Source organism: Astatotilapia calliptera, chromosome 6, assembly GCF_964374335.1.
Source record: "Astatotilapia calliptera chromosome 6, fAstCal68.1, whole genome shotgun sequence".
NCBI classification, from domain to species: Eukaryota; Metazoa; Chordata; class Actinopteri; order Cichliformes; family Cichlidae; genus Astatotilapia; species Astatotilapia calliptera.
In genome coordinates, this window is record NC_137427.1 from 19,769,625 (window position 1) to 19,913,803 (window position 144,179).

Below are 144,179 nucleotides of genomic sequence, written 5' to 3' on the forward strand. Positions count from 1 at the left end.
TGTTGCCTGTATCATATCCCCCAGGTAATTAGTGGGTGGAGCTGACCTGACATCTGACCTGGGCAGCTGGAGCCCAGGGCATTTCTCACATCCATTCCCTTCACTCAGAAATTGCATGTGTGTTGGCAACCATTCATAGTTTATTTACTTTATTTAACTAAACCATTTGTTGCATTCTTTAGAGCTGATTTCTGACAAAGGGTTAAGTCACATCTAAAAGGTGTTCTTATCTAGTAATTGTTTCACGCATGTTTTAAAGAAAAAAAATTACCTCTGTCTTTTTTGTAAACTCATAGATTTGGCCTAGGGCATATTATTCTATGCCCTACTGGCTCTGAAGACTGCATCTCAAACGATGACATTTTGCTAACATGATTTCTTACATCTCTTCCCGTACTTGGCCCTCCTCTGCCCAAGATGCTGTCTGTTTTTTAAAATGTCTCCAAGACATTGTTATTGATTTTTGCCCTGTCAGCCTATATTAAATTTGTCATCTAGTGAAGAAGGCCAGGCCATGGCGGGGGCGTAAGAACACGAAGAAGGAGATTAGATTAGTTAAACCCAACCCAAAGTGTCTAATTTCACATGAGTGTGTAAGTAATCTCACAGTTTTTATTCAACCATGGGACAACATGCTCCATACTGGGAACTTTGATCTCTGAAGCAAACTGCTGCACAGGGCGTCGGTGTATTCAAGTGCCACTGGGAATTGTCTCATTGTAAATGTTTTGTTTTGAATTAGTGCTTTACTATGCAGTAAAGCACTATATGGTGACAATGTATGCTTTAAGTGATGCGATGTGTTAAAAAAAATGTCTGCGCACAGTGCGCCCCTTTAAAAGGTGCTCTGAGGCTACTTCTGGTCGCATTCAGGGTGGTCATCACTGCCAAGGTCTACTGTCGAGGTTTCCGGTTGTCCACGAAGGCAACACTGGTCCTGCGGAGGTTCGGGGAAGCGCATCTGAAGCGCGTTCACGTTTCCATACACACAAACACGCGCGCAGGCCATAGCAGCACACCGGGAGCATCCCTGAGAGGAGGGAGCGCTCGTTTTGGTTTACCATCTGGAAGAATCGCTGTATTAGCTTCTGTCGAGCTTGATTAAAGACTTTCTCTGACGACGCATAATGATCCCGGGCTCTGCCGGGCGCCGTGGATGCTGAGGCGTGCACAGAAATCCACAGTGGGTCGGGTAAAGGACCCCCGTGTCTCCTCCAGCAGAAGCAGCAAGCCCGAGACGGAATGTCAAGTAGCCCCGAAGAAAGTCACTCCAGGGGCGGCGGCTCCAACCGTGACTTAAAGACGGCCTCTTCGAGCAGCACGTCCCTCGAGGATGGAAATCCACCACCGCTGCACCAAAACCGTATACGCCAGGTGGGTGTCTGTCCGCAGCCTGCTCTCTGCACTAGCTGGCCCAGTCAGCCGTGTAACGAGCAGTCCAAAGCGCTGATGCTGATGCTGCTGATGATGCTGTGCGCCTAGGCAGAGCGGTCATAGGCGTTGCCGTGCTTTATCACATCGGCGCTGCCGAGAAGACAGATTTTCCTATGATGCTGCATAAACTGTGTTTAAATTAGCTGTTAATAATAGAAAAGCTCCTCAACCATCTGTTTTGATAAGCGACGTAGAGGGACGTGCTTCAGCATTGTGTGATAACAGGCCAACTGTGCCAGTTGTTATGGCCGTCAAAATAAACACCACCAGGTCTGCTCTGGTCGAGGGGCTTCAGTGAAGAATGTTTACATGTTATCATTTACCACTGAAAGTTTACTGTCTGGATCGGCCATATCATGACACACTGCAAGTTGTTTATAGTTCTGAATATTTGCTTGATTAGTTTGAACTTCAGATGTGATTTTTTTTTTTTCCAAATATTTGTAGGTCCATAGACTTGTGTCTGAGACTCTCAAGCTCTTGAAATGACACGCATACACTGTATGTGATATCTGCAACAACCTCACATAGAGTGCTGTGCAAAAGTCTCCACTCATTTCTTTACATTTCACTAAAAAGATGGGAAATACAGTAAGCTCAGCAATTTATTGAAACATGCAAACAGACAGAGGTAGTGAGCTTGAATGTCAATTTTGGCATGGGCACCTTTATTCTTCCATAAAGCCTGAACTCTCTTAGGCAGCTTTCTGATCATTTCTAAGTAGTCTTCAGGAATAGTTTTCCAGGCTTCATGAAGGACATTCAAATCTTCGTTTTTAGACGTTGGCTGCTTTTTGCTCTGTTCTCTGTCAAGATCCGCACTATTTCAATAATTGAGGTCTGGGCCCTGGGGAGGTCAATCCAGGTTTGATTCTCTTCCATTGTATGTTATTCTACCCAGGTGTACACACTGGCATACAGTAAAATACTGTATGTCAGTGTGTTTGGGATCCTTGTCATGCTGGAAAATGAAGTCATTTCCAATCAGATGCTGTGCAGATGGTATTGCATGGTGGATTTTATGTGTGTCAAACTGTTTGGTCATTGGTATTTTTTGTAGATTCAGGTAAAGAAATAGAACATGTTATAGTAAGGCACTTTGCTTATGTTTGAGTGCTTTATAGTTCAGTGTTTTTGTTAAATGGCTTAATACTAAAAAAAAAAAATTCCTTTTAAACATTTGTATGAAAATGGTCAGGTATAAGGACTGGACTGGATGGAAAAAGAAGCCAATATCCAAGAAAAACACTGAAAAACCTCCAGGAAGCCTGCAGAACTATTGCCCAGGACCACTTTAAAAATTACATGAAAGTATGGCTCCTTGAAAACAAAATATTAAGAAATGAGGGGATGGCTCAAGACTTACAGACTAACAGTACTGTTTATTTATCACTAAGTTCTAGATTTACTTTTATGAGTACACATGCTAGTAATATATAGAGTCCCTTTATCTATATCCAAAAGTCAATTTTCATAAATTTTCAGTATGAACAAGAAAATGGATGTAAAGCGTTACCATCTAGGCCTGATCATGCAATGTGTGTTTGGTTGCTCGGTGGAAGTGAGTCAGGAGATGGCAGAGGGTTGTTTCCTGTCTCAGTGCACTCTCTGAGGCTAATGTGATTTCAGTAATGGACTGTGGTGCTACATGTACACTTGCACACACAGACACACACTTAGACCCTTCTTTTGGGGTGGGGCCTTTGAGCTCAGATACTTGAATTACCCCGGAGGTTTTGTTTTTTTATAATTAAATGGCACTGAAATATCAAACGCCGCACTGCTCATCCGTGTGCTTGCTTGTTCGTGGTCAACTAATCACATCGTCTACAGGTTTACTATAGTTAGTTTAAAAAAAATGCAATTTGCATACTTATGTTGATGTGCTCCACAATGAAAGCAGAAAATAGATTTCTTAATTTTCAGATAACAAACTGGATTCACGTTTAGGCCTCTAAACAGGCTGTGACACTCAAAGCTTGTTTAGAGGCTAAACTGGTACAATAAGCCACACCTTACAGCTTGAGGCTGTATGACACTGACCTATTGATTTCCAATATATAGTGCTTAACAAATTTATTAGACCATCACCCACTTTACATTTTACACCACAGTTGCACTAAATCATTGGAACTGGTAAAGACTAAAACTAATTTCACATACATGTAATCATTAATACACCAGTATGTGCAAGCCCTTTAACTCATATATTTTTAATGCTAAAATATGAATTTTTACAGTTTTAGGTGGTCTAATAAATTTGATTAGCACTGTGTATGTACAATCATTTGAAAAACAAGTTTTCACAGGTGTCTGAGGATCAAATCTACAAAAAAATAAATGAATCAAGGTGTTGCAATGGGCCAAAGTACAAACCTCCACCTGATGGAAATGATGTGGTGAGAGAGCGCTGTATAAAGAAGAGCTTGCAAGCCTCAGCAAAGCAAAGAAGAGTGGAGATCTTTCACAACAATATACTGCTAAAAGATTACTTTAACTTTTTGCTCCTTAAGGTGGTTCCACAAGTTAGTGAATCATAACAGGACTGCATGGAGTCCTGTTAAAACAGTTTTTCACATGACTGTATATTACTTTTTTATTTTTATTTTTTACAGAGAAAAATGTAGGAAAAGATGCCTGAGGCAATGATGAGTAACGAATTGTTCAGTAGAGTGCACTGGGTGCATAATGCACCACAGCTGAGCAAACAGTGGTGCAAAATCAAAATACTTTATATAGTCAGTATGCCCAAAACACAAAAAGATATTACAAATCTTTGAAAACTTGTGTTGGAAGTTGATTCAGGTTTCTGTGTATCGTTATGAATGACTCTGATATTCACTTTCTTCACCCCCTGCTTTGGTCCCATCTAACTCCTGCGTCTTGTTCTTGCTTTATGTTGGACTCTCTTCACCAGCAAGCTTCTGCTTTCTTTGTCTGCCATTTTGTTAGGGCACACTGGTTTTATCAAAGCCTTTTTATATCTGCTGTTGCTGGAAATGGCTTTAATGAGCACAGTGAAAATTAAGTATCCTAAATGCGCATGGGCCAGCAAGGAGAGGTACAGAGCGAGTTCTTATGTGAAGGCAAATCATGTGATACGTGTGATAATTTTACTCACCGTGAGTATAAAAAATAGCACATTTTGGCCTCTTGGGATACATCACTTTAACTTGCAAGAAAGACTATGGCACATCAAAGGGATACTGTCCAATTAATAGGCTTTTGGCACAAAGAGTACACTTGTCTTGTCTTGTTGTCTTGCAAGTGTGAAAAAGCATCTAGCTGAGTGGATACTCTTGATTTTATCTGTTAAATACATCAGAAAATGTCTTTCTAATAACGATACCTTGGTTTATGGAGGACTTTAAGGTGTCAGAAGAAACAGGATTGACTGCAGGAACGATTCTTGTGTTTTTCTAAACTGAACTTTCAAAGATTTTAATCCTGCAACCAAACTTTGTTTCATCTCCAGTGTACTTTCCAAACCACAGATAGACAATATGCGCAAAACTTTAAAAAAAGCAAGTTGACATGAATAAATGTAATATATTACAGCACTTTAATGTTTAATCTTATGAATAATCGAAATCTTATCGTTGAGCTGGAGTTCACTAAAACAATAAAACAGCTCTGACACAAAAGGAGAACATGACTAAGGGAGACTGGGATGTGAAGATCTTATTTTCAGGTCTAAAAATACTCCTGTCTCTCTCGTGATTGTCCTGGAGAGAAATCGCTTTTTCCCAGCCAAATGGCTTTGTGTCCATGTCTCTGCGCTCACTGCAATGGACCAATGTCACTGTTCATTTGCACGCTACTCTGAGCTGTTGTTAAATGATTGCTTTCTGCAGTGTACTCCCTCCTCTATCTGAAAGATATGTGGAGTGCGTCAAAATATGTAAACTACTTTCCCTGGCTCGAATAGTAGATTCTTAGGAACAGAGATTGATTCTACTAGATTTTATGTTCATTGCAGTCTAAGACAAGTCAAGGAGCTATTTGAACCTTTTTGCTTTGGTGGAAAAATGCTGCTCCCCATGTAGATACAGATATAAAACCCAGAAAAGCGTAATGCCTTCATTTTATATCCAACGATGATGGGTTTAGGCAGCTTGACCTGTTTTTTATTCAGGACTTGATATGAAGGTCCTATTTCAAGTGTCAAGCCCTGTCGCTGCATGCTCCTTTCTTTTGACACCTTTTCTTGCGCTGCGTTCCCTCTCCACTTTCTTTTCTGGTTGCCAGTTGTCTTTTCTCCTCGAGAGCCTTGCTTTCTCGTTCTTTCCTCTTTAAAGGGGTTTGACTCTTTAGGTTGGTTTTCTCCTTGTCTTTTTGGCTGCCTTCCCTACCCATCTCTCATTTCCCAGCAAAATACCCCCCCCCCCCCCCCCCACACACACACACACACACACACTGTTTGCCCTGCACTCCTCTCCACTAGTTCCTACACTCATGTCCTGATGTGCAAGGAGGTCAGATTACACTGCAGCCTTTGACATTTTCAGCTTTCTCTTTTCCGCCTCTCTGTCTGTTGCTTTTATGCCTTTCTGTTTTTGCCTGCCTGTCTATCTGTCTGTCTTTTTCCACTGGGAGTCTCATGATGGGACTCTGCAGGAAGGGAGTCCTAATGGAGCCAAGATCTTCATTACATTACTTCAGAACAGCTACATCAATGTACACCCACATATAACCACTGGAAACGTTTGGGGTCAAATACTCTATATTCATTCAAATTGCTAAACGCACATGTAGGTAAAGCATTAAACTGTATATTAGTATTTACCAGAGGCTTAACAGCACATTCCTGATTATAAATTCATGCAAAAACCTGTAAATGACTGCAGGTCAACAACTCCAGTACCCTATGGTTGTCAAATGCCATTAACAATTTATAATGTGGGCTTAATGCTTCCAGATTATTTCTGTATAGATATGATTCAGCAGGATACAGCTGTCAATTACACTTTCTCACTATTCATATACTATACCATCAGCAAAATGGCACATTACTGCATCATCTTTCGGATTAACCAGTTCGTCACTCAGTCTGTCAAATGTTAATTTTGAGATTTTGAGAATTAGTAAAGTGTTTTGTTTTTTAACAAAAAATGTAAAGCTGCTTTTTTCTTGTAATTTGTTGATATAATACAAGGAAAATGATTTATGTTTTTGTAGTTTGGAGCTTTTGGACCAACACAACACAACAATAGAATACAGAATGCTTATTGTAATTTTCACTACTTATATTCTGAATAATTTATTTTTGCCAACTGGTTAATTGTTAATTGAAACATTTTACTAGTACCAATTATTTTTAAATACTGACACCTAGCTTTAGTCAATTATTGTCAAAGAGCAAGTAATTAGAAAAATGTTCTCCAAATACAGATGAGCCACATTGCTGGTGAGCTCTGATGCAATGTACAAGCAATACACATGAGTGTTGTGTTTCAGTACTAGGTAATGGTGATACTGTGTAGAGAAATCCATTGGTATTCCTGTCCAAGATCCAAAATCCAAAGAGCACATGAGCATGTCTATACTGGGGTACAAACAACACCCTGACTCAACCTCACAGCTAGCTTGGGTGCCCTATTTACGTCTGACACCATCTTTTCCTGGCATGTTTTTTCCTTATAGATGTTTCAAGGAGAGAGATAGCATCACTTGATGTGTAATACCTCACCATCATTTTTACAAAATGTTGCAGACTGAAACAGATGAAATTATAAGGAGAAAACTTGAGAGAATATCAGCCCGAGTATAAGAAAAGCTAACAACACTATGTAAATATTGTATCCCTTGAAATGTGTCCTCTGCTTCATAGAGGACAGGTGTTTTTGGACCAAGGCAGTGAGAAGCATTTAGAAGTTAATTATTTATAATGACCTTATAAGGCTGATTCCCGTTAGAGAGAAATAGAAGGCGGGGGCAAGAGCAGGGTGTGGTTAGTGATCAATGGACTTCTCAGAAGCTCAGACATATCTATGTAAATGTGCACTCTCCCCAGCCGTCAGCTCCTTCCTAATGCTCCTTCTCTCCACTTCTCTTGCATCAAATTTAAGTTGGGTAAGCAAAGGTTTTCTCATAGGAAACGCATCAAAGCTTTTGACTGTGTTGCTGAGAATACTTTGCTGATCGAACTGAATGTTCACACGCACAATCATGTACGTGCACATACGCACAGCAGCATGTTGCTTTTTTTTCACAAACCGAGGAAGATGACACAACCTGTGACCCACCGTCTAACTCATGCAGCAGTTACATTAGAGTTAAGTCTGACATTTGTGCTTTTATTATGTGTCACTTAGGTCTAACATTTTCCTTTCTGAACTGGTATGGTTATAGACCTAAAAAGCGGCTGAAAAAAGTGGTGATACAATAAAGTGAATTCTTCCCCCATTTGTTTTGTTTTCTTTGTCGCCATCTCACAGTTTTGTTTTTTATGTCTGTCTTACTAATTGTCTGCATTGTTCTTTTTCTCTGTGTGATGGCATCACTCAGCATTCCTGCATGACTGTGCGCTGCAGCGGATTTTAGGTCACACGCTTCATTATTCATAACACATTCAGATTGGAGGTGAAATCAGTTTCTGCCTCAATACCCTTTGTCATCTGACACAGCACTCTGTCATCATTTTGTTATTCTAGCATATCAAGAAATCAGTGAACTTTAAAGAAAAGGTGCAGAAAATTTACAATACAGATAATTTTCCAATTCTATATTAGCTGTAGGGGTGAATGTGAGCATGAATGCATGTCTTTCTCTGTGTGTAAGCCCTGCAATTGATAGGCAATCTGTAAAGGGTGTGCCCTTCCCCTTGACCTGTAACAGCTAGGATAGGCTTCAACCCCCCCCCCAACCCACCCCTGAGACCGTGAATTGGATAAGCAGTTAAGAAAATAAGTGGATGCTTGGATGTTTATTGTGTCCAATTTTGAGTCAGTTTTGACTCATATCAAGACATACAGAAAGAAAGATGTGTTATTGATGATTGCAGGCAGCCGCATTTAAATTATTGAAGGTCATTTTTCATCCTTCTTTTTCAGTGAGCTGCTGTCATTGATGACACACCACGTAATTTGAAGTGTGAACCTACTGAAACAAGGTGCCAGCTGCAGAAGCATTATACTGCATTAGAGATCATACAGCATAATATCCAGTGACACAGCAGATGTTAAATGTAAGTTCAAATGTAAGCCTATGTAATGTTACCTGAGAAATTTTAAATAGCAGGTAAAATAACAGCTAAACACTTTGATTTCAAAAATAACTAAACTAACCCAACCTTGTAATTTATCAGGAGCTACACAATATTGTCACATAATAAAAAAGAAAAATATTTTCTCGTTGGAAGGTTTTTAGCCAGCCGTGCTTTTTTTATTCTATAACTGCATCAGGAATTTTCCTTCACTGTTTGTGCGTCCTTTCATATGGTGTGCAACTAGTCAGTACTCCATCAACTCCCGGTGAGGCCATTTGATTATATTTGGGTTGCACATCACCAGCTGCTAGTATCTCCTCATTGTTCTTGACTGTGATTCTGCCTTAAGTGGCAAAACATGTTTGTCATTTCCATGTTTAGCACCTTTAGCAAAAGGTGGAACCTTTAGTTCCACCTTTAGGAACAAATGTTTTGCATATTTTTCCAGAGTTTGTTGGTGGTTGTTCCAGTAGCTGACACATACTCTTACTGTCAGAGATGTCCGGGCTTGTTTTGTTGTGTGTACTAGGGAATCTAAAGTAACGCTTGTACTAGGCGTTACTATAGCAATGACATGTCATGCTGTGACACTTGTGGTTGTAACGCAGGAGTGGGTTGATGGTTTAATTCCTGGCTGCTTCAGGTTGCATGCCAAATATCCTTGAGCAGGATACTAACCCCGAGGTGCTCTCATTGGAGAATAAATGTGTGTGAATGTTAGATAGAAAGCACTTACGTCGTAAGTAGAGCTGGGCGATAGAACGATAACGATATGTACCGCGAGTGACTTGTTACGTACAGCACAAGTGCCAAGCCGCACGTGTGTTTGTTTGGGAAGCAGCCAGCGGGTAATGGAGCCAGCGGGTAATGGAGGAAATGAGTGTGCCGACTAGAAAAATCAACCGAGCGTGACCGAAGAGAAAACAGATGATGGTTCCAATGCCGGAGAGATTGTCGAACGGAAGAGCCATAGAAGTTCCGTAGTGTGAAGGTATTTCGGCTATTTCAAGTCTGACAAAAAACAGAGTAGCGTGCACTGTAAATTGTGCCGAAAGCAAGTCTGGAAATACAATAAACTGGTGCATGCGTCACACTGTGCGCCACGTTATTGTTTCGGTGAAATGAATTTCTACAATACTGTTAATTCTACTCTCTGCAGTGTTTAAATGCTTACATATACACACAGTTACTGTCCCTCCACACATACGACTTGGTTCTGCTTCTATGCCCCAGCTTTGTTTACTTTTTCCCACCGAGGCTTCTAGACTTCTGATTGGCCAACATTTCTGCACGGTTAGGAATCTAGCGCCACCTGCTGCTTTGGCATGTTCATAGCAGCGTTTTCCTTCATTTCTGCCTTTATGTGTGGACGGGATTATTTTTTAAAACGAAAACGGAAAATCTCCGTTTTCAAAAATACCCGTGTACGTGTGGACGTAGCCTCAGTCTCTGACTGGAAGCGCTAATTCGTCATTCGGCTTTTGTCAGACTAAAGTAACTGTTAAAACTGTTTGAAAAGCTAAGCTATACAACAAGGAGAGATTGAGAATTTCCTTTTAGTTCTCAGTTTATTTGATATTGATAAAAGTTAGTCAGTTTTGTCTGTTCTTCTGTAAAACAAACTAAGATTTATTTTTAGAATTAATATTTTGTTTCTAAGTGGAATTGACAATTTAGTCTGTTTCGTTTGTTCTATTTTGAAACTTAAACGCTTTAGCGGCTGCCTTTTGTGTAGTTTGCAATATTTGCCTTTATTTATCTGAAAAAGTCTCATGTTCCTTAAGTACATCTACCCTGTTGAACTTATTATGGGAAATAAATATTTAAATAAAAACAAGCTGCTGATTATTTCACATTTTACTTGTGAGCAACGGCACATTTAAATCTTACAAATATAGTTATTTGGCTTATATCGTGATAGATATCGTTATCGCCTGAAATGAAAAAAACATATCGTGATATGAAAAAATCTCATATCGCCCAGCTCTAGTCGTAAGTGTTTTCTATGGGTGAATGAGGCAAGTTGTAAAGCACTTGGAATTCTCAGACTGAGAAGAAAAGCGGTATACAGTGGGGCAAAAAAGTATTTAGTCAGCCACTGATTGTGCAAGTTCCCCCACCTAAAATGATGACAGAGGTCAGTAATTTGCACCAGAGGTACACTTCAACTGTGAGAGACAGAATGTGAAAAAAAAATCCATGAATCCACATGGTAGGATTTGTAAAGAATTTATTCGTAAATCAGGGTGGAAAATAAGTATTTGGTCAATAACAAAAATACAACTCAATACTTTGTAACATAACCTTTGTTGGCAATAACAGAGGTCAAACGTTTACTATAGGTCTTTACCAGGTTTGCACACACAGTAGCTGGTATTTTGGCCCATTCCTCCATGCAGATCTTCTCGAGAGCAGTGATGTTTTGGGGCTGTCGCCGAGCAACACGGACTTTCAACTCCCGCCACAGATTTTCTATGGGGTTGAGGTCTGGAGACTGGCTAGGCCACTCCAGGACTTTCAAATGCTTCTTACGGAGCCACTCCTTTGTTGCCCGGGCGGTGTGTTTTGGATCATTGTCATGTTGGAAGACCCAGCCTCGTTTCATCTTCAAAGTTCTCACTGATGGAAGGAGGTTTTGGCTCAAAATCTCACGATACATGGCCCCATTCATTCTGTCCTTAACACGGATCAGTCGTCCTGTCCCCTTGGCAGAAAAACAGCCCCATAGCATGATGTTTCCACCCCCATGCTTCACAGTAGGTATGGTGTTCTTGGGATGCAACTCAGTATTCTTCTTCCTCCAAACACGACGAGTTGAGTTTATACCAAAAAGTTCTACTTTGGTTTCATCTGACCACATGACATTCTCCCAATCCTCTGCTGTATCATCCATGTGCTCTCTGGCAAACTTCAGACGGGCCTGGACATGCACTGGCTTCAGCAGCGGAACACGTCTGGCACTGCGGGATTTGATTCCTGTCGTTGTAGTGTGTTACTGATGGTGACCTTTGTTACTTTGGTCCCAGCTCTCTGCAGGTCATTCACCAGGTCCCCCCGTGTGGTTCTGGGATCTTTGCTCACCGTTCTCATGATCATTTTGACCCCACGGGATGAGATCTTGCGTGGAGCCCCAGATCGAGGGAGATTATCAGTGGTCTTGTATGTCTTCCATTTTCTGATGATTGCTCCCACAGTTGATTTTTTTCACACCAAGCTGCTTGCCTATTGTAGATTCACTCTTCCCAGTCTGGTGCATGTCTACAATACTTTTCCTGGTGTCCTTCGAAAGCTCTTTGGTCTTGGCCATGGCGGAGTTTGGAGTCTGACTGTTTGAGGCTGTGGACAGGTGTCTTTTATACAGATGATGAGTTCAAACATGTGCCATTCATACAGGTAACGAGTGGGGGACAGAAAAGCTTCTTACAGAAGACGTTACAGGTCTGTGAGAGCCAGAGATTTTCCTTGTTTGAGGTGACCAAATACTTATTTTCCACCCTGATTTACGAATAAATTCTTTACAAATCCTACCATGTGAATTCATGGATTTTTTTTTCACATTCTGTCTCTCACAGTTGAAGTGTACCTCTGGTGCAAATTACTGACCTCTGTCATCATTTTAAGTGGGGGAACTTGCACAATCGGTGGCTGACTAAATACTTTTTTGCCCCACTGTATAAGAACCAGACCATTTATACTTTTATATCACGTAAAAAAAATTACACAGGTTATCCCCAACATTATCCCAGCTGATATGATGTTGCATTGTTACTTTGTGCAATACGGTGCTGAAACCAGGTATCTTGTTAGGTGATGTCATTTGTTAGGTAAATGTGTGAACCACTAGGCTGTGGAGCCACACATAGCTAGGGACTCTATGGCTTGAACTTATACTTCAGTATTTAGTATACAAAACTACAGACTTTTGTTGTGATAACTGGTATATTGTACTACTTAACATTGATAACATCCTATAATAGGATGGGAGTCTCTTTCAAGTATTTATTTTCCATTTGCCTCAAGGCCTCTTTTTAATTAAAATGAAAAGCAAGATGACATCATGTGTTCCCAAGGGACTTGGGTAGAACTTCAAAGAGGGGAAAAGGGGAAAGCTATAAATTCAGGTACTGGCCATTTGCAAGGTACTGTAGCGGCTATCTTACCAACCCTCATCTATCACAGGGAGGCAGTGAATGTTGGTTGTAGCTGGAGGCATTGCATTGTACTGATGGCTTTTACATATAACACTTCATAAACCCTGGCATCAGTTACGGGAAGTGAATAATGAATTTACTGACGTGAGCAGTTGCTTACACTGCATTACTGGCCATCTAGCTTTTCTTAAAGTGTTCATAATTTATTTGGGAAAAGAAAGAAGTTGAAGGTTGTGGCATTGTGTAACAAAAAATAAAAGCTTAAGCAATCAGTTAATGTAGCACTGCTGTTTGCCTTTAGTGTTGCTGCCTGTCTGTGAGGGTGTGTGTATTGGGGGCTTTAGTGCGGTTGCACAACACTAACAAACAAATGGAGCAAGTCATGTTACGTGTAAATGAGCTGAGTGACTAATGAGATTTTTCCATTTTGTGCTTCATTTGCAACAGGGTGTGGTCCTTTTGACTTCCTCTTTCTTCATTTGACTTTCTCTTTATATAATAATGTATCAAGGTTATGTCATGTCTACAATGTGCCCTTCTATTCAATCTCATCTCATTTCAGCCCCTCCCACCAAGCATCCGAGTTTTATTTCTTAGTGTGTGTTTGGGTGTGGCATGATCTGGAGTCTTAACTGCCTGCTTTGTTTGCTTGCTATTAAATTTGACTCTGTATGATTTGGTTTTGGAAAAAACAGGGACGGTGATGGAGAGCAAGCATGTGTGCTGTGTATTTTATGGTGCTGACCTTTCTTAAGCACTAAAAGAGGCTTTCAAAAAGACATGGCATTTAGGAACTGTCTCTGAGGCAGTCCATTACTGCTTCAGCCATGTATTTTATTAATTCTGTTACACAAACATAAACAGGCTAACAATTTAGCTATTAGACATAAAAAATAGAAATATCAACCTTTTAAGTGGAAAGTCAGCATATCAAAGCAAAAAAAAAAAAAATCAACTTCTCTTCAATGCAAAATCATATTTTGATCATTTTTAAAAAAAAAACTGCCCTCAAAAATTTTTCCCCCAAACTGTATGTTTTACAGGATCCTCTCTCACAAGTAAAAATAAAGTGCTCTGCTATTGAAAGAAGTATTTAGAACTCAAGTGTAGTTGCTGTGAACCCACAGATGCAACAGATTTATGAAACAAAATAACTATTAGTGACTTTGCTCATGCCAAGGTTGCTTGTTTGTGACTGGCTCTGAACTCTATAGCTTTAGCCACTTTGCCTTTGTTAGTTTCTTTAAAATCCACGTTTCCATGTTTCGCTAGGTGGAGGTGGTTTAAATGTCTCTTTAGATTTTTTTGTTCTGAACATTTGTGGTGGTCCCCCTGTGATTTTGGCAAACATCGTGTCTTCACTCACAATAAGAAGCCTTAAAGCTAACCACATAGTATCATGTGGTTTGCATGCAACGATTTGCCTACATCACTGTGTGTGTGTTGTACATGCATGAAACAGACCGGCTTGTAATTTGAAATAAGTGAGGCTGACTGACTGGTCATCGGCCTCAGTCGATGCTGTAAATTGGCTATTTTTGGTCTTTGGACAGTTAAGAAGTGAAACTCTGCTATACATAATCTTTTAAAGCATGGTAAAGCCTTAACTTAAATTTAGTTTTTTCTCCAATCTTTCTTATGGAATGATGTCATCTGATAATGAAGGATATTTTACTAAATTAAATATATTGGAAAATACAATATAGTGGTTATTGACATCATGAGTCTTTATATTAGTCCCGGGCCTGAAAATGGTCAAGTTATTCAAAGCTAACAAAGGTTCAAAGGGGTTGGCAAAAAAAAGAATCTGGTAGCCATCCCCGATCGCTGTTACAAATTTCAGGGAGGAGATAAAAATTGTGGTTATGAAATATTTAAACGCGTTAAGAAGTCTATATGAGTTTTTTCAAACAGAAAGATCATATCTCCATTAAATCTCAGATGCATTATATGCTGTTAGACACTCTTCTCTGGGAGAACTCTACTAGTCAGCACTGTAGCTCCATTAGCAGGTAGAATAATCGTTATCAACTTGAAGGCCACGTCTTCCATCAAGGATAATGGCCTATCTCACAATTTAAAGAAAGTGATCAAAAACATAATGGCTTATTCCTTTGCTCTTGCTCCTAATGTTTGCTTGTGTTTCATAACATGAGCCCCCCCACGATAAGGATAAGCAGAAGAGATTGGATGGATGGACAGATCGAAGTCCATGGAAGGCAACTATCTTTTTAAAGCCCTGTTGCCTTTTAAAACTGTCAAATTCATTATTAAATAAAAATTCAGCTTGAAAATTAAGCACAAAAGTCGAAAAATAAACAGGAACAAATTGAAACATAGATGTAAAGTGTGAATTTGGTTGTTTATAACCCCCCTTTTCATATAAAAATGAGTGTGTGTTCATTTGACAAAGGAGTTGTACAATTCTGCGAACACACACACATTTACAGTTTGAAACATGCGTGTGTGCTCTCTGTCTATCAAAGAATGCTAATGGGCCAAATAAAAGCCTTTGGATCTATAAAAAGGAAAGCAGACCATTAACCCCTCCCCATGTACCAGGTCCACTGGACCAACAGAAACGAGAGCTCACGTCATCCTTCTTTCAGATCGCCCATCAGTGTAACCTGAATCTCAAATGGATAACCGCCACCACACACACACACACTTCCTCATATACACGTGCATTTGCAGACAAGCAATGATAGCATTATAACTTATTACTGAGGACACTGTTTCTGGATCAGCTAACATGATGATCAATAATTATAGATTTTTGTCTGTTTAATGTGAAATTCAAGAACTCGGGTAATGCCAAGGTTTTTACTTGTAAAACAGAGTTGGCTTTAGTGTACTTAGGGAAGGGAAGGTGTACCCAATGAAGGTACACCTCCAAAAGACTGCACATCTTCGGCAATCCAAACAGAACTTGTTAGTAATTTTACAATAGCTCACTGTAACAAAATGCTACTAGTTGTAAATAACCCCCATCCAGTAAGTATTTCAGTATGTGATACATTTCAAGTAACGATGCATATATATTTAAAATTACAATAGCAAACCAAAAAGTAAAATTGTATTGTGCAGCAGTTCCATTCCATTTGAGACTCCACAATTTCTTATGTCCTGTTAGGATGTCCTGTGACTGGACAGTACCAACTATATTGCTATGTAAAAGTTAATGTAGTTAATGGCGAAATTATCTCTCGTGAAATAAAAAGATTTTGGTTGAATCCATTTCCTGAAAACTCAGACTTTATGTACTATGCCCGCCTGTTACAATTAAACAAAGGTAATTGCAAATTTATGAAAAATACAATAAAAATTAACATTTTGCATCTGTTTCATTCCCTTGTTAAGGAAGACCAGCCCACCTTTTCTTTTAAGATACAATGATTGAGGAAAATCTCATCTGAGGCTTTGAGAGTATGTTTTTACTGAGCGTAAAATCAAACAATAAATTCATAATCAGGCACTGAGAATATAGTAACCAGCCACATTCTAAAGTATCTGTAACCATAAACTGTTTTAATTTTATGACCATAAATGGTTTGAATAGGTGACCTAGTGAATAGCATGTGCTTGTAATTTCAGTTAAAAACAAGTTTATGCTTGAAAAGAAACCAGAAAAAAAATGTACATTACAATTTCAGTTTATTACAATTATTACAGCTGTATTATTTTTATTCAAGTGAATAAATTAACAAGGAGCCTTAAATTTCTGTTCAAGGTTCCTTGTTCCAAAAACCTAGATAAGAGTAGTATTATTTTGTTTTGAATATTAGTATAATGGATTAATGATGCAAAAATGTCGAGTGTTCTTTTTACTTGTGTTTACTGCCAGTTGTTTTTTCTTCCAATATAAACACTGTTGTTAGGTCAGATTGGGTTCTAAGATCCATACGCTGTTTCCTTAAAAAAAAGATTCTCTTATTCCCTTCATCACCAGCAGAGAGCAGCAAAGGAAAAAGAAATGTGCAGTCTCTCTAAAGGCAGCATTGTCATGGAACTAAATGAAGCAGTCAGGTTCAGTGCACCAGTGTTAAAAAAAAAAAAAAAGGAAAACAACATTATTGCAGTTGTGGAGTGATTCAGCAAATCTGTCCCATTCATGATTACTAGAAGAAATAAATGCTGCTGATGCTGCTGTAGCTGACTGAGTCAGTGAAACCGATCAGGCAGAATGTGTGAACAGAAATAGAGGTGTGAGATTGTGTCCCTGTCACTTGTGCTGAAATTTCAAACTCCTAACATTAGCGGCATTGACAGAGAGAGACCTTGACACCCGTCTGCTTGGAGTGGGCGCGCACACTCACATGCAGGAGCTGTCAACTTCAATTCTATCAGCCACCACTATGGAGGGTGCAATGCAGTTAAGATTCAGACTGACCCACTTTCTCCCGTTTAGGGGGAAGCCTGTAACTTGGTGGTTGGAAGCCACTGTTCTCTGCTCACTGGTCCCCCTCTGGACAGAGTGGTGTGTCCCATTTGCTCTGCTGGCTCACAGTAGGACAGCCTGTACCCAAGTTCACCCTTTTCATGGTCTTGTCTCATTTTTATTTGAACACTTTTTGCATCATTCTTTTCCATTTTTATTTGGAAAAGTCTGTAGTATGTAATAAAAGAAACTAAACGCATACATCATTTAAACTGCGACAAAATAAAAAGTCCTTACAGACTTTATAGATTTATGAACTTGTAAATTGGGGGTTAACCATACCATGACTAGAATATTTACCGTATTTCGACCATTGTAATCCGTCTCATGGTCCTTTCTGACCTATTAAATCTTCACTACACATTTACCTCATTCGCTAAGGATGGAGAGCATTTTCACAGCAGCAGAGGAAGTAGCTGTGTCTGCAGCAGTCAGCTGGCTGTTAGCACACAGCCTCCTTAAATCCCTTACACAATGAAAAATTTCCTGTGACTCTGGCTCACATGCACATTAACACTCATGCAAGGACACGCTCGTACACACTCAGAGCCTTTTGTAGCCACATCTGTTCACATGGAGGGTTTTCATGTACATCTGGGATGGGTAATTCCCTGTTTGTGTGTTGAAATATGTGATGAGGATGAGAGTGTGAGTGGTTCTTATGTTCATTTTTCATCAGCCCTTTTCAGTCATCATCCCTCTTGTTCGTGTTTGATAGGACCATACGAGGGGAGGGATTCATTTTTTGAGCACCTGTAGGTGTGTGTATGCCTGTGTTTTTGTGTGAGGACTGAAATCTAACTGCTGTACAAGGTGGAAGAAAAGAAAACTGAAGAAAGGAAAAAGAGGAATATGCAACAGTTTTTTAAAAATATTTTATTTTTCACTGAATTTGGGTTAACGCTTCTTTAAAGTCTTTTTTTCAGTCATTTCGGAGTAATTAGTCAATATTTCTCTGTTTTTTCTTTTAGTATTAGCATAATGCTGATGCAAAACAAGGCCTAATAACTTTTTATAATTTATATAGTATGGCATTTTTTTTGACAAATATAAAAAGTGAAGGTGTTTAGTTTGCTTTAGGCAGAATTTATAAACTTTAGCACCAAGGAAAACACACAGAAAAGTAGAAGGGTGAAGTCATGGCCCACGCTGCAGCCCATCTTAAGAAAGCTCGCGAGCTTGAGCAACACCCAGACTACAGGGCTTTGCAGAAAGCCAGGGAGAAGAGGAGACGGCAGCGGGAAAGAGCTGAACGAAAGCGTCAGGTAAAATCTGTCACACATGGTGTGTATCATGACAATTTCATTACCACATTCTGTGGTGGCCTTATCGTACGCTTTGGTGTTACTGTAGGACAACATGAAAAGGGGCTGTGGGATTTGCACAGATGTGGAGGTGGTTGAAATCGCACTAGGTAACGGATAAAGTCAAAGAAATAGTACTGTACCACTGTCTACCATAAATAGTATAATTTTTTTAAAAGATTTTCACCGTTTTTGTTTTAACCTTCATGGTTAAAACAAGGTTAACCATGAGGTTAACCTAATCAAACACTTAAATCACCACCATGAACATTTATAAGAAAGTAACCAAGGCAAAGGGACTAAAGCTAAAGCCCCTAGCAATACTAGTGCACATATGTTCATAAGTGACCTCGTGTACACAAAGCAGCTGTTAATGAGACATTCGTGATAATAAGTAGAGTTTTGATTTTCATCCAGTGTAAGCATACTTGTGTTGTCCTTCATTACATGACTGACTCCAGGCGAATCTGTGCAAATCCTGTACGGATACAGAGATTACAGCTGGATCTCAATCAATCCAATCTCTGCATGTGGAGTTTGGCAAACAGCTGAATCAGGCAGGCAGACGAGTAAAAACTCAAAAAGTGGAGACTGAAGAATACACACACACACAAAACGAGTTCTGTGTAGTGAAAAATTCTATGTAAGGTTGAAATTAGATTGCTTGTACTAACCGGATCTGACTTGGTCCATTTTTCAGTGGTTTCTGTCAGCCTCCCATATGTCCCGTTATGCATGAGCAACACATGTACAGCAGCACAGCCAAACAGTTGCATACACACTCACAGCAACACACTAACATGTCATTAGTGTTGTAAAGACTCACTTCTTGATGCATTCTCAATCATCCAGGTAAGTAAATCTCCAAAGGTTGATTCTGTTCATCTGGACGTTTCGTCACTCATCCAAGTGACTTCTTCAGTCTCAGCTGACTGCAGGTTTCCCCAAGCTTATAAACAGTACTGTTTATAAGGTTGGGGATAAACAGTACTGTCAACTTTTGGAGGTAAAGTCTCACTGTTCACTACCATGAAAAACCTTTGTAACAGCAAACCTAATCAAACACTTAAATCACCACCATGAACATTTATAAGAAAGTAACCAAGGCAAAGGGACTAAAGCTAAAGCCGTCCAGAGCTCAGAGCCAATCCAAGCCAGCAGCCTCGGTATGAGCAAAGGATCGGAGGAGTTATGTAGACAATTATAGAGATGAGTAAAAATGAAGGAAGGGCTGAAAGCCTGTTATGAACATGCTGAAAAAAGATGAAAGGTTTTTTGTTGTTGTTGTTATATAAATCTGTTGCTTTTGTTTGGTAAGGAAAAATATATCAGACATTTCAGTTAACTATTTATGCTTCAGCTAATTTTGCTTTGAAGAACAGTTATAGTTCTTAGAAAGAAGAGAATCAGAATCATCAAAAATATGTATTACCATGTCAGACTTGCAAAAAAACATGGAATTGGCCAAAGAAATCTCAATTAGTGCATTTCTTATTTAAATCTTTTTATTGCTGTGTTCCATTTTTAATTTTGTCTCAGAATCCTGACCCTTGGTGTTCCTGAAAGCACCGTAGGCCATGTGGTCTACATTCTGAGTGAAACCCAGCTGTTATGCACCCTACCATGAACACACACACACCCATCAGTGGGTTGTGTCTGTGGAACTGAAGGTCTAGAATGGTAAAAATAGCTAAGACAGGAGAAACAGTAAGGGTTAAATGTTTATGGCTGCAGTTGTTATCTTACTGCGAGAGAGGAGAGGCAGCGGAAGAGTAGGCAGGACTGGGCCTTGACCACAGTACATCGTACATTAAGTCAGAGCTAGAGGCTGATCCTCAGCTTGCACTGTGATAAAAGGGAACAACAAGGAAATGTAGTAGAATTAATTAGAAAAGGAAGCAAGATTTGGTAATTTATTAAATATGTTTGAACCAAAGATATGTACAAATTTATTGGACTGTAGGATTAAAGGATGCCAGTAATCAGGAGTGTACTGAGAGATGCAAAGTGAGAAACTGCAAGAATTTGACAAAGTGGCCAAAGAGAGTAAAGAAAGGCGACAATATTCAGGTAAAGCTGTGAATTCTTTTCCTGTCTGAATGGTAACCATGGGAAATGCAGCAACATGTAAGATATGTGGATCAGATAAAGCTTCAAAGACCGTTGGGATTGACTATGCCTCAAATCAACATACTGATTACTACAAGGCTGCTGACACTGGATCTAACGTTGATGATTTACTGGTAAGAGATGGAAAAAGCAGACTTGGGTTGTTATAATTTCTTTTTCTGCTAATGTCCTTTTTTGTCAGAAACAAACATGTTTGTTTGTCCCGTGTTCAGCAAATGAAAATAAAATAAACAATAAAAGCAAAGGTGAATCAAATAGACCAATACAGCAAGGCTGGGATGGTCCATTTGGTAAAGTAAATCCATTGGGCATCTTTCTTTGCCTTTAGACAACAATTCTGATGGCAAAAGAACCAAACGGGACAGGCAAAAAAAAAAAGAAGAAACAAACATGTTAATGTCTGATGGTTTGCTTGGGATTGTGCGACATTGCACGTGAAGGGTAATCCACATAGGGGGTGTGGTATGATTGTTGACATGTATTGCGAAGTTTGATGACCTTACAAGTTAACTTCCAGTGGTGATTGACTGACACTTTAACACTTTAACCTTGCTAAAAAGAGGTTAGAAACTCGTTGACACTCTCAAGATAATGAAGACACTACTAATGTTCACATACTGTGATATTCAGCAAATAAAGCGATACATCGGTATATTTTGATTCTTCAAATATCAGATGTCATGCAATGAAAAATTCTATTTTGGGCCAAAATCATTACAGAGGTAATGACAGGCCATCGTCAGAAAGTCATCACTTCCTTTGACTTTGTTTAGTTTTTTTGTTTGCTGTTAAAATTGGTTGTTAAATTTCTGTTCATTAAGCTGCAGTGATTATGATTGTCTGCAGTAAACAAATGTTAGATGTTTTATTAATATAAGATTTTTCTTTTAATTCTGATACTGCCTTAAAAATATAACACTATTTGGTAAGATTTATATTTAATCCAACTCAGAAAAGAGTGCTATTCCTCTTACATTTTTTTTTTAAAGAGCAAGAGGAAAACACAATTTACATTTAAAACTTAAATTTGCTGTGTACATGCACATAAAGACAGTCTGTCATTAACTGTTGATCAGGCAGTAACGAACAATTCTAACAAAAAATGAACACATTTTGAATAAAATGAAAACAAGTCTTACACCAGGAGAACAAGAAATGCTGGAAGGCTTGAGATCAAACAGTAACAGATTGGGAACAAGTGCGGCAGTTTAACGCAGGTGATATTTATCAGTGCAGGACAGACAAAAATGGAGGAAAAAATAGTAAAGACACAAGTAAAACTAAAAAAAAGACACCAGGAATGGCTAAATAAAACAAATAAGCCTGAACAAAAAAAAAACCACGACATCAAAATGCAAATTTTGTATGACAACATGATGTAGGGATCAAGGTTAGAATCTCCATGAAATGAATGTAAGTCAACATAATGTCCTCTGGCAATGTGGAAACGTGACTCTGTGTGTGCATGTGTGTGTGTGCACGCGTGCGCAGCTGCTTTGTGATGGTTACATTTAGAGTAGCCTAGTAGGCCACTGATACTGTACAAGCAGCTATTTAGCCATATAAAAACACATGATTGACCCTTTATTTTATGTTTTCACATTAAAAGAGCTTTAAGGAACAAACCCATCGTGTGTGTGTGTGTGTGTGTGTGTGTGTGAGAGAGAGAGAGAGAGAAAAATACTGTTTTGTCTGATAAATGGAATGTGGCCTTTAATGTTGTTACTATAATATTGCATATATGTGGCACTTTTATCAGAATGACACAGTAACAAAATAAATTAGAAACATTTGCTTATTTACCTGTTATTAATATTACCCTAATTTCTGTTTTATCTCTGTAGTCGGACAGTAACACCAGTTTCCTCCGGGCTGCCAGAGCTGGAAACATTGACAAAGTCCTTGAATTCCTGAAGAACGGGGTTGACATCAGCACATGTAACCAGGTAAGAAAACTTAAACAACATCGGATTTTGTTTGAATTCTTGTATGCAGTTACATTAATTTGAAGAGAGGCGATAAAAATAAAAACTGTGACAAATTTTCAGGTTTTATGGAGTTATATTTTTCAAAACTCCATCTTTGTGTTTTTAATTTTAAATAATACTTTTTAAGTTTTTAGTTTTTTTTTTTTAAATCTAAATATTTATTACAACTTTCCAGAACTGATATAGCAATTGTGTGAAATAATATCTAAAATCTGCTGTTTAGTGCTTCAATGCAAGCTACTGTCAAACCTGCTCAAGCTAACCTTTGCCCTGCCGTGTCATGATGGCATCAAATTCAAATGCAAATTCAAATTCAAATTTTATTTGTCACGTACACAGTCATACACAGTACGATATGTAGTGAAATGCTTGGACAACATCACACAGCGAGTACCTTAACCTGCCATATCCCTTTACATACTCACAGCTACCCTCATAGCTACAATTACTCCCCCCCCCCCACCCATTCTTCCCCCCAATCTCAGCAGCTTTTGAAAAGGTCTGTCTCCGTGACAGCTGTTCTCGTCCCCTCCCCATACTCGCCCTGTCCCACATTCCGCCGAAGGGGAGGGATTGGAGAGGTTAAAATATTTCCCCCTACTCCTCTCTCCTGTCTACGTCAATGTGATTTACAGAAGTCACAAGACAGCCTAAAGGAGTGAGGCTACGTGAGCGTATGTGTTGTGTGTGTGCGTGCATATCGTTATTTTTTACTGTGTCATTGCTTGACTGTTATAGCTGGTTTGCAGCTATAAAAAGCCAACCCGTAGCTCTGTTGTTTGTTATCATGGGCACCATGGGCTCTGTTTTGTGCCCCGAGAGGGAAGCCTGAATATAGAAAGCTGTGCACACACTAATCTTCACATACACATACACACAGACATGTACATAGGCACACACACCTCCTGTCCTGCAACAGGAGAGCCTTGCCCTAATAGGATTTCTCGGTGGTCAGATGATCAAATTTGAGACCTTGTCAAGTGACCAAAAAATGTAAGGGACATTTTTATACATATCCCAGTTATTCCCTCATTATTGTGTGTGTAGAGGCCAGTATAATGTGCAGTGAATGTAATTTTGGACCTAAGCACGTTAAATATCTCCCAGCACATATGAACATAAGCTATAGACTTTATTTTATTCCAGTGATGTGTAAGTAAACCAAATTAAAGTTATAACATGCACATAAATGCATTACTTCTTTTCTCTTAGTGTTTTCAATAGCCAAATGTAAAATAATATAAAATAATGTGTGCATCTTCCCACGTGTGTATTTGTCTCTAATTCTGATTGCACGTGCTTAAATACATAATCATACATTCACAGATTCACAGATCATTTCTACACTTTTTCCACCTACAGATATATGCTGTGTTACAGGCAGGGAAGTCTGTTGTGTCTTTACCTTTTTACTCACAAATTTTAAGAGGAAAGACATTGACAGTATGGTTAAGTTAAAGCACACATCACTGGTCTTAATTTGTGCTGAATGTGTATGACAGCTGATGAGTGATGTCTCTAGAATGATTTTGTTAAGTCAAAGCACAACAGGCAGTGACATGACCGTACTGGAAGTGATGGCATGAGCCCAGGATTAATGCTTTTGATTACTGCAGTAAGATTAAAAAAAAAAAAAAAAATCACAATAATTCTGTGCATAAATGCAAATTTTCGCCAAAGACTTGAACGAATCACGGAAAAGCATCATTATCACAAAGCCATTATCTGAAATAATGTCCGATAATGAGTCATTAGAGTTAGTAGTCTATTGACAAGAGCCGGATAATGTGACATTGCAGTTGAATGACCCAATTTCCTTTTGCTTGTTTTAATGCGTTTCCGATTACCGTTCACAATGCAATCAAATACAGGAACTGTATCTTAGTATTTTATCATGTTTAATGTTATTCATGGTTTCTTTAAAAAGTCTATCCATCCACAAAACACCACAAGAAGCTGCAAATGTCACACACTAAGTCATGCACATATTTTGAGTATCGCCCTTGGTGCTATATTCATTAATAACTGAAGAGTAAAAACCTAGAAAGCACGAAGAGAGTGGCAAGGGCCAGAAACTGGCGCCAAGGGCAGAAGGCTGCCCAAGTTAGTAGAAGAGAGAGTGAGGGGTATATTCCTAGCTTGCCAAAGCCACTGTCATACTATGATTCTCCATTGCACAGATTTTATGAATGAGATGTATAAATAAAGTTGTAATGTTTTTTACAGATGATGTTTGTTCTTCCAGTTTTTAAGCATGGTGTGTTTGAGTTTTAGGATTTCAAAAGAAAATGAGTCACTGCAGCTTATTCTGCATTTTAATACAATATGCCTATGTGCTTGTATTTGCGTGTTAGGAGTGTGTATAAGAACTGTTTCGCTCTTCACAATTAAAGGCCAGATTTCCCTTCTAATCTACTTAAAATTTTAATCCTTGGTGAGTAATATTACTCTTTACTTTAATCCGCATGCATTTACATTATTTGCTCCAAAATCTATCCCACTGTGACATTTATGACATTTACATTATTTCCTCCAACATCTTTCCCCTGTGGCATTTGAGACAATAAAACAGCACCAAGTAAGCATGGTTGTTTATACCATGTGTGCTTATAACAAAGGTCAGCGGTCAAAGCAGCTTGAATGACAATCTGCGCTGGATGAAGCTCAACATTTTGTCTCCTGCTAGGGGAAGCAACAAAGTGCCAGGGATCACGATGTCCATTAGCTAAATGAAGCTTTTAGGAACAACTGAGCTCAGAGGGAAAGGAGATTTAGATCGGTTTGTGTGACTGTGTGTGTGTTTTGTAGGGTTTTCTTGTCTCTCCTGAAATACATAATGGCTGAAATGTGGCTGAAAGTATGATTATTTTGTGCCGTGTCAGTGAGTCTATCATTTCAGAACTGAAGTATAACTGAGGCTGGACTTTCTGCTTCTCAAATGTCAGCAAAGAGCATCTGATATAGCCTAGACTATTTTTTTCTCTTTTCATTCGTTGCCAGTTCAGTGGAAAAAGTCACAGATGGACTAACTGCATACTGATTTAAAATATACTGAAGTGATGATGATATTAGAAGGTTTGGCCATGCGACCGGACAAACATGATATGCAGTGTGATCATTGTGGAAGTGATAATGACAATTTAAAAAAATCAGCAAAAACATATATTAAAATTTGAAGTCTTTACTTATCAAAAGTGAGTGCTTGCTATGATGAGTCAGTTGCAGACCTTGCAGACCTTGCAGACCTGCGTGATGATGATTTAAGTGTTTGATTAGACTTGATTAGACCATGAGGAGCTTTCACACTTTAAGCGACTGTGCTGTGAGAGCATGTGTGACTATTTTAGCGTGATGCAGTGTGACCAACTCATAATCTGACATACATGAAACTGATTGAGAATGTGTCATAGACTGTCGATCGGTGGATCTCTGCAGATTTGATTAAGACACATAACAGACACTGGTCTAGTGCCATTTGTGCCGCTTTACTCGTAGCTCATTAGAAACCGTTTGCACAAACTGAAGGCATTTATGCCTTCTTAGGTTTTATGGATGTACCATAGTGATACGAACTATGTGTCATTTTTCACTCTTTTTAAAGTCATGTTATAAATCACTCAGCCAGACAGTCACTGATATACTTTGGCCTTTGAGGAATGCCCCCCTTTTTATTTTAAAGGCTGACATTTTCAGTTGCTTCTAAATATGATTATCTATGTTTGGATGTGTGTTTGGGTTCCCTCTATGACTGTGCAGAAATATGACACCCTCTTTGGCTGTTTGGCATTTAGCAACTCGCGAGAAAGAAAGAGAGGGCGTGTTTCTATTTGTGTGTGAATGTATATGCATGATGTACATGTGCTATGGAGGGGAAAAGGCAATGATAGAGGGGTTAGCAACAGCTCCTCTTTTATATCACTGCCCAAAAAGCATCCAGAGCTTAGAGGCACATTTCCTCGCTGTCATTCATCTGAATTAGCCTGCAGGAAGAGGACAGAGCACATAAACCTAGAAAGCTGGTTCTAAACCAGTATAGAGGAAGCAGGAGGTGGAGGACTGGTTGGAGTTCCATCACCAAAGACAAAAGAAAACAGAGCAAAGGATTCATGAAGGCACAGAATACCCAAAGGAGCGGGCATTTTGAAAGATAAAAAAAGAGCAAAATTTCAAAGATCCAAAGCACAGGATGGAAGAAAAGGAGGACGAGGTGAATGGTTTTTGTTTTGTTTAGAGTTTGTTTCTGTGTGTAAATGTCAGCGTCAGAAGAGGTACTGTGAGTTTTCGAGTGGGGATAAATCAGTTGTGTTGTAAGGGCTTGTTGGAGTGCAACATTTGAGGTCTGCTCTCCTCTTGTGCTGCTATAGTTCCTGTTGATAAATCTGAGGTGAGGCCTTTGTTATGAGCGAATTGAACTGTGAAAAATCAGCCAGTTTTTTTAACCCAAATAGTTTTTCTTCTGTTTCCATTCTTAAATGTCAATCTCTCCAACTGTGAATGAAATGAATGCCATAAATCATGTACAGTATAATGCAATGTCAAGTTGGATTATACCTTCATAAGTGACTATAAACTTAATCAAGATTTTTTATTGTTGCCAATTTTACAAAAATTCACACTTGTACTATAGTTTTCCTTTTTTGCAGGAGTATACATGATTCCATTAGATTGTTATTGAGCCAATTTCCAGTAGATATCGCTTTATGTCCTGTAATGTTGGTGTGCCTTATCTTTGATACAGGGGGGTTGTAATATGATTCCCTGAGCACCACGCAGTTTCATTTTTTCTTCACGTGTTTTCTTGAAATCTTCTCTTGTTTTCTGTTTAGAATGGTCTCAATGCGTTACACCTGGCGGCTAAGGAGGGGCACAAGGAATTGGTGGAGGAACTGCTACAGAGAGGAGCATCTGTTGACTCTTCCACCAAGGTACACACATGATTTAGCTTTATAGGGTCTTTAATTGATATATTTCAGTTAATATAATTGTTGCTTTAATCGCTCACTATATATCTAATGGGTTTTTCTTTGGCTTGCATTGGCAAAGATAACTTTTTAAAGATAAAGCTAAATTTTTAAAAGAGGGAAAAAAAGATAAGAAAATTATTTTAACCAAAGGAGAAAGAAGGAGATGATGGAAAGGAATTAAATAAGTTGTAAAATACCATAAAAATCATTCCTTCTTTAGTGAATTAAGGAGCCATTGGGGTGGATATGAGGGTGATTTAAGATGATTATGAGAGTTTGATTGTTTGTTTCTTCAGACATTCAGTTTTATTAATTAATAAAATATTAATAATTGTATCATATATAAACTTAGCACAATGAGTCAGGAAATTTTTGATTGGCTGATGACTTGTTTGTTGTAAGAATGTTTCTTGGCAGTAAATGTTGGAAGCCCTGTTTAATTTTTTTCCATTAAATGGTGCCACATTGGTAAGGAAATTGCATTTGTGGGTTGAGCAGCAGAGTTGAGTGTGTCGGTTGCGCCCATGAAAAACCTCTCTGCCAATCCCAAACAGCTTCTTCTACTAATGACTTGTGCTTTGTGCCTCTGTTGTTAAATTATTATTATTATTATTATTATATGGCCAATATGTTTTGTATACTCAACTCTGCTGCTCAACCCTTTCCAACAGTATAAGATTTATTGCCAAGAAGCATTGTTACAACAAAGAAATCCTTACTTTTTGTGCTAAGTTTAGATATTGTACCATTCAGTCGGAAGGAGTAAGAGAAGGCGAGAGTGAATGTGTAGTGCGCTTTTTGGCAAGCTGCTTGTTATGTGAGTCTGTGACTGCCTCATGACTCAGGCTCAACAGCTAGCAGCAGTGAACAGCTGACACAGAATCTATCACTCTGCTGTTTGTGTCCTTCGAGTGACTTGAATACGTTTCTTGGAATTAAACCCAACTTTTACATCCTAAACATTAAAGCAGAAATGAAATGTTTGCATAATGTGATTTTAGCCCTGTAACACCAAGTGTATGTATATTTTTTTTATATGTGTCAAACATTTCAATAAACATTCATTTTCAAAAATCAGAATTTTCTGGAATTTTCAGGGTTAAGACTGAGGGAGGTAAGAGACGACAGATATTTGGTTGGTGATCTTAACCCTGTTTTCTCTTTGCAGAAAGGAAACACTGCCCTCCATATTGCCTCTTTGGCTGGACAAAAAGAAGTAGTCAAATTGTTGGTGTCAAGAGGAGCAGATGTCAATTCTCAGTCACAGGTGAGAATTAACAAGAACTTTTACAAAATGCATCAGCATGCAACACAAGCAACAAGTATATGATGTGGTTTTGTTTTTGCCTGTATATCTCTTCAGAATGGCTTCACGCCACTCTACATGGCGGCTCAGGAGAATCACTTGGAGGTCGTGCGATACCTCTTGGAAAATGAAGGAAATCAAAGCATTGCAACAGAGGTATGTTTATCTTTCATATTGTTATATATACAATTATTGAAGGTAAAAACAATATGTAATATCTTGCCTATTTTCTTTTCTTTTCTCTATGAAGCGTGTAACCATTTAACTTTTTTTCCCCTGTGCTCCTCCAGGATGGCTTTACTCCACTTGCTATTGCTCTTCAGCAGGGGCACAACTCAGTTGTCTCCTTGTTGTTGGAGCATGACACTAAGGGTAAGGTACGCCTTCCAGCCCTGCACATTGCTGCCCGCAAAGACGACACAAAGTCTGCTGCACTGCTGCTTCAGAATGACCACAACGCTGATGTCCAGTCTAAGGTGAGGGAGGGCAACAGGGACAAGTTACATTTTATTGTTTGTGGGTTCCTTAGGGAACAATAATAAAACGGATAGACCAGGCCTCTCTGAAAATGCTGTATTGTACAGGTCCTTATTTTTTATTTTCAAACTGTGCAAACTTATAAACATACTCAGTGTTTTAAATTAAAAAAAAATACTGAGTGTTTCCCCTAACAGCCCTTCACCCTATTCCCCTTTTCTCTCTCTATGCATCATAACCAGATGATGGTCAATAGAACCACAGAGGTATACAGACTTATCACCTCCTCCTTTGATTCTGAATTTTGTCACTTCTGACTAGGGATGGGTATCGTTTAGGTTTTATCCGATACCGGTGCCAAATCGGTACTTTTGAAACGGTGCCGGTGCTCAAACGGTGCTCAAACCGGTGCTTAAAGAATGGAGAACACAAAATTGGTCCAAAAACCTCTCATGTTCAGCTGTTTTTTTGTAAAAAGATAACAATGTTAGCCTTTTCTGCAGCTATGGGGCATATATGGCATCACTCTTGGCTGGAAGCAGTGCTTAAACAATGGAAAAAACACAAACTTTGTCCTAAACCTCTCATGTTTAACTGTTTTCCACTTTTTCTTTGGTCATTTTAGCCTTTTTGTCCAGGGTGAAGGGAGTATCTGCCATCAAACAAGAAGACAGCTGCATGTAGCTATGATGATGTTTGCTAGTTCACCTTACCTGCATTAATGTAATAACGTGGTTAGCCTACTCAACGTAAATTACACGAACAACATTAAGCTACTCACGCAGAGAAGAACAGCTGCCGCTGCATCATCATCCTCATCATTTCTGCTACACTGGCAGGGCTAGGGGCCAGGACTCTCCTCTTCGGGGTTTTTGGGGGATATTGCTAACTCCGGGTCAGATAACAGGCAACCCACCCGCAGTAGATGCGCTCGGTGTGAGGTCTCGCAGCAAGCTATCATACGGCGCATTTCTGGGCTTTTAAAAAAAAAACGCTATGCGTCGCCAGGTGTCTCATCGGATTTGAGGTGTTACCTCCTTTGACAGTATCACAGTATCAGCTTAAAGCACTTGTTGCTGCTGAGTTTGCATATTTTGCTGTGAAGTACAGCCAGACTTTTGACCGCTTCGCCTTGGACATTTTAATCTGTAGCTCTGCTCTAAAAGAACGCACGTACCTGGCCCCGCCTACTATCCTCGGAAACGTAAAATGATTGGCTAGAAGTGTATCACAGCTCAGGAAAAAAAAGCACCGAAATAAAGCACCGAAATGTGCGCTGCTTTTCGGTCTGGTTACTACCGTTTATGTCAGAACCGGTGCCATCATGGCACCGGACACCGGTACCCATCCCTACTTCTGACCATTTTTTTCAGCTCTTTTGTTTTGATCTTGTCCTTACTTATTGAGGACTTTTGTGACATAGGGATACCCTGCATGCCAGAGTTTGCTGTATTAGACACTGCATGGCTGACAGTAAAACACAATGTGTTTTATTGATAATCCCCAGAGAATGTCAGTTAATTACTGATCATTTATTTTATAGATTTTTGTTGTTATTTTTAATTGATAGGTCATTGAAATGTATTATGTTTACGAATTTTATACTGAACTGATAACCTGAAAGTAAAATCAGCTTTTTCTTTTACTCCTATCTTTCTACGCGTAACTCAGCGCATGTGTGTCCTTGTGCATGTTGATTTACTTCTCTGAAACACTTTGATCTCTGATCTTTAAGTAAACTTTGTTTCTTAATTAAATTGCACCATGTCTATCAGAATGGGAAGGTAAGGAGTGAACCGACCTGCAATTGTGTACTATGAAAATTTATATATATAGCTAATATATAAATGTTCATTTGTCCACCCAAGTAGAAACACATACTTGCGAGCGTCCATAGTGTTGCTTGGTGCTTATGAGTTATGTTTTGTCCTTTATTTCAATATATTTATGTATCCAAAAAACCAAGTTGATTCACCCGTAGTTTTTTTTAGTAAGCATGGCTGAACTTGAGCAGTTTTGCATGTATTATCTATTGAATGTGCTATTTTGGGATTTGCTCATTTTTATGCTCCTTCTTACACAATGTTTTTCTTTCAGCACGCTCTTTCATCATATTACTACTTCAGCAGAGTCTGCTTCAGTAGAGTCTATTCCTGTATCTAACAATGAAAAGTCTTTCTTACTTTCTTTTGTTCACTTTCATTTTACTTTTCTCCTTTTCGTGATGAGCTGTTCTGCACTCTCTAACCTCTTTTCCTTTCACTCTGTCCCTCTCTATTCTCTCCTTTCCTATCAGAGTGGTTTCACCCCTCTGCACATTGCGGCTCACTATGGTAACGTGAATGTCTCCACCCTGTTGCTGAACAGAGGAGCTGCTGTTGACTTCACAGCCAGGGTACAGCCAAATTCCTGCTGTGTGGCTGTTTTTGATTTTGATCATTACAGAAGGGCATGTTATTTACCATCGTAGTGTTCACTTCTAATAAGCCTTTATTAATACATTTACCTCTAGCCCATTAAACGTTACATTTCTTTCTGTATGTTTTACATGCTGTAGTTTTTGATGTACCTTTGTTTCTGTATCTGCCTTGTCAGAATGGAATAACACCTTTACATGTTGCCTCTAAGAGGGGCAACACCAACATGGTGGCCCTGTTATTGGACCGAGGTTCTCAGATAGATGCTAAAACAAGAGTAAGACTCAGATTTTATTAAAACCATAATGAACAATAAATAAGTGGAATCAACAACTTTCCACGTCCTCTTTCTCAAAATCTTTAAACTGGATTAATGTGTGCGTTTGCTTGTGCATATGTGATTGTTCCGAAGGATGGTTTGACGCCCCTGCACTGTGCAGCCAGGAGTGGACATGATCCTGCAGTTGAGCTTTTGCTGGAAAGAGGAGCCCCCATCCTAGCTAGAACCAAGGTTAGCATATTTGCACTAGTATATCATTTAGAATTTATACAATATGAGTACTATTGTTCCTTTTTATATGCCTTTGGTTTTTATCTCGGCTGCTATTCTTTAAATTTTTTGCCTCCATATAGAATGGACTGTCTCCACTGCACATGTCAGCCCAGGGAGACCACATAGAGTGTGTAAAACTATTGCTGCAACACAAGGCGCCTGTTGATGATGTCACACTCGACTACCTTACCGCGCTGCACGTCGCAGCTCACTGTGGCCACTACAGAGTAACTAAGCTCCTCCTGGACAAGAAGGCCAATCCCAATGCAAGAGCACTGGTAAGGGTTCAAAGAAACAATAAGAGAAGCACCAAAACTGGTATTAACAGAAATTATCATGATATTTACTGATGCACATATTAAGATAAAAAGAGTGACACTATGGATCGTGAATATCTTGCGATTTACTAGTATGCTTATTTATATATATATTTATATATTTCCATATTCTTTCATATAAAATGTTCCTGAGGAATTTCAAACTGCCAACTTGGATTGTGAAGTCAGCATTGATGGTCTGAGTTGGAAATCTGACTTGAGGGGCAGATACAGTTAAAAAATTCTGACTGGGAACACGTATATTCTGACTTTTCACCTTCAAATTAAATGCCTCTTTGGTTTGGAAATGGTCAGAATACAGTTAGTTTTAATGATATATATAAGAGTCCCAACAGTAGTAAGCATAGGGTTAATCAGATTATCAGGGGTCAGTTGACCCAAAAAGTTTAATAACTCCTGAAATATAAAATAAGGTTATAAAATTTAAATACTCCAATGCTACCTTTTTACTATAGAGACATGCATATTCCTGCTAATTTTTCTCTTACTGTCTCTACCAGAATGGTTTTACTCCTCTCCACATTGCTTGTAAGAAAAACAGAGTGAAGGTGATGGAGCTGCTGGTCAAATACGGTGCCTCCATACAGGCAATTACTGAGGTGAGATTGTTTTGGTGTGTCAGGATTTCATGTATACTTTGTTGCTAACATTGTTCTAAATTTGCATTTAATGCTTCTCCTTGTTGTTACTGCTACTGTTACTGTCTCTTTTTTCATTATTGCAGTCTGGTCTGACTCCCATGCACGTAGCTGCTTTCATGGGTCACCTCAACATCGTTTTACTTCTACTGCAGAATGGAGCTTCTCCTGATGTTCGTAACATTGTAAGTAGTAATTTCTTTTATCAGGTCAGCGATCAGCAGTCGGAAATACACATCACAAAGTAAACACACATTTCATTTGTTTCAGTGCAAACACGTGAAAAAATGTACCCCGTTCTGGTGTACTTTTTGTGTTTAGCACAGTGTCCTAAAGCTTAAAAATCTTCTGCCTTTGATTGTCAGCGCGGTGAGACAGCTCTCCATATGGCAGCACGAGCAGGACAGATGGAAGTGGTTCGCTGTTTGCTGAGAAATGGAGCGTTGGTGGATGCCATGGCCAGGGTGAGTCAGCTGTAAACATTAATCACTCTTTCCTTCTGTTTACAGTAAATTTTTATATTTCAAGCACTGGTTTGAATGCCTGATGTCACCTGTCCCAGCTCTGCCTACAACATCACCGTTCATTCTAATTTTACTGCTTTTAAATGACTGCATCATTTCCGTTTATCCTTTTCTTCTATAACATGTACTACCTCTTTTCCCCTCAACTACAGGAGGACCAGACTCCCCTGCACATTGCATCCCGTCTGGGAAAAACAGACATTGTCCAGCTACTATTACAGCACATGGCCTACCCGGATGCTGCCACCACAAATGGCTACACTCCTCTCCACATTTCAGCCAGAGAGGGGCAGGTGGAGACAGCTGCTGTGCTCCTGGAGGCTGGAGCTTCACACTCAATGGCCACCAAGGTGAACAGAGGATGAATGCACGTAGACAGATAAATAACATGTGATAAGTTAAATCAGTGGAATTTTAATTAATCCCTTTTACATCTACAGAAAGGATTCACTCCATTACATGTAGCAGCAAAATATGGAAGCCTCGACGTAGCAAAACTTCTCCTTCAGCGCAGAGCTCTTACTGATGATGCTGGCAAGGTGAGCTGAAGTTGTAGAAGCAGGTTCTGAAACAAAACCCAGCACTGAGGGTAATTGTCTTAATTTCAGAGAGAGACACATTACACTTAATCTTTGAGCATCTGATTGTTTTCTCTGAAACACAAATTATGGAATAAAACTGACTTGAAACAAAAAAAACACACACAAAAACACACACACAAAAATATCACAAAGGCTTGCAAAAAGTTTCATTAAATCAAATGCTTCTTTTCACAGAATGGCTTAACTCCACTACATGTGGCAGCTCATTATGACAACCAAGAGGTGGCGCTGCTGCTCCTGGATAAAGGTGCATCGCCTCATGCTACTGCAAAGGTTAGGCTGAGTTTTAAAGAAAAATAAAGGTCCATGAGAAGCTCACACTTGTTTGCATGTACTGTATTTCTATCACAGTGTATATCTTCTTTCGTTCCTCTGTTTTAGAATGGCTACACTCCTCTCCACATTGCAGCCAAAAAGAACCAGACAAACATTGCTTTAGCGCTACTGCAGTATGGAGCAGAGACCAATGCTTTAACGAAACAGGGAGTCAGCCCTCTGCATCTGGCAGCTCAGGAAGGACATGCAGAGATGGCCAGCCTCCTGCTGGGAAAAGGAGCCCATGTGAACACAGCGACAAAGGTCACACAGAAGCACAATCTTTATGACATTTTTATTTATTAAAATAATTTGAAGTGGAAACAAGAAACACATGCACTCTACATACAGCTGTATAAAACTCTTTAGTTCTTAAGCTGAGTGCTCTATAACAACAGTTTTGTCTAATTTGTTCCATGAAGCAATTTATTACTATGTTAATAAATTGCTTCATGGAATTAATAAAATAAAAAAGTGTGAAGGATGGTAATGTGACATTGCTTTGTGTTTTACAGAGTGGACTAACTCCTCTGCATCTTGCTGCCCAAGAGGACAAAGTCACTGTAACAGAAGTACTAGCCAAACATGATGCCAACTTGGACCAGCAAACCAAAGTACAGACATGCATGTGCATGACAAATTTAACAAGTATACGCAAAAGAAAATTGTTACTAGTAATGAAAACCTAACAGTATGCTAATCTACAAGAATTTTCCTGTGTGAATGACAGTATGTCTTGCTTACTTTCTGTTTATTCGCTTTATGTTTACATGTTAATATTTAAGTGTATCATATGGACGTGCATGTAAATACCTGCTTTTTAAAAACATAACAAAGTCTTCATATACATCATATATTCAGGAAGCATTAAGATTGAGTTTAGTGCTTGCTTACAGAAGATCAGTGTTCATCTCTCACCCTCTCCCTCCTCGCTACAGCTTGGATATACCCCTCTGATTGTCGCCTGTCATTATGGAAATGCCAAGATGGTTAACTTCCTGTTACAACAAGGAGCCAGCGTCAACTCCAAAACCAAGGTTATATTTAAATCTTAAATTTGAAGCATGCAAGCTCTATTTAACTTAAACTGCAGACACAGCATGAAGCAAAACTCAAATATAGCATCCCTTTCGTTTTAGTTTCTACTGTGACTTAACAAAATTTTGTTGTCTTCTTTTTAAACTTTTGCCCTGCAGAATGGTTACACGCCACTTCATCAAGCGGCACAACAAGGGAATACACACATAATTAATGTTTTATTACAACATGGGGCCAAGCCCAATACTACTACAGTGGTAAGACACAATAGAGTCCAAGCATTTACTTTTAACATGTGAAATATGTTGTGGAAAAAGTTCTGCTGGTACGCTATCGTATATCCTTCTCTCTGTTAGAATGGAAATACCGCTCTGTCGATTGCGAAACGTTTGGGTTACATTTCTGTGGTAGACACACTGAAAGTCGTCACTGAGGAGGTCATCACAACCACAACTGTAAGCTCATGATTGCTTTAGCCTCTGGAAATGGAGCCAGGAAATTTTTTTTAACTTAAACTATAACCTTTCTCTGTTTTGGTTGTCTGTTTTCCATGACTCTGAATGGTGTTACATTAGACGGTTACAGAGAAACACAAACTGAATGTTCCAGAGACCATGACTGAGATTCTCGATGTGTCTGATGAAGAGGGTAAGTTACTTAAATGTAGAAAACAAGAATTTAGTGTGCTGCTCATCGATATCAAGCTAATTTTTTTATAGGAAAAAACTACTCCAGTCATGAGACACAATAAGTCATGACTGAGCTTCATTAAAAAATTATACCTCATTGTTCAAAAGTTGTAAAAAAGTGTATTGTAGGTGATGTAGTTTTGGATCTGAAAAAGTGCTCGAAGGGTTGAAGAAGAGCCATTATCTGAGATGTCTGTGGAACTCATCTTTTCGATCCCCATATTACTTGCATAGTCAATGCAACATATATTACATATATATATATATATATACATGAGAGAGAGAGTGTTATTAATTTTTTCATTGGTCATAACAAGGTTTGGCATTTTTGTTGTATCTGTTTTCCAGGCGAGGACACAATGACAGGTGATGGGGGAGAGTATCTAAGAGCAGAGGACCTCCGTGAGCTGGGAGATGACTCTCTGCCAGGACATTATCTAGATGGCTTCAATTACATGAGCCACAACTTGGACAGGTCAGAAACAGCACACACATATTGTATTTGACAAACATCTAAATTTGCTCACAGCAAACCTTCCAGATCTGCTGTTAGCCAAGTTCATCATCATAAGGAATACCTAAGTAATGCAGATATATACAGAAAAGGTCTGAGAAGATTCACCTTGGTTTTTCATCAGGCCCCAACACACTCCCATTCACCAAAGTTTCCATCAAAGAGAAGTTCTCATTGAAGATCTGCTTACAAGTCACCAGGTAAGCGTAGTATCCGTAGTCTAACCTTCAATAAAGTATCTTTAGACACTCGAGGTGAGTTTAACCAGCCTGCTGATGCTTGTTGTTCTTTAGGTGTCAACACTGTCTAGAGAGCATGAAAAGGACTCATTCCGTCTGAGCTGGGGTGCTGAACATCTTGATAATGTTGTGCTGTCCTCCAGTCTGCTACATTCTGGGTATAAACACACACACAGAGAAAAACTCACACTCCTTTCTTTCAGAGAAAATCCAAATGTTGGGACTTAACCCAGTTGCATACTTAACATACACATTCCCATTATGTCTGGAAATACTGAGGGTTTTTTTTAAACCCACAATTTGTAAAATCCACAAGATGCCATAAACTTTTTGTGGACTTGCATTAAATCAGCTTAGGGTGCACACTTTATCCAAATTTCTTTAGTAAATTATCCACAACCAAAAGCAGAATTGTCTTTATTGTCACTACACTCAGGTACAGTTTCATTTTGCATGGCGTCTCTTATAGAAATAAATACATTAAGCCCATCTTTGGAAATTCTACCAACCTGTTTATGGTAGCAGTGCCCTCTAAAGGCACATTGACTTCAAAGTAAAATCAATTTTTTTTTACACTTGTAGCATTTTAATTTCAGAGTGAGCTTGGACATTAGAATCCAGACTAAAGGCTCCATCTTTATACACAAAGGTGTACATCTTGGATAAACAGGCTATGTGGGCATTTCTAACTGGATCTTCTCATTTGCATTTTGCTTTGTGTACAGTATGTGCAGCAGCATGTCAAAGGATCAGCTGATATTGATTTTTTTTTTTAATGATTTACTTATACTCAAAGCATTATTCTGCCATTGTTGTGTATTTTCTGGTTCTATTTTAGTTTACTTGCTGATAAAGTCACCAAAGTTTAAGACACAAAATGGCATCTCGGTGCTTTGCAAGCCTTTATTTCAGTAAATCTTTCTCCTGTTTGCAGCTGTCCTTCAGCTTATATACCTCCTGCAACAAATTACTGACTGTTCTGCTGCTTGTGCTGGCTAATGCACTACTTCAAGGGTTATCATTATATTCTGAAATAGATATTCCATCTTTTACATGCCCTTATTTTTTTCTGGTGTACTTTTGGTGTATTTTTCATACTTTCTCATGTGTCTTTTCTACTCCTTTTATTTTTCCTGCTGTGTAATTATCTGTCTGGTCAGGTTTTCTCACTTTTACTCATTCTTTTTTCTCTCTTTCTCTTTTATTTATTTTGTTGTTGCTTCGATGTGCATTCTCTTATCTTCTCTGTGTTTGTGACTCTGTGTGTGTGTGTGTTGTTTTTGTATTCTGCTTCTAGCCGTTCCTCACCATGCCTAGACCATGACAACAGCAGGTGAAGTCTTTATTTTGTCTATTTTCTTATCTCCTTTGTGCCTTTACTTCTTTTTCTTTGTCACTTTTGAATGATTTTCTCATTTCCATCCTGTTTCTCTGCTTTATTTCATAATGAATGCCCTTACATTACCTGAAATAACCTGAAATAACCAGATTTTTTTTTTATCCTTAGTGCAGCTCTAGCTGGCTTTGCCCTGTTTTTAATGCAATTTAATTATATCAGTTCATAATACAACCTGTGTCCTGACCAGAATCTTGCAAGTTAAAAAATTAAAGCAGAATAAAACCGAAAAAGTGTTTCTCCAGGATAAAGTGATATTTATTGAGACCTATTTGTTATTAATGTCTCTTCTCAGGTTACAAAAATAGCCTTTTCTTTTACCTTTACTTGATTCAGTTGCCTTGTGAGCATGGAGATTTTGCATCTTTATTTGTTTGAATGTCTAGAAACCAATTCATCCATTTCTGGTGCCTTTTCTTTAGCTTCCTGGTCAGCTTTATGGTAGATGCCAGAGGTGGAGCTATGCGTGGTTGCCGTCACAATGGTTTGCGAATTATTGTCCCACCAAGAAAGTGCTCTGCCCCGACACGGGTGACTTGCAGGCTGGTGAAGAGGCATCGTCTGGCCTCTATGCCACCTATGGTAGAGGGTGAAGGGCTGGCTGGTCGCATTATAGAAGTGGGACCCACTGGAGCCCAGTTCTTGGGGTAAATTTGGTTGAGTGTGCGTGTGTTTGTGTGTGTCTGCGCGCATCTACTAACAGTTTGTGTACTTGCTGGTGGCTTTGTACTATCTGGTATAAGTGTGTTTCAGTAGTTGTGTGGTGTGTTCATACTTTCTTCTTCACTCCCCCTCTGTGCTGCGTATGGATCAGTAAGCTCCACCTACCTACAGCTCCACCCCCTCTGAATGAGGGTGAGAGCTTGGTCAGTCGCATCCTGCAGCTGGGTCCTCCAGGAACCAAGTTCCTCGGGTAGGACCATGTGAGGGTGATACCCAACCACCCTCAAATCCTGGTTACACGCCCACCCGTGTTTTTCCCTTGTCCTAAAATTTGAATTTTTTTTTTAGTTTTTCATGATATATATATATTAATTTTTATAATTTATTTTTGTGGTGCTTCTTTTCTTTCTTTGAAGAGAAGGACAGCTTTACCACCTGACCTGTTACCTTAACCTGTTGAGTTTTCTTCATGCTTCCCACAAGCACCTATCTCCCCAATCATGTTTCTAGTTGGATTCTGGTCCTGATGTGAAATAGATGTTTATTTATTTTTATGTTCATAGTTTGTGTTTTGAAATTAATTTTAACTGAGTTTTTATTGTTTTCTTTCTTCGTAAATTCATTCACATGTCAACCTAAACACTATGCTATCATTGATTTTTCTCTGGAGTTAGCGCTGAAAAGCATTAATTAGCATTAGTCCAATTTGTATTTGCTTTTACCTTGTCACACCTTTTAGGCCTGTGATTGTAGAGATCCCCCATTTTGCTGCTCTGCGGGGAACAGAGCGGGAGCTAGTGATCTTAAGGAGTGAAACAGGAGAGAGCTGGAAGGAACACCACTGTGACTTCACTGAAGAGGAACTGAACCAGATACTTAATGGCATGGATGAAAGTAAGGGATCTGAAGTGGCCTGTGATGTATAACTGTGATCGATAGGTTGATATCTCAAAGCATTTTATGTAAAACAATACATGAATGCCATAAAACAAGCAACACTAGAGCAGGAGAGAGTTGTCTTATAGATTTTAAAATGCTAGTATAATAATGTGAAGCACAGTACGTAAATAATAAAGGGAAAAAACAAAGCACTGACTTTATGCTTTCTTTCACAGAACTTGATTCCCCTGAGGAACTTGAAAAGAAAAGAATATGTCGCATCATCACCAGAGACTTCCCACAGTATTTTGCTGTTGTGTCAAGGATAAAGCAGGACAGTCATTTGATTGGTCCAGAGGGCGGGGTCCTCAGTAGTACTCTCGTGCCCCAGGTCCAGGCTGTATTCCCTGAAGGAGCCCTTACTAAGAAGATTAGAGTTGGGCTTCAGGTGTGTACATTCCTTGACTGGTATACCAACAGAATATCCAAATTATGGCTATGAAGAAAAAAAATATGAATACATATTACCACATATCTTGCCCCAGGCTCAGCCTATTGATGTTGACATGGTGAGAAAGATTCTTGGTAATAAAGCAACGTTCAGCCCAATTGTCACATTGGAGCCAAGGAGAAGAAAGTTCCACAAACCCATCACAATGACAATCCCAATTCCCAAGACCTCCAATAGTGACACCACATTCAGTGGGGAGACCCCGACTTTACGTTTGCTTTGTAGTATTACAGGTAAGTATCTATAAATAAAACCCTTTGTTTTAGAAAGAAAACATCTTGGATGGCTTTCAGGCACATCTCATTGGATGACATATTGAAATGCTCCCGTGAACATCCTAATTTATTGTTCATGTTGTATTTGTTGCTTGTGCAATTGCTGTTTTTTTTTCATAATTTTATTAAGATTTCTATGTTTAAAATCTTAATATAAAGCTCTTTAGTCAATCTTTGATATTTTTCTTTGTGTGCTATTAAAAGAAATGACCTGATTTAATGGACGTAATTTATCAGAACTTCGTGGTGGTGGATGTATCTTATCTTAAGTCCAATAAAAAGACAAATGCTGTGTGAAGATTAAAAAATATTGCGTGAACTGTTTTCAGAGGTTGAGTAACAAATCATCGGTTTACCTTTCAGGTGGTACCACTCCTGCACAATGGGAGGACATCACCGGCTCCACGCCTCTCACTTTTGTTAACCAATGTGTTTCCTTCACCACGAATGTGTCAGCAAGGTAAATCCTTTATTTGTTGGTAAATGACGATGCACAGTTGCAGTCTTACGATTGAAGGTTATAAACGTTTATGCTTAAATTTTTACCTGTTGATACTTACCTAAAAGTGTCGTTCATTTGTAGATTCTGGCTGATAGACTGCAGACAGATCCAGGAGTCTGTTGGTTTTGGCACTCAGGTCTACAGAGAAATCATCTGTGTCCCATACATGGCTAAGTTTGTCATTTTTGCTAAGACACTTGACCCCATTGAGGCTCGCCTACGGTGTTTTTGCATGACAGATGACAAGATGGACAAAACCTTGGAACAGCAAGAAAACTTCACTGAAGTCGCCCGCAGCCGAGATGTTGAGGTGCAGTGTAATACTGGGGAATAAATAAGGCAAATCAAATCAAATTGTGTGCACAGGTTTATCTAACGAGGGTTAAACAGTAATTGAGAAAAGTAGGTCGATGTCAATTAATGATGGTTAAGTGGGTATTTAAAGATTTTAAATCAGACGCAGGTTATTACTGACTGATTCTTATTAATATTGGTTCTTTTTCATTTCTGGAAAGAAATTGAATAATATTGTCCAAGAATTTTTGTTTCTTTTGAGCCATGGAAACATTTAGATTTGTCATATCCTGATACAGGTACTAGAGGGGAAACCTATATTTGCTGACTGCTTTGGAAACCTGGTGCCTCTTACCAAGAGTGGGCAGCACCATGTGTTCAGTTTCTATGCCTTCAAAGAGAACAGACTGGCCCTCTTTATTAAAGTATGACTTTAAATCTATTAAAATATATAAAATGTTTACTTTTTTACTCAGAAATTCACAAATCTAAATATATGCAAGTCAGAGACATATTTTTTCCCCAAATATGAGCAGATTCGAGACACAGCACAGGAGCCATGTGGTCGATTGTCTTTTACCAAGGAACCGCGCACGTACCGTAGTCTTAATCTCAATGCAATCTGCAACCTAAACATCACCCTTCCATCATACTCAAAGGTCAGCTTTTAAATATTTTATCATGTATGCTAGGTGATTTTAACTTTAACTTTGAAACTGCCGCATTGCTGATTTCTCCTCATTTTTATTCTTTTATTTAGGAGTCTGATTCAGACCAAGATGGAGATGATGAGGTAAATAAAGTTTGTTTGATTTCAGTCTATAGCAAAAAACCTAGATGGTATAATTAGGTTGCAGCTTACTGTGATTTGACTTCTTTTTTTTTTTTCAGAGTGAGAAGAGTGACAAGAAATGTAAGTTGTTATTTTAGTATTTGTGCTCTATTAGAAGTTAGTTTTCTTATATATATTGTCACAATAGACCAAGTATCTAAAATGCATGATAGAAATTCATGTATTGAGACATTGTAAAAACTATTTTCAATAGTAATGGGCCTGTATATTATATGATAGTTATGCATTTATGCATCACAAGATTAACTTGAGATTGCTGGTCATAAATATTTTGAAGTATTAAGTTAAAAGATTTGCCTGTTATATATACTAACTACTAATTACTACTACTAACATTGTATGCAGTTACATGTTTGTAACTGGATTAAATGCTATGGCTGCTATACTTTATGTTCTCACTCCAAACTCCACTGACTTTCCTATCATTTCAATTTTCCACTATATTTGTTTTTATTAATTTCATACAAAGGTCAAAATAGTATTTTTTATATATATCTTCTCAAAATTGTTTGATTCTCTAGATATTTGTACTTGACATTAATCTTAACTTACAGATAATTATGTTTTATGATAATAACATTTATTATGTAACAAGTATTTTTTTGACATAATATTTTCTCATGTTAAACCTCAGCAGTTGTACGAGTTGCGTGTAAAAATTGTTATTCACAGAAAAACAAACAATATCATGTTGTTTGTGCTTGATTACTAGCCAATTTATTATTACATAATTCATGTTCTATGATTTTCTTTAGCCACTGCTTTCTCCTTTGTTGTTTTATTTCTTTAAATTATTATTATTTTTTTGTACTAAGTTACTTTCATTCACTCATTCACACAAATTTTAAATTTGGTTTACACTGTTTTACCTCACTATTTTTATTTTCTATATATGCTATCATGTCACAAAACTATAGGATTCTAGCAGTAACAACTTGTAAGCTATAATATTTAATAATAGTGAACACATCAAATAGAGTGTAAATGCTAAATATAACAGTATTTTATACTAACTAACAGTTCTATATATTGTGTTGCTTACAGTTAGTAGGTATTGAAAAGAGACTAAAACAGTCAAGTAACAGTGATTCTCTTACTTTGCTTACCTCATATTTTCACTCACTCAAATACCTTATAATTTTTTTAATTCAAAGTTTATTATTTAAAAAAATGTTTATTTGTTGGCAAACATGACTATAATAGCAACAATCTTGAGAAGTTTTGTTTGTCTGTTTTCAGTCCTTCTTGTACCTTTGTTCCATATGTAGGTTTATCTGTTTCATCTTGTTTTTGGTATATCTTGCAATTCATTTTTAATGCATAGTCAAACAATTTAGATTATTATGGTACTTATTTACATTCTATTCATTTTGTTACACCTCTTGGCTTTGCTTATGCTGTTGCTGCTCTACCGCTCTTCAAGTGTCTGGGAACTACTTTGTCTTCTTTGGTCTTCTTTTTGAGACTTCCTTATTCTCTGCCTTGTCATCTTCTAACTCTGTGAACTGAAGATGGATTTTTGATGGCATTATCTTGATGACAATTTTCTGATGTCTCTCTCCCCCACTTCATTTGTCCCTTATGTTCTGTACCCTTTTTGGTTCTGAAATATTTTTCACTGAAGACGATGAATCTGAATCAACGGAGACATTCTCCTTAAGAACTAATCAACCTCTTGACCCTGCAACCCTTGCGAGCCCAGATCTCCTGTCAGACACACAAGATGTCAGAATGTCTGCTATCTTTACTCCAGATATCTATGAAGAAAGAGCTGAAACTAATAAATCGGAAGAAAGAGAATCTGTGGCCACTGTAGAACAGTTCAAAGACAGAGTAGAAAAGGCTGGTGAAATTAACGATCGGACGAATGTTAGTAAACTGAGAGGACAACAAATTGATGATATCAAAGATAAATTTTCACTCTATGGGGCCAATACCCTTGAAGAGCCAGTCATAAAGAACATTGAGAAACAAAGTTTAAGTAGATCTTACACAGATGTTAGAGACATCACATTGTTCTCCCCCCCTACCACACAGACAGAAAAATGCCTTGGCCAGAAATCTGCTAGGACATGTGGTTCTCAAGAAGATCTTGTCCAAGATGGATTTGAACAGGTCATTGAGAAGCATGCAAACAAAAAACACCCCCCAGATATCAAGAAACCTATTCGGAAAAAACTTAGAGACAGATCGCGTTCTGGATGTAGCAGTTCTGAGGGAGAGTTGGAAAGGATGAGCTCTGAGGAGTCTTTAGATGGTGATACTATTCTTAAAGAGAGTAGCCTTTTATCCACCCAAGTTGTCGAGCCACCAGCTTCTCCTTTGGTGGTTGAGACACCTATAGGATCAATAAAGGACAGGGTAAAAGCTTTACAGAACAAAGTTGAAGAGGAAGAAGTGCAAAAAGATACTAAAGTCTTTACATACGATGGAAAATCTTCTATTACCGCAAAGAAAATGGAGGAAGCTATGCCAGAACTTCCCAGAGTTCCTAAGTCACCTAGATCTCAGACAGAAAGATTAGAGGAAACTATGTCAGTGAAGGACCTTATGAAAGCTTTCCAAACTGGGGAAGACCCGTCAAAAAGTAAATCTGGGCTTTTTGAACACCAATCCTTGCAGTCTTCTTGTATTTCCACATGGATTTCTGAATCACCAGGTTCGGAAACAGTGCATGATATAGAACAAAGACCTACACAGGAGCCAAAATCACAAATCCAAACTCAAAGGCCCACGATTTTCCATCAACAGAGTAGTGTCAAGAAAGGTGATCAAACAGACATCAAGGATGAACCAGCAAACCTAATCAGCTGTAAAGAATCCCAGTTCACTTCAGACAGTGTTTATATTGAAAAGATGGTTACATTTAGTGATACTGTTCAACGAGATGATGAAAGTGTTAGCCCATTGCGAGAAGTATCAAACTTGTCAGAGAAGGAGGGAATCTCTGTGAAACATCTGATAAAAACATTCCAGACTGGGCAAGAAGATCAAAAAAGTAAAGTGGGACCTCATTCAACACTGATATTAGATTCTAATGATTCTGAAGAGAGAGAGACAACTGAACAAAGTCCTACACAGGAGCCAGAATCACAAAGCCAATCTCAGAGACCCACGGTTTTCCATTCAAAGAGTGACGCTGATGTACACGGCATCATAAAGACAGACACAGATGATCAATCACAAAGTTTAATCAAAACGGAACCACAGTTAATTTCAGACATTTCCCTGTTGAGAAAGACAGTTACGTTTGCTGACACAGTTCAGTATGATGCTGTTAGCCCACAGCAAGATGTGCAAGAGTTTTCAGAAAAGCAAAATGTGTCTGTTAAGGAGCTGATGAAAACATTCCAGTCTGTAAAAGACCCCTCAAAAACTAAAGTGGAACTTTTTGAACACAAACCTGTGGCTTCCTCTATTTCAACATTAATATCCCATTCAGGAGATTCTGCAGAGATACAGAGTACTGAACAAAGTCCTACAAAACAGATAAATACTCAAATCCAAAGTCAGAACCTCACAAATGTACATCAACAGAGTGATGCCAAGCAATATGACCAGGCAGAATTGGTTGATCAACCAGTAACCTTAATCAAAAAGGAATCACAGATAATTTCAGATATTCCTTATGGAAAGTCACTAATATTTGTAGATACACTTCAGGGTGATCAATTGTGTCTTAATAAGGGGCCAAAGATGTTACATAAAGATGCCATGTCTGTGAAGGAGCTGAGGAAAACATTTGAGTCTCAGAAAGACCCTTTGAAGAGTAAAGTTGGAGCACTAGAGTCAGAGTCAGGCATTAAGTGGAGTGAACACAGTCCCAGAAATGAGCCAAAATTGCAAACCCAAATGCAGAATATCACAACTTTCCAACCGCAGAGAGATATGAAGGATTTAGAGGCCCAAACTGGCCCTCTACAGAATCCTGAGAGTTCACAACAAATGTTAGATATTTCTTATTTTGGAGAAACAGTAAAAAATCCTTATGGAATTCAGTTAGATGACGGAAGGGTTAGCTCTTGGAGTGATGATTCAGAGTTATCAAGAAGGATAATGCAACTCGAAGAACCGGCTATTAGAAAGAGTATATCTGATGATTCACAGATTAGCCCTGATCGCAGACCTTCTGAGGACTTTAGTGCAGACATAAAAGCTGAGCTGGAGGAATGTCCAAAGTACCAGCAGTTCAAGCAAACAGCTTCAGATGTCAGACATCAACTTGAGACACCTGAAGAGGAGAGCTTTGCTCAGGATTCTGATACTTATTTTGAGGAAGACATAAGTCCCAAGTATCTTGAGAGTCACAAACATAAAGGCATTGATAAATCCTCAGAGACTAGTGTTATTACAACATATCACTCCAGCACTGGTGAGAGAGACAGTTCTGAAGGACTCATGTCAGGACTGAGCAATGAAATCCATTCGTACTCTACTAAAGAAGATGGAATGTACATTATACCATCAGAGGAAGATCAAATCCAAGTAGAGATAAAAACATCTAGTCAGGCTGATGTAATTAGAGAGAAAGAACTCATGCCAACTTCAGTAACTGAGACTTCACTCCAGGAGGTTTGCATTGACAAAAAGGTACATCAGCAATCATATGAGCAATCTGCAAAACCAAAAGAGATGGCAGGGATGCTATCCCTGCTGAACAGTGACCTGGATCAGTACCTCAAGGACAAGCCAGTGAAAAGTGAGCATGCAGAGGAGGTTGTTGTTCAGGAAAACTTTGAACAAGTTATTCACACCAAAATACATCATTCTTCTAGTGCTGATATGAAGGATGATATTAATGATGAAGAGACACAGATTGATGTGGCTAAAGTAAAAGAACTAACACCATGTTCTATATCAGAGACTCCATTTCAAGAAACTTGCATTCAGAAAAGCTTAAGCCTACAACAGTCTTCAACGGAAAAGCAATCTACATCTGAGAAAAATATGTCTGGCATGTTGTCACTTCTCAATAATGACTTAAATCAACATCTTCAGGAAAGGCCAATGGCAGTACAATCTGAACCAGAAGAAGATCTAGTCCATGAAAGTTATGAAGAAACTGTATTGTCAAGTAATGATTTACAGGACAAACTAGGTGGTGAGGAAAATGAAGTCCTGCAGACTAATATAATTACAGAGAAAGGACTCACACCAACTCCTGTGAGCGAGACTCCATTTCAAGAAAATTGCACTGAGAGAAACTTAAAACAACAAGAATCTGCAAGTGAAAAGAATATGTCAGGCCTGATATCACTTCTTAGCAGTGACCTAGTTCAACATCTCAAAGAAAAGCCAGTGACAATACAATCCCAACCACAAGAAGAGCTAGTCCATGAGAGGTTCCAACAAGTCATATTGACACGTGATGATTCGGAGGGCAAAATAAAGGGAGAGCCAAATGAAGAGCTTCAGACAGATGTAATTGGAGACAGAGAAATACCAAGTTCAGTGTTGGAAACTCCATTCCAAGAAGTTTGCATAGAGACAAAGGCACACCACCAGCCATCTGCATCTGAGAAAAATATGTCTGGCATGTTGTCACTTCTTAGCAGTGACTTATATCAACATCTTGAGGAAAAGTCTGTGGTAGTGCAATCTGAACCAGAAGAGGATGTAGTCCATGAGAGATGTGAACAAACTATAGTGAAAAGCAATGATTTACAGGTCAAAATAGGGGAAGAAACAAATGAAGAGCTGCTGACTGATTTAATTAGAAAGGAAAAATTCACAGCAACTTTGGTAAGTGACACTCCATTCCAGGAGGTTTGCACAGAGAGAAAGGCACACCACCAGCAATCTACGTCTGAGAAAAATATGTCTGGCATGTTGTCACTTCTGAGTCATGACTTAGATCAACACCTGAAGGAAAAGCCAATGGCAATGCAGTCTGAACCAGGAGGAGATCTAGTCTGTGAGAGATGGGAACAAATTATAATAAAAAGTAATGATTTACAGGTCAAAATAGGGGAGGAGCCAACTGAAGACCCACAGACTGATGAAATTAGAAAGAAAGAGCTCATGCCAACTTCAGTAACTGAGACTCCATTCCAGGAGGTTTGCATTGACAAAAGGGCACATCAACAATCATATGAGCAATCCGTAAAACCAAAAGAGATGGCAGGCATGCTATCCCTGCTGAACAGTGACCTGGATCAGTACCTCAAGGACAAGCCAGTGAAAAGTGAGCATGCAGAGGAGGTTGTTGTTCAGGAAAACTTTGAACAAGTTATTCACACCAAAATACATCAGTCTTCTAGTGCTGATATGGAGGATGAGATGAATGCACAGACAGATGAACAGACACCGATTAATGTGGCTGAAGTAAAAGAACTAACACCATGTTCTATATCAGAGACTCCATTTCAAGAAACTTGCATTCAGAGAAACTTAAACCAACAACAGTTTACAACTGAGAAGAATATGTCAGGTATGGTATCACTTCTTAGCAGTGACCTAGTTCAACATCTCAACGAAAAGTCAGTGACAATACAATCCCAGCCACAGGAAGAGCTAGTCCATGAGAGGTTCCAACAAGTCATATTGACAAGTGATATTTCAATAGACATGATAAGGGGAGAACCAAGTGAAGACCTTCAGACAGATGTAAGTGGAGGCAGAGAACTAACACCAAGTTCAATGGTGGAAACTTCAATCCAAGAAATTTACATAGAGAGAAAGTCACAGCACCAGCCATCTGCATCTGAGAAAAATATGTCTGGCATGCTATCACTTCTGAGTCATGACTTAGATCAACATCTTGAGGAAAAGTCTGTGGCAATGCAATCTGAACCAGAAGAACATCTAGTCCACGAGAGATGTGAACAAATTATATTGTCCAGTAATGATTTACAGGACAAAATAGACGGTGAGGCAAATAAAAACCTGCACACTGATGTAATTAGAGAGAAAGAAATCATGCCAACTTTGGCAAGTGAGACTCCATTCCAGGAAGTTTGCCTTGAAAAAAAGGTACAATATCAACAATCATACGATCCATCTACAGAACCAAAGGAGATGTCAGGCATGCTATCCCTGCTGAACAGTGACTTGGATCAGTACCTCAAGGACAAGCCAGTGAAAAGTGAGCCTACAGAGGAGGTTGTTGTTCAGGAGAATTTTCAGCAAGTTATTCAAACCAAAATACATCAGTCTTCGAGTGCTGATATGGAGGATGAGATAGGTGCACAGATGCATGACCAGACACAGATTGATGTGGCTGAAGTAAAAGAACTAACACCATGTTCTATATCAGAGACTCCATTTCAAGAAACATGCATTGAGAGAAATTTAGAACAACCAAAGTCTACTACTGAGAAGAATATGTCAGGTATGGTATCACTTCTTAGCAGTGACCTAGTTCAGCATCTCAACGAAAAGTCAGTGACAATACAATCCCAGCCACAGGAAGAGCTAGTCCATGAGAGGTTTCAACAAGTCATATTGACACGTGATAATTTGGGGGGCAAAATAGAGGGAGAATCAAAGGAAGAGCTTCAGACAGATGTAATTGGAAACAGAGAATCAGCTTTGGAAACTCCATTCCAAGAAGTTTGCATAGAGACAAATGTGCATCACCAGCAATCTACATCTGAAAAAAATATGTCTGGCATGTTGTCACTTCTTAGTCATGACTTAGATCAGCATCTTCAGGAAAAGTCTGTGGTAGTGCAATCTGAACCAGAAGAGGTTGTAGTCCATGAGAGATGTGAACAAACTACTGTGAAAAATAATGATTTACAGGTCAAAATAGCAGAAGAGGCAAATGAAGAGCTTCAGACAAATGTAATTGGAGACAGAGAATCAGTGTTGGAAACTCCATTCCAAGAAGTTTGCATAGAGACAAAGGCATACCACCAGCAATCTACATCTGAAAAAAATATGTCTGGCATGTTGTCACTTCTTAGCAGTGACTTAGATCAACATCTTGAGGAAAAGTCTGTGGTAGTGCAATCTGAACCAGAAGAGGATGTAGTCCATGAGAGATGTGAACAAACTACTGTGAAAAATAATGATTTAGAGGTCAAAATAGCAGAAGAGGCAAACAAAGAGCTTCAGACAAATGTAATTGGAGACAGAGAATCAGTGTTGGAAACTCCATTCCAAGAAGTTTGCATAGAGACAAAGGCACACCACCAGCAATCTACATCTGAAAAAAATATGTCTGGCATGTTGTCACTTCTTAGCAGTGACTTAGATCAACATCTTGAGGAAAAGTCTGTGGTAGTGCAATCTGAACCAGAAGAGGTTGTAGTCCATGAGAGATGTGAACAAACTACTGTGAAAAATAATGATTTACAGGTCAAAATAGCAGAAGAGGCAAATGAAGAGCTTCAGACAAATGTAATTGGAGACAGAGAATCAGTGTTGGAAACTCCATTCCAAGAAGTTTGCATAGAGACAAAGGCACACCACCAGCAATCTACATCTGAAAAAAATATGTCTGGCATGTTGTCACTTCTTAGCAGTGACTTAGATCAACATCTTGAGGAAAAGTCTGTGGTAGTGCAATCTGAACCAGAAGAGGATGTAGTCCATGAGAGATGTGAACAAACTACCATAAAAAGTAATGATTTACAGGTCAAAATATCAGAAGAAGAAATCGAAGAGCTGCAGACTGATGTAATGGTAGGCAGAGAAATACTAAGTTCAGTGGTAGAAACTCCATTCCAAGAAATTTGCATAGAGAGAAAGGCACACCACCAGCCATCTACAACTGGGAAAAATATGTCTGGCATGCTATCAGTTCTTAGTCATGACTTAGATCAGCATCTTCAGGAAAAGTCAGCAGTAGTGCAATCTGAACCAGAAGAGGAACTAGTCCATGAGAGCTACAAGCAAGTTATAGCAATAAAGGATTTCAAACAAGAAACTCATGCCTTATCTCCTGAACATAAAATGATGTCACCAGGAGATACAATTTTTGACAGCCTGGATATCACTAAAAAACAACCTTTAGAAAGTGGTTGGCACACATGTTCTAAAGAAGATGAAGGCCTGAAGAGTTTTTCATCTGAGGAAATTAAAACGGAATGGATGGTGGATGCACATGACTATAAAAGTGACCATGAAGATGTTAGTGTTGCTGTCTCTGATTCTGTTCTTTTTCAAGTACCAAGTAGTTTTAACACACTACAGCGACCGGCTGATTTAGAAAATCTAAACACTGTTGTATTTGATGACCCAGCTAATGAGTCATGTCATCGAGATTCACTAGAAGCTAGCCCTCTTGTGGAGGATAAATCGTCACAGAAATCCCCTGATTCAATTGAACCAAGCCCTACCAAAGAATCTCCTTGTCCAGACTCTCTTGAGGGAAGTCCTACTCAGTCAAACAATGCAGATGTTAAGATCCCAGCAAAGACTGCTGTATATGAAGATTATGCTTCCCAGCTCAGAGCATGTTTTGCTTATGAGAAAAATATTTACTCAGATGAATGTGAGCATGTTGAGCATGATAACAATCTTGAGACAACTGAAATACACAGTGAAAATAAAGAAGACAAATATTCTGAATCCACAAAGAGAGTAGCTCATGGTGAGAGTCTTCACATGTTTGTAAGGCAAGGCTGTTTTGACACAGAAGAAAGGGCGGTTGATGGCACCAATAAACAGTTAACACCAGAAGAGGAGATGTTTAAAATGGCTGCAAAGATCAAAACATTTGAGGAGATGGAACAGGAGTCTAAACTGCGGATAGAAAAATCTTTTGATGCTATTGTACTATCAGAAACAAATGGTCATGAAAATGGTGAGGTTGATCTTAAATCTGGCCCGGTTTCACAGTCTGTCCCACAAGATGCAATAGAGAAAATAACAGAGAAATGTGTGACAGAAAGCATTCACAGACAAAAGGAGGCACTGAATATTACTTTTAATAAGAAGGAAGAAACTCAGTCAGATCCTAAAAGTACTCACTCAGTTGACAGTTCACTGTGTTTAACTGCAACTCCAGATGAACCTGAACAAGAATGTGAGTACTCTGTGCCACACAAAGATAAAGACACTATTGGAGGTGCAGTCACTGACATTCCTTTTTCTGGCTCAGATGAACATCATTTAAATGATGACAAAGAAGTTGGATCACCATTTACAATCGGTTCAGCTTCAGTCAGCCAACCTCAGACTACGGTGTGTACTAAAGAAGGAGAATTTGTTGTAGAGTGTGAGGGTCTTTGCATTTCAGAGGACAGAAAAACACCAGATAAAACACCAGGTGATGAAAAAACCCCTGATCCATTTCAGTTTCAAGAGGGAAAGCTATTTGAAATGACCAGAGGTGGAGCTATTGACATGACAAGAAGCCTCGATGAAGAAAGGGAAGCATATGCATTTTTTCATATTGGGAAACATCCAGTTGATGAAGTTGTCCCAGAAGAGACTGAACACTCTCAATCAAAGTCTTTAACTTTACAGATGAATGATTATGTCTCAGATGTAACCCATCAAGAAACCCCAAATTCATATTTGACTCAGGGTACCAGTGACAAAGCATCTAGTCCCAATTCTGAAACTGTCATCGTAGCTACAAGTGGAAAATCACAACTTGAGAAGCCACTTACTAAAGTTCAATGTGCCAGCTCTAGCTCTGCTTTAGACAATAAAAGCCTTGAAAGTCTCGGTCTAAGCTATCTAGACTCTACCATAGCCGATCTTCAATCAGACATATCCACAGTCGCTCATTCATTCTACTCAGACCAGAGCCATGATTTCTCAGATGATGATGATGATGATGATGATGATGACGTTGAGGAGGAAGAAGACCAGTGCTCAGTCATAGAGATGGCCTTTTCATCTGGTCAGCCTAGCATGCCAGCATATAATCAGGACTCACCCACACCTTTGACAAAACCAGCCACGGCAGTTAAGGGAGATGGTCATTATAAAAAAGCCAAGAAAGACACACAGATATCTCAAGTTCATGGAGAAGAAAAAAGTTCCACCTTGGCCCGTAGGACTAGATCTGAGGCTAGTGACATAAATAAATCCTCTGTAAAAGACAGCAGGAGTTATTCTGATGGTAGTCAGCCCACTAATACAACTGACCTTTCCCCTTCCAAACTTACTGTAATGACACAAGAAAAAGCTTTACCTCATATGATCTCGACATGCTCTTCTCCAAGGAAAGACAGCCAACTGTCCATGACTATAGAAACATCTGTAAGGCCTTCTTTGGATACCGATGATATAAGTAGCGCTAGTCACAAGAGCCCAGATTCTGTTATCTTCACATATGACATTCCTGCTTCGCATAGTTCAGGTTCTGATGGCAGTAGAGTAGAGCCAACAGAGCATTTGTCTTGTGAGACAGTGGATGTATTTGAATCCAGGCCTGCCTGGAATGAAACAGTGGAAACTCAGATGCAGAGAGTCATCGATGACCAAACTTCAGAATGTACGGCAGGTATGGCCAGACTCAAAGTGGGTTTTTACATTCTTATCTCTTCCTCTCAGCTGCAAGAGCCTTTTCCCTCCTCCTAAGAACAATATCAACATTACTCATTTTGCATTGCTTTCATATGTTGTGACTTGTCTGGTCCCACCTTGCACAGCTTAGTGTATTTTGTATGTGAGTATGTGTGCCCCTATGTGTATATTTTTGTGTTGTGCATGTAAGTTACTTTCCCATCTGTGTTTGTGAATATGCAGTCTCAAGATTGAATGGCCATGTTGGCTAAAGAAATAGTCTAAGTAGTTTCAATGAAGACTTATTGATTATAGATGAATGAATGATTATTATATGAGAGTATTGTCTGTACTAATAATCCAGCTTTACTATTATCAAAATAAGGAAAAGCAGATCTATAACATTACTTACACTAATGACTGAAAAGCATGATGTGCTGACCGTGACTAGTCATTTGTAAGAAAACATTAATTCGTATCAAATTTCAGCCTTTATGTTATCATCTATGTCATTATTACAGATCTACATTTATTTTACAGCCTATAGCATAGAATCCTCGTGAAATATTATTTTACACGTACACATTCACATAACATATACTTGCAATATGTAAAATAAAATTTTACTCGGTATATTTTCACTTCAGGAGTTGTTAACATTTAATGTTTGGCTATGTTGGCATTTTTTTTAGTCGATTGGCAGGAAGATGCTGACAGGAAAGAGGAGACATTAGCTATCATTTCAGATCTTCTTGGCTTCAGCTGGACTGGTAAGCTGTCAAATTATGCAATTAATTTTAAGTTTTATATTTTAAATTTTAAATACGCAATGTACTTTAGGAAGAGGCTGTATTTTAGGTAGAGGCTGTATTTACTGCATTTTTCAAATGTTATTTTAACTTTAACTCAACTATTCATCATCAGGAACAGATGATATTATACATAATTCAACCCTTTTGTTATTTGATTTGTTCTCCACCTCTCAAGAACTTGCAAGAGAACTGGAATTCAGTGAAGATGATATTCAGCTAGTGAGAACAGAGAATCCTAATTCCCTGCAAGAGCAGAGCCATGCTTTACTGCAGCGCTGGGTTGAACGTGAGGGAAAACACGCCACAGGTCCATAACATTTTGTCCTGCCAGATATGCCTTTATGAAATTATTTGTGCATTTGGTAGACCCATATTCAAATCGCTGATTGAATACAAATGTTTTATTTTCAGTTTTTACGTAATAGAAATGAATGTCTTCTAGTCATCTATTAATAAATTATTGATTCTTCCACAGAGGACTGTCTGATTAAGAGGCTGACTAAGATCAACCGCATGGACATTGTTCATCTTATTGAAACCCAGATGAACAAGTCAGTTCAAGAGCAAACATCTAGAACTTATGCAGAGATAGAGAAGACACTGGATCACAGTGAAGGTAGTTGTACTTCTTAGCACACTGAACACCCTACCTTACACCAAGCTCCCTGTGTGTTTACGTTCATTCATATATATACATATATATGTTGTTTTTAGTGTCAGTAGCCTTATCTTCAGTCCAAGAGGATGCAGATAGCCCCAGAGTCGTGAGAAAAGTGGAGTCAGATCGCAGACCACCCCCAGCTGTTTCAGAAGAGGACCTCTCAGTCGCTTCCCTACTGGATATTCCTTCGTGGGCAGAGCCTGTTGGACAGATCCATTCGGAGAGCATGCATGGTGACCTATTGGAGGAGCTTGAAATCCCGCAGTAAGTTATTCATTTGAAAATATTCCTGACTCTGCAAAATGCACTGGCAGTACAACACAATGTCAGATCAAACTACTCCTTTTCTCAAGCCTAATGTTTCCCACCAAGTTGTCCTCAGGAAACAGAACAGTGTCCTATCCTGCTTCAGGCTGTTCTTTGTGTCATATAGTGGGTGCAGTTCTTTGGGTGTGTTTCCCTTTTAGCTTGTCAGATTAGGACTCTGAGATGCACATTTATCATCAAAGTCAGATTTTGTGACCTATCTTTCTTTTTGTTCTGCAGTGAGTTGAATCCTAACTTGTGGACCTCTGAGAATGTAATTACACGTGAATCAAGTCAAGACAACTTAGATGAGCAAGTAAGTATGCAGCCTACTTCAAAAGAAGCTGCATTTGGGAGCCAAGCAACTCAGGTTTATGACCCCAAAGTGAAAGACCAGGAAGCTCATTTCATCAGCTCTTTCCAAGGTGGAGCTCAAGTCAAAGATGGTCAAAGCCTAGAGCACTGTGGTTATGAAGACAAGCAAGGTCAATCCTGTGAAATTCACTCATCTCACTCATCTTTTTCTGTCAGAGACTTTACTCTGAGGCTGTCAGAGTCAGACAAAATTGAAACTGATATCAGTAAGCTTTGTAATGAATTACATTGTGCACCCTTGTTTTGCAGTAGAGATCCAGCCAGTTCTAGTGAGATCACAGCCCAGTTCAAGAGAGTACTCTATAGTCATGACAAGACCACACAGGTTTCAGGTGTGGACATGGACACCAAACCCTTCAAGTTAAGCAAAGAAGAAATAACAAAGTGCAATGTATATAGTGAAGTCATTCTGGAAAACTTGCCCTTCATTGATGACAATGCTGATATGCAGGCAACTGAACTCAATATTGCAACAGCTAAGTCCAGCAACGTGAATCCATTTAAAAATGGCATACAGACAATGATGCCATGCAGTCAGACAACCTGTCGCCCTCATTGTATGGCTTGTGACTCAACTGAGATGATCTGTAATTGTTATTCTACTACTCCAAACAGTAACAATGTTGTAGCAGCAGCAAACAGGTCCTGCATTACTGAGCCAGAGAATTTGTCTTTCCACTATTTCCAGCCTGTCACTTATCTCACACTACAAACACCTGAGTGTGGTATCACATTACCTTCCACTTTTATAGACTGCAGCCGATTGACCCCTGATTCTTTAGCATCTGAAGAGCAGTGTGGCTCCCTTTCTCCCGCTAATGAAAGTGGTCACTTCCTTCCAGATGCATGGATGTTAAATGAATCTGTACCTAGATTGTCATCCCCCGAATCTGTCATGTCAGTTAGTGATTATAGAGCAATGTCACCTGACTCTCCTCAGGGTGGGGAAAGAGTATTACCTCCAGACTTTTCAAGTATATTTGATGAGACCTATGCACTCTCTGTTATGTCTGAGAGATGTAGTTCTCCAGAAGTTACAAACAACTTCACTGAAAATGAATATAACACCTGTGAGTCATGTAGTTACGACCACAAACTGCTTTTTGGGTCAAAGGCTTTTGTTCCTGTAATTTCACACTCTAGACCAGTATCGAATGACTATCTAATCTCTAAATATAGTCCAAGACATGAGGGTGAACATTTAAAGAAAGAATCCAGAACATTCTCACCTGTGATAGTAGAAAATGAATATGATCTTTCAGTTCACAAAGGAATATCTTCACCTGACTTGTGTGCAGCTATTCATGACTATTTATCTACAGATAGGGATTGCCGACCATCTTCCCCACAATCGCAAACTTCTCAGTGCAGTTTTTCATTTCTTGAACTATTGCTGTCACAGCCAATTCGCACACAGCTAATGAATCAACACTGTCATTATTATTTACAGTATTCAGGAGAAAATCCATCCTCACCATCCCTGATGCCAACTTCTTACCAAAAATTCAGTGTAAAGGAAGCAGGTCAAAGTAGCCCTTTGATGGAGGACTATGTAGATTGTGATTGCCCTCCGTCTATCCCCCAGCAATCTGCCACATCAGTTTATCTTCCACCACATTTTTCTGCTTCACAGCACCAACATAATGCATGTGATGTCAAGCAATATACTATAAAGAATTGCTCATCTCATCTTAATCAATGGCGAGATGATAAAACCACAGATGCATCAGATTCATTGATATGTCACATGAAAGGACGAGAAATACCAATTATGGATTCATCTACTCTTACATGTGTAGAAGTCAAAATCATTGACACTGAAGACTTGGGCTGTTCAGCTAAAGAAGAAGAGTCATTTCAATTTAAGCCACTAGTTTCTGGAGTCCAAAAATTAAGAGAGGAAAGGAGTCAATCTTACCTTGATTACTGGTTTTCAAAGCTGGAAGCAGAATCTTTAGAAAATAATTCATTACCAGGGAAGTCAGTTGAAGATTTAACAACAAAGCCAAAATTGGCTCCAGAATACAATGAAATGAAAGAGACTATAAATTTGACTTCGGTGAAAGAATTATCACCTACCAAAGACCAACACCAAAAACTTGAAACTTGTGACAACTTGCAAAAAATATCTTTAGCCCAACCACTTGTGTTTGACTTAGTGGAGAGACCAAAATACATTTTGGACTTTCCAACGATAACTCAATTCTCTAACACAAAAAAACCCTTAAATGAAACTGTAAACAAAGACTGTCAGTATGCATTATTCACAACTGAGAAGGAAGCACTAAGGCCATGTTTGAAAATTTCACATACATCGCTAGGAAAACAGAGGGATTATGTATTTCCTGAAGATACAAAAAGTTTGGGGACCGTATGCACTCTAACTGAAAAGGAGTTAACCCTTATCAGTGACTTGAGAACAGTACCTACACAAGTTTTTGAGGATAACAAAAAAAATTCAAAAGATTTCTATTCTTCAGATATTGAACTTACACGCTCAGCTTTTAATGTAAAATCATGCCTAAGATTGCGGCCAAAATCTCCTGAATCATTGGAGTCTGATGATGAATTTAGTCCTCTCTCTCCTGACTCACCTGTTACTCAGTTCAGATGTCCCCATAATGAGTACAATGAAGAATTGCTAAGGCCTGCTTCAAGACCTTTGACCTATGCACAGGTTGTGCGAGGCTTTACACATGACAACGAATGTGACACTTTATTTGACTTCCAAATTAGTGACTTGAGAACTATGCCTTCTGCATCTTCGCCATCAGAAGCATCTGATACAGAACATACCCTTTGTTTTCTAGACGAGTGGGTGGTGGAATTAAAGCCCCAGTCTCCTGAATCACTAGAGTCTGAAGGTGAATTTAGGCCGCTCTCTCCAGACTCACCTGTTCCTCAGTTCAGATGTCCCCATAATGAATGTAATGCGGAATTGTTAGGGCAAAGGTCGGTTACACCAGAATCAGCATTTTCAGACTGGGAAGATTCTGATTTGCGTCTGGAAATTATGTTTGATGAGATCAGACCAGTGTCCTCTCAGTCACATTCATCTGATTTTAGTCTGGATCTGTTGTCAGATAATAGAGCATTGTCTCCAGAGTTTGTGTCTCCTGGTTTGGACTTTTCACTCTTGAACAGTTGGCTGGCAGACTTTAGAGCATCCTCCCCAGAATCTGTGGTGTCAGTTCATCAATGTCCTCATTCTTCTTCCCTGATGTTAAGTCCAACAATCAGTCAACATTGTAACTACTACTTGCAATATTCTGAAAAAAGGCCCACGTCACCTCTTTCAACAATGTCCGATAATGATGATTTAGAATCTTGTCTTGCACAAATGTTTGAAGACAACAGACCAGATTCACCAGATTCCTACTCTTCAAATGTTGAAGTTAAACACTCAGCTCTTACTGTAAAATCATCGCCTTTGCTGCCTGCTTCAAGAACTTTGACCTATGCACAGGTTGTGCGAGGCTTTACACATGACAACAAATGTGACACTTTATTTGACTTCCAAAGTAGTGACTTGAGAACTATGCCTTCTGCATCTTCGCCATCAGAAGCATCTGATACAGAACATACCCTTTATCTTCTAGACGAGTGGGTGGCGGAATTAAGGCCACAGTCTCCTGAATCGCTGGAGTCTGAAGGTGAATTTAGGCCGCTCTCTCCGGACTCACCTGTTCCTCAGTTCAGATGTCCCCATAATGAATGTAATGCGGAATTGTTAGGGCAAAGGTCGGTTACACCAGAATCAGCATTTTCAGACTGGGAAGATTCTCATTTGTGTCTGGAAATTATGTTTGATGACATCAGACCAGTGTCCTCTCAGTCACATTCATCTGATTTTAGTCTGGATCTGTTGTCAGATAATAGAGCGTTGTCTCCAGAGTTTGTGTCTCCTGGTTTGGACTTTTCACTCTTGAACAGTTGGCTGGCAGACTTTAGAGGATCCTCCCCAGAATCTGTGGTGTCAGTTCATCAATGTCCTCATTCTTCTTCCATGATGTTAAGTCCAACAATCAGTCAACATTGTAACTACTACTTGCAATATTCTGAAAATAGGCCCACGTCACCTCTTTCAACAATGTCCGATAATGATGATTTAGAATCTTGTCTTGCACAAATGTTTGAAGACAACAGACCAGATTCACCAGATTCCTATTCTTTAAATGCTGAAGTTAAACACTCAGCTCTTACTGTAAAATCATCGCCTTTGCTGCCTGCTTCAAGAACTTTGACCTATGCACAGGTTGTGCGAGGCTTTACACATGACAACGAATGTGACACTTTATTTGACTTCCAAAGTAGTGACTTGAGAACTATGCCTTCTGCATCTTCGCCATCAGAAGCATCTGATACAGAACATACCCTTTATCTTCTAGACGAGTGGGTGGCGGAATTAAGGCCACAGTCTCCTGAATCGCTGGAGTCTGAAGGTGAATTTAGGCCGCTCTCTCCGGACTCACCTGTTCCTCAGTTCAGATGTCCCCATAATGAATGTAATGCGGAATTGTTAGGGCAAAGGTCGGTTACACCAGAATCAGCATTTTCAGACTGGGAAGATTCTGATTTGCGTCTGGAAATTATGTTTGATGAGATCAGACCAGTGTCCTCTCAGTCACATTCATCTGATTTTAGTCTGGATCTGTTGTCAGATAATAGAGCGTTGTCTCCAGAGTTTGTGTCTCCTGGTTTGGACTTTTCACTCTTGAACAGTTGGCTGGCAGACTTTAGAGCATCCTCCCCAGAATCTGTGGTGTCAGTTCATCAATGTCCTCATTCTTCTTCCCTGATGTTAAGTCCAACAATCAGTCAACATTGTAACTACTACTTGCAATATTCTGAAAATAGGCCCACGTCACCTCTTTCAACAATGTCCGATAATGATGATTTAGAATCTTGTCTTGCACAAATGTTTGAAGACAACAGACCAGATTCACCAGATTCCTACTCTTCAAATGTTGAAGTTAAACACTCAGCTCTTACTGTAAAATCATCGCCTTTGCTGCCTGCTTCAAGAACTTTGACCTATGCACAGGTTGTGCGAGGCTTTACACATGACAACAAATGTGACACTTTATTTGACTTCCAAAGTAGTGACTTGAGAACTATGCCTTCTGCATCTTCGCCATTAGAAGCATCTGATACAGAATATACCCTTTATCTTCTAGACGAGTGGGTGGCGGAATTAAGGCCACAGTCTCCTGAATCGCTGGAGTCTGAAGGTGAATTTAGGCTGCTCTCTCCGGACTCACCTGTTCCTCAGTTCAGATGTCCCCATAATGAATGTAATGCGGAATTGTTAGGGCAAAGGTCGGTTACACCAGAATCAGCATTTTCAGACTGGGAAGATTCTGATTTGCGTCTGGAAATTATGTTTGATGAGATCAGACCAGTGTCCTCTCAGTCACATTCATCTGATTTTAGTCTGGATCTGTTGTCAGATAATAGAGCGTTGTCTCCAGAGTTTGTGTCTCCTGGTTTGGACTTTTCACTCTTGAACAGTTGGCTGGCAGACTTTAGAGCATCCTCCCCAGAATCTGTGGTGTCAGTTCATCAATGTCCTCATTCTTCTTCCCTGATGTTAAGTCCAACAATCAGTCAACATTGTAACTACTACTTGCAATATTCTGAAAATAGGCCCACGTCACCTCTTTCAACAATGTCCGATAATGATGATTTAGAATCTTGTCTTGCACAAATGTTTGAAGACAACAGACCAGATTCACCAGATTCCTATTCTTTAAATGTTGAAGTTAAACACTCAGCTCTTACTGTAAAATCATCGCCTTTGCTGCCTGCTTCAAGAACTTTGACCTATGCACAGGTTGTGCGAGGCTTTACACATGACAACGAATGTGACACTTTATTTGACTTCCAAAGTAGTGACTTGAGAACTATGCCTTCTGCATCTTCGCTATCAGAAGCATCTGATACAGAACATACCCTTTATCTTCTAGACGAGTGGGTGGCGGAATTAAGGCCACAGTCTCCTGAATCGCTGGAGTCTGAAGGTGAATTTAGGCCGCTCTCTCCGGACTCACCTGTTCCTCAGTTCAGATGTCCCCATAATGAATGTAATGCGGAATTGTTAGGGCAAAGGTCGGTTACACCAGAATCAGCATTTTCAGACTGGGAAGATTCTGATTTGCGTCTGGAAATTATGTTTGATGAGATCAGACCAGTGTCCTCTCAGTCACATTCATCTGATTTTAGTCTGGATCTGTTGTCAGATAATAGAGCATTGTCTCCAGAGTTTGTGTCTCCTGGTTTGGACTTTTCACTCTTGAACAGTTGGCTGGCAGACTTTAGAGCATCCTCCCCAGAATCTGTGGTGTCAGTTCATCAATGTCCTCATTCTTCTTCCCTGATGTTAAGTCCAACAATCAGTCAACATTGTAACTACTACTTGCAATATTCTGAAAAAAGGCCCACGTCACCTCTTTCAACAATGTCCGATAATGATGATTTAGAATCTTGTCTTGCACAAATGTTTGAAGACAACAGACCAGATTCACCAGATTCCTACTCTTCAAATGTTGAAGTTAAACACTCAGCTCTTACTGTAAAATCATCGCCTTTGCTGCCTGCTTCAAGAACTTTGACCTATGCACAGGTTGTGCGAGGCTTTACACATGACAACAAATGTGACACTTTATTTGACTTCCAAAGTAGTGACTTGAGAACTATGCCTTCTGCATCTTCGCCATCAGAAGCATCTGATACAGAACATACCCTTTATCTTCTAGACGAGTGGGTGGCGGAATTAAGGCCACAGTCTCCTGAATCGCTGGAGTCTGAAGGTGAATTTAGGCCGCTCTCTCCGGACTCACCTGTTCCTCAGTTCAGATGTCCCCATAATGAATGTAATGCGGAATTGTTAGGGCAAAGGTCGGTTACACCAGAATCAGCATTTTCAGACTGGGAAGATTCTGATTTGCGTCTGGAAATTATGTTTGATGAGATCAGACCAGTGTCCTCTCAGTCACATTCATCTGATTTTAGTCTGGATCTGTTGTCAGATAATAGAGCGTTGTCTCCAGAGTTTGTGTCTCCTGGTTTGGACTTTTCACTCTTGAACAGTTGGCTGGCAGACTTTAGAGCATCCTCCCCAGAATCTGTGGTGTCAGTTCATCAATGTCCTCATTCTTCTTCCCTGATGTTAAGTCCAACAATCAGTCAACATTGTAACTACTACTTGCAATATTCTGAAAATAGGCCCACGTCACCTCTTTCAACAATGTCCGATAATGATGATTTAGAATCTTGTCTTGCACAAATGTTTGAAGACAACAGACCAGATTCACCAGATTCCTATTCTTTAAATGTTGAAGTTAAACACTCAGCTCTTACTGTAAAATCATCGCCTTTGCTGCCTGCTTCAAGAACTTTGACCTATGCACAGGTTGTGCGAGGCTTTACACATGACAACGAATGTGACACTTTATTTGACTTCCAAAGTAGTGACTTGAGAACTATGCCTTCTGCATCTTCGCCATTAGAAGCATCTGATACAGAATATACCCTTTATCTTCTAGACGAGTGGGTGGCGGAATTAAGGCCACAGTCTCCTGAATCGCTGGAGTCTGAAGGTGAATTTAGGCTGCTCTCTCCGGACTCACCTGTTCCTCAGTTCAGATGTCCCCATAATGAATGTAATGCGGAATTGTTAGGGCAAAGGTCGGTTACACCAGAATCAGCATTTTCAGACTGGGAAGATTCTGATTTGCGTCTGGAAATTATGTTTGATGAGATCAGACCAGTGTCCTCTCAGTCACATTCATCTGATTTTAGTCTGGATCTGTTGTCAGATAATAGAGCGTTGTCTCCAGAGTTTGTGTCTCCTGGTTTGGACTTTTCACTCTTGAACAGTTGGCTGGCAGACTTTAGAGCATCCTCCCCAGAATCTGTGGTGTCAGTTCATCAATGTCCTCATTCTTCTTCCCTGATGTTAAGTCCAACAATCAGTCAACATTGTAACTACTACTTGCAATATTCTGAAAATAGGCCCACGTCACCTCTTTCAACAATGTCCGATAATGATGATTTAGAATCTTGTCTTGCACAAATGTTTGAAGACAACAGACCAGATTCACCAGATTCCTATTCTTTAAATGTTGAAGTTAAACACTCAGCTCTTACTGTAAAATCATCGCCTTTGCTGCCTGCTTCAAGAACTTTGACCTATGCACAGGTTGTGCGAGGCTTTACACATGACAACGAATGTGACACTTTATTTGACTTCCAAAGTAGTGACTTGAGAACTATGCCTTCTGCATCTTCGCTATCAGAAGCATCTGATACAGAACATACCCTTTATCTTCTAGACGAGTGGGTGGCGGAATTAAGGCCACAGTCTCCTGAATCGCTGGAGTCTGAAGGTGAATTTAGGCCGCTCTCTCCGGACTCACCTGTTCCTCAGTTCAGATGTCCCCATAATGAATGTAATGCGGAATTGTTAGGGCAAAGGTCGGTTACACCAGAATCAGCATTTTCAGACTGGGAAGATTCTGATTTGCGTCTGGAAATTATGTTTGATGAGATCAGACCAGTGTCCTCTCAGTCACATTCATCTGATTTTAGTCTGGATCTGTTGTCAGATAATAGAGCATTGTCTCCAGAGTTTGTGTCTCCTGGTTTGGACTTTTCACTCTTGAACAGTTGGCTGGCAGACTTTAGAGCATCCTCCCCAGAATCTGTGGTGTCAGTTCATCAATGTCCTCATTCTTCTTCCCTGATGTTAAGTCCAACAATCAGTCAACATTGTAACTACTACTTGCAATATTCTGAAAAAAGGCCCACGTCACCTCTTTCAACAATGTCCGATAATGATGATTTAGAATCTTGTCTTGCACAAATGTTTGAAGACAACAGACCAGATTCACCAGATTCCTACTCTTCAAATGTTGAAGTTAAACACTCAGCTCTTACTGTAAAATCATCGCCTTTGCTGCCTGCTTCAAGAACTTTGACCTATGCACAGGTTGTGCGAGGCTTTACACATGACAACAAATGTGACACTTTATTTGACTTCCAAAGTAGTGACTTGAGAACTATGCCTTCTGCATCTTCGCCATCAGAAGCATCTGATACAGAACATACCCTTTATCTTCTAGACGAGTGGGTGGCGGAATTAAGGCCACAGTCTCCTGAATCGCTGGAGTCTGAAGGTGAATTTAGGCCGCTCTCTCCGGACTCACCTGTTCCTCAGTTCAGATGTCCCCATAATGAATGTAATGCGGAATTGTTAGGGCAAAGGTCGGTTACACCAGAATCAGCATTTTCAGACTGGGAAGATTCTCATTTGTGTCTGGAAATTATGTTTGATGACATCAGACCAGTGTCCTCTCAGTCACATTCATCTGATTTTAGTCTGGATCTGTTGTCAGATAATAGAGCGTTGTCTCCAGAGTTTGTGTCTCCTGGTTTGGACTTTTCACTCTTGAACAGTTGGCTGGCAGACTTTAGAGGATCCTCCCCAGAATCTGTGGTGTCAGTTCATCAATGTCCTCATTCTTCTTCCATGATGTTAAGTCCAACAATCAGTCAACATTGTAACTACTACTTGCAATATTCTGAAAATAGGCCCACGTCACCTCTTTCAACAATGTCCGATAATGATGATTTAGAATCTTGTCTTGCACAAATGTTTGAAGACAACAGACCAGATTCACCAGATTCCTATTCTTTAAATGTTGAAGTTAAACACTCAGCTCTTACTGTAAAATCATCGCCTTTGCTGCCTGCTTCAAGAACTTTGACCTATGCACAGGTTGTGCGAGGCTTTACACATGACAACGAATGTGACACTTTATTTGACTTCCAAAGTAGTGACTTGAGAACTATGCCTTCTGCATCTTCGCCATCAGAAGCATCTGATACAGAACATACCCTTTATCTTCTAGACGAGTGGGTGGCGGAATTAAGGCCACAGTCTCCTGAATCGCTGGAGTCTGAAGGTGAATTTAGGCCGCTCTCTCCGGACTCACCTGTTCCTCAGTTCAGATGTCCCCATAATGAATGTAATGCGGAATTGTTAGGGCAAAGGTCGGTTACACCAGAATCAGCATTTTCAGACTGGGAAGATTCTGATTTGCGTCTGAAAATTATGTTTGATGAGATCAGACCAGTGTCCTCTCAGTCACATTCATCTGATTTTAGTCTGGATCTGTTGTCAGATAATAGAGCGTTGTCTCCAGAGTTTGTGTCTCCTGGTTTGGACTTTTCACTCTTGAACAGTTGGCTGGCAGACTTTAGAGCATCCTCCCCAGAATCTGTGGTGTCAGTTCATCAATGTCCTCATTCTTCTTCCCTGATGTTAAGTCCAACAATCAGTCAACATTGTAACTACTACTTGCAATATTCTGAAAAAAGGCCCACGTCACCTCTTTCAACAATGTCCGATAATGATGATTTAGAATCTTGTCTTGCACAAATGTTTGAAGACAACAGACCAGATTCACCAGATTCCTACTCTTCAAATGTTGAAGTTAAACACTCAGCTCTTACTGTAAAATCATCGCCTTTGCTGCCTGCTTCAAGAACTTTGACCTGTGCACAGGTTGTGCGAGGCTTTACACATGACAACGAATGTGACACTTTATTTGACTTCCAAAGTAGTGACTTGAGAACTATGCCTTCTGCATCTTCGCCATCAGAAGCATCTGATACAGAATATACCCTTTATCTTCTAGACGAGTGGGTGGCGGAATTAAGGCCACAGTCTCCTGAATCGCTGGAGTCTGAAGGTGAATTTAGGCCGCTCTCTCCGGACTCACCTGTTCCTCAGTTCAGATGTCCCCATAATGAATGTAATGCGGAATTGTTAGGGCAAAGGTCGGTTACACCAGAATCAGCATTTTCAGACTGGGAAGATTCTGATTTGCGTCTGGAAATTATGTTTGATGAGATCAGACCAGTGTCCTCTCAGTCACATTCATCTGATTTTAGTCTGGATCTGTTGTCAGATAATAGAGCATTGTCTCCAGAGTTTGTGTCTCCTGGTTTGGACTTTTCACTCTTGAACAGTTGGCTGGCAGACTTTAGAGCATCCTCCCCAGAATCTGTGGTGTCAGTTCATCAATGTCCTCATTCTTCTTCCCTGATGTTAAGTCCAACAATCAGTCAACATTGTAACTACTACTTGCAATATTCTGAAAAAAGGCCCACGTCACCTCTTTCAACAATGTCCGATAATGATGATTTAGAATCTTGTCTTGCACAAATGTTTGAAGACAACAGACCAGATTCACCAGATTCCTACTCTTCAAATGTTGAAGTTAAACACTCAGCTCTTACTGTAAAATCATCGCCTTTGCTGCCTGCTTCAAGAACTTTGACCTATGCACAGGTTGTGCGAGGCTTTACACATGACAACAAATGTGACACTTTATTTGACTTCCAAAGTAGTGACTTGAGAACTATGCCTTCTGCATCTTCGCCATCAGAAGCATCTGATACAGAACATACCCTTTATCTTCTAGACGAGTGGGTGGCGGAATTAAGGCCACAGTCTCCTGAATCGCTGGAGTCTGAAGGTGAATTTAGGCCGCTCTCTCCGGACTCACCTGTTCCTCAGTTCAGATGTCCCCATAATGAATGTAATGCGGAATTGTTAGGGCAACGGTCGGTTACACCAGAATCAGCATTTTCAGACTGGGAAGATTCTGATTTGCGTCTGGAAATTATGTTTGACGAGATCAGACCAGTGTCCTCTCAGTCACATTCATCTGATTTTAGTCTGGATCTGTTGTCAGATAATAGAGCATTGTCTCCAGAGTTTGTGTCTCCTGGTTTGGACTTTTCACTCTTGAACAGTTGGCTGGCAGACTTTAGAGCATCCTCCCCAGAATCTGTGGTGTCAGTTCATCAATGTCCTCATTCTTCTTCCATGATGTTAAGTCCAACAATCAGTCAACATTGTAACTACTACTTGCAATATTCTGAAAAAAGTCCCACGTCACCTCTTTCAACAATGTCCGATAATGATGATTTAGAATCTTGTCTTGCACAAATGTTTGAAGACAACAGACCAGATTCACCAGATTCCTATTCTTTAAATGTTGAAGTTAAACACTCAGCTCTTACTGTAAAATCATCGCCTTTGCTGCCTGCTTCAAGAACTTTGACCTGTGCACAGGTTGTGCGAGGCTTTACACATGACAACGAATGTGACACTTTATTTGACTTCCAAAGTAGTGACTTGAGAACTATGCCTTCTGCATCTTCGCCATCAGAAGCATCTGATACAGAATATACCCTTTATCTTCTAGACGAGTGGGTGGCGGAATTAAGGCCACAGTCTCCTGAATCGCTGGAGTCTGAAGGTGAATTTAGGCTGCTCTCTCCGGACTCACCTGTTCCTCAGTTCAGATGTCCCCATAATGAATGTAATGCGGAATTGTTAGGGCAAAGGTCGGTTACACCAGAATCAGCATTTTCAGACTGGGAAGATTCTGATTTGCGTCTGGAAATTATGTTTGATGAGATCAGACCAGTGTCCTCTCAGTCACATTCATCTGATTTTAGTCTGGATCTGTTGTCAGATAATAGAGCATTGTCTCCAGAGTTTGTGTCTCCTGGTTTGGACTTTTCACTCTTGAACAGTTGGCTGGCAGACTTTAGCGCATCCTCCCCAGAATCTGTGGTGTCAGTTCATCAATGTCCTCATTCTTCTTCCCTGATGTTAAGTCCAACAATCAGTCAACATTGTAACTACTACTTGCAATATTCTGAAAAAAGTCCCACGTCACCTCTTTCAACAATGTCCGATAATGATGATTTAGAATCTTGTCTTGCACAAATGTTTGAAGACAACAGACCAGATTCACCAGATTCCTATTCTTTAAATGTTGAAGTTAAACACTCAGCTCTTACTGTAAAATCATCGCCTTTGCTGCCTGCTTCAAGAACTTTGACCTGTGCACAGGTTGTGCGAGGCTTTACACATGACAACGAATGTGACACTTTATTTGACTTCCAAAGTAGTGACTTGAGAACTATGCCTTCTGCATCTTCGCCATCAGAAGCATCTGATACAGAATATACCCTTTATCTTCTAGACGAGTGGGTGGCGGAATTAAGGCCACAGTCTCCTGAATCGCTGGAGTCTGAAGGTGAATTTAGGCCGCTCTCTCCGGACTCACCTGTTCCTCAGTTCAGATGTCCCCATAATGAATGTAATGCGGAATTGTTAGGGCAAAGGTCGGTTACACCAGAATCAGCATTTTCAGACTGGGAAGATTCTGATTTGCGTCTGGAAATTATGTTTGATGAGATCAGACCAGTGTCCTCTCAGTCACATTCATCTGATTTTAGTCTGGATCTGTTGTCAGATAATAGAGCATTGTCTCCAGAGTTTGTGTCTCCTGGTTTGGACTTTTCACTCTTGAACAGTTGGCTGGCAGACTTTAGAGCATCCTCCCCAGAATCTGTGGTGTCAGTTCATCAATGTCCTCATTCTTCTTCCCTGATGTTAAGTCCAACAATCAGTCAACATTGTAACTACTACTTGCAATATTCTGAAAAAAGGCCCACGTCACCTCTTTCAACAATGTCCGATAATGATGATTTAGAATCTTGTCTTGCACAAATGTTTGAAGACAACAGACCAGATTCACCAGATTCCTACTCTTCAAATGTTGAAGTTAAACACTCAGCTCTTACTGTAAAATCATCGCCTTTGCTGCCTGCTTCAAGAACTTTGACCTATGCACAGGTTGTGCGAGGCTTTACACATGACAACAAATGTGACACTTTATTTGACTTCCAAAGTAGTGACTTGAGAACTATGCCTTCTGCATCTTCGCCATCAGAAGCATCTGATACAGAACATACCCTTTATCTTCTAGACGAGTGGGTGGCGGAATTAAGGCCACAGTCTCCTGAATCGCTGGAGTCTGAAGGTGAATTTAGGCCGCTCTCTCCGGACTCACCTGTTCCTCAGTTCAGATGTCCCCATAATGAATGTAATGCGGAATTGTTAGGGCAACGGTCGGTTACACCAGAATCAGCATTTTCAGACTGGGAAGATTCTGATTTGCGTCTGGAAATTATGTTTGATGAGATCAGACCAGTGTCCTCTCAGTCACATTCATCTGATTTTAGTCTGGATCTGTTGTCAGATAATAGAGCATTGTCTCCAGAGTTTGTGTCTCCTGGTTTGGACTTTTCACTCTTGAACAGTTGGCTGGCAGACTTTAGAGCATCCTCCCCAGAATCTGTGGTGTCAGTTCATCAATGTCCTCATTCTTCTTCCATGATGTTAAGTCCAACAATCAGTCAACATTGTAACTACTACTTGCAATATTCTGAAAAAAGGCCCACGTCACCTCTTTCAACAATGTCCGATAATGATGATTTAGAATCTTGTCTTGCACAAATGTTTGAAGACAACAGACCAGATTCACCAGATTCCTACTCTTCAAATGTTGAAGTTAAACACTCAGCTCTTACTGTAAAATCATCGCCTTTGCTGCCTGCTTCAAGAACTTTGACCTGTGCACAGGTTGTGCGAGGCTTTACACATGACAACGAATGTGACACTTTATTTGACTTCCAAAGTAGTGACTTGAGAACTATGCCTTCTGCATCTTCGCCATCAGAAGCATCTGATACAGAATATACCCTTTATCTTCTAGACGAGTGGGTGGCGGAATTAAGGCCACAGTCTCCTGAATCGCTGGAGTCTGAAGGTGAATTTAGGCCGCTCTCTCCGGACTCACCTGTTCCTCAGTTCAGATGTCCCCATAATGAATGTAATGCGGAATTGTTAGGGCAAAGGTCGGTTACACCAGAATCAGCATTTTCAGACTGGGAAGATTCTGATTTGCGTCTGGAAATTATGTTTGATGAGATCAGACCAGTGTCCTCTCAGTCACATTCATCTGATTTTAGTCTGGATCTGTTGTCAGATAATAGAGCATTGTCTCCAGAGTTTGTGTCTCCTGGTTTGGACTTTTCACTCTTGAACAGTTGGCTGGCAGACTTTAGAGCATCCTCCCCAGAATCTGTGGTGTCAGTTCATCAATGTCCTCATTCTTCTTCCCTGATGTTAAGTCCAACAATCAGTCAACATTGTAACTACTACTTGCAATATTCTGAAAAAAGGCCCACGTCACCTCTTTCAACAATGTCCGATAATGATGATTTAGAATCTTGTCTTGCACAAATGTTTGAAGACAACAGACCAGATTCACCAGATTCCTACTCTTCAAATGTTGAAGTTAAACACTCAGCTCTTACTGTAAAATCATCGCCTTTGCTGCCTGCTTCAAGAACTTTGACCTATGCACAGGTTGTGCGAGGCTTTACACATGACAACAAATGTGACACTTTATTTGACTTCCAAAGTAGTGACTTGAGAACTATGCCTTCTGCATCTTCGCCATCAGAAGCATCTGATACAGAACATACCCTTTATCTTCTAGACGAGTGGGTGGCGGAATTAAGGCCACAGTCTCCTGAATCGCTGGAGTCTGAAGGTGAATTTAGGCCGCTCTCTCCGGACTCACCTGTTCCTCAGTTCAGATGTCCCCATAATGAATGTAATGCGGAATTGTTAGGGCAACGGTCGGTTACACCAGAATCAGCATTTTCAGACTGGGAAGATTCTGATTTGCGTCTGGAAATTATGTTTGACGAGATCAGACCAGTGTCCTCTCAGTCACATTCATCTGATTTTAGTCTGGATCTGTTGTCAGATAATAGAGCATTGTCTCCAGAGTTTGTGTCTCCTGGTTTGGACTTTTCACTCTTGAACAGTTGGCTGGCAGACTTTAGAGCATCCTCCCCAGAATCTGTGGTGTCAGTTCATCAATGTCCTCATTCTTCTTCCATGATGTTAAGTCCAACAATCAGTCAACATTGTAACTACTACTTGCAATATTCTGAAAAAAGTCCCACGTCACCTCTTTCAACAATGTCCGATAATGATGATTTAGAATCTTGTCTTGCACAAATGTTTGAAGACAACAGACCAGATTCACCAGATTCCTATTCTTTAAATGTTGAAGTTAAACACTCAGCTCTTACTGTAAAATCATCGCCTTTGCTGCCTGCTTCAAGAACTTTGACCTGTGCACAGGTTGTGCGAGGCTTTACACATGACAACGAATGTGACACTTTATTTGACTTCCAAAGTAGTGACTTGAGAACTATGCCTTCTGCATCTTCGCCATCAGAAGCATCTGATACAGAATATACCCTTTATCTTCTAGACGAGTGGGTGGCGGAATTAAGGCCACAGTCTCCTGAATCGCTGGAGTCTGAAGGTGAATTTAGGCTGCTCTCTCCGGACTCACCTGTTCCTCAGTTCAGATGTCCCCATAATGAATGTAATGCGGAATTGTTAGGGCAAAGGTCGGTTACACCAGAATCAGCATTTTCAGACTGGGAAGATTCTGATTTGCGTCTGGAAATTATGTTTGATGAGATCAGACCAGTGTCCTCTCAGTCACATTCATCTGATTTTAGTCTGGATCTGTTGTCAGATAATAGAGCATTGTCTCCAGAGTTTGTGTCTCCTGGTTTGGACTTTTCACTCTTGAACAGTTGGCTGGCAGACTTTAGCGCATCCTCCCCAGAATCTGTGGTGTCAGTTCATCAATGTCCTCATTCTTCTTCCCTGATGTTAAGTCCAACAATCAGTCAACATTGTAACTACTACTTGCAATATTCTGAAAAAAGTCCCACGTCACCTCTTTCAACAATGTCCGATAATGATGATTTAGAATCTTGTCTTGCACAAATGTTTGAAGACAACAGACCAGATTCACCAGATTCCTATTCTTTAAATGTTGAAGTTAAACACTCAGCTCTTACTGTAAAATCATCGCCTTTGCTGCCTGCTTCAAGAACTTTGACCTGTGCACAGGTTGTGCGAGGCTTTACACATGACAACGAATGTGACACTTTATTTGACTTCCAAAGTAGTGACTTGAGAACTATGCCTTCTGCATCTTCGCCATCAGAAGCATCTGATACAGAATATACCCTTTATCTTCTAGACGAGTGGGTGGCGGAATTAAGGCCACAGTCTCCTGAATCGCTGGAGTCTGAAGGTGAATTTAGGCCGCTCTCTCCGGACTCACCTGTTCCTCAGTTCAGATGTCCCCATAATGAATGTAATGCGGAATTGTTAGGGCAAAGGTCGGTTACACCAGAATCAGCATTTTCAGACTGGGAAGATTCTGATTTGCGTCTGGAAATTATGTTTGATGAGATCAGACCAGTGTCCTCTCAGTCACATTCATCTGATTTTAGTCTGGATCTGTTGTCAGATAATAGAGCATTGTCTCCAGAGTTTGTGTCTCCTGGTTTGGACTTTTCACTCTTGAACAGTTGGCTGGCAGACTTTAGAGCATCCTCCCCAGAATCTGTGGTGTCAGTTCATCAATGTCCTCATTCTTCTTCCCTGATGTTAAGTCCAACAATCAGTCAACATTGTAACTACTACTTGCAATATTCTGAAAAAAGGCCCACGTCACCTCTTTCAACAATGTCCGATAATGATGATTTAGAATCTTGTCTTGCACAAATGTTTGAAGACAACAGACCAGATTCACCAGATTCCTACTCTTCAAATGTTGAAGTTAAACACTCAGCTCTTACTGTAAAATCATCGCCTTTGCTGCCTGCTTCAAGAACTTTGACCTATGCACAGGTTGTGCGAGGCTTTACACATGACAACAAATGTGACACTTTATTTGACTTCCAAAGTAGTGACTTGAGAACTATGCCTTCTGCATCTTCGCCATCAGAAGCATCTGATACAGAACATACCCTTTATCTTCTAGACGAGTGGGTGGCGGAATTAAGGCCACAGTCTCCTGAATCGCTGGAGTCTGAAGGTGAATTTAGGCCGCTCTCTCCGGACTCACCTGTTCCTCAGTTCAGATGTCCCCATAATGAATGTAATGCGGAATTGTTAGGGCAACGGTCGGTTACACCAGAATCAGCATTTTCAGACTGGGAAGATTCTGATTTGCGTCTGGAAATTATGTTTGATGAGATCAGACCAGTGTCCTCTCAGTCACATTCATCTGATTTTAGTCTGGATCTGTTGTCAGATAATAGAGCATTGTCTCCAGAGTTTGTGTCTCCTGGTTTGGACTTTTCACTCTTGAACAGTTGGCTGGCAGACTTTAGAGCATCCTCCCCAGAATCTGTGGTGTCAGTTCATCAATGTCCTCATTCTTCTTCCATGATGTTAAGTCCAACAATCAGTCAACATTGTAACTACTACTTGCAATATTCTGAAAAAAGTCCCACGTCACCTCTTTCAACAATGTCCGATAATGATGATTTAGAATCTTGTCTTGCACAAATGTTTGAAGACAACAGACCAGATTCACCAGATTCCTATTCTTTAAATGTTGAAGTTAAACACTCAGCTCTTACTGTAAAATCATCGCCTTTGCTGCCTGCTTCAAGAACTTTGACCTGTGCACAGGTTGTGCGAGGCTTTACACATGACAACGAATGTGACACTTTATTTGACTTCCAAAGTAGTGACTTGAGAACTATGCCTTCTGCATCTTCGCCATCAGAAGCATCTGATACAGAATATACCCTTTATCTTCTAGACGAGTGGGTGGCGGAATTAAGGCCACAGTCTCCTGAATCGCTGGAGTCTGAAGGTGAATTTAGGCCGCTCTCTCCGGACTCACCTGTTCCTCAGTTCAGATGTCCCCATAATGAATGTAATGCGGAATTGTTAGGGCAAAGGTCGGTTACACCAGAATCAGCATTTTCAGACTGGGAAGATTCTGATTTGCGTCTGGAAATTATGTTTGATGAGATCAGACCAGTGTCCTCTCAGTCACATTCATCTGATTTTAGTCTGGATCTGTTGTCAGATAATAGAGCATTGTCTCCAGAGTTTGTGTCTCCTGGTTTGGACTTTTCACTCTTGAACAGTTGGCTGGCAGACTTTAGAGCATCCTCCCCAGAATCTGTGGTGTCAGTTCATCAATGTCCTCATTCTTCTTCCCTGATGTTAAGTCCAACAATCAGTCAACATTGTAACTACTACTTGCAATATTCTGAAAAAAGGCCCACGTCACCTCTTTCAACAATGTCCGATAATGATGATTTAGAATCTTGTCTTGCACAAATGTTTGAAGACAACAGACCAGATTCACCAGATTCCTACTCTTCAAATGTTGAAGTTAAACACTCAGCTCTTACTGTAAAATCATCGCCTTTGCTGCCTGCTTCAAGAACTTTGACCTATGCACAGGTTGTGCGAGGCTTTACACATGACAACAAATGTGACACTTTATTTGACTTCCAAAGTAGTGACTTGAGAACTATGCCTTCTGCATCTTCGCCATCAGAAGCATCTGATACAGAACATACCCTTTATCTTCTAGACGAGTGGGTGGCGGAATTAAGGCCACAGTCTCCTGAATCGCTGGAGTCTGAAGGTGAATTTAGGCCGCTCTCTCCGGACTCACCTGTTCCTCAGTTCAGATGTCCCCATAATGAATGTAATGCGGAATTGTTAGGGCAATGGTCGGTTACACCAGAATCAGCATTTTCAGACTGGGAAGATTCTGATTTGCGTCTGGAAATTATGTTTGATGAGATCAGACCAGTGTCCTCTCAGTCACATTCATCTGATTTTAGTCTGGATCTGTTGTCAGATAATAGAGCATTGTCTCCAGAGTTTGTGTCTCCTGGTTTGGACTTTTCACTCTTGAACAGTTGGCTGGCAGACTTTAGAGCATCCTCCCCAGAATCTGTGGTGTCAGTTCATCAATGTCCTCATTCTTCTTCCCTGATGTTAAGTCCAACAATCAGTCAACATTGTAACTACTACTTGCAATATTCTGAAAAAAGTCCCACGTCACCTCTTTCAACAATGTCCGATAATGATGATTTAGAATCTTGTCTTGCACAAATGTTTGAAGACAACAAACCAGATTCACCAGATTCATATTCTTTAAATGTTGAAGTTAAACACTCAGCTCTTACTGTAAAATCATCGCCTTTGCTGCCTGCTTCAAGAACTTTGACCTATGCACAGGTTGTGCGAGGCTTTACACATGACAATGAATGTGACACTTTATTTGACTTCCAAAGTAGTGACTTGAGAACTATGCCTTCTGCATCTTCGCCATCAGAAGCATCTGATACAGAATATACCCTTTATCTTCTAGACGAGTGGGTGGCGGAATTAAGGCCACAGTCTCCTGAATCGCTGGAGTCTGAAGGTGAATTTAGGCCACTCTCTCCGGACTCACCTGTTCCTCAGTTCAGATGTCCCCATAATGAATGTAATGCGGAATTGTTAGGGCAAAGGTCGGTTACACCAGAATCAGCATTTTCAGACTGGGAAGATTCTGATTTGCGTCTGGAAATTATGTTTGATGAGATCAGACCAGTGTCCTCTCAGTCACATTCATCTGATTTTGATCCCGATTCTTTATCAAATAATAGTCCTTCGTCCCCAGAAAATGAACGCGACACAACTTCGTCCCGAAAATCAAGTCATGCTTTCAGAGAAAAATCAACTTCAGCCAAGGCTTTTTCATCAGATTTTGAACCTCTATCTTCTCAAAACCTATTAGTTAATAAAAACCATACCCAGGTACACACTTCATCTTTGCATTCCTTGCCACAGTCATATGAAATGAGATATGTTAGTGATTCTAGCATACAAAACAAAGTTTGTTTTCCCAAACTAATGTCACATCTTTCTGATCCAATGTATAAAGGAAAATGTCCTTGTTGTGATATTAGATTTTCTGAAACCATCCACCTATTTAGTCAAGTCAGTTGAACATCACAAAAAATATCCTGACGCAATAGTAACTAAAATGGTTCAGTTTTTTTTCTCTAGTATTTCACCAGTCACCAGTCATCTTTTTTTGCATAACAACTATTGTGTTATTAGATCTTCAAGCATCTCTATTGCAATGCTGAAGACACCCGTAATCTTGACTTATGACGTTAATTTATGATAAACTGTGTGATTCCCCTACACATATATTCTATTTATCCTTTATTCCTTTATTCCTTAGTCCTTATGCTCTTTTCCTCAATGCAAGTAAGGCCAACTAGTTACTGCTAGGGCTTCTAGGTACTACTAGGATCATGGGATTAACTCAAAATGAGCTTAATGTTCCCTTATGTGTTTTCAACTGTTGCCTTTTTTAGTGAATGTGGTTGTATTTTGAGCCCTAATTTTGAGGGGGGTTTGTTTTTTTGTTTGACCAAGCCTTTCATGTTCCCTAATGTGTAATGTTTAATGATTATCCACGCCAGTTAGGGCTGGTCAATATGGCCTAAAATCCATATCATGGTATAATTTGAAGCATGTGCGGTAACGATATATATCGCGATATATTCTTTTCTTCTGTATAACATACTTTACACACTATAAGGCAGGGGTCGACAACCCTGGGCACGCGTGCCAAGGGTTAACTGATGGCACGACCGTATCTGGACTGGCCATCTGGCATACCGGGTGATTTTTCGTTTTTATGGGCTGATTATGTATTTATTTATTTATTTTTGTAACGGTATAAACAATGAAAGGTGGTGGATTGGCCAGATACTGGTCGATGTGTAAAAATAACTCAGTTGTTTGTGGAAGCTCCGCCATAGCCACCACCAGAGGCCAGCGGGTGGATGAGGGAAAGGGGGGGCAGGAGGAGAGACCCGAGGCAGCCGCTGGTCCCAGTGTCAGGTGAACTGAACTTCAGGTAAGACGTTATGACCTGCAGTCTATCTGGGTCATAGAAAAACCAAGTTTAGGTGTAGTTTATTTTCGTTGTGCTGACTTTTTACAGTCAGTTACAATAACCCGTACTGCGTACTAGCTGGCGGAGTTTCTATACAGCTGGGCAAGTGCTATGATGTTACTGATAGCGAACTTTATTTTATTCATAAGGTTAGTTAGTAGAGTTGCCAACCGTCCTGTAAAAAACGGAATAATCCCATATTCAGAGAAAATATTACGCGGTTCGTATTGAGCTGAAAAGGAACACAGTTTGTCCCGTACTTCAGCTAAAATGGAAAAAGACACAAAGCAAATCAAATCAAATCACTTTTATTGTCACATCACATGTGCAGGTACATTGGTACAGCACATGTGAGTGAAATTCTTGTGTGCGAGCTTCACAAGCAAAGCTGGAGTTTTTCTGCGTCTTTACGCTGCACAGCTGTTTCTTCTTCTCTCACTCTCTCCCCCTCCCTCTCCTGTTGCTACTTCAGTCATGAAACTGATCAATGATCAGCTGATCGGCTATGCTTGTTTATCGCCCACTTTGCACCAGAAACAGGAAACCAGCGGAAACAGGAAAACAGCAACATCATCTAGCAAAGTTTTGCCAGGGGGCCAGGTAGGGCATTAACAGGGAAAGGGGGGCACAAAGAAATATGTTTCTTTCTTATTCTCATTTAAAAATATCTAGCTTTTATTAAATAATTATCTGAATCTTATAACCAAAGTTTTTATCTGACGTAAAATGTATAGAAATCATACATATACCAACAAGACAGTGTACATCACTGTCACCAAGGCGTTTGTTTTCATTCAAAGGCTTTATATCTTTTAATACCTGGTGGGCCGGTCTCTAGTCAAAATGCCCGGGCCGATCTTTTGTCACAGTCCAGCCCTGGGCACGACACGCAGTGAGTTAATCTGAGAAGGTGCATTAAAAAATAAATGGCTGGGCCAGCGGTGCACATCACAAATTAGCTCACATAGACACACTAGTTGTGCCGCTTCTTAATGACGGTATCTTAGCTAACAACCACAACGACCAGATTCAACTTGTAATTGGCTAAAAATAACTTAGCTTACCAGTGAGAGGGACGTTGCTAGCTGACAGTTTTTTCAAGCGATGTTGAAATTTCCACATTCCGACACTTCAGATGCTTCAGGAGCTCTCCGCTCAGCGCAGCATCAGCACCACAGAAATACACGGATACATCCGTAGACTCGAGACTGATCAAACCAGAAGGCTTTAATGAGCAGCTGGATTTGTCTCGCATTAACTGGCTGAGTTAATGCCAGTTAATGCGACATTGAAATGCAGCTGATTGAACTGAAAACCTCAACTTTGTGGGGGTGAAAGTTTGCAGAACTACGAACGAAGCTGGAATCCATAGCTGTGCGTGTTCATGGAGCTTGCATTTTCACCTGCTGGACATCACTACCTGACAAGTTTAACTGTCTTCAGAACATTGCAGAGGCATTATTGACAGTATTTGGCTCTACATATCTGTGTAAGCAGATTTTCTCTCACACGAAGAGTGTCCTCAGGTAGCGGTCTGCATGCTGGACACTCGTAGACCTGTGTCTCTGAGTGGGAGACCAGAGATCACATTAACATGTGTATCCCTGTATTAACAAACATGTCATATTGGCTCAGTTTATTTTTCTTATCATTGTTGTGAGGAGACCATAAAGAGCATTTGCATTTTCTGTTGTACAGTTCATTTGCTGTTATGGAGTTCTTGTTATGGATAAAAAGTGTATTTTTTTGTTTCAAAACAGCTGATAACTATTCGCTGATAGCTGCAAACATCTGCGAACAAATATAATTCTATAAAGTTGTTCTATATAGTGTGTAACTGTCAATATAGAGTTATTAAATTTATTGCTAATGCAATCATATGGCACATTGACTTCTGAGGAAATTTTAGATGGTACTCATCATCAGAAAGGTTGTCTACCCCCCGCTATAAGGCATAAAATACTTTCATTTTCTCAGAAATCGACAGTGTGCCTTATGTCTGAATTCTGGTTGTGCTTACTCACCTCGAACCGATTTTATGTGGTAGAAATCTGTCAAAAAATGTTTTAGTATGATTTTGGTAAGCTATGAAGGCGCACAGCTTGATGGATTGCCGGAGCGTTACGGCTGCCGTAGTCAGGAGCTTCGCGGAGTAATCCGGGTCCAAAACTCCGTCTGCTTCAGGTCCCAAAGTCAAACGAAAAACTGTCTAAATTCTTTCATCCTTAATAAAATAATCAGCGTTGCTGCTTTACCAGGTGTAACAATTAAGTTTAACATCCAGGCATCCATGAAAACAGAATTTATTAAATTTAATGGAGTTAGAAGTTAGCAGGAAGTTAGCTCGCTAGTTTCCACTTAAACATGATATAGCATGTTCTGACTGAGAGATTTCTGAAAAATTAAAATGTACAGGTCTGCTATGACTTCCAACATAAATGAAAACAGACAGAAAACTAAACAGCAGTGATTTTTGTAGGGTTACTGAAGTTGGACTAGCTGGTATATAATGATGTGCTACGTGATCGCTAGCAAAACAGCTATGTTAGCATAACATTAGCACAGTGAAGCTGAAGGATGAACGCTAACCTTTTTCCACTCGATAAAAGTTAACGTGAGGATTTCTGGTGGTTAGGGACAAATGCAATTGCATGGCAGGATGCTATAAACGGACAAAACTTCAGTCAGGAGAACAACTGAGGTAATCCACAATACGAGGTTAGTCATTAATATACTGCAACAACATGGGAATAGAACAGCTGCGAGAGAATTCATCATTATTGAATCAATGGTACGGAAGTGGAGGAAGCGCAGTTTTTAGCTTTCCCCATATTCGAAAAGTGCTTCGTCTCCTTGCTATTACTGTCGCCCGGCATAATTTGCAGATGATGTTGTTTGCAGCTGCTGCAATGCTTTCGACCAAAACAGGCACAGCTTGATGACGCCGTCAACATGCGCTATCACGGTAGAGCGGTATAAGTCAAAATCTCTACCGTTGGCCAAATTTATATTGTTTCTATCGTATACCGTTTCTACCGCCCACCCCTAACGCTTGTCAAGTTTTATTAAGCTCAAGTCTGCTGATTTTGTCACAGGCTTAAGGCTGTAATGCTGGAAATCCAGGCCACATTTTGGAGTAAGGTCTAGTCAAGGTCTAGTCTTGTATAGTGTAACCTGCATGTAACATCCTATGTGCATGCATAAGTGGACCATAGGTGTTTTGCTGGGTGTCTACCAAATATCAGGTAGTTTCAATGTTGTGGCTGACCTACTGCTCATACTCAGAATGCAGTTTGACCAGTTGTTTATCTGTTTTATTCTGTCCAAACAAGCTTTTGCATTAGTTAGTAGAGTTACACCAGCAGAAATGCCTATCTGATGCTGTAGGGGCACATTCAAATGGAGGCGTGACAACATAAATTATAAATTAAAGGGTCACCATCTGGTCAAAACAGTTTTGTTCAGGAGTGCTGAGGTATTTGACTCTGATTTTAAGACATTATAATATTTGGTGCAACAAATAATTTAGAAAGGAAATGAAATGCTATATCTGTCACTATGTTCCCTGGATAAATAAAAAGTTAGCAAATGAATTGTCATCACATGGTGCAGATGGGCCACCAGAGGGAGTTGACAGGTGTTGTGCTTTGTCACAGATCATCTGTCTTCCACCAACTCAATTCTGTCTTTCAGAGAATAGACATTATAGGCATAACATTGTATATTCACAGCTCAGATAATAAAATTACCTATCTATCTAATCTGGAGAGACACTGTAATTATTTATGTTTTGCTATTTTTCTTTTATGTGATATGACCATATTATCGATTGTATACACTAGTTTTTATTGTATACAATGTGTATTGTACACTCTATACTTTAGAGTTTAATATTCAATCCTACGGGTCCCCCATAAATGTACTGTACAAAAAAAGGTGTACACAGTCAGTTGTTGATGATTTGTTGCCTGCAATCACTAAAATTATTTAAAATTCAGATTAGAGTGAAACTCCCCAACAATCAGACAAAGCCCTATGCTCAAGCAGTAGTAAATGGACTGGTTCTTATATAGCACTTTTCTACTCTGACAAGGCACTCGGAGCGCTACAACTTGCCTTATTCACCCACTCATACAAGCACTTTTTTTTTCTTTTTCTATGCAATTGCTTTCTGTCTAAAATTCACACTCCAGTGGATGCATCGAAGAGCAACTTGGGGTTACTATCTTGCCCAAGTATATCTGGCATGCAGGCTAGTTCAGACAGAGGATCTGTTGCTGTTGGTTTTGGCAAGTAAGAAGAAAAAATAGAAGAGCATTCAAATAGATTACAAAATTCTGATTTCACTCTACATTAGTTACAGTCACAGATACATATCTTGAAACAAAGACTACACAAAATGAAACATCTGAAAACGAACCTATAACTCTTTACTAAGATATAAATAATCGTTTTTCAGTTTGTTTTTTAATAAAGCCTAAATGCCAAAAAGTCTATATTAGATCACAATAAACCACAGCTAGTTTTCATCATTTGAGTCACAAGCCATCTGTAGAAAACAGTGGTTTTCATCATGGTACCTGGCTGGAGGAGGCTTTCCAATGAACAACCTCAAGGAAAAAAGAATCCCTGAAGTGAATACAACTTGTGTATGAACAAAAATGGACACAACAATATCACATGTCCAAGACTGATCTTCCCAAGTACATGAAAAGCCCATGAAAAGAAAATCCACGATCAAGTTCAAGAGAAAAATTTCCATGGCATTGGTAAGGCAGCAAAGGCTGTTGCATATCAGTGAATGCAGTGTTGATTTTTATAAGTAGTAGCTTCCCCCAATAACAAGCAATGGCTCTCTGACCATGGCATGTTTGCATTAGAACAGGTAGAATGCCCTTTCTCTGAAGCAAAACTAATAGAGATTACCAATAGAAATGTATTTTTTATTTACTGTAGTTGCAGCAAATTTTTTGCAATATTTAGCTGTTCAGTTAAAAAACACAGAATTCTAAATTTGCCACAGCTGATATTTTTCTTCCTCTTTGAAAGTACATCCTCCGCCAAAGAATTTTTACATTTAAAACCCACACATTTTGCTTTCCCAAATGTATTGGCAGGGGCGCAACACCTTGGGTTGGTTGCGTTGATTCAAATTTTCACCTGATGTGTTTTTGTAACCTTTCCTTATAATGCTGTGTCATTTGGGCAGGTTTTTTGAAACGGTGTTATTATTATTGCAGTAATGCAGCTCAGCAAAATGCACTAGCAAATTTTATAAACTGCTGGATGGCTGACTTTATATGACATGGAAGTGACTTTATACTATACTTATGCATGTTCATCTTCACAGTAAATCAAATCTTTTGTTATTCATTTTTGCAAGTCTATCATAGTTGTAATATAATGTCTTGTCAATTATGTACTGCTATGAAGAATATTTCAAAAATATCGATGGGCATCTTAATAGGTCATGCCATGCTTTTTAAACCTCATGCTGCTTGTTAAATACATGTATTAACATATTTCTTAATATGTTAATTCTGTTTTATATGCATGTGCACTACAAGTGAACTTAATTATTTAAAATATTGCTCACTGTTCTTGTATTTAAAACACCAACTTGTCCTTGAAAAATCTTGGAAAATGCATGCGTCATTGGAGTCTTCCTTAAATCAACAACAAAACCACCCATGATATTTATTTTTAATTCCCACTTCATTGTACCATTTCTTTCAGGTGTCACCTGCATCTTCCAAGACAAATATTTCACAAGATTCACAACAAAAAAATCTTGAATTAGGACAGAGGCAGGTCTTTCCAGCAGAATCCCCATCCTTACCATGTGATTCAAATACAGTTTTCACTAAAAAACTAGAATTACCAATTCCAGCTAACTTTGACTTGAGTAAAGCACAATTTGACACCACAGTGAACAATCAAATTAGTGCACCACAGGAAAAAGACAAAATGTCATCTCCCACAAGTGAAGATTATGGCTTAGTTAAACCAAGCTTCATGACTCTAGAATCAGTCTCTCAAACAGCTCAAGATAGCCCAGATGCTGCAACTGTCATGTCCTCAGAATCCACACCAACACCACCAGGGTCTGGGTCCCCTCAGCTTGACCAGCTTCTGTCAGATCTGGAGGAGATGAAACTTAAGTTTAGACCAGAGGCACTTAAACCACATTCATCTGAATCCACCAACGAGATCCCTGCAGTTGACCAAATGTATGAGTTCCAAGATATTTTCCTTCAGGATCACAGCCCTGCAGAATATAGTGATATGCTAAAAGTCAATCTATCATCTGCTGCACAGCTTGCAGTAGATAACCCAGATATTCCCATTACAGAGCATCCACATTTCCAGACATCCATTCAGCTTGAACATGAAATGGTCTCAGTCATTCCCGATGTAACAAAACTTGTCATAAGCGTACCATCAAGCTCTGGTCTTCATAAAGACAGTTCTGAGTCCTCTAATGAATCCCTTTCGAGCCCAGAATCTTCCCAAAGACTTTGTGAAGAAATGGAACAACCAAGCTTTCATGTGGATGCATTTCAGTTAAGCACACATGGTCTAAATAATACTCAGAAATTTCCTTCAGTTGCTACAAAGAGCAAGTCTGACATACCTGAGAAAGGTATTTGTTGGGAAGATGCTACAACTGACATTCTTCAGAGTCAAGAAGCACATGAATTAGCTATGCCATCTAATGACTTTAAAGGTGTGACAGAATCACAGACTAACCCAGATAGACTTCAGTTATGGGCAGCAAACTCTGTTGACAGTATACATAATGAAGATTTGTCTTCACAGTCTCTTTCTGATTTGACTCCTGAGACAGTGATATCTGCAAGAAATTTCAGCTTTGAAGAACTGGTGCCCAATTCCTCATCAAGGAACTTAAAAATATCTTCAGATGAGGACAGGACCAGTGAACACCATTCAGAAGGATCTCTGACTTCAGTAGACGATGAATGTTTTGACTCTGAGTCTTCTTCAGTCAAACCCAAAACTTATTCTTCTTCAGCCTCTGATGAAGAGTACAACTTGCCACCTGGCTACGCAGAGGCCTCCTCTATTTCATCTACCTATACTCAGATACCTTCAGGATACAGTCCTATAGTGCATAGTGGTGCAGACAGTCCAACCAATGAATATTCTGACCCAGAGCCTTACTTTGACTGCAAACAGGGTTCATCCGATTTCTCAGAGCCTGATCCTGATGAGTCTGAGACAAGAGCTAGGTCAAGTGGAGGTCAAGCCCAGGATCACTCTAGAGTGCAGGAAAAGTTGAATCAAAAAGTACTGTTGTCTTCTGGAAGTGAAGATTACGAAGACGCTTCTTTTGTCCATGAGCCTATTTATCGTGTAGATGTAAAGAGAGAAGAAATGCAAGAAACATCAGATGAAGAATTCACCTTGTGTGAGACTTCACAACCACCACCTGTCTGTGAAACTGCAGCATATCATGATACTGATAAATCTCTGACAAGGGTAAGATGAGAGTTGGTAAAAAAAACTGCAAGTGTTTTCCCCAGAGCTGAGCTTGGCCAAATGACTATATTTGCTTCAGAGAGGAATGACTGCTGGTAACCCTGTAGACACGTGAATGGGAGCTAAAACTCCTTCTAACCCTTAATTTGTTTTGATTTCACATTTGACTAATCCTAACTTAGCATGTCACTTTGCTGCCTGTAACTAGTAGGATCACTCACAGTGATAACATGAGTTACTTTTTTTTTCATCAGTAGGCACATTTATTGTCATCTAGGTAAGAGCATGGTGTATTTTCTTTTTTTGTTTAATTATAGACTGCCATGTTGTACTTTCAGTGTAATGTACAAAACGACATGCAATCATCTGAAAGTGCAACATATCACTCTGCTTCTTGCTTGCTTTCCTGCAAACCTAGCATTCATGCTGTCATTCATTATTAAATGTCAATGGATTTGTGTTGCTTGGTCAGGAGATCAACGCTGAGCTTGGATCAATGTCAGAAAGTTCAGATGATGAATTTTTGACTGCCAGAATAGTACAAAGAAGAGTTGTCATTCAGGTATCTGATTTAGCATGACTGATGACGTTTTAAACCAGTGTGGCAACTAAATGAAAGCTAAAAACTTTCACTGTCAAGTTACAAATGTTTATTTTCTAACAACCTTAAGTCTTAACAGAAAGGATTAAAATGGGTTCAAATTAGATAACACACCCCTTGATTAACATGTATGAGCCTAACCTGAGAGTTTTGTGCTGCTGTGAGCACTTTTTTTCTTGGTTTATTTAACAAAATACATCTGAAAATGCAAGTTTGTTTCCTGTGTCCCGAAGTCTCTGTTTTCTCACTGAATTACTGCTTAAAAGTTGTGTGCATTATTATACTCGAACATACAGTTGCACTAATTTGTCAGTTAAAGAAGTGAATATTTCACTGACCCAAATGAGCCTGTATGATTATTAGTTGTCTTGTTTTCCTCATAGGCTGATGAAATGCCAGACCTCCCTGCCCAGTCGGTGTCAGAAGAAAGGTACAAGGATGAAAATGGACACATAGTTGTCAAAAAGGTGGAGAAAAAATGCACTATATGCATTATATGCAAGTATAAGTTAATCCTATATATAGTCGTTAAATGCATTATCTTGCTCAGGTTACCCGTAAAATTATACGTAAGTGTGTTTCCGCGGATGGTGCGGAGCATGAAGAGACGACCTTAGAAGGAGCTCCTCAGGGGTTTGTCCCTGCAGCGGAGGGAGATGGCTACTCTAAGGTTGTGAAGCGGACAGTCGTGAAAAGTGAGGGAGACCACACAGAGGTATGTTCGTTGCAGATGTCCTTCTTCATAGTGTTTTGTTCTGTTTTGTTTTGGGGTTGTTTTTTGTTTTGTTTTTTACCAAAAAATGGAAGGTGTAACATCTATACTGACATTAATATATAAAGTACAGCTAAATAAACTTTTTGACCTAGGTGACTTTTACCGAACGTGAGCATTCGTCATCATCAAGGCAGGAGACGGCTGATGGCCGCAAGATCAGTCACACGGAAAGGACAACCGTGTTGGAGGGTGAAAGGACAGTGACACACCATGGTGATCAGTCTTTGACCTCTGATCTGCCTACAGCCCAGGACGACTTCAAGAAGGTTTTTAAACACTTTGTCACCGTTATTCCCCAACCACATAACCACATATTAACATAATACTTATACATCAACATTCTTCATGTCTTAGCACCTTAGGTTTAAAAAAAATAATAAACAAACAGCACATTGTGAAGATGTTTCGAGTTTCAAATGTATGTTTTTTATTATTTAATCACTTTGAATTAAGAGACTGTTCTCTGCTTTTCATGCCACCAGGCATTCGGTTATTTGAGTGGTTTTAGCGGAACAGAGCTCCCTCTGGTGGTAGAAAGAGAGACTATCAAAGAGGATGGAACAGTGGTCAGGAGGTGTGCCTACTGGAGTGCACGTGTGTGTGTGAAGCTTACTATTATTGACTAATGTTTGCGCATGTTCATTTGTGCTGGCAAACAAATTTTTTGTATTCTTAACCAATTCAAAGTCAAACGTGTAAATAAACCAGTGAGATGTGAGTTTATAATTTTTTAACTCTTGTGAACAACTGCAAGAAAATGTTGTCCCGTGCACTACATTAAAATTATTATTCATGCACTATTTAGTTGTTTTTAGTAAATCATAGTTTTAGTGATTACTTTGTGTTGCTGCTTTTGAGTAGTATAGAAGTTGAATAGCCTTAAATATTCCAAGTAATTAACAAGCAAAAGACACAAAAATGAAAAGGAAAAAGATACATTTTGACACAAATGAGTTTTGAGTAGAATTCCGTAGGTTTCCTAATGGTGGTATTTTACAAACAAGTTTAATTCAGGAAAAACTGGCTCAAAAGAAATTCCTTGGTTTGAGGAACCTGAATTCAGGTTCCACGCAGGGGACGACATGTTTTCAGCCTTAACAGTATGAGTTTTGCAACACAATCTTAAGCTTTCTCCACTAAGAAAATAGCTATGAAGTTGCTCACAAAAAATTGATTCCTTTCATCTAGTCATAGTGATTTCAGGTCCAGATGAACAGAATCAAGTTGTGGGGATTTCCTTACCTGGACGATCGAGCATGCATCAAGACCATGAAGTTGCTGTGCATGTGTGCAGCGAGTATTAATAGAGATGAGAAAGAGAGATCAATTTCTCCCATAACTGCTTCTCAGGCTCACTGTCCACAACTGAATTTAAAGTCCTTCTCTTTACATACAAAATCTTGAGTAATCAGGCTTCATCATACCGTCATCAGACAGTTTTATATTATCCCAACAGAGCACTTCTGCTTTCAGACGGCAGGTTTATTTGTGGTTTCTAGAGTTTCTAAAAAAGCTTTCACATTTCGTCCCCCATGTGGGTGATATAGAGTCACTTGATTATTGGGGTTTTCTCCAGAATACTATAGGGTCTTTACTTTACAGTATCAAGTGTCCTGAGGTGATCGTTGTTGGGATTTGGCACTTTATAAGTAAACCTGAATTCAATTCAACTGTGTAAATCCAAAAATGTAATGTTGGATTTACACGGTCTAATCTGTGTGGGGGTTTTTTTTCTCCTATAACATATCTGTAACTATAGCTCTTCCTTTACTTTATTTTCCACAGGTGAATTTTTTCAAAGATATTTATCTTTCTTTATCTATTTCCCCTCCCTGCCTCTTGCTACCTGTCCAGGGCCCATCTGCGTAAAGGTTGCACTCTCACACGAACAGTGGTTGAGGGAGCTGGGCAGCGCAAACAGGTCATTCAAGAGAAAGTGGACCACCCCAGAAAAGGATCAAAAACCCGTGATCTCCAACAGCATCTCCACCAGCTCTTTCACCGCTACTACGAAGAAGAAAAGAACAATGATGAGGAGGAAGGAAGAGTAAATGATTGAGTAACACTCTGCCCAACTCCCTCGTTGTGCCCATGCTAAAATCCCTGCTAGTCCTATGCATTAGTCACATGCAATCCTAGTGTGCACAAACACACCTCAAAGCTACCACAGTCTTCCCCTTTAGGACCTGGAAGATGATCTTTAGTTCTTGATTTGGAGTTTTTTCCCTGTGTGGTTTCAAAGTACTTCTGAGTTTCTTTATTTTATTTTTTTTATCTTTTTGCCTTTTGTGACCAAAGAAAGCCTTTTGTTGATCTCCTGATTGTTTTACTTTCTGATTCAAGTTGTCTGATAGGTTTGTCTTATCCTGTGGTAGAGCAACAGAACACTCAAAGAAAACAGAGCGACACTATCCCCATCAAATAACTCACAAACCTCCGAAGTACATTTTACTTAAAAACACTGGTACTGCTCTTGGAGTAGGTGCTTGGACTGAAAGACGATATTTCACATTGCACTGCCTCTCACAACTTTCACAGATAATCCTTTATGAAAAAAAACAACTTCTCACTCACTGTACTAGCCTCTGCTTTTTTGATTCAGATGGTCAAGATATCACAAACAGAAAATCAGACTGTACTGACACTGAATTTAACTGCTGCTGTTGTGTTTCGTGTTGACTATGTGTACTCTGTCTTTGGGAATTATATATTCTATTTAATCTCAACATTACTGACATCTGTAGCCTAGGAATGAATAATCACTCATGTGAACTTAACAGGCATGACTAATCAACATCTGTCAGTTTGATCCTAGCTTTGACTGCTTTGTCGTTGTGTGGATTGCCCTTCTGCTTTTCTTTACCTTGTGTGTGTGTGTGTGTGTGTGTGTGTGTGTCTTTCATTCTTTATTATTATGTTTCAACTAATCATTGTTGACCTCCACTTTTAAAGTATGGATGTGATGAGTGCAGGTGTAACTGTACGTGCTTTAGGTTTGATTTTGTCTGTGCATTTGATGAGTTAAATACCACACTGAACGCTGGTCAAAAGTTTCTGTAGGTGATTTTAACTTGTTTGCTGATGTTTGTTTGTTTTTTCATTTTCGTGTAGAGAAGTTATTTAATTTAATAATTCAGCCCCTCAGGATTTGGCACTGGGAAATGAAATAATCCCAGTTTTCTAATATTACATTTGCGGTAAGATGATGATACACTCAGTGTTTTATTTATGTAAAGATTTGTTAGTTTATCTTTTGAATCCGATTGTTGAAGTAGATAAAGGCGGTTTTGTGTTATGTGTGTGAGTGAATGATTCGGCGTATGTAGTTAAAGGATGTGTAGCAGTTTCTGTCAGCAAAGAAAAGAAATGTTTATTTTACACAATTAGCATTTGCACTCCTGAATTTCAGAAGAGGAAACCTCCATGCTTTCTGTGCACTGCAATACAAGGTACAGAATATATCAGCCACAGGGATATACTCATTGTGGAGGGATTGCTGTAACAAAGCAGGTTGAGAGCTTAAATATATGATTATCCACAGCTCGGAGCATCGCTACTGTTTGTATTTACAACATGCAATGTATTTACTCTCACTCTCACTGTTTATTTTGTGATTTAGAGAAAAAAATGCAAATTAGTGGAGATTCACTGTGACAGATATGCTTTTAATTTGAAGACTCAGCATCCCTTCTCTGTGATGATGACCCGTTATATACATATACAATGCATATATAAATAAATATCTATAAAGGCATGTATTACTGTATCAAAAGTCAAGAATGCAGAAAAGAAAATGGCTGCAGTGTATCTATAGCTGAGAATAAAAATCTACAAATGTGCAGTGTTGTATCTGATTACATCTTTTAACTGTAAAATGGGCCATTTTGACATGCCAAAATAGTAGCTTGGGTGTATTGTTGATGGTTGTGTCTCAGGGGAGGTCTTGTATAACCAAGTTCAGAGCTTACTGGAACTGAGAATTATTAATTCCATCTGTGCTTTTCTAGAAACTACTTTACTCTGCTTCTTTATTTGCAAGAGGGCGCCTTGTCTGCATATTTGACCATGAATATCATGCTGGATTTTCTTCCTGACTTAACTCCAAAAGGATTTATGTCTCAGAACTGAACTGGGGAGCTTTTGTTTGTTGGGAAAATGTCTAATACACTACACTTTTTCTACTGTGACAAAGGAAAAATTATCTTAAAAATTGTCTTTTTTAATTCCTGCTACATCCAGTCCCATCAGTTTTATAATAAAGATATGTTAGGCACATGTACTTAGTAGAGTTTGTACTGCCTCCTGCTGGGCATCAGGGGTAACCCAGAAGAAACAGATTTCCATTTAAACTCAAGATAAATGGGTTGCATGAATTTTACCTCACACTACACATTTTCAAAGACACAGTTCCAGTCTTTAAAAAGTATTACAAATGATCCATAAATCTGCACCCATGTGTACTAAGAGTCAAATCAGCTACTTGGGAAGAAATGGTTTATAAACAGGACAGCTTTCATCACAGTGGGTTAAGAAATTGATTTGCCTAATTGACACATGTTCAGGTCTGTGTGAAATGCACTCTTCTGGAGATGTGATCTAAAGATCCTTTCCTTGGTTTAGCACCCTGCAGTTGTCCTTGTGCAATAGCCCGACAAAGCTAGTGAATTCAAGAACTTGTTGATGGTAAGAGGGTTGAAAGGTTAACAAATCTTCATCCAAGGAGGTCATTTAAGGTTGAACTGCTTATTTAATACACTTTACCTCCATACTACCAAGGTAAGTAGAATCCAACTTTATTGATCATAAACACATGTTTCACCTGGTAGCTTAAATATTTAAATGCTTTCTCACTCATTTTCAGTCCAGTCCTCACACCTGACCATTTTCAGGGGAATATTTTTTTAATCAATCATTCATGCACAAAAAGGCATCTAACTACAAGGATCAACCAGTGTTGTATCTACACAAAACAGGCAAATTAGCAAAGAACATATTTTTAACTGCATCTTTAGACAGTTTGTTACTAGCAAAAGCACATAATTCTTTTCCATTTCTTTAGTTGAATACAAAAAATAGCCAAAGATAACACTTTGAGGAGTAAATGGTAATTTTGCAACAACAAGGTGATTCCCAAAGCGCCATCAACTCAACACTTGGCATATTTCGACATCGTGTACAATGTATCCTTAAAAAATTTGAGGAATCAGGACAAAAGAAGACGTCATAACAGTGATTGTCTACAGTCATACTATAAAACACAGCTGAGGCTCTGTCATGGTTTGGGGCTGTATTTTAGTCAGTGTTGTTGGAGATCTTGTCAAAATTGATGGAATTGTGAACAATCATATTTTGGTCCACCATGCAATACCATCTGGAAAGCATCTGATTAATAACAGCATCATTTTCAGCCGGAAAATCATCCCAAACACACTGCTAATGCAGTAAAAGCATACCTGCGTAGAAAAAAGATACGTATGCACACTATCAGTCATGGATTGGCCTCCCCAGAGCCCAGGTTGTACATGTTGTATTTCAGAGTATGTTTAAACATGAAAATGTAATATAAGTCTTTAAATATCCAAATAATCAGGCACAACAATATAGCCTGGTCTGGGCTTAGCATTTCTGAAGCACAGCAATCTAATCACACAGTGACCAAACCACAGGACACAAATGCATGAAAAATCAATACCAAAATAACACAAAATAAAATTAAAACACATCAATTATCACATATTTTAGCTGATTTATTTATTTCTTAAACATGTTAAGCCATCCATTGCCATGCTGGCAACAGTTACACACCAGATAAGGAGTGGTGCATTGCATTGACATCATACGTTTTGTCGAAAGAAATGTTTATCATATTTTCCCTTTTAAAAAAGAAGAGACAAATCAGTCGAAAAGAGCAAACAGTAGGGATGACAAAGACACTGCCATTGTCCTGCAGTGGTAAGACCACTGGCTAGCAGAAGCACTGATCGCCAAGGAAGACATCCCAACATTTATTACAGTCCATTGCACTTTCTCTCCTTCAATTTTCTGATACCATCCTCTTGCCTTGGTGCAACTTTTTCATTACAGTGCTTCCAGACCTATTAGTCCGACCACCAGTTTGTATCACTTGACCTGACAGAAGGCAAACCTTCTAGTGCTTTTGTGCCATCTTCATCATCTGCACCACCTCTATGCAATTGGCAAAATAACACACTGATATGACAAGAATAAAATGACAAAAGAAACCCTACATACAGTTATACAATACAAGTACAAACGTTATGAAAAATGAGCTTGTTTTCGTCTTATTTTTTGTACAAAATGTAAGTGGTGCTTCGGCAACCCGGAGTTTATTCTCCTCCTCTTAGATATGAGATTCCGATATTTGGATGGTAACAATAACAATGTTATTGTTTTTACAACAGTTCCATGATGCTGGAGGACATTAGAAACATTTGGACAGGACTGATGCACAACATTAACAAATACAAACAAACAAGTCAGTGACTGACAAATCAAACAGAAGATATAATAGTTTCATATGATCTTAGCACGATAACACCCCCCTCCCCCCACCATGCACTACACAATAGTCTTGGATTTTCATATATTACATATATGCTACATTCTCTTATTTCTTATTTCACTTATATAAAGGCAAACATATCTCAACGCAAGTGTAAGCTGCTCTGCTTTTCTTTACATTTAAATTAGTACTATAGATTGAAATCTGACAATTTAAACAGTATGACTTAGCTCATAGCAAACATAAATGTAGCTCATAAACTGGATTTTACGTAAACTCTTAAGTCCTCTGATAGCAAGAATAGCAATTTCAGTATTTGTTTTTGTTGTGTTTTGTGTTTTTAAACCAACAATCACAATGTATATACATCACCAGAACTAAAGCAAGCTCAATTTTTAACATTCTGATCTTCCAAATGTTTTTGAATTGCACACACATAAATACACATAAAAATACATAACTATTTTTTGGGGAGAGGTTACAGTTGTAGATCTTTAAACATCTCTATTTTATATTTAAAATGCATACCAAAACATCTTAAAAAAACAAACAAAAAAGATTTTTTTCTCAATATGCTTGTTTCATAATGTCCAAATACGGTGTGCAGCCACCCAGTGGTGGTTTCGAATGATGTCCATTAATAAAATGCCATAACAGTAAAATGTAGTAATACTTGTTTCCTGTGGTATGTCATATCCTTATGGAGGGGTCAAAGAGCAGTCATGAACTCCACTAGATTTGCTGATGAGGGTTCTTTTTTCTTTTTCTTTTTTTTTATGTGACCACATGTTGATGTTCCATTAACTGAAAAGACAGAGAGCAACCATGTGAATCTTTGCTGACAAGACAGCATAAAAAGGATCTTTTGAGAAAACATATTAAGCCATGTAATGGCATGAAATGAAAAGCACACATCAGTGAAAGTGAAAAGTACTGGCATGGTACTGGCATGCAAACAGCTCTGCGATACTGTTTACTGGTAATATCCCAGAAATGCCAACAAGACACTTGCACAGGTGTGTTCAAATATAATGCCAATATTTATACTTAACCTTTGCAAAGCAAACAGTTTATACACGATATTATGATCATGCCATGCCAAGTGAACATTTCCCAGGCTCTCAATTCAAAACAAATCAGCAGGAGTTCTTTCACTTTTAAAGAAAGTCTGCACGGAATGCTTAAGGTGATATTTTATGTTATACAACTACAGTTTCAGCGCATTAAACAGCCCCGATCAAAAGTTTAAGAACACTTGAAAATGGCAAAAAATCATATTTTGCATGGTTGGATCTTAACAAGGTTCCAAGTAGAGCTTCAACATGCAACAAGAAGAAATGGTAGCGAGACAAAACGTTTTTTTGAGCATGCAATTAATTAAAAACAACGGTTAAACTGAAACAGGCTTTATGGATTTATGGATTTATAAACTATTCTAATCTTCCCAGATAGAAAGAAAGAAAAAAATCATCAAAAATCATTCAGAAACTTTTTAGCTACCGGTGCTCGTAGCACTGGTTTACATAATCTAGCTACAATACCGTCCAAACATATAGAGCCACCATGCATTTATAATATTTTGCTTCCATGGAGCCAGATTTTCTTTCTTTCCAAATTGGTCTTTAGCAATAATTCTCCTGGCTTTCTGAAGTTTTTTCAGTTGTTTTCTTTGCACAGTTATTCGACCTGGCCACTTTCAGAAGATGATTTGTTGTTGTTGTTGCTGTGGTTTATTTTGATTTGTGTTTACTTATTAGGCCACACAAATGAGACTATGAATTGTTCATTCATAAAAAGGTACCTTGCTGACAGAATTAACTAACCAGTGTTTGTCTACATATAACAGAGAAATGAACAAAGAACTAACTTTTGTATCTTTAGGCACTTTGTTACTGAGAGCCTTGTGGAAAAACAGTTCCTGAAGACCACTTAAAGATATTAGAAGAAAGCTAGCTAAGACAGTTCAGACTGTGTTGGAGAATAAAGGTGGTCACACCAAATATTGGCTTTGAAGCTTTGATAAAGTGATAGAGTAGGAAGCCCAGGACATAGAGGGGGGTTGTGGTTAAATTAATATTACATCATACCGTAATACAGAAATTCCCTGCTTTCTCAATAGTGAAGTGATAGCTGGTACTTATTTTTTATCTTAGTAGGAGTAAGGAAACTTCGGGGAAATTCAAGAGCGACAATGCCAAGCCTGGTATAATTATTTTTGCTCTAACAATAAAAGGATGTCGCTGAATCACAAAAGAACGCACACTTCATCGAACAGCTCATCCTGGTTACCTCCCTTTTTTCACCAAGCAGAAGCAAGAATGTTTCTCTAGAGGTAAGCATTTAACATCTAGAAATATAAAGAATGCTTCCTGCTTAAAGTACTACGACAGCTTCGTTTTCATATTCTACTTAATAATTCCATTCTCGCCGTTTCTGTTGTAATACTATATATGCAATAGTGCATATGTAAAACAGTCTTCAAGGTTTTCTGACTGCCCCTTTTCTGTTTCTTTGTCTCATCCACTACATTGGACAACGGCAAGTTTTATACCAATGTACTACAGCTTGATCAAAACATGAATTGAAGTTGAATATGTTGAGCTCGAATTCCACACAATGGTAGTATGTATATGAAACCTCATACCTTAATTTTTAAAAGAGTAGAAGAATATAGGTGCAGATAAACAGAATCATTTTTCTAAGCATAATTCCACGATCGTTGTTGGTTATATTCTGTAATATCATTTCCTACAACTTCATCTGAATAATGTTTGATAATTAAAAAATAAATTCAATGTCAAACAGATGTTTAAGTGTTTAAACAGATAATTATAATTACTGACTGAAATAAGCTATGCGGCTGGTTAAGCACAGAGAGTGTGCCCTCTATTGATTAGGTGCAACAGCCAACAGTGATCATACCCCGGAGCCCACAGCTGCATTACATTAGTCAGGTGGTACATCTATTTTCCTAAAACACATTTTCAGCTTTGCAGTTCTTACTGTCTCTTACTGGGGGATGCTGGGCGAGCCAGAGCGATGAAAGTGAATGTTCTGCCACTTTCCATCACGGCGGTGCCAAACTCGGGTCTCCTCAGACTGCATGGTGCGAGGCATGCCACTGCCATCCATGTATTGGGTCAGCCGAATATAGGCAATACATGCTGCATTTTCCCCAATAAGGTGCACATGTGGGTTCAATAGGATGGTGTGAACTGGCTTATTCCCTTTGGACAATGCTGCAAATGAAACAGAGAAAGATGCCACACAATATGTGAATGTTATGGGTAGTATTTCCCCACTTTCCACACAGAGTTGGCTAAGAATTGCTCCTTTTTATGTCAATATTATACAGCAGATACAGTTGCATCAAAAACAAAATGCTGATTCTTCTTTGGAGTATTAACTGATATGAAATCAGAGCAAGTGAAGTCTCCATATGTTGATGCTGGATAGTGGACAAGCATGGGGTTGCCAAGTGATTGAGGTTTCTGGGGCATATCTGGTTTATCTGAACTATTTTTACCCAGACTGAGGACATTCTGCCATTTATAGCAGTCATTATTCATGAGTGATTATTTTTTTTTTGCTCCAAGGTTAGTCAATGCCCTTGTAGTTTAGCAGCAAATATGAACAAACTGAACTAAATATTGATATAGGACAAACAATCCAGTCCAACTCCAGTAATGTTCCTATAATATTGTCTTTCAACAATCCGAATAACTCCTTGGTTGTGAACTGGACTTTGTTATTTTAGGTATCTTAATCATATTATCCCTTTTTTGTGCATTATGTCCTCCAAATAAAAGTTTCCATAGCTCTGTGCACACATTTATCATTTTGACAAGCTTAAGTCAACTATTTACAAATTTATGAACTGGTGTTGACATGCACAGATGTACTTGATAGTGTGAATGTTGAAAAGAAGATTAATATGTCATACATTTGTTTTCCTCAAGGTCTTTTTTTATTTGGCTTGTTTCTGTTTTATCAGCTCCCTAAAGAGGGATTTCTATTGGCAGCTCAGATTAGTAGTTGCAGTTATTTAGAATAGAAATATCCTTTATTGTCCCTCATTGGTGAAATTTAGCTGTTCCAGCAGCAAAGTAACCACCAGATGGAGAATGCAGATTCAAAAAAATTAGTTAGCAGTCTTAATGTTCGACTTTGTATTAAAACAAACTACAAAATGAAATTTTTTGTTCCTCCAGTGTAGTATATTGATTGTGTTTGGTCTCTTCAACCATATGTTTTCATCAGAACATTTAATGTAAACATGCAAGTTCTCCCCTGCTGAAAAATCAACAGTTCTCCAGACTGTGACTGAGATAAACGACTTGTGCATTAGTTCATTCATCTTGTCATACCAATGTAAGCAAACATATTTATACTAACTCTCTGTGTTTAACCTCCTAAGACCCGAACTCTTTCATGGTATGCATTTTTAATTTCTCTTTGCTATTTGGGCTGATTGGGACCTGATGAATGTAAAAACAAAGAATTACCAGATTTTTTTTACCTGACTTTTGTTTCTGAGAAAAATGAGATCAACATATGAGGACATTCGTTTTAAATTTTGATAGAACAGTGGCAGTAGAATGGCCTCGTACGTGGATATCAGGCCCTGGTAGAGCAAAATTTTGTATTTTGGTCTAGACAACCCAAAATGTGATGTCCACATATGTGGACACCAGGTCCTAGGAGGTTAAAGACTCCAGTACTGTTACTTAAACATAATCCTTAATTACTCCTAGTATCAAATGCTGATTCGAGGTCAGCCAGCTGTTTCTAACTCTTACACTAAAAGCTGGTAGATTTTAGTTGCAGATATCTTTTGCATAAGCAAAAGTTCTCTTCAAATTCTCTTTTTAATTCTGCAAATTCTCTTTCTAATTCCATTTTAATTTGTCAAATGTTACCCAGGTTGTTAGTAGTTTATCGATTTTCTTTTGAAATGCAGAAATTGCAGGCAATTCTCCATATGAGTCCTCAAGATACTGCTAGAGCAGCTTTTTTTCTAAAGTTAGAATTAATCGTCTTGAACCTACCATTTTCAAAATAAAAGCGATGGAAGTCATGTCCTTCCACGAGGTTGCCCAGGGCCTCAGGCTCAAAGGAAGTCAAACCAGGATCACAAATTTTCCTGTTCCACCAGAAACATAATGTAGCATCAGCAAAGAAGACAAGCAAATAAGTCTATGAAATTATATATATATATATATATATATATATATATTTATTTATTAGGGGTGCAACGATACTCGTATCGATATTGAACCGTTCAATACAGTGCTTTCGGTTCAGTACACATATGTATCGAACAATACAAAATAAATTTTTAATTTATTTTATCAACTTTCCTTCTGACGATGCTGTCTGTGTTGAGCGCTCAGTGGTTCAGCGCTCGACAGTGCAGCCTAGGCGGAGTAGTCAAACGCAGATTCACTGAGTGCAGGGCAAGCTAGCAGACAGAAGTTAAGCTCTCCTTGCAACATGGCAAATTGAACCTCCCCCACCCTCATTCAGATCTGGCGTTTGGAACTATTTTGGTTTTCATGTGACGTATGACCCTGAAGGTAAGCGCGTCATGGACTAAAGTAAAACAGTATGTTGGATGTGCCAGGCAATGCTCAATTACATGGGTGGGAGCTAGTGTGTTAGCACAGTTAGCTCGTTAACGTGTTGGCCGTCCAGCCCCATGCAAGGCCGATCCGTAGTAGCTCGTTAACGGAGATTTGCCGTGTTGTGGCGTTAACGTCATTTCAACGAGATTTACGCTGACAGCACTAGTGGGAACACAACAAATATGACTGCACATTTACGCCGACATCATCCTAGTGCAAAGACAAGTGGAAGCAGACAAAAACAACAAGCACGCATGCTACAAACTTTACCCGGGTCATTTAGACAGCCGTTAGCACATGATTCTCCTTATGGGGACCTGATATGTTTAATATGCTGCTGAGAATATAGCCCAGAAGAAGCGTATAGTATAGCTTTTATTTTGGAAAGAGCCATTTCTCTATAATAAACTCTCTTTTCCAAAGATGAGTGATTCCTCAATCAGATACAGGGCTCGCAAAATCGAATGCCCGACGTCCTGGGGCTAGTGATTTTTCCAGTCGGGCTACCAAAATCTATCTCTGCCCTGTCCGTCGGCCTATCGTAGGAAGGAAAAATATATGTCAATGCTTTTGCATTCTTTCGGAAATGTAGCTGGGTAATTATGTCATTGGCATCGGTGAGCCACTGTCAATATGTGACATATTGAAATCGCGTTTGAATTTGCGCTTGTTTTTTGCTTTCACTTTGCAATCGCGCGAACTGTGTATAGAGAGCGACAGCACTGATTGGTGAGTGATGATAATTTGTGCACCAATTTCTCTGACATGTCTTATCAATCGTTAGCTTACTATGCAAACATGACAAGTGAAATCTCCCGCAGCAAGCTTAAACATGTGAGAGGTTGATCGCGCAGAGAATCGCTGAGCGTTATGTTAGTGCGTGTGTAAAAGGAGCAGGATATATATTGTAGTGGGTCAGGGCTGTTCGGGGTTCTGTTTGTACAGTTATGTTTTGTTTATGTTGCCATAGTGACGGGTGACGCCCTCTCGCTGCGACAGTGTGTCCTTCCGGGGTCAGAGGGCGGCCTGTGTGTTGTTGTTGTTGTTGTTGTTGCTGTGCTGTTGCCGCGCTGAGCAGTTAGCTAGCGGCAGTGTTCTTCTGCAGATGTCAATAAACGGCTGTGCTCCCTGGCTAGCTCACGGGAAGCAAGACCAAACGATACCTCCGTCTCCTCCTTGTCTGAGCTCGCCACAATATTTTAGTTCTGCTGAGCCAAATAAGACAGGTCAGGGTGAAGAAGTGAGAGCCAAAGAAAAGCTTACCACAAAACGGAAAAGTTATGACAAATCAGACTATAAGGCAAAAAGAAAGTGCAGCTTTATGGTTTCATGGACAAAATCATTTCTGTGGCTGCAATATGACGAGCTATATAACCAGGGCTGCACATAAGTGGTCCGCAGGTGTGCATTCGCTGTCAAAATAAAAAACAGGCACAAGATAAGAAGTTGCAAAGCATGTTTGCATACATCCGATTTTCAGGAGGAGGACAGACATTTGTTTAGAACTATTTTAAAGATGTCGAAGAAGCTCCTTTAAGCAATTACTTTGGTGTTCCTCCACCTCCAAAGAAATGTCAGAAGGAGTCCGAACCACAAAAGAAGCGCGTATTCTCGGAAAAGTAGTTGTAGGAGGTGAGCTGGCTTCAAACAAATGATGAACGCACAGAGATGTGGTGCGGAATGTGCCGTGAAAATTTAATAAATGACAAATTAAAAAGGCATGAACATTTTTTTTGTATCGAAAAAATATCGAACCGTGACACCAAAGTATCGAACCGAACCGTGAATTTTGTGTATGGTTGCACCCCTAATAAATATATATATATATATATATATATATATATATATATATATGTATATATATATATATATATATATATATATATATATTATTTGAGGGCGCCTTTCAAAAACCCAAGGTCACCTTACAAAAGAACAGAATTAATAAAAGAAGCAATAGTCATAGAATACATACAATAAGTTAAAATTGCAAAGCAGAACTTGACAACAGATAAAATCAGCACTAAAGCGAATAAGCCAGTTTGAACAGATGTGTTTTGAGCTGTGACTTAAATGCGGGAAGAGAGTCTGTGTTTATTAGGCCACATTATATACACATTATAGTTATGTTACTGGGAAAACGTGAACAGAAGGGAACTTACGCGTAGGCCTCAAAGTCTCCATTGTTGATAGATTCAATTAACTGCTCAGTAACTTTGATGATTTCTTGTTTTCGAGCTAAAACACAAGATCACAGAAAATCATCAGCTAAACTGGCATAATAAATGTGTTGTTACTATATTTCAGGCAAATGTTCAGAGTGCAGCTACAAATCAGCTTCAGATGAGTTCTACTCTACGGATTTGCAGGATTTTAAGGTTATTAGAAATGGAAGGCGCTCAAGAAAGGATTTCACAACATTTTTGATCATTCATGTCTGAGTCCAAAAAAAAAAAAGCTGGAAGAAAGCCTCCCATGACTAATAGTGATATCAGGCAGGAAAAATGCAGGATGACAATATATTTCACCCAACAAAGCTCAAATGAATCAAGACAAACCAATGTCAGATGCAAGTATTTGCTGTAAAAGCGATTTAAACTAAGTAATATTGACAGTTACCTTTATTGTTATTGGTGCAGGCTGGGGGATATTGAAAAAATTACTCAATTTGTGAAACAACAGACATGTTAAATAATATTTTTTTTTAAAAACTGTAAGAAGTCCTTCACCTTCAGACGAAAGGAGCAAATAGGGTCATAAACAGAGGTTTCATTTTATTGAAGAAGGGATAGTCACTGAGGAGTAACTTTCTTAAATCACAGACTACTGCAAACACCCAGTGGTCTAAGAAAAGGATATGATCTGAACATCACGAGCATGGCATTTGAGACACTTTATATATAAGGAACACTACCTCACAGGGATGACTGGGTAAGCAAAATAGGGCATCTTCCCCATTGTGGAGGACTTACTCTGAATTGAGGAGTTGGGAGTCTGTCTTGAGTCAGACATCTGTGAGGAACGGCTCTTAGAACTCAAGATACCACTCACTAAGCTGCCCAGACGAAGGGCTGAGATGGGATGATTGAATGATTGAATGATTGGGTGTCCAGTGTGTATAAAGGGCAGAAGACGTAACAAAGATAATCATGTATGGTGAGAGACATAGCGAAAAAAAGATTTTCTCAACAAAAACACATAAAAGGAGAGTAAAAAAAAATGCTGAGTGGAAACATTTAATAATAAAAACATAAAATGGTGGGCACAAAAGCAGCATGTGTTCCCATTTTTGTATTAACCTAGGAGTACATGGATGCAGTTGGAGGAGAAGACAACGAAAGAACAGAACAATTTCCATTTTGCAAGAGTTAAAAGCTAAATGGGAGCAGGAGTAGTTAACCTGCTGTTAACTGCGTAACAAAGCAGGATGTAGAAAAACACAGATGGGAGTGACCAGTCTGACTGGAAATCATGAGGACTGACTAACATTACCAGTGTAGCAGAGATCTGCAAGTCTGTAAACCATACAGTTTTTACTACCTTTCACATCTTCATCTTCAATGGTGGTGTTGGCACTCTCAATTGACTCCTGACAAAAATGACAAAAAGATTATGGACACATAATACATGCTTCTTTAATGATATCATGCAACATGCATTTGTAATACAATTAAGTCTTAAATGGAGAGTTTTAAAAGCTAAATGGTCTCATAAACTCTGATTTATGAGCAAATTTGCTTTATTCTTGTTGGTAAATTGGAAAACATTCCTGTTAGCTCTTACTAAGAAAGTCTATAGTACAGGAGCAAACAGACTTAATATTAAATGTAGCCATCAGTGAAAGTGAACTTTGTTTATGTTATACCTTGTTTCCATCCACAGGGTTGTGTATCACAGTTGTCTGTGGTTCCTAAGAAAAACATATAATAGGCACTTGTGGGAGCAAATACTTCAACAATGCAAGAAAAGTTATGATTGGGCAGATACCTCTGAAGAAAATGTATTTTGTGTATTTTCTAAAACTGACGGTCAAGAAGATGGCCAACCACTTACATCAATTACTCATTACAATCTTTAACTTTGTCTATCTGTAAATCTATTCATCACAATGTATCTGAGACCAAATTCAAATGTGTGCGTCAATTTCTTGTTTATTGTATTTCTCATTCTTTCCACTCTTTCTGTATTGTGTGGTCTTTTTTGCATCTGATTTTCTCTCAGCAGCCCTAGCCAGTGCCCTCACTTGGTAATCACATGTCTGGGTTTTTGTAGAATTGATCCTGGTGACCAGCTCAGTCTTTCTAATCACTCACCCAGATTACATAAGATTATAACATCAGCGGCCTTGTGTGAGTGTGTATGTGTGTTTGTGTGTTGGGGGTGGGCGTGTGTGTGTGATGATGGAGTGAGAAAGAGAGGAAAGACAGATGTCATGTGCATGTGTTCATGCGTAATCAACTTGACAGCAAATGGGAGGACAGAAAGTCTTTGACATCATGCATAGTGGCAGTCATGTGGCCTGACGTAGACAGCAGACACCATGCCCAAAGAACAACTATCCTCACAATCCTTACAGTCATGCACAGACCAACTATGCCAGTAACAAATCCTACAAAATGCACATGTGGATTACTGTCAGCAATTTTACTTTTAATTGCATATCTAACAGATGTACAGTACAATGACATGAAAGGACTTCATGCATGGTACAAATGAATAGAGCAAGAAAAGAAGAAGAGTTTCTTAAGAAATACAAGAACACAAGAAGTGGGGGGGTTGAGGTAGAGGTTACCCTAACCACAGAACTTCATGTTCATTAGAGCTTAATCCAAACGTGTGTGTGTGTGCGTGTGTATATAAAGACTTAACTTGCTTTAACCCAACGTTAACGGTGCATAAATTCAGCAAATCCAAACTGGCCAAGCGGTATATATCCCATGCATGCACTGCTAATTCAGATGAATGAATTCATAAATACATCAATCTGAATTATAAATATCTTTCATAGATAGCTTGATGAAAAAATCTGGAGCTGGGACATGCTGCACAGTTACAAAGGTCTATATGCACTATTTCATTCAGGGATAGTCTATTATTGGTGCTAGACATGTATTTCACCCCACGTTACTACAATATCCTTACATGTCTTTTTTAAAAGTTGAAATCTTCTTATCAAAGGTTGAGATCAAAAAGAATATGATCTTACAATGTGGAAAGGGTGAACCTGAACCTCCTCCACAGGATGTGAGGCAGGTACATATAGAAGTTTTGTGAAAGAAGCTGTGAGTGTAGATGAGAATGTGTGTGTATACCAGTGCAGGGGCAGGGCCAGTGTCTTTAGGACTGGTCACTGTGTTGGCTTTGTTGTTGACCTGCAGGGGGGCAGTGTAGAGGGGAGGGACATGACACATACACACTTCTCAGACACACACACTCTCTCACATCGGCTACAGACCAAAGTGATCATCCCAACTCTTCTGTTTGAAAGCTCTAATTTCAGTTCCTATTATATGTTACCATGCAAAACTAAATTATGGAGATGATAAAAAAAAGGATTTAACATAATGACATGTGAGACATCAGAGGCAGCTGGAAAAAAAACCAAACAAACTCTAATGTGTCCTAAAGGTCACACTCTGATGAAGCCAACAGAGCAAACAGATTTAGAGATTCCCAGAGCAAATGCTTGTGATTGTGTGCCTTGAAATCCTATTCGTGAAAATCAAAAACAGGACTGGAGCCAGGGGGCAACCCTAGAGCCCAACAAAAGCTGAGATCATTCTTGACTTTATGTGAAGAATGCGGGGACAGCGCATCCTTTGTTCATACAAATACCAGATGGCCTGGTTGTAAACCTTTTCAAAGTTTCCACAATGTACATATACATTCCAAAATATCCCATGTACGCAAGATGGTCAAACTCCCATGATCCTTCTTGAAAGTTTTGCAAAGGTGAAGAATGGAATCAGCAATCAGCCGGAGCCTCCTGTTCAGCACCCTGTTATAGACTTTCTCCAGGAGACTGGGCAGTGTGATACCCCAATAACTGGAGAACAATTTCCGGTCCCTCATTTTGAAAATGGAAACCCCTGTCTTACTGCTGTCTTACACTCCGCCTCCAATCTTTAACAAGGCTCATTCGGACTTTGTGTCTCCAGACTCTCTGGGAAGCAAGAGGAATCCTTCCAGATTTAAACGCACTACACACAGGGGCTTTCAACCAGATGTTCCCAGTTCACCCTCACTAGTCGTTTGGGTTTTTCCAGGTCTGTCTGAGAACCTTCCTCACCATCTGATCTGGCTCACTCCTAGGTGGTGATCAGTTGACAGCTGTGCTCCTTTTTGTGCTTTTTGTGTCCAAGACATACGGCCTTAGATCACATGATACAACAAGGGAGACTGTTATTGACCTTTGACCTAATGTGCTCTGATACCAAGCACACTGATAAACCACGTATGCTAGAGCATCATGTTACTCTAAAGAAACACTATAAATGACTATGGAAAACATGAGTTTAGGTAAATTCAATAAATACAAAAACTAAAAAGATCAATAATTTAAAAAGAGGATGATGAGACCAGAAACATAAGCTACGAACAAGCTAAGAAAACTAGGAAAGCTAAGAAAATAATACCCATTTCCCACATCTTTGAGTGACTGTCCCTGAATGATAATGTTGTTAAGTGCAAAATGCATAATAACAGTAGTAATAATAATCAATATGGCTTCTCAGACACTAAACATTCCAACAAAAATAATGCAAGAAACAAAGCATTTTCTTCATTGTGCAAAGCAGCTCACCTTAACGCCATCTGGCTTCTTGTTGAGCAAAGTCTTAGCTGCTGTAGAAGGAAAGACAGAGACAACATTTCAGTATGAGGTTCAAGAGAGTCCTGTGCCAGAGGCTACACAAACATGCAGCAAGCATATCAATTTGTGCTTATCTCCAAACTCCAGGTGCAAGATCCAACTGCAAGATCCATAATGCAATCCAACTGAAGCTCCAAATAACATAACTTCTGCAAGGCTGTTATCCTACTACATACTTACTCACATGTCAGGGCTGAAGGGTGGGTGGTTAATTGGGTGTATATATAGCAGGTGATGAAAAGGTTAATCTAACCAACTATCTCCAACAGGCTCACACACAACATTCCTAAGTCGACATTTGCCCACATACCCATGCACTTGTATATTTGCACCTACGCATATGCTCCCACCACTATTCCTTAACTTTATTTTCCGATGTTACATAGAAACTTAACACTAAACTGCATTACAATAATCCATGCTGCATCTTTCTCTAAATTTCTCTGAGATTGTAAATTAGCACTTATGCAAGGATGAGATTCTGTAGTACACTTTAAAATGCCAAATGTCATACTTTCATGCATGCGCGATTGGCTATTCCACACTATTTCCAAAAATGTAGGGGCACAGTATAAACAGAAAATACAACCAGAATTAAATTATCAACAAATCATTTAGACTACACATGTAACTGAAAATAATACCAAGGCAATTTGACAATTTTTTTTAAATTGCTTTTCATTTATTACAAGCATATGCTTATTTGGAATTTGATGTCAGTTGGGAACTGAGGAGGAGTGAGACGTTATGTAGCTTTGAAGGTGAAATGTTTTCCTATTTGTTGCTTAATGTATGAGTTCAGCTTCTCATCAGTTTCTGGCTTCTTGTGTTGAATTCTTATGTGATTATATGCCAGAGGTTTTCAGTGGATAACATGTCAGGAGTGCAGGCAGCTCAGCTAAGCAAGTGGAAGGTGTTGTAATAGATGCTGTCTTTCTGAAATAAGCAAGAACTTTCCTGAAAACAATGTGATCTGGATGCGTTTCTCTAAAACACAACATTTTTCACCTTTAACATTTTATACATCTTTACACTACTGTCAGTTATATATATAAAAAAATGTTATTTGCATTTTACACAGTGTCCCAACATTTTTGGAAACATGACTCTAAATGAAAAATAAGACCTAAATGCCAATGCTTATTGGTTGGGCTCAACCTCATACATTTCACTGTCATTCCAAAAATCCTTACCTCAAATGGTTACCACAATTCAAACAAAAAAGGAAAGAAAATTGAAAAAGGAAGAAACTGATAAATAAAAAGAGACACAAATGAACAAATGCATTTCACTGTAGAATGAAAAGCAAAAGTAGTCTAATAAGAGCATGAAGAATATGAGATAGGTCAAAAGAAATGTATATTTAAAAAAAAGTTTGGCGTCAAAATAGAGAGAGAATGGTAGAAAAACAGCTTGAAAAATATAAATGACTCGTGTTTAGCAATGGCATTCTTATGCCTAGTTTCTTTTTTTAAAGTCTTCTAAAATTCAATTTTATTTCATTTTAAAACTTAGAGTTTCTCCATATTTTACCTTTTTATGGTGTAAGCAGCAGAAGATTCACTTTTCAGAGAGTACTTAACCAAATTATTATCAGTTATTAAGGTTTAATAGTTCAGGTTAGTTTAAGTGGGCTTGAAATAGTTATCCATAGTCAGTGTACTACCTACAACATTCATAGTTTATTCCCCTAGTACTTCCGATACCATCACCAATATCCTGCTGTAGACAAGGCTGGTTACAACCATTTATACTCTATGTATCTACCTCTTGATTCGTTGGTCTACCACTGTCTTCACTGGTTAATATATACTAATGTGTGAATTTGGTGTTTTAATGCCTTAGATTGAATCTAACCCTTTAAACCCTTAAAGTTTTAAAGTTGAGGCAGGTTCTGCTCATTACTGTTTTTAATCAAACTTTACTAGCTTATTAAAAAAAGCAGTATAATAGCTTTATATCACCTCAGTAATTTGTTAATCTCATCCATAATAGTTTTAATTTGCCAGTACTCATGTCCGCATCCTCTACTGCAGGTATTACACTGATGGATAAGTTCATAAATTCCCACTTTTTTAAAGATCTCTTTAACAGCTGTAACGCCTTTTTAGCTTCCAGTTTTGTTTTTTCCTTCTTCTTTTTTTGTTTTTTAGGACAAATGCTTGTAATTTTTAACATAATATGTTTGGGAAAACCAGGTTTTGGACACCATGCTGAGAAAGACATACCTGAGAAGTTTCTTGTGACTAGCAAAGTGGTCAATATTGCTCCCTGCATTGACAGAAAAGAAGGAAAGAAGAAGGAAATGATGATGGGCGAAAGGAAGGAAGAGAAAGAAAGAAAGATTGATTAAAAGGTTGTAGCAAGAAAGAGCAGCATAGCAAAAGGACAACTCGAAGGCTTTACAGAACAAGCAATCATTTTAAGTTATAGTGAGAAGTCTTGAGCAAGGAAAACAGAAAAGGAGAGGAAAAAATGGCTGGATGGATTGTTCTATATAAACAGAAGCATGAAGGACTGCCAGAAGTCTCACCTTGAGTTTCCTCCTGGCATTGAATTTCTTCAGGCATTCCACAGTCTCCTGCCTGTGCATCATGGAAGCGACAGTGGACCGTTGCTGCAGGGAGAAGATGAGAGGATTTGAAGGAATGGAAACAATGGGTGAGAAGAATGTATGGCTGCGATTTTGTGGGCAGTGCAACTGTCACCTTTTGTGTGTGTTCATGCTTTTTTTTTTTATTTCTGTGTGCATCTGTGTGTGTGTGTGTTTGTGCAAATATTCCAACATCTGGGAGTGTGTTTGCCACATACGCAGATCCAGGGGTGTTTTAGGGCCTCTGCAGCAGTGATGCGTTTACTGGGGTTGATGGTTAGCATCTTGTTAATTAGATCTTTGGCCTCAGGAGTTACAGTGTCCCACTCCGGTGATGGGAACTGTAAAAAAAAAAAAAAAAAAAGAAAAAAAAAAGTGTGTCATATATACAGCATATATACAAATACAAAACTACAGAGCTCTGAGGATTCTGTATTTGTAGCAAGCCAGGAAGAGAGGAGATAACATCAGAATTATTATCCAATTTTCAATTTCAGGTTTCAGATGTTATATTAGTGGAGAGAAAAATCTTTAAAGGCCTATACCAATTCAAAAATCACAGTGGCTGTGTCCTGAGCTCCCAGTGATGCTACAGGAAAACTGAGCAGATGGCCAGATGATGAAATGATCCTATGTGCAAATTAACTAAAATAAAATGTCACTTTTTGTTTTGTCTGACTTTATTTACCATTTAGTTTTTTCAGTTTTGGATGATGTATATATGCTTACATCATAGGCCCCAGCCTTGATTTGTTGATAGAGGCGATGTTGATCCTCATCCCAGAAGGGAGGGTAGCCAACCAGCAGGATGTACAAAATAACACCTAGAACAAAGTGACATGCACACAAACCCATGCATTTTAGATCTTTATACTCAGATACTATTTGTTTATTTTAAAAAACAACATGGTTTCTTTATTTAGCACTCCACAAAACACTCAGAACAACTTAAAGTTTCAGTCCTTGTAAAAAAAAAAAAAACAGATGTCTTTGGACCCAGTATTAGATCCAAGCAGCTACAGTGAGACAATTTGAATGTTATTTACCACAGGCCCACATGTCCACTGGTTTCCCATATGGGTCTTTCCTCAGAACTTCTGGAGATAAGTAGCCTGGGGTGCCTGCAAAACCTGGAGGAGTAATATGAAAGGATATTTGGAAAGGCAGGTTGGTGCAGGCCGTAAAATGACTGTGAGACAATGAGTGTTGTCTTATGCTGATTTTTGAAATTTCACTTTTTCTTATTTTGAATAAGAGACTCTGCTAAGAGACATCTGTTGTAACATTTTTATTCACAAGGAGTCAAGGCTTTGGCTGCCATTTACCCTCTGTGGATTTAGGGTGGTTCGTGTGAAACTCTTTATTCCTGCCAAATATTTTGTTGACAGTGTTCTTTGGAAAACTGAATAACTCCAATATGTCACATGAAATCTATTATCACGTTGTGCTTTGGCCAGGATGCTGTCCAGTTCATGAACAAAAAGAAGCCTACAAAAGGTTTCTATGGGACATTTAAACCAATTGGTGTATGTGCCCCTACTTGTCGAGATTAAAGAGATTCTCAACAGATTAACACTAAATCCCCTTTTATTAGTATTGCCCCAAAACTTCCCTAACATTGTCAAACATCTATATGGCTGACTTAATATTATTTATCATTACTGATTGCTTGCTTGACCAATCAGCTATTTCAAGTTGGAAAATGGATGGATGAATACTCACCAAACCATGCCTGCTGGTCCCCCTGTACCTCGATAGCCAGCCCAAAGTCAGCCAACTTGACCGCCGCCCCCTTCAGCTTACTGGCCAATAGAAGGTTCTCAGGCTGGGGGGGGCGGAGTCAAACAGGTTAGAGGTGAGAGGTCACACGCTCTGGGAACAAGCTGCCCACAGACACAGATCTAAGATCAGATTAGCCATAGCAATCCCAATCAAAGCCATTAGAGGTCAGTGACACTAAGCTGCTCTTAAATCAGTGTCTGAGGCAACTCCCTTTCTGCCACATCAATGACAGAGAACAAAAATGTGCACGGGACCAGATCTCTACGTGACCACGGACATGTTTCACACTGGAGCTGTGGACTTGCTCCCCCAGCCTCATGGATTCAAAGGGAGTAGAGGTGATGTGTAAATTAAAAAAAACACTCTACTATTAGAATCCATGAGCAGGAACAAAGTGCACACTGCAGGGAGAAGGATACAGGGGGCAGCTGTGGTGGAACAGGAGACGTGGGTGTAAAAACAAGTGACTCTCAGCCACATATGTATAATGACACACACTGCACACTAAGACAATTTAGCACCATCATAAATTTATGAAAGCCAACAGCATGCACATATATGCACACACATTTAAACACATACGCACTAACAAAGGCGCAGGTGCAGAAAGGTCTTTGCTAACCTAAGGCCAGTTAGACAGTGTGCTCTAATGAATAATGCATTTCCTAACATTTAGAGACTCAAAACACAGGCAGCCTGTGAGCAGTCACTTTATGGCAGACGTATGACTCAACAGGACATAGACAGTAACTGACAACTAGACACAGCTACATAACGATTAACATAACGATGAATAAATCGTCCTAATTTTGAAGCATGTAAAAACCTGAAATTGCTTCAGCAAAGGAAATCCTAGTCACAGAATGGAAATCTCAAACTTGGTTATTCTTTCTGGGGTGTTTTTGCAGGCACAAGCTCACAATCCATTTAGTCACATTGAAAACAGCTTTTTTTTAGCATTCTCCTGCCTCTTTGCTTAACATCAAAATGCTAATGGCAAGTTGTGAGAATACGGGCTACCACTGGAATAGTCATGACCTTAAAAATTTTTTTCACATCTCAACATAATTTTTTACATAACTATGCGAATGGGGATCATTTCTGAGTGTCTGTCTTGTGATTGCCTCTATTTTTAACCAGCACTGCATTACATTACACAGTCATACATCTCACAAAATTACTGCCATGATAACGTCAACATACTTTCAATCTGTCTTCAACATATTAGAGGTATTAGAAGAGGTTCCTCCTTCTCTACACGAGCAGGCAGGGGGGTACTAGCCACGCATACTAACTTAACATAGAAGAAGACAAGCAGGCAAGAAGAAGTGTCGGAATCTGGTAGGCTCGAATCAAATATTTGCAATATATTGCCTTTTATTACTTTTATTGCCTTCAAAAGAAAGAATGAACAATGTAATAATTAAGAAGGTTGATAATGGAGAATTTAATTTATTTATTTTATAAAACAAAACATAAAAGAAGCAAAACAAAAATATGTAAAGGACAAAATGGAATTTTCTCTCTGTTGCTACCAAGTCAGGACTTTTTGTCTGTCTGTTTGGTCAACAAGGTTGCAGCAATGTCTGTGGTCATACAAACCTTCAGGTCCCTGTGAACGATTCCATTAACGTGGCAGTGATGGACACTCTCCAGGATCTGCTGTATGCAGTGGCTGAGGGTGGGAAAGTGGAGGAATGAGATGGATCAAATTAAAAGGAGAGAGAGGGGGAAAAAAATCAAGAAAAAATATATTTTAAAAGAGGATACTAGGGAAAATAACCGAGAAGAGAAGAATAACCTAATTCATAACACTGTTCTCGTCATCAAACTTTTTATGTGAGATTTATGTGATATTAAGCCTCATGATGGGAACTTATTTCTGCAAAAAGTTAAAGTTAAAGACATGCATAACATAAAGACATAGATATACACACACACCCCTTTCTTTCTCCCTCGAGATGCAGCTTTTCAGCATAAAGCTGGCAGTGTTAGGTAGGTTGTGTATGATTAATATTGCAGGCTTTATGTCATTAATCATCTTTATAAATAACTCCGAGATCCCTGAGACAAGGTAACTATATCACACCTCTGAGACAACCATATGTGAGACACACAAACACACATATAGGCACACACAGTTGTTCTTTCGGGTAACAGACAGAGATGCATAATGGCTGCTTTGCTCAGCAGCGTGTGTGTGTATGTGTTACCTGGCATCAGCCTCACTGTAGTACTCCCGGGCTACTATATCTTCAAACAACTCTCCTCCTGTCACCCTGGGAAGAGAGAATGAGATCATTATTTAGTGTATTCATGATTCTGGCTGTCATGAAAACTGAAACAGACTTGTCATTTTTTCTATGGACTCAATTACAAAAATCACTGGCAACTTCAACTATTACACCTCGGTAGTATCGACTCTGTACCCCTTTTTGCCATCAGTGCTGCCTTAATTCTGTCAGCTGTACAATCATCATGTGAATATCCCATTCCACCAAATACCAGTGGTGTTTTACTGGACCTGGTGACAGTGAACGCCCTTCATTGTCAAGTTCAAGAAACGAGTTTGAGATTATATTAACAGGGTGTGTTATCCTGTTGGAAGCAGCCATCAGAGGATGGACACATTGTGGTCATAAATGGATAAATTGTTTAGCAAAGATACTTAGCTGGGTTTCGCATTTATATCAGTTGATACTCGGGGGGCCTTGCTGATGCTGCTCAAGGGATAGCTTCTCTTTTTCGGACCATTCTCTGTAAACCCAATAGATGGTTTTGTGGCAAGATCTCAGCAGTTTCTGAAATTCTAAGATCAATAACTGTGCCATGTTGAAAGCCACTTGAATCATCTTTCAGACCTTTGCATTAACAAGCAGCTGAACAATCTGAGAAGCTTCTTCAGAACTGAAGAAGCTTCTCAGATGAGAGGTGAAACATCTTCAAGCAACTTAAAGAAGTCCAGACACTATTCTTTGAAAGCTCCTTTGACTACGATGACCTGGATGACTGAGAACCTTCACAGACAGCTGAATAATGCTATACTGGAATGTGGAACGTTCCAAACGAAAATAAGAAAAAAAATGTTTGCAAGTAACTCACCAAATTACAGTAACTGGCTATTAGCATTCTAACAAAAGGGTGCCATAATAATTGCCATAATAATTCTTTAACATAGTGGACTCTAATATAATTGGGTATTTACAGATATCTTGTTTGAATGTGTTTAACCCTGAATTTTTTTCCCCTCCAGTGGTCATGGCTTTCAGAGTAAAAACTGAGCTTCTTCTATACAGGGTGTTAACATTAATAAGAGATAGTATATAAAAATTGGTATGGTGAAGAGAATTGACAGAATGTGTGAATGAGTGTTACTCACAGATCAAACACCAGATAGTGGAAACCCTCTTCTGATATGCTGTCATGGAGTCTTACTGTGGAGGAGCGCAAAAAAAAAAAAGGAGAGAAAAGTGTGACAGAGAAAAGAAAAATCAGCCAACAGAAACAGACCAGCAGTGTGCAGCGGTGTCAACAAAGTTACAATATAACACTTAAAACATCTCAGAACATGTTACTAATAATAGATGACTTCTAAGTTTTCATAGTAAAGCTGTCAATAGTGATGGCTGTCGTTTGATGAAATCTCGCTTTCCCATAATAAAACCTAAATTATTTTGGAAGTAGCTATATGTCTATGAAAATCTTTACAATACTAAAAATAAATTCAGTAAAATTATAATTCACATCACGGCAATTATGACACCCAGTTACGTCAATTGAAGGTTACTAGAACTAATATTGAATCATGTGCAACTTTGCCAAAACAATGTCAGACTCTGTAGTTGGGACCACATGTTCTCCTTAAATTGCTGGCAGGAAACCTGTTCTTGGTAGGAGAGACGGCATCCATCCCACTTTGGATGGAGCAGCTCTCATTTCTAGAAATCTGGCCAAATTTATTAAACCCCCTAAGTCGTGACTATCCAGAGTTGGGACCAGGAAGCAGAGTTGCACTGTTACATGCCTCTCTGCAGCTTCTCTCCTCCCATCCCATCCCATCCCCCCCCCCCCCCCCTGAAAATACCATCTCTTTAGAGAGTGTGTCAACTCCCAAACAGTAAAAAAAACAAACTAAAAAGGAGCAAAAAATGACTTAACACAAAAAAATGACAAAGAAAGAACAATACAGTATCCACATTTTCACTGCTATGCAGATGACACACAACTTTATCTATCAATGAAGTCAGATAACACACACCAATTATTTTAAACTGCAGGAATGTCTTAAAGACATACATATCTGGATGTCCTCAAATTTTTGCTTTTAAATTCAGATAAAACTGAGGTTATTTTACTCGGCCCTGAAAATCTTAGGAATATGGTATGTAACCAGATACTTACTCTGGATGGCATTACCTTGGCCTCCAGTAACACTGTGAGGAACTCTGGAGTCATTTTTGACCAGGACATGTCCTTCAATGCATATATTAAACAAATATGTAGAACTGCTTTCTTCCATTTGCGCAATATCTCTAAAATTAGAAATATCCTGTCTCAGAGTGACCCTGAAAAACTAGTTCATACATTTATTACCTCTAGGCTGGACTACTGTAATTCATTATTATCAGGATGTCCTAAAAACTTCCTGAAAAGCCTTCAGTTAATCCAAAATGCTACAGCAAGAGTGCTGACAGGGACTAGAAAGAGAGAGCATATTTCTCCTATATTGGCTTCCCTTCATTGGCTCCCTGTTAAATCCAGAATTGAATTCACAATCCTGCTCCTCACATACAAGGTCTTAAATAGTCAGTCCCCATCCATCCATCATCCATCTTCATCCGCTTTATCCGAGGCCGGGTCGCGGGGGCAGCAGCCTAAGCAGAGAGGCCCAGACCTCCCTTTCCCCAGCCACCTCCTCCAGCTTATCCGGGGGAACACCAAGGCGTTCCCAGGCCAGCCGAGAGATATAATCTCTCCAGCGTGTCGTGGGTCTGCCCCGGGGCCTCCTCCCGGTGGGACATGCCAGCTCACCCAGGAGGCGCCCAGGAGGCATCCTTGTCAGATGCCCGAACCACCTCAACTGGCTCCTTTCGATGTGGAGGAGCAGCAGCTCTGCTCTGAGCCCCTCCTGGATGGCCGAATTTCTCACCCTATCTCTAAGGGAGAGGCCAGCCACCCTTCGGAGGAAGCTCATTTCTGCCGCTTGTATCCGCGATCTCGTTCTTTCGGTCACTACCCACAGCTCGTGGCCATAGGTGAGGGTAGGGACGTAAATCGACCGGTAAATTGAGAGCTTCGCTTTTACACTCAGCTCCCTCTTCACCACGACGGACCGGTGCAGCATCCGCATCACTGCAGCCGCAGTCAGTCCCCATCTTATCTTAATGACCTTGTAGTACCATATCACCCCATTAGAGCAGCTCATTCTCGCACTGCAGGTTTACTTGTTGTTCCTAGAGTATTTAAAAGTAGAATGGGAGGGAGAGCCTTCAGTTTTCAAGCCCCTCTTCTATGGAACCAGCTTCCAGTTTGGATTCGAGAGACAGACACTATCTCTACTTTTAAGATTAGGCTTAAAACTTTCCTTTTTTTTAGCTAAAGCATATAGTTAGGGCTGGACCAGGTGACCCTGAATCCTCCCTTGGTTATGCTGCAATAGGCGTAGGCTGCTGGTGGTTTCCCATGATGTACTGAGTATTTCTTCTTCAGTCACCTTTCTCACTCACTATGGCCTCAGTAGACCTCTCTGCATAGAATCATACTTTTATCCTGTCTTCCTTCACTCTCCTCAACCAGTCACGGCAGACAACCACCCCTTCTCTGAGCCTGGTTTTGCCGGAGGTAAACTGTTACTGTTAGAAAGTAAAGCATTACTACACTGCGTTTCAATATTAGGAAATTAGAAGAGTTTGACTTATATTATATATTATTGTCTTGATTTCAAAGCCACAGGATCAAAAACCTAACGCCATTGTTGCTCTCAAAATTTCAAATAGCAAGTACATCTCAGAAAACTACAAAGAAATTATTAGAGAAATATGAAACAACAGCAGTGAAGGGAAGAAAGAGCATGTGTCTATAAATGTGAAAACAAAGGAGGAGAGACCACTTCTTTCAGAGGTTTAATGAGAGGGGTGTAAAGGTTTAGAGAGCAGGTGTACGGCTAGTGTATCTTTTTGATGACTCAGCTGCAAGAGCACACAGGTGCAGCATAATCATTACATACCGTACTAGAACACATACACACACACACACACACACACACACACACACAAACACACTTGGTTTCGTGGTCTCTCCTCCTTTCTCTCTCGTAACTGTGTCTAGAACATGAATATCCCTAGCAGAAATCAGTAGAGACCTGAAAAGACCTGTTTTAATTTGCACAAGTGTGTGTGTGTGTGTGTGTGTGTGTGTGTGTGTGTGTGTGTGTGTGTGTGTGTGTGTGTGTGTGTGTGTGTGTATTCCGAGATTTAGGACACAGCTCACCGATGTTGGGGTGCTTCAATAAACGACAAATCCTCGCCTCTCTCTCCAGCTTTTGATGATCTAAAAGAAAAATAGAGGAGACACAAACACAGAGATGGGTTATTTTAATGCTACTCATGATTCCCTCCTGTGATTGGCTTTATAAATAATAGAACGTGAAGTTGGATGCAACTTAGTTTTGACTCAGTGGAGGACACATTGCAGTATTTGGTTGTCAGCGTGTGTTGTGTCTGTCTGTCTGTCTGTCTGTCTGTCTGTCTGTCTGTGTGTGTGTGTGTGTGTGTGTGTGTGTGTGTGCGCGCGCGCGCACGCGCGCTGGCATGGTGTCAGCCGGCTCTTTTCCTTATCAGAACTGAAATGCTTGACAAAAATAATGTGACCTGATATGTGCTCGGTAATATGCCACAAACAGGCAGGCGGCAGTGAACAACAAACACAGTGAACGGCCACAGAGGATTCATATTGACCTCTCGCGTCGGGCTCAGCATAAGCTCCTCCAATGTACTTTTAGGTCCTCTTTGGTGCCCTGAGGGAAATCTGAAATCTGTATTCCCAAAATATACACTGTGCTGCAGTTTTGCAGATGTATCATACAATAGATTTATACAGTAATCCTTTTGAATGTTTAAAAGAAAATCTCATACCGTTTTTTTCTTCATGTTTTTAATTAAAATTTGTGTTAAACAATTAATCTGGATAGAATATGTTAAAATTATTTATTTTCTACCCCCTTTTTTCAGACAAAGGGTATTTTGAAATAATATATAATCAGTAATACAAAAACAGCTATGTAATTCTGTATTACACCAATGATGAGATTTAATCAGAAACTTTATGATATTTGTAGATTTCTACATCACTGTAATGAAGTGCTTTAGGTTAAAATAAACTGTGACTTTTTTTTTCCACACACACAGTAATATTATGCATACCATAAAACGATTTCACTCATATTCCGAAACCTTAAAGAAGTATATGCTCTACGGCAGTGACTATAATGTTCCACCTAAATACAACATCAGCTTTTGGTGAGCTTGTTTTAATAGTGGACCCTTAACTGATGCTGGGAGAACATGTACATGCTTCTTTACATGAAATCCACCAAATTTTATGCGGGGGGGAAAAGACGGTTTTTGGGAAGCAAAGAATAGAACAGCAGCAGGTATTAGATACTGCAATCTAACTGTACTGCAACAAAAATCCCAGACAGGCAATATGGCAACCCAGACAGCATAACATATCTCTCCTCGTTGAGGCTCAGACTGATTTTATCTGACTTAGCAAACATGAAGTGACACTCAAATCTCTCTGTCAGAAGAAACCCAATGTCCAGTGACTCTGATTCAGAATAAGTGAGTCATTGCAATGAGTAAGACAATCCAGTGCTGAGGCGACCCATTTCAGCTTTGCCTCAGGACAGGAGGGAGAGAGAGAGAGAGCAGGAGGTTCTACATTTTTCCAAAATAAAATAGGACGCCTATTTTTCACTATCTGCCTCCTTCTTCTTCTCTTCTTGGTGCTATGGAAACTGTGGGCTCAGTGCAGCACAGAGGCAAGACCAGCAAAGAACACTAGGCTGCTTGTTCTCATTATAGGTCCAGGTATCTGTTTGTTTCGTGTCAGTGTAACGCACCTATAGGAAAACAATAGGCAAGCACAACAACAAAGCTAGTGAGCTTTAAATGAGACGGACCTTGGCGTGCACTCAAATATGCAGCAAAATGCCAGTATAAAACATATTATGACAGAAAAGTACTTATCCCCAAAGAAAGGTGACAAAGATGTTTGTCAGCCCTAGTGACAAAGTTTAATCCAGAATAAAATATATAGCATGAGCAGACAAAACTACAAAAAAAAGAATGTTTAAAGGCAAAAGAAGAAGAGATAAAATGATGAAACTACAAAAAGGTCTACAATGAATTGATCTGATTACTGTTGCAAAAAAGCTTTCTCGTCCATCAGCCCAAGCATTAATTACCAAGAACAGCCACAATTAACTTCATTAACTTAAAAAATGCTGTTTCTTTTCTTTCAACAGTCATATTGGCTCCAGAGGCGGTGATGAAACTGTGTAAAAACTTCCGAAAGGACTTGCATGCCTTCCTGCATGCAGAATTTCTTGCAGCTCTTCTGTGTGGCTCCAAGTCTGCCATAATGCCCCTGAGAACATGCCAATTTCAATTTTGCTGAAGCATACTGCCGGCTGTAGAGACAAGCATAACAGCACAGAAGCCCACAAACAGCGCCAGAAACAAGGGCAGCCTAGCCATTACTGCATGATTAGCAGGATTCTCTGAGCAAGGTCACTAATCTCTCCATCTCTGTCTTTGCCTTATTATGTTGCTGAATGGCACATCCTTTTGTGTCAGTATAACACAAAACACATTTTGTCTTCCCTTTGCCAATATTGAGAGAATCATTACTCACAAATATCTAATTTTCACATTTGCATTTTCTGCTACATTAAGTAATTGTTTTTTTGTTTAGTTTTTTATAATACACCTGTGTTTACAGTACATCACTTAAGTCTACTAGCATCATAGCGTATTTTACACTGGTACAACAGCCAATTTGCTGTTCTTAAGGAATTTAACGGACTACTTTTCATTGTACTTTGCTTTATCAACATTGTTAAATTCCAGTAAAATAAAACAATACCCATAGTTTTAAGTATGTTTGCAGAACTTTTGTTAAAATGATAGTATGCACAATGCATTAATGCCATTATGTAACCATTATATTACAATTAACACACAATCTAGTGTTATTCTTTGTACACTAAGCAATAAAGTTATCTGACCTAATTATACCATACCTAGTAGCAATACTGAGGACATGGTTTAGGAAAGACTGCAGCACGTTTTCAGACCTCAAAAAAAAAAATCAAACTCTGAAAATGATTTGAACCATTCTTCCATAATGCTCCATAATAGGTGGTCATGTTTGGCTGTGCCAGGGTGGTTGTATTTTTTTATTTTTTTTATTTGCAGTATTCATCGACTGTACTCTGTTATATGACAGCCTCGCTCCCTTTTTTCATCATTTTCCACCTCCACTTTTCTTTCTGTCTCTCTCCTCTCTCTCCCTCCTCCACAGGTAGTCCACCTCCTAGTCGGCTGGACATCTGTTGTCTAGCAACTCACGCACCAATCAGAGCGTCAGGCCTCTCCTCTCCTCTGCAGTGGAACCAGCCTTGAATGCAAATAGCAGATATTGAGAGTTCACACACAACTTTAAAACTCTGCAGAAATACAGTTAGAGCTATGTATGCTTATTTCCTAACTTAAACACGTCTAGTCTTGTAGATGAGGATGGAAAGTCAGAAATTGAGCTTTACAGATTCTGTAATGCAACAGTTGAGTCTCAAGATGCTTATGTACACAGAAAAAGTGCAGATAGTCTAAGGATTGATGAGTAGTGAACATTTGTCTGCAAAGGATGCGTTCATTTAGATAATATATTTTTTTGATAATATTAAAACTGTAGCTTTTTATTGGAAACCTCAGCAGCTACAAGATTAGAGAAAAATGCAACAACAAACACATGCAAAAGAGCTTAAGCATAACAAAGTTCTGTTCGTTCTGAAAAAGTGATACATGAATTTGTGACTTCCAGATTAGATTATTGTAACTCGCTGTACTCTGGACTCCAACTTGCTCACCTCCAAAGATTATAGCTCGTTCAGAATGCTGCGACTCGTCTCCTAACCGGAACTAGAAAGTTTGGCTCTATTACTCCAGTGCTCTCTGACTTCCATTGGCTGCCTATTAAAGTTCTGCTGCTTACTTTCAAATGCCTAAACAACCTTACCCCTGACTATCTCACCGACCTCCTCAGTCTCTATACTCCCAACTGTTCTTTACGATCTTCCAGTCAGTTACTTCTGGCCCAGCCCAGGCACCGTTTGAAGACTAGGGGTGATCGTGCTTTTGCCTCTATAGCACCAAACCTCTGGAATAGTCTTCCTGCTACCGTTCGTGCCTCTGACTCCATTCAATTCTTTAAAGCACGCTTGAAAACTTACCTATTCAACCTGGCTTTTTCCGGTTCACTAATTCTCAACGCACATTAATTGCTGTATCGCTACTCATTTCTCTGAATTATCATGATCTCTCCCTATCTCTACTTACTGCTTTTTGTTTGTTTTCTATACTTTCTCTATTTTACCTTGTTTTAATGACTTACTGTTCAGTGTAATCATTTACCGTTATTTTTACTGTGAAGCACTTTGGTGTACCCCCTGGTTTTAAATGTGCTATATAAATAAAATTGTATTGCATTGTACTGTACTGTAGTATGCCGTTGATTTTAGCAGAAAATCAAACCTTAATGTCAAACATCTTCAGTGTTGAGGGACTGCAGACAGTAACTGTAGAATGAGACAGTCCACAAGATTACTTGGTTTTCCTTTGAGAGCTTGTTTCTCATTTTTGCAAGCTTCATACAAGTTAACAGGATTGGAGCACAAAAGTGCACGAGCACAGGTGTGACTGCCTGCACTGGCATAACAGCGTGTTTTTATTTTTTAATGCATGAGTAAATCGCATTTTACCCATTCACTCTTCAGACTGTAGCTGCAAAAAAAGCTGACTCTCAAAATGTCGCAAACAATCAGTTATGACTGGCTGCAAAGCCTCACAATACTCAACTCTGCTTGCGCAAGCTTGAGTCCTGCTGTCACAGACACTAGTGAGAGTAATTTTGCTTATGTGGTTAAAACTGAAGCAACTGTGCCAACAAATGTGAATGTGCGGTCAGCTGTTTTCATTCAACCCTGTCTGGACCTTTTCTTGGCTTGATCTGGGCTGACCGTCTCTAAGTGTCCAAGTATGAGTGCTTCTCTGTCTGGCACAATAAAGACCACGATGATTGATAACTTCATTTAAAGTATACAAAAACATACCTATTCTTTTTTGTTCTCTTTTACTTTTATTATTTTAACTGTCATAATTTGTCTTTAATTAGCTGTGGTGTGAGAAAAAAATACAGCTACTTTGTTTGTAATGGCTGAAAAGTAGCCGTGTTCCTCTTCAATACCAAATGCACTTCTTTGTCTCATAAAACAATCCAACAAATTTGTTATATTTTTCCATGGCACAGTGCAATAGCCACAAAAAGATTGAAATATCTATTTAAGGTATTTACAACAGAAACAGTATCTTAAAAGTTTGTGGTGAGTATGTATTGCTATAGGTATAGATTTAACCTCCCCAAATGTAGAGTGATGCAAGGAGACTTTCAGTCAGCTCCTTTTCAGTCTACAGAAAAATACTGACTTGTTGTATTAGTCACTTCATAAATCTTAATGTCGTAAATAATCAATTTTCTATCATTAGCATTCCAAGTATGCTGCTCAGATTAGGCCTCCTACGCTTTGCACCATTTTAGAACAGATCACAAGTTACTTCTTTCAAAAGTCCATCCATCCATTTGCTTCTCCTTTTCAGGGTCGCGGGGGGTGCTGGAGCGTATCCCAGCTGTCATAGGGCGAGAGGCGGGGTACACCCTGGACAGCTCGCCAGTCTGTCGCAGGGCCAACACACAGAGACAGACAATCATTCGCGCTCGCATTCACACCTATGGGCAATTTGGAATTATCAATTAACCTATCCCCACAAACTGCATGTCTTTGGACTGTGGGAGGAAGCCGGAGTACCTGGAGGGAACCCATGCAAACACGGGGAGAACATGCAAACTCCACACAGAAAGACCCCGGCCTGATGCTGTGCGCCAACAGTGCAAACCACGGTGCCACCGTGCTGCCAAGTGAATGTATAAATATGCTAATTTGTTACTAGGGAATGTACAGAAACACAGCTCTTCAACCTGGACAAAGTGGGGACTGGCTGATAACCAGTTTGTCTGCTGTGTTGTGCATTTGCTCATTTTCTGTAATCTCCAGGTTTCTATTAGTAAAGGGTATGACTGTAAACCAAAGAGTTATAATAATAATAATAATAATAATAATAATAATAATAATGGATTGCATTTATATAGCGCTTTTCGAGAACCTCAAAGCGCTTTACAATTCCACTATTCATTCACTCTCACATTCATACACTGGTGGAGGCAGCTACAGTTGTAGCCACAGCTGCCCTGGGGCAGACTGACAGAAGCGAGGCTGCCATATCGCGCCATCGGCCCCTCTGGCCAACACCAGTAGGCAAGTAGGGTAAAGTGTCTTGCCCAAGGACACAACGACCTGGACAGAGAGCCCAGGGATCGAACCGGCGACCTTCCGGTTACAGATGCGATTCCCAACCCCCTGAGCCACGGTCGCCATGTGTTCTTTCATTCTGAGTTGTTCTTTCTGTTCCATTACCTGTACACTTCAGTTGCTTGAGTTGTGTATTATTATTCCTTACGTTAAATGGACACAGTTGCAAGTTGGAAAGAACCAACCGTTAGCAGTAGGTTGCAGTGGGTTGCTGGGGTAAATACGATCGACAGGTTAGCAAGTATCATTTGATGAATTGTTTCCAAAGTGATTAGTAAAAATCCCACTGAACCTACAGTAAAGGCACAAAAACATTTGCAACAGCAAGCCCATCTTCAGTTCACCCAGCTGCAGACCCCAGTGAACCTCCACCTCTACCCCACTTTGTTTCTTTCCACTGCTGCTTCTTTCTTTTTCAGTCTGTGTCTGAAGTGTCACATCTGCAACCGCACTGCAGCAGTATAGTGCTCTCTCTGTGAGTGTCTTTATAGTTTGATATCCTGCAAGTCCAACACAAGCAAATTTTGGGACAACATAACACGTCCAAACATTTTTATTAAAACTAAATAAATAAATAAAAACATTTTAAAAAGAAGGTAAAGAGGTCAGCTTTGAAACTAAAAAGCTAAATAGAGCCATCTTCACAGCAACAGAAGCAGACTGAGAACATGGCATGAATCTTTAAGTGAAATCATTCTGTGCTTAGTTTTATTATTATTGTTATTTTTTTTTAGTTTTTTACATCCTCGATGTTTTTGCATCCATGGTGACAACAACTATAATTTCAATTTCCAAATGATGAACTATTACTTCTTGATATGTAACATTTCTGTTTTCTGTATAAAGTATGAGGTAATTTTACTTTCATTACATGTAGATCTGTAGTTAATGTTACTACTGACTTCAGTGTTAAGCGGTGACTTAATTAACAGGCTAGTATTGACAGTCTGACCTTTATGTCATAGTAAAACCACAGCACTAGTGGCTACATGTAAAGAGTGTAGTATCTATTACAAGGGAGGAAAAGAAAAGAAAAGACTTATTTAACATTTGGCTCATACATAGTTTTGGCCTACAAAGAATATTTCCAGTATAGTGTGCCTGTGTAAGAGTGCAAAATGCAAATGAGGAAAAAAATAATGGAAGGCATCCATGACAATTGTTATGTTTTTTTTGTGTTTTTTTTACATTTTATCCTTCAAAATAAATTATTGTAGGCGCTTTTATGTAAAAAACCAAACAAACAAACAAAACTGATATGTGAAAACACATTTTCTGTTTAAATTAGGTATCATGCATGTTTGGGAAGCTAAAAGGTCACTTGAGTGGTCTTTCATCAAATGTGACTCAGACTCCAGTTTTGCATGGTGACTCTCCAACTTTATCAGTAGCTGATAGGCCAAGTATGAAAAGCAGCACACTGGCTGACCTGTTCTTTCCAAAGTATATATTGCCAGTCATCAGGGGAGCTAATATCAAAATATTTTTGGAAGTGGGTTGAACAGAAAATGGCTCCTAAGCTAAAAAAAGAACCAATACTAGCTAACTCTAGCTTTGTACCAAAAAAAGAGTCATGAATAAGTAGTGATGCAGTTATCGATGATAATATGCCAGTTTATAATGGAAATAACATCCTTAAGACTAATTTCTTATATTTGCAATGATCATTACAAATATCTGGGGAATTTATACATATGTCCTGCCTTACTGGCTAAAAATATTGCTGTTACCAGTATAAAATATGCTAATTCTATATACCAGTCAACAATAACAAATTCTGATAATCAATTAAAAACTTAGGTAATCAATTAAGTAAAAATTCCAAATTTTGTTGGTTATAGCTCTTTGGATGTTTTGAGTGTTGGTCAGAAAAATGAGCAGCTGAAACCATCCTCTGGAAATGCCAATACATATTCAATTAACCCTATTAAACAATCAATAGTTTAACCACCAACGACGACAAACGTTTTCTGAAGTCTTAACGCTGATACAGACGCAAATGTTCAAACCACACACAAATGTACACACACAGACAGCGACACACCGCAACGGGGTCCTGGAATTGCGCTGCTCCATTTAATTAAGAGTTTTAATTAAAAAGATGTAGTGGAGTGAATGTAACATCCTCTGCTGCCAGCGGCTAAGTAGTCCTCTTCCATACCGTTCCCAGGGATCTAATGAAACCATCCAGGATGCTGAGACACCGTCACCCTCTGTTAGTTTGCAATAGAGGAAGAATTAAGAAACTGATAACTCCCTGGCTTTCTCTTCTGAAGAGAAACAAAAGGTGGCTGGTGTCAAGAGATAAAACTGCCCCAAGAGTCTTGTAACATACGGTAATGTCCGCATTTATCTTATACACTGTAATGCAGCGATATACCACACACACATTAGACTGATGTGTAAAAGTGGTTTAATCTGAGCTGCATTTTCTGAAAACACCTCAACAAGGAGAGACTCTCAAAATACTAGTTATAATCACAGACAAAGACCCCATTTTATTGCAGCAATCAAGCCCTACTGTGCTGCACATTCTTTATTTTGATTACAGCTACAGTACTGCGGTAGGAATTGTGTCCTGCAGCTCAGGAGAACTGGCAGCACCAAGGTACCAAAATACACAGTACAAAAGATTCAACTTGAGAATTTCATTTTTGCAACAAGAACAGGAATAATATAACCTGACCTGTTATTTAAGAAACAGAAAAGCCCCATGGAAAAAAATTATACATTTTATAAAATACAAATTAAACAGAAAAGTTGCAGCTCTCCATTTGCAATGCATGTCATATGATCAAGCTTTGTAAGAAATATATTAGTAAATATAAATACATGAATGGGTGTGCAGGTACATATGTGCAATCTGTGTGAACCATGAAACAGCATAAAAAGATTAGTCAACACTTAAAATTCTTTAATACAACTACCAGACCTAATTTATTCTGCATTTCTCTGCAATGCCTCCAATACACCCACAGAGAACTTGACTGAACCATCCAGTTTTCCAGTTTTTATTAGCTAGGGAAGCAATAGTTTTAATGTAGAAGAGAAGCAATTTAATGGAGCTACTTTTTTTCTGGGGGAAAAAACACTGGAATGTCTTTTTTTCTAGTTTTAATTTTGGAACAAAGTGCAACAAGTATCTTGTGGGAAAATTGCATTACAAAGTAAAGAACTCGAGTCACTTGGGGAAAACCAAGCCAGGCCATGCACTGCAGACTCTCCAGTTAGACATGCCAGGAGCAGACTGGAGGCAGATGTTGTAGGAGTGTTTAGCTTATTTTAGAGTTTAGAAATGTGTTAACATAGAATGTAGAACTATTGTAGAGACATTGACACTGCCCTCAATGTAATAAAGGCCTCATTGTGTTGTGAACTTAGGAGTAGATTGTAGGAGACCCCTCCCCCACTTGAACTGTGAAAGTAAAACAGAGAGGAGTTAATGCTGAGTGGAAATTCCCCAGAGAATGTTTGGGTGGGGGGTCTCAACATTTGTAACTGGATAACTGTGGTCTGGAAGGGAGATGGGTTTTATGACCTAGGGAGTCACCTACACCCACAGTGTTTTAACTGTCACGCACACACATCCACACGCACACTCACACACGAGCACTCACATAGACACGTGGGAACGCGCACATGTAGGCATTCATGTGCTTGTGCACATAGACACAGACACAGAGTTTGCAGCACACCGTGGGGGGTTTTATGATAGAGTCGCCCCTACAAAACTGTGTTTCACAGACAAAGGAGTGAAGATTTGGAGAGGGACACACCGGCCTCGTCTTCCCTTCTAGAAGTGCATGCTTAAATGAAGATGAATAAAGATGAATAAAGGTTTTGTGAAATGACTACTGAGTTCCGGTGCCGTCTCTGGATGCCTCGACGAATAAAAGAACCGGGGTAAAACTGATTTCGCAACAATGTCTGGACCACTTGAACTGCCTTTTCAATGTGGAGGAGCAATTCCTCTACTATGAGACCTTCCACTGACTGAACTCCTCACTCTATCTCCAAGAGTGAGCCCAGAGATGTCAAAATCATCACAGCGAAATGCAAATTGTGTCTGGGTGATAAGTATTTCCAGGCTGTGAAGTGCTCCACTTCAAACTGAAAAAGCACCTGCAAGTTAAGCATGGCTTAACACAACACTGCTGATGAGGCCTACTGAAGACAATAACAATGCAGGACCTATAGTTCAGACGCAGTCATGGCTAGCATTTAGTGTGGCTAAAATTGCCACTTCAAAGGAAACTGCTGGTTAAGTGATGTAGTAGATGCTTCTGCTCAACTGTCTATGCAATGAGGCAGTGTCAATACACTCATGACAGATGTACAGTTTTCTATGCCAAAAGTAGAAAATGCATTTGCAACTTTGCAGCTGTGCTAATCCATCTATGAAGTGACATCATTTTGAACTACAATGCACACTTTTACATATTTTATTATGAATTTTGTCTTCTAAGATTGTTTAAATACATTTATGTCTGTGACAATCTAATCAATATTCAATTTGTCAATGTTGAAATCATTTGGTACATGGCCGATGACTAAATGGTCATAAATATGTTCAGTGTCACACAACAGCTCTTTGTAGGAAGTAGGACAGTAACAATATGAACCGTACACAGTTTACCTGCAGCAGGAGTTCAGACTAAATATTCTAAGACTCTGAGAAAGTAAGAAAAAAAATTAACATATAAAAGCACAGAGAAAAGGAGGGAGGTAGGCGATGCATTCAAATGTAATCTAATCTGTAACTAAGAATACCCTTGCTTTGTTGCACACATTGTACTGAACATTTTTTTAACCTTAAGTCAAAATTTTGTGATTTTAAAAGAGTGAGAGCTGCATCACTTATTTTTCACTTTCACTGAATGCATACATTGAATTTAATGGACAAAGTTGGTTCACGTTTCACATCTGCAAATCTAGAGCAGACTCTGTGCTGATGACTGCCATCAGTCTAATGTCTATTCATAGTGGTAGGACACATTTGAATAATAAGGTCCATGATACAGTATGTGGCAGACGGCTCTGTAAGAAATTTGGCATAATGCATCAAATTAATTTGATAACTTGATGCATTATTATACAGGAAAAAATATTTTTAAAACTAAGACTTAAAGTGGGATCTACAAACACACATTTGCTGTCCAGTACTTTGTTAATTTGCCAAACAGCTAAACACTAGGGGTGCAACGATATTCGTATCGATATTGAACCGTTCGATACAGTGCTTTCGGTTCGGTACGCATATGTATCGAACAATACAACATTTGTAATTTATTTTATCAACTTTCCTTCTGACAATGCTGTCTGTGTGGAGCGCTCAGTGAATCTGCGTTCGACTACTCCGCCTAGGCTGCACTGTCGAGCGCAGATCCACTGAGTGCTCCACACAGACAGCATCGTCAGAAGGAAGCGCGCAGGGCACCTCCCCCACCCTCATTCAGATCTGGCGTTTGGAATTATTTTGGTTTTCATGTGACGTATGACCCTGAAGGTAAGCGAGTCATGGACTAAAGTAAAACAGTATGTTGGATGTGCCACGCAATGCTCAATTACATGGGTGGGAACTAGTGTGTTAGCGCAGTTAGCTCGTTAACGTGTTGGCCGTCTAGCCCCATGCAAGGGGCGATCGGCGGTAGCTCGTTAACGGAGATTTGCCGTGTTGTGGTGTTAAGGTCATTTCAACGAGATTAACCTGAAAGCACTAGTGGGAACACAACGAATATGACTGCACATTTACGCCGACATCATCCTAGTGCAAAGACAAAAACAACAAGCATGCTACTAACTTTAGCCGAGTCATTTAGACAGCTGTTAGCACATGATTCTCCTTATGCTGCTGAGAATATAGCCCAGAAGAAGCGGATAGTATAGCTTTTATTTTGGAAAGAGACATTTCTCTGTAATAAACTCTCTTTTCCAAAGATGAGTGATTCCTCAATCAGATACAGGGCTTGCAATATCGCTAGCCTGACGTCCTGGGGCTAGCGATTTTTTCAGTCGGGCTACCCTGCCTGTCGGGCTATTGTAGAAAGGAAAAATATATGTCAATGCTTTTGCATTCTTTCAGAAATGTAGCTGGGTAATTATGTCATTGGCATCGGTGAGCCACTGTCAATATGTGACATATTGAAATCGCGTTTGAATTTGCGCTTGTTTTTTTGCTTTCACTTTGCAATCGCGCGAACTGTGTATAGAGAGCGACAGCACTGATCTGTGAGTGATGATAATTTGCGCACCAATTCCTCTGACATCGTCTTATTAATCGTTAGCTTACTACGCAAACATGACAAGTGAAATCTCCCGCAGCTTAAACATGTGAGAGGTTGATCGTGCAGAGAATCGCTGAGCTTATGTGAGTGAGTGTGTAAAAGCATTTCAGTTCTGCTGAGCCAAACAAGACAGGTCAGGGTGAAGAAGTGACAGCCAAAGAAAAGCTTACCACAAAACGGAGAAGTTATGACAAATCAGACTATAAGGCAAAAAGAAAGTGCAGCTTTATGGTTTCATGGACAAAATAATTTCTGTGGCTGCAATATGACGAGCTAAATAACCAGGGCTGCACATAAGTGGTCCGCAGGTGCGCATTCGCTGTCAAAATAAAAAACACGCACAAGGGTTAGGGTTAAATTTAAAAACTGTACTTTTGAGTTAAAATATATATTTATAATTTTAATAAATGACAAATTAAAAAGGCATGAACATTTTTTTTGTATCGAAAAAATATCGAACCGTGACACCAAAGTATCGAACCGAACCGTGAATTTTGTGTATCGTTGCACCCCTACTAAACACTCACAAAAAACAGAAAAAAAGAATATTTTCAATACTGAGTGTATGTCAGGGTGTGAGAGCACAAGCAATATATTTTTAGCCTTTGAGTACCCAGTGAGTCATGTGATCCCCTTCTTCTGACTGATCCCTCCTTCCTTTCCTTCTCTCCTGCGTGCATATCTGTGTATCTTAACCACAGTCCTCTCCCCTTTCTCTCTGTTTTTAGTCCTACAGACCTATTGATTAATTTCTTTTTTTTATTATTATGATTATTTTTGTCAAATGGCTCAGCTGTCTCTTTATTGTCATCTCCTCACATATAGTACAGACTTTCGTCAAACATGTGCCAGGTGAAAGAAGATAGAAGAAGATAAACCACCATCTCTAATTTGCTGGAAATGATTTCCAGATTCACAGCCCATCTCCTTATCACCATGCCATGCTCAAAACAATGCAATGAGCATACTGGGGTATCAATCAATACTTAAAAATTTTCTAAAATTTCTATATCAACAAAGCTGAAAGCACACAACCCCTGATTAGCTTGAGTGCCAAATTCTGTATTTTTTAAAGATACCAACCAATTGCATTGGTATTAATGAGTACCAATTCTCACTAAATCAATTGGTTTCAAATTTCAAAACATCTGAGTTAGAGGAAGAAAGACAGCGAGACAGTGTGATGTCACTCCTACAACATTTTCAAGTACAATGATGGTGGTGTCAGCAAGGAGACAAAAGTAATCTCAGGGGTGGTTACACTTTTCAAAATGCAATGCAGACGACAGACTCTGCAACATAGCATTTTTGTACTGGCTACAGTAACACTTCTTTTGAAATCACCATGCTGTGCACATTTAAAGAACACGTTTTGTGAGATTGTATGTCTGAAAAAATAGTATGTAATCACAACCAATAATAGTATAACGTTACTATTTAGTACAGTCGTTCACAAACAGTGTCACATGACAGACATTGTCAGTGACCAAGGCAGTGTGCAAATGGTTATAGATACATAACAAAATATATCAACTGGGAAGTATGGACTTATTTTGTAATATATAATTTATTGTTTTAAAACAAGAATATGATAATTGAGTATCATAACATTTAATGTTTGCAATTTAACTATTAGCAGTTAATTGATAGCACCATTAGCTGTCTGTTAAGTTATGATTAAGGCAGCGGCTAATTGCTATGACTAATAATAAATTAATAACATTAACATGGAGAAATAGGCATCAAAGATTATCAATCCTGCCAGTATGTAGCCTTAATACAGGCTCCTGGTAATTTAACAGGATCACATTCTCTTTTGTCTAAAAACTGTCATGTTTCTCTGAAAGTACCAGAACGAAGGTGAGAAAAGTCTGCACCAAGTAGAAACAAAGGCAGTCTACCTTTCCAACTCTGTTTGATCAGCAATGACAATACTTTGGGGTTTTTTGCACTACCTAAAAGAATCTTAAATTTGTTTGTTTGTATTATGCTAATCTATATATTTTTTAACCAACTTTTAGTTTAATTTTTTTTGTCATTTTTCCTCTGATATCAAAACTGGCATTGAATATTAAGTATTTACTTGGATATCAGTATCGACAACCCAAGAGCACATCTTTTAAAAATTACAAACCAACACAACTAGGCAAGCTTTTAGCTATGAGAAATACAGAATGCACAAACACACACTTAAATACTGACTGACCATCTTCTCTATCTCACTCTGATTTTCTGTCTCTCTCCCTCTGCTTCCTTTCCTTTTCTTCCATTCTGTTTCTCCACTCTTATTCACTAACTCATCTGCTGCTCTAAATCAAATGCTGCATAATCAGGACTGCAGATTTTAGGAATCTGGCTGGTTCAATAGGCCCACCACTTGTGTGCCTACTTAACTAGAAGCAGCAAACACACACGCAGTGCCTTGATCTGCCTGCATTCCAGACACCAATCCTATCCTAAACCCCTTTCAATTATATATAATCACACACACACGCATGCACTTGCATACACAAACACAGAGAACAGAAGAGAGGAGTAGGGGGAAGGTCATGATCCTGCCAGAGAAAAGGGAATCAGAGTTGCAATTCTAGGGCTTATCGCGGAAAGAGGGTAAGTCCATATTTGACACGCCAGCATGCAGAGTATATAAACCTCTATATGAACACACATAAGAAAGAGGAAGGGCAAGTACGTATGCACTTCGAGACCCACATGCACAAGTGGTGAGATAATTCTTTGCAGTATTTTTGGAAAATCTGTCCACGCAAGTGTCAAGACACTGATCCGTCTCCCAAGGTGTCTATTACAAACACTACACTCAGCAACGTGCAAAAGACTGTTAGGATATGGAGGAGAAGATAGAGATATGCTGCAATAGATAGATGGATTGACAGATAGAGCACATACTAACCTTCTTAGTTACTATTCAGTCAGTACTCACACATTTAAATATTACATTTTGGGTAAGAATTCGATGAGCATTTTAATTTAAGACTTTAAGAACTGAGAAATAACTGAGTATAACACTAAACATTTAATGTGCACTGTGTAACATATAATATACATTTTATGGAAATGAACAGCACCAGTAAATGCATAATGAAAAATGTAGCAACAACAATCCAGGAGACTGTCTATCTAATATTGAGCATATTCTATCTGAGTGAGCACCTATGTGGCTAGTTTTGGCATGTTTCAAATGGCAATATGTAGATCAACTTGTTATTATGATATTTCAAGAAAATCAGGTTGGTTGAGTCATTTGCTTACAGTTGAGTTACACAACACCAGGTGCTAGTGTTTTTTTCTTTTACTTTTTTTTTGGTTGGTCGGTTTTTAGGTAGTATAGCATCATCAGAGGGCATCTTGCTCTCAGACATGCCCGGGGTTGTCTCATTCTTGTGCGCACTAGGGAATGCAAATGCATGGGGTTGCTCTAGCAGTGATATTACAATATGACAGTCTTACATCATGTATGAGATACAAACTGGTATGGTTTTAAGTCACTGAATGTGAAGAGAAGTGATTGTCTGTAGTGTTTGCATGTCATCTGGAAATGATACAATTCTTGGATTTCCTTTGAAATTACTATCTAATAACAGTAGGCACCAATTTTAAATGTTATATATTGACAGCATGATATGGCAGCAAAACTGTCATTAAAAATTATGTGTCAATACTGTTTTGTGTTGCCTGTCTGCTACCTGCCTTTATGTAAACCAACAACATCCTGCACCTTTCCGTACGCCTTCCTGGTCGAAGAAGTGTAAAATATAACTTCTGTAGTCATCATCAAAGTATTTACTATTAGCTAACGATGACAAGTGGTTTGACTTGCGGGCAAATGTTATAGAACTATTCCTTTAGTAAAAGGTAGTAGCAAACACTAAACACCTCACGAGACATAAAACACAATTATTGTCATACAATCAACAAACAACCAAAAGAAAAAGCGCATATTCCCCAGAAATTGTTCCCCATCGCGTTTTATGGAACAATATTATTTTTGCAGATGGTTAAGTCTCAGCTCATTTTCAATACTTCATTCTCTATTTAATCTAATGTAATGATTCATAGTATATAAAATCACATTTTTGTAGTGTGGTTGTGAATAAGGACCACAAATCTTCAAATAAACGTTTTTTAATGAGCTCAGGAACACAGTATATCAAATATATATTTATTTTTTAAATGACAGCTGTCTGCACTGTCTGACATGGTAAACCGTCAATATCTACTGAGGGATTCAAAATATTAATTAAAAATGCAAAACAGCTGATTAAAGTTTATTCTGTCAACCCTGTGAGTTCACATACATGTTATTCTGAAAGAGCTGCTGGGTTCTTAATTTGTTAAACTTGTTTTATTAAACCAGAGATGGCAACAGCTGATGTCCTCTGTCCATTATCAAGGCTTTCTGCAAAAGAAGTTATGAAAAACTTTTTTCACACTACACTATAACTCCTTACACCTTGCATGTTTGCAAAGGTGGTTATGTAAGGAAAACTTGTACTTGTTCTGATTCTGTAGGCGCAAGCAACCAGAAAAAGCTGCTGGGCCCTTAACTGACGATCTCAGGCTATTGTTAACAGAACAAGACCATGTCTTCAAAACACTGGCCCTGTACAGATTTTAGTAGCATTGTAGTGAAGTGGGCTTAATCCTGCTTCCAGAGACAATAGCAAACTGTGGCCACAAGATGGCAGTAATAGAGAGGACAGATGCAAATGGGCATGAAAATAAAAAAGAACTCAAAATAAATATATAAACATGTCCTTTTTAAGATTTCATTAGACAACTGCTACTTCCCTTGCTTGCTTAGTAAGTGATATGGATATGGTGACACAGACAGAATGGTTTCTGGTTTCTTTAGTCCCGTTTTGAAATCTTGAGATGAGTGTTTTCACTGTCACCATCTTAGCTTAAGAAAACTAGATGTAACAAGCAAGAGCGGGACTTACTACATAAGTCATCTGCCAGTGACCATACTACAGATAATCCTGCATTTTGAAACACAGTATGACCAAGATTTACAAAAGTGTTTACAGAGGTTAAATCAGAAAACTGTTTACACAGGTTTATATGTGTTATGGGTAGACACCAAGATACATCTATCTTAAATTTGAGGCAGCCCCCAATGAGAGTGCAGGATATCACTGATTGGCATATCACATGACAGTAAATACATCATTGGGGCACCCAGGCAACCGTATCTGGAAAGTCTGAAAGTAACTAGCTGTCAGCTCCAAAGTGTGTCCAACAAGCAGTTTACTTCCAGTGAGTTGCTTTTATCCTTCAACAACCAATCAAAACTTAGTGCCTCTTCTGATTTACTTAGGGGTGGTCCTAAGCAACAGACCACACATTTGATTCATCACAGTCAAAATGTACACAAATATAACATGTGCACTCCAGTCAGTTTAATTTCAAGTAAATTATTGCAAACTAAATTGTAGTTTGGAAAGAATGTTTCACATATACATAAATCTGACATTTTCTGTAGTAGACAGCAGTCACTGATTATCACAAACAAGCACACTGCAACAAAATCTATTGGCTGAAGAAATGGAACTGTAAAAGCACAACACATCACTGGATAGTAATCACAGATAGACTCTTAATGGCTCCTGGGTCACATATGTGGCCGCGCATGCATACGTTTGTGAGCGTGTATGTTTGCATCCCAAGCCTGAGGCAACCAGGCCAGCAGCTACAATTACAGTGATGGATATGAAAGAACTGGGTCGGCTTCACAAGAGATCTGCCCCTGGGACAACAAGACCAGCCAGAGCCCTGAATCAATAAGGAACACACTCACACGGACGCACATACGTACACACAAGGTTGTATGGGACAAACATTTGCATAGAAACTAGAGGACAAATATGAAAGCCATAAAAGGAGGGAGAACTGTACATCACAAAAAGTGCAACAGAACAATTACAGCATGACACATCACTTGACACGTATTCAGTTGTTTTTTTCTACAAACATAGAAAACATAACTATCCAAAATGCAGATGAGTCTCTTCCCTTCTGTGTGACTGTCTGTCAGTCACTCACTGAGTTTAATCAGATGCACACAAACATGTGTCCTAAAGCCTGTTTCAGAGTGAGCAATGCTCAGCTCATAGGTCAGTAACACTCAGGGAATGTTTCAGCTTGTGTTGTTGTATGTGCTTGAAAATGTTTGTGGTTCCTACCTCTGGCAGATAGCTTCTTAGTGTTGATGATTTTGGCAGCATACTCCTGACCAGATGAGATCTTTACGCACCTCCTGACCACAGAGAAGGCGCCCCTAAAATGGACATGCACACAAAAATACTTAGGGTTTTTATTCTCAACAGGTAAAAATAAGAGATATAATCCATACCAGTCAACATACAACAAAACAAGTTCAGAAAAATTGAGCTTAATTTTAAAAGACTAGCTTGAGTGAGCCTATGAATGTCAGCCAGATACCCTGAAAAAGGCTGCAAATATATCTGACTAAAATAATCTTGCTTTATTAAAAATCCAGCTGACGTTATAGTTAAGTTAATTAAACAATAGTGAAATTTCAATGTAAATTAGTTAGTAGTACTAAGTCTAGGTGCAGCAGTAACTCACTCTCACACACCACACCTGCAGTACACGTTCCCTAAACCGTCACACCCGTTAGCACCTGCAGACATGCCAACTAGCCTTCTTTTGTTTCAGTCACGTGCTGCTCTGGAGTTTCAGGCACATGTATGAAGATCAAAAAACTAGGTCAGCTATATTTGAAGGAGAGGAGCAGAGTGCTGCATCTCTCATCTGTAAATGCAGCCAAGGAGTGGTCCACCTGCCTCAGATCTGCTCAGCACTGCAGCCATGCCTGCGGCTTTGCTACTCAAGCTTTTTCTCTGTCTATCTATGCTTTTTCTTAACAATAAAATGTTCTCCTTCGTACCAAACCTCCTGTCTAATTCCATATAACATCAGAGACGTCAGTAAGAGTCAGTAAGAAGTAAGTAAGTATTGCCAAGATGATGCTGAGAATAGCCATTATCTCAAAAGAACTCTGGCCTTTCACTTAATTTAGTGCTAATTGTACATCATGTGATTTGATGAAATCAGTTTTACAAGAAAGAGCTGACTCTTGTCTTTGGTGTGTTTAATGACTGGCTGTTGAGTATATAGTGATGTGTACCATAAACATGTTATCTAACATCCTCTTGAGAGCGCAGCCTGCCACTAAAGCTTACCTCTAATTTATAGGGATTTGTTGAAGGAAATGATCATAGCATGACATGTTACATAAGAATTTTAGTTGACTGTCCAGTATGGTTAAGTCGCGTGGCACTATTGCACGCATATGTCAAGTGCATCTATACAGTCCTGCGGGACAAAATATACAGTAGCTGCAGAGTGAAACTGCCTGCAGTTACTAAATTCAGAGAAAATAAAAGGCAATAGCAGAAATGCGGTTCTGGGTTAAACACTGAACACTTTCCCATGATATTTTGGGTTCTTCAAAATATATAGTTCCAAATATAAATGTAATATACTGTTGGTCTCTGGTATGGACCATCTTATTGTGTAACTATGTAAAAATGCTTAACAAAGATGAAAATTGTCTTGGTGAAGAAATGCTCAGATAGGAGTTTCTATGTCACTGAAGTTCACAGAAGATAGTAAACGGATATAAGACTTCTACCATCAATGACAGGATAGTGCTTTTGATTTAAAATGTATTTTTGTTATTGAACTGAAATGTTTATATGTATCATTCCAATCATCCCAATCACAACGCACTTTTTTGCAAATGACGTCACCATTTTTTATATTAAATTTTTTTTTTCTTTACCTGAAAATCGATGTAAATCCAATTCATGGGTGTAAAATAACAGACTGTTATACTTTATATGCAGCTTAAAACTAACAGACATTAAAGCAAACTTAAATCCTTTCTGTGATGGCTTACACAGCAAAAGATGCTTGAACAGGAAGGGGATATACATACTTTTTTTTTTTTATGCAGTCCAATAGATAAACTGTGACAGGCACGTGTGGTCCTTTAACAGCCAAATCTGAGTTGTTGTGGGGTTTTTTTGCCATATTCCCTTTACTAACTTGTCTAATGGAACGCTATCATTGTATTGTAAACAGACAGTAGAGAGATGTCTAATGCCTGTGTGGGTGAAACTGTGCTTAAAGTATCAGTGAGTTAAATGGTAATATGAAAGCAATACGGGTGCATTATTAATGCCAGATGGTGTAAGATGAATACTGCAGAGGATCATAATTGAAGGGAGCTGTGGCTTCGGTGGAGACTTGAAATCCAGGTTTCCTTTCAGTGATCAACTCTTCCAGTAAAAATACTCGGTGAGAGCTACTGGGAGGACATTCTTATACAGTTTTTGCTGTCAGTAAAATTCAACGCTGGTTTCAGACATCTTGAACTGTGTACACTGACTACTGGGTGCCGACCAGACTGCAGGTCAGTCAGCTGCATGACCACAAACATACACACACATATATTTTCATATAAACCAAGCCAGCCACCTTAAAAACATATACATATGTGTGCACAGGTATGCAGGTACGTGGATCTTTCTTTCACACCTCTCGCTCTCTCTCTCTCAATGGTGAGGAATTCCCTGCCTGGGTCTAAGAGTGATCACGGTTCGGTTGCTTGGCTGTGGAGTGTGTCATCTCCATCTCGCCTACATGGTCTGCTGTCGCATTACTGAGTGTGTATTTCTGTCACGAGGGAAGAGGAGGAGGAGGAGGAGGGCTTTGGAATGGGGGGGGTCGAGGCAGAAAGGGAGGGGTGTTTTAGCAAATCTCAGGCTTTCACCCACAGTAATGCATCTTTCCCTGGTTTCGCTTTTCAAAGAAAAAAAAAGGTCCTCGCCCTGCTGTGGAACCTCTAAGGTCGAGGCATCAAAGACTGCACAGGATAGAGGCAGATGACGACACGCTCCATACGCGTCTTCTTTCGTAAGCACAAAACGTAAGCAGGGCTTCAGATGTTGGATTAAAACAAATAGGATCCCATCGCACAGGCCTGCATGATATACATCAGTGTTTTACCCCTCTGCATCAGGCTTCATCGCCGCACTTATCAGCAGCGCGCACAAGCACACTCACAAAAACACACTCAGCCTGAAATCCGCGTCCCTAAACCAAGGCGGCCTATTACATAACAAGCTGACATTTCAAAAGGGATGATGCCAGATGATTGAAACAAAAAGGAAGAAGAACGCGTTTCCTTACTTCCCCAGCTCCTCGAACAGCTGATATTCGTCAGTGAATCTCGTGCAGATCGTTAACGCCATCCTGAAGGAGGTGCCAAGGACTGTGCGGAGACGCGGATAAGGTGCACTCACAAACTGTATATACCACACACAGTCAGCACCGCCCGGTTTTGTTCTGAACCTGCAAACCAAACGAAGGGACTCATGCAGAGCTAAAGCGCATCGACAAGAGCTTTAGTGGAATGATTTCTGCGGCAGAAACGCAGCCTGCTAGAGCGTACTCAATCTGGAGGCGTTATCGTCAGCCGGTCCTTTATTTTCTTCACATCCAGCGGCTTGTTACAGCTCGTGGACGCAGCATTTTGTGTGTATGTCGGTTATCTCCTGTGTGTCCTGTGCTGTAAGTGTTGTCTTTCTGCACGCATCGTACGCCGCACTACCGCACCTACCCCCGGCTGTGCGCTCAGTCCCGCCCCTTTGCCTGCATCCTCACGCAAGCCACTGGCAAACAAAAATAACAACATTAATAAATGTAACGTTGTAAATATTAACAGCATTTGGATGCACGAGTATTTTTGGCGTGTCTGCAAAACCTTTCTGAAATTAAAAAATCGCGCAAATGAAATGTAAGGTCATACATAAGCTAGAAACTGAATCATCCCTTCTTCTGTTTTATTTACATTCTTGATTTATTGATGATTAATTGTGAAGCATCAGTGGCAAAACAGTTGTGACAGTGCTGGCAGATTATAGGAAAGTGAAGCTGATGGTTGGTTGGCATTTTGTTTCTATTTACTAGAGATGGCACAATACCACTTTTTTATGTCCGATACCGATACCGATATCATAAATTTGGATATCTGCCGATACCGATATGAATCCGATATAGTGTTTTTTAATCAACAAAACTGTTTTTTAAAATATCTTGCTGCATTTTGCAAGTCTGCAAGTTCATACTCAAGTTTAAAACAACAACTACACTAAAGCTATTCTGTTATACCTGTATACAAAAAAAATATTTCATAGTTCAGCAATACTGATCAATCTAATTTAGTATTTAGTATTTATTTATTTATTGTCATTGTCAAGAACAATGAAATTGCGTTTGGGGCTTCCATACAACCCAAAAAAAAGAAGAAAATAATAAATACCCCTTAAAACCCAAGTGTACATATTTAACCCAGTGTGACTCCAATGCAATAAGACAATCCTTAGCAATAATGTTCGTAGAAATTCAGACAAAGACCTGAGAAACATGACAAAATACAACAATGCAACCCATTCAATATTATTGTACTGTGAGATATGATATCAGATATGATAGTTATCTATTTAAGAAAGGGGGGGGGGGGGGGGCAGGAGGGGGAAGAGAATAAAGATATGATGCACCAATGCAGACCAGTTCATTGCTATTAAGAAGTTGGATATGGTTATTGTCCGTGAGAGGGGGGCAGAGAGTTCAGGAGCCTCACAGCCTGTGGATAATAAACTTAGACCTACACCATCCTCCCTATTTCTAGTGTGGTTCCCCAGCTGCACCAAGGCCGATCAGCAAGCACTCCAGCGGGTGGTGAAAGAAGCTGGCAGAATTATTGGAACAAGTCTGCCAGAGATCAGTAATATCTTCCCCACTCGCTGTCTGAGGAGGGTGCACAGTATCCTGCGGGACCAACATCACCCTGCCCGCCACCTTTTCCATCTGCTGCCCTCAGGGAGAAGGTACAGGTCTATACAGGTCAGAACATCCAGACTGGCCAACAGCCTGTATCCACAGGCTGTGAGGCTCCTGAACTTTCTGCCCCCCCTCTCACGGACAATAACCATATCCAACTTCTTAATAGCAATGAACTGGTCTGCATTGGTGCATCATATCTTTATTCTCTTCCCCCTCCTGCCCCCCCCCCCTTTCTTAAATAGATAACTATCATATCTGATATCATATCTCACAGTACAATAATATTGAATGGGTTGCATTGTTGTATTTTGTCATGTTTCTCAGGTCTTTGTCTGAATTTCTACGAACATTATTGCTAAGGATTGTCTTATTGCATTGGAGTCACACTGGGTTAAATATGTACACTTGGGTTTTAAGGGGTATTTATTATTTTCTTCTTTTTTTTGGGTTGTATGGAAGCCCCAAACGCAATTTCATTGTTCTTGACAATGACAATAAATAAATAAATACTAAATACTAAAATACTAATTCTGGTATTTTAAAGAGTACTTAGCGTAAATATTAAGCAACCTAACTAATAGGGTTCCAACTCCCAGCAACAACAAAAATAAATAAATAAAAAATAGGGAACCACCCCTCACGCGCCACCTCATGATGCTTAATCGACGTAATCAACCTTAATTTGATGCAGTGTGAAAAAAAATGCACAGAAATCAATTATTTTTCAAGAAATATTAAATAGATTCAACATCTTTCTTCAACAAAATTGCAGACTGCACAGATGGTACCTTCCCAAAGGAAAAAGTACTATAGCTTACTAGGGTATATATATTAGACTTAATAGTCACTATATACAGTAATTGACTTCTATTCATTTTACATCAAATTAAAACTTTGTGTGTCAGATAATTATTTATTAAAAGCTAGACATTTTAAATGAGAATAAGAAAGAAAAGTATGTCTTTGTGCCCCCTTTTCCCAGTTAATGCCCTATCGGCCCCCCTGGCTAAACTTTGCTAGATCCGCCCCTGCACAGTTACCAGCGTCAGCTACGTAGAAAAAGATCCTGGTGTAGAAAGTAATATTAAATAAATTCTAACAACAGCTTATCAAGCTTAAACGTGCTGCTGTTGTTCAGCCGCTGGTTTCCTCTTTCTGGTGCAAAGTGGGCCAAAAACAAAGACGGACTCGCGACAGAAAAGCCGATCAGCTGATCATTAAGCAGTTTCACGATTGAAGTAGCAGCCGGAGAGCAAGAGGCAGTCGCTCGTTAAGCTTAACGCAGGAATGCTTTACAAACATTCAGAGATGGACTTACACACTTGCTTTACTTCTCTCGGGGATAACTTTGTCGGAGATGAAATGCCGGGTTGCTAGCGAAGCTCCACATGCTATCCAGACCACAGGTCCCGCATGCCACAGCCGCTCTATCACGTGATGCATACTGCGCCGACGTGCTAACGTTCTGAGGTGAGTTACGGCGTGTTGCAAGTTTTGTGAGGTGCTTTCGTGATATTTAATGGATCGGATTACATTTTTTATTTTTCTCCGATATCCGATCCAGTCATTTAGGTCAGTATCGGACCGATACCGATACGTAATATCGGATCGGTCCATCTCTACTATTTACATCCCACACAAGCCCTGCATAGGCATACAGAGCTAGAGGGTTCTGCACAGTATCACACCTGATCCTAGGACTGCACTCTTCGATTCAGATATTGTAAGTGGAATTTGCTGAAGTCACTGTCTTAGTATGGGGGGCAACAAGTAGCAAAAACAATCCTGATAGATGCACATGCTGTGATTTAAGATAAGCAACAGCCTTCTAGTATTAAACAGACACAAACAAATCATACAACTAACCAGAAGGAAGCTTTCTGTGTTTACTCTGCACAGATGCTATTTATAGGGCTGCTAACATGCTACTAGCTGCTAGCAGCCTTGACGGTACATGGGGGAAAGATGGCAGAGCTAATGCAATATAATGATTTATTTAACCACAGAGGTAACTAGGCAAACAAATCCAGAAATTCACTGAATTTAGATCTTTGGCGTGTTTATTGAGATGGTAATAAACACACCAAAAGGTCTAAATTCAGTTAGATAAGGCAAAGAACCAAACAGGTGGAAGTTCCACCTTCAGTTTTTTGGGTACTCACATCTCCACCAACCTCATCTGGACCCAGAACACCAGGTAAAGAAAGCCCTGCAGCGTTTGCACTTCCTCTGTGCCTTGAGGAAGAATAACCTGGACCAGAAGCTGCTGCTACCCAAAAGAGTCATTGGCTGCACCTCCCAGAAGCTGCTGTTTCAGGAAAACCAGGGTCATCACAGGTGACCCCGTGCATCCCACGCAACAGCTGTTTGACCTGCTGCCCTCTGGATGGCGCCTAAGGTCAATCAGGTCCCAATCCTCAACACTGGCAAACAGCTTCTTCCCTTGGACCATTCATAATGTCAGGAAAGACTATCCCCCCACACCCCACCCCTGGCCACCCACTCACTAATCTGAGCCATGATCTGAGTAACCCTCATCACTCAGGTCACTCACACACAGACTCAGACCGAGTCCATTACACTACTTTCAAATACTTTGTAAACTATCCTCTAATGCCTTTCTGCTGTGTGGCTTCCTCTTGTTTTGTATATATATTCCTCTTTTTTACATATTCTTGCTGTCTTGTTATTTATATGTTTTCTTTCCATGCACAGTTGGTGTAGAGCACTCAAAATTTTGTTGTACATCAGTGAAAATGTTAGACCTTTATCTTTAATAGTTTTAAGATAATCGCGTTCAAACATAGCCTGACATTTCAATGTTTGAAAAAGAGACCTGAAAGTGGGTTGTTATCTTTAAAAAATCATGAAAAGTATTTGATATATGAAACTAAAATTTTACAGTACTCATTATGTATGTTCACATTTTGATTCAACCATTCCTTCTCACTTATCCAACTCATATTCACTACCTTTCCAAAGTATATGCTAACACAAAGTATGAAGGAGCCAAGGATTGTACTATCTCCTAAGAGATAGCCTATCCCAACACTGAAACTGGAAAAACTAATATACAGATTGTTTTCAATGCTTCAAATGAAATTCTTTGCAGTCTCTTTTTGCCTGAAGCCTAGAACAGATGGATATCTCCAGATGTTTTGTTTCATTCCGTGAGATGCTCTGCTAGGCCTGGCCTTTGCTGCAGCCACTTTTAGCTGCAGCTTCTTTGTTAGTCTCTCTGGCTTTGTATGTAATAACCAAAAGCATCCATTTTATTTGTATTCTGCCAGGTTTCAGGCCTTTTGGTGTCACTGAGGTGACCAGTACTTTCCTTCTTTAAAAGAATGTATTGATTTGGCCACCCCTTTTCCTTTTTTCAGCCTGTTATTGGCCCTTCACTTCCATCCACATCTGTTTTGCTCTTATTGAGAATTCTAGTGAAAAATACCACGTGTTAGTTCAACACTTGGAATCAACTTCACTTCTTTGGAATTGGCTACATGGCTATGGGAAATATGCACTTTGTTTGATTAAAAATTGAATTAAAAAATAAAATAAAATAAGAAATCAGGGCTGATTAGGAAGTGTTATGCACGGGGCGATCATGGCTCAAGAGTTGGGAGTTCACCTTGTAATCGGAAGGTTTCCAGTCTCGGTCGTTGTGTCCTTGGGCAAGACACTTCACCCGCTGCCTACTGGTGGTGGTCAGAGGGCCCAGTGGCGCGAGTGTCCGGCAGCCTCGCCTCTGTCAGTGCGCCCCAGGGTGGCTGTGGCTACAATGTAGCCATCACCAGTGTGTGTGAATGGGTGGATGACTGGATGTGTAAAGTGCTTTGGGGTCCTTAAGGACTAATAAAGCGCTATACAAATACAGGCCATTTACCATGCAGGCCAGCAGAGATTAGAAACCAGGAGGGGCTGATGAAAAATGGGAACTTCTGGGTCAGTGAGATAATAACAACAGGAAGAAAAATCCAAGGACATGTGTTCAGTAGAAAGGCAAAGATAAAAGCAAGAATGTGGTTTGGCAAAAGTGAGCATGCCCTGAAAAGCAGATTATAACACATATA

At 39.3% G+C, this 144,179-nt stretch overlaps 2 protein-coding genes across 26 annotated transcripts; one reads left to right on the top strand and one right to left on the bottom strand.

Annotated features, from left to right (window-relative positions):
• Positions 1-955: 955 nt before the first annotated feature.
• ank2a (ankyrin 2a, neuronal) lies at positions 956-89,327 on the top strand. 13 transcript variants are annotated; one of them, XM_080302908.1, is made up of 48 exons: positions 956-1,374; positions 22,509-22,610; positions 27,479-27,577; positions 28,785-28,883; positions 28,980-29,078; positions 29,213-29,398; positions 29,642-29,665; positions 31,696-31,794; positions 31,995-32,093; positions 32,229-32,327; positions 32,450-32,647; positions 33,208-33,306; positions 33,432-33,530; positions 33,711-33,809; positions 34,022-34,219; positions 34,310-34,408; positions 34,646-34,744; positions 34,853-35,050; positions 35,302-35,400; positions 35,725-35,823; positions 35,983-36,081; positions 36,181-36,279; positions 36,400-36,472; positions 36,862-36,988; positions 37,152-37,227; positions 37,321-37,424; positions 38,564-38,599; positions 39,085-39,309; positions 39,477-39,575; positions 40,065-40,219; positions 40,441-40,652; positions 40,750-40,948; positions 41,354-41,450; positions 41,574-41,802; positions 42,086-42,211; positions 42,323-42,445; positions 42,547-42,579; positions 42,678-42,699; positions 54,738-54,815; positions 55,033-55,164; positions 55,333-55,473; positions 55,572-55,782; positions 56,065-56,140; positions 86,439-86,522; positions 86,606-86,770; positions 86,923-87,096; positions 87,313-87,404; positions 88,685-89,327. In XM_080302908.1, exons 1-48 carry the CDS (start codon positions 1,243-1,245, stop codon positions 88,887-88,889), a joined length of 5,817 nt encoding a protein of 1,938 aa, XP_080159034.1. In that variant the 5' UTR covers positions 956-1,242; the 3' UTR covers positions 88,890-89,327. The 13 variants fall into 13 exon arrangements, with proteins under 13 accessions (XP_080159034.1, XP_080159041.1, XP_080159042.1 ...); XM_080302910.1 differs by lacking the exon at positions 956-1,374 and adding an exon at positions 18,264-18,495; XM_080302915.1 differs by lacking the exon at positions 39,477-39,575.
• A 3,229-nt stretch (positions 89,328-92,556) lies between these two features.
• Positions 92,557-138,872, bottom strand: camk2d2 (calcium/calmodulin-dependent protein kinase (CaM kinase) II delta 2). Of its 13 annotated transcripts, XM_080302921.1 has the most exons (23): positions 138,716-138,830; positions 138,454-138,615; positions 135,417-135,511; positions 116,713-116,772; positions 113,603-113,657; positions 112,437-112,502; positions 111,826-111,898; positions 110,164-110,266; positions 109,488-109,571; positions 109,171-109,265; positions 108,660-108,782; positions 108,382-108,465; positions 108,077-108,119; positions 105,780-105,820; positions 104,290-104,349; positions 102,843-102,887; positions 102,518-102,566; positions 101,950-102,048; positions 101,597-101,617; positions 101,140-101,215; positions 98,402-98,496; positions 96,367-96,592; positions 92,557-94,157 (listed from the first exon to the last, which is right to left on the bottom strand). In XM_080302921.1, exons 2-23 carry the CDS (start codon positions 138,513-138,515, stop codon positions 94,154-94,156), a joined length of 1,659 nt encoding a protein of 552 aa, XP_080159047.1. In that variant the 5' UTR covers positions 138,516-138,615; positions 138,716-138,830; the 3' UTR covers positions 92,557-94,153. The 13 variants fall into 13 exon arrangements, with proteins under 13 accessions (XP_080159047.1, XP_026026673.1, XP_026026675.1 ...); XM_026170888.2 differs by having other exon boundaries at positions 105,780-105,817; positions 138,454-138,872; XM_026170887.2 differs by having other exon boundaries at positions 94,052-94,157; positions 96,357-96,592; positions 138,454-138,872.
• Positions 138,873-144,179: the final 5,307 nt, after the last annotated feature.

What these genes read in the sequence shown, in the direction of transcription:
- camk2d2 (XM_080302921.1), bottom strand. Translation starts at nt 138,515, where the DNA reads ATGGCGTTAACGATCTGCACGAGATTCACTGACGAATATCAGCTGTTC. An exon ending in ATTGAAGCACCCCAACATCG is followed by an intron (nt 113,658 to 116,712) that starts GTGAGCTGTGTC and finishes GCTCCTCCACAG; the next exon opens with TAAGACTCCATGACAGCATA. An exon ending in GGACCAGCAGGCATGGTTTG is followed by an intron (nt 109,572 to 110,163) that starts GTGAGTATTCAT and finishes TTACTCCTCCAG; the next exon opens with GTTTTGCAGGCACCCCAGGC.
- ank2a (XM_080302906.1), top strand. Translation starts at nt 49,420, where the DNA reads ATGCAATCTGAACCAGAAGAACATCTAGTCCACGAGAGATGTGAACAA. An exon ending in AACTTCAGAATGTACGGCAG is followed by an intron (nt 54,044 to 54,737) that starts GTATGGCCAGAC and finishes CATTTTTTTTAG; the next exon opens with TCGATTGGCAGGAAGATGCT. An exon ending in GTGAGGGAGACCACACAGAG is followed by an intron (nt 86,771 to 86,922) that starts GTATGTTCGTTG and finishes TTTTTGACCTAG; the next exon opens with GTGACTTTTACCGAACGTGA.